Source organism: Cimex lectularius, unplaced genomic scaffold (genome assembly GCF_000648675.2).
Source record: "Cimex lectularius strain Harlan isolate CLEC.00 unplaced genomic scaffold, Clec_2.1 scaffold43, whole genome shotgun sequence".
Lineage (NCBI taxonomy): Eukaryota > Metazoa > Arthropoda > Insecta > Hemiptera > Cimicidae > Cimex > Cimex lectularius.
In genome coordinates this window covers 697,082-841,260 of record NW_019392661.1, presented here as the reverse complement: position 1 = coordinate 841,260, position 144,179 = coordinate 697,082, and the positions used below count along the sequence as shown (strand labels likewise).

At 34.3% G+C, this 144,179-nt stretch overlaps 4 protein-coding genes and 1 non-coding gene across 6 annotated transcripts in view; 1 reads left to right on the top strand and 4 right to left on the bottom strand.

Annotated features, from left to right (window-relative positions):
- The window catches only part of LOC106662535 (ABC transporter G family member 23), a 37,711-nt gene extending 6,368 nt beyond the window's left edge, over window positions 1–31,343 (bottom strand). The window contains exon 1 of one of the 2 annotated variants that reach the window (XM_014386707.2): window positions 31,174–31,343. Coding sequence is in view for 1 of the 2 variants with exons in the window: in XM_024224886.1 (XP_024080654.1) it covers window positions 22,450–22,502 (53 nt within the window). In the remaining variant the exon portion in view is untranslated. Of the gene's footprint in view, window positions 1–22,449; window positions 22,667–31,173 lie in introns of those variants that run through there. The other variant, XM_024224886.1, reaches the window with a different exon arrangement.
- Trnay-aua lies at window positions 4,556–4,628 on the bottom strand. The gene has a single exon. It is a non-coding gene; the product is annotated as a tRNA-Tyr (tRNA).
- A 3,659-nt stretch (window positions 31,344–35,002) lies between the features above and the next one.
- On the bottom strand, window positions 35,003–43,554 carry LOC106662534 (25S rRNA (cytosine-C(5))-methyltransferase nop2). The gene is made up of 11 exons (XM_024224888.1): window positions 43,334–43,554; window positions 43,104–43,277; window positions 39,707–39,936; window positions 39,476–39,639; window positions 39,241–39,408; window positions 38,959–39,154; window positions 38,768–38,896; window positions 38,603–38,702; window positions 38,180–38,532; window positions 37,853–38,116; window positions 35,003–36,026 (listed from the first exon to the last, which is right to left on the bottom strand). Exons 1-11 carry the CDS (start codon window positions 43,431–43,433, stop codon window positions 35,151–35,153), a joined length of 2,754 nt encoding a protein of 917 aa, XP_024080656.1. The 5' UTR covers window positions 43,434–43,554; the 3' UTR covers window positions 35,003–35,150.
- A 30,128-nt stretch (window positions 43,555–73,682) lies between these two features.
- Window positions 73,683–119,977, top strand: LOC106662589 (putative fatty acyl-CoA reductase CG5065). Its single transcript, XM_014386784.2, has 10 exons — window positions 73,683–73,776; window positions 92,044–92,229; window positions 92,305–92,553; window positions 108,518–108,663; window positions 110,296–110,405; window positions 111,810–111,903; window positions 111,962–112,060; window positions 117,125–117,364; window positions 117,427–117,684; window positions 119,226–119,977. The coding sequence occupies exons 2-10, from the start codon at window positions 92,044–92,046 to the stop codon at window positions 119,356–119,358; spliced, it is 1,515 nt and encodes a 504-aa protein (XP_014242270.1). The 5' UTR covers window positions 73,683–73,776; the 3' UTR covers window positions 119,359–119,977.
- On the bottom strand, window positions 94,598–95,533 carry LOC106662591. The gene is made up of 3 exons (XM_014386787.2): window positions 95,348–95,533; window positions 94,752–95,272; window positions 94,598–94,682 (listed from the first exon to the last, which is right to left on the bottom strand). Exons 2-3 carry the CDS (start codon window positions 95,126–95,128, stop codon window positions 94,640–94,642), a joined length of 420 nt encoding a protein of 139 aa, XP_014242273.1. The 5' UTR covers window positions 95,129–95,272; window positions 95,348–95,533; the 3' UTR covers window positions 94,598–94,639.
- Window positions 119,978–144,179: the final 24,202 nt, after the last annotated feature.

Genomic DNA, 144,179 nt, shown 5'->3' with positions numbered 1-144,179 from the left:
AGACACATTGAGCAAACTTTCCCTTCATGCCAGATACAAATGTGGGCTTTGACCCAATAGTAAGTGTCCTTGTGTCCCCCTCGGCATAGCCTTCTTAATTGTGTGAGGATGGCCCCTCTTCTACAAGTCTGGTTTTCCGAGGGCGATAGCTCTCTTGCCAATCCAACCCACCGATGCTGCCACTTTCTTTAGATCATGTTTTCTATTGCATTTATAGTGTTAGGGGATCAGATTGGGGTGGTCAAGTCGAGAGATTGGAACATCCTGGCCTTAGCCACCTCGTCCACTTTTATTGTTAAAGTTATTAATCTTAATTATAGCTTTTTATTGCCAATTTTAAATTAGTTATAGTAACAAATGTTAAAATTATTTGATTTAAAAAAAAAAAATATTTGCCAGTCCTCTCTTCCTTAGTTTTACATTTTTTCTTATCTTTCTCGCATATTAATACTACTAATTTTTTTTCTTTACATTTCATTTATATAAAAACTATCAGTCTGGTAAAAACAATAATGCTTTAAAACATTATTTTTAAATGTGTGGTAATTAGTGACCGTTAGTCGATGATTATTCAGAAATCGTGAGATGTAATATATTTTTTTGCATTGTATAAATTCGCTTTTTTCCACATCCTACATGCATTTGTTAAATTTAAACAATGTTTGTAAATACCAGGATCTGAAGATGATCTCAATAAAGATTGAAACGTTGGCACAATAAAGAAAATGTATTTCTGAAACCTACGTCACACCAGAAAGCATCTCATGATTTCTGAATAATTATTTTTTAAAAACATTATTTTAAAACATTATTTTTTAAATGGCTGTTTATGTTTTGACTTTACAATTCAAGCATGTCCATTCTTATTTTTTTACATTTAGCTTGAGGTGAAAAATAATCGAGTGGAAAAAAAAAAGATGGGCAAAGGAAAAAACATGTTATTAGGAAAATTCCTACAATAAAATCCAAATATTTTCTTTCAAAATTAGTAGAAAAGCTTTATATAGTGTTTACATGCTTCAATCAAATATTAATGCAGAATACCTGTTAACAAAAAGTATGCTATTTTTATTTTAAGCTCAATTATTCAAATAATAATACATGTTCTGAGTTAACAAAGAAAAAGAATAGCAACTTTGTACTAAGTAGGATTTTCCCTCATAGGTGTTTAAGAACATCACCTTCAAAAACCTGTTTGTTTACGTACTACTAATTGTCCTGTGAGTAATTACATTATTTGTCAACAAGTTCGATGTAATATTGCCCGGTTTCAGTTTATTCTTATTGTGTTAGTTGTTTAATAACGTTATCTAAAAGTGATAAAATGCTAGAAAAAATGTTGTCCTAATGGCTTGCCCAGATTTTTTTAATGTTCAGTTTAAAGATTAAGTACACAAATGAACAACTTCCTGAGATAGAAGGATTATTTAAGAATTATTTAAAAAAATAATGTTAACAAATTTGTTTATGCAATTAACCAATTATATGCAAGGAAAAGCTTTATTACGTTGTAACTTCAACATAGAATTTTCTAAGCTATCAAACTGACTCATAAATTTTCTGATTAGATTTTTCTTTATGGTCAATAGAGGTTTTCTTTCAAACCCTCATAACTAAATATTTTTTGAAAATTAAAAATCATGAATATCTGATCTCCTTTAATTAATTAATAATTAATATAATGATAAAAATAAATACATATAGTTTGAAATAAATAACAAATTTGCACCATAAATTAGCATCCTCAGTTCGGTATTTTCCTCTCTAGTTCAGACAAGAAATATATATAGAACATATTATTAGAAGATCTAAATCATAAGAATGGGTAGTCGATTTATCTGATGACAAATTTTTTAATCAAAGGCGCGAATTGAATGTAAATTGAAGAGGGAAGTAATTAAATTTAGCACCTTGGCTGTTTTTCTCAACAAAGTGTCTAAATAAAAAGTCTTCAGGACAGCATTTTTCAAATCTATTGATCACTTTTTAGAGTGTCAGATGTAATGGGAGGATTAAAACTACCTTAATTTACTACAAATATTGGGCTGTAATAAAATAATACATTTTCATGTCTTCTTTCAATTACTCCTCTATTCAAGGTGTTCTTTTTAGATAGACTGGATGAATTTCTCTTGAACCAAGCTATCAAAAAAAAAAAAAAGTTTAATATTTTTGAGTTGAATTATACAGGGTACTTCAGCCCCAGTACAACTTCAAAATTTCATATATGACCCTATACATGCTGGTAAATCATTTTAAGGGATTTTTTTACGCTGAAAACAATGGTGAAATATGACCTCATGATCTATGGCCTCCTCGGTCACCTGATTTAACCATTTGAATATTTTCTGTGGGGCCATTTAAAAAACAGTGTCTATGCCATAGACTATCATAACCCAGCTACCTCAGTTGAAGAACTGCAGCAAAGGACAGAAAATGTTTCTCAATAAATGCTCCAGTGAAGAGTGGTTAAAACGTGTAGTTTTTGTTTTTTGATAGCTCCATTGGTTCAAAAGAAATTCATCCGGGCCATCTAAAAAGGACATATAATAAACTGTTTATGTATGATGGATTATTCTTTTGTACGAATATTAACACTTTTTAATCCTCTTCCAAACGAAAATGTTTGTTTACCTCAGTAGCATTTTGATATTTGGGAATAATTCAGTCTTTAATAAGATGCCAACGCATGATTTTCACGTCATTTTATTTTACGAGTTTAAACTCAGTCGGAACGGTGCTCAAACGGCCAGAAACTTATTAATGAAATCTGGGGCGATGGTAGTGTGAGGGAGAGCACAGTTCAGAGATGGTTTAAAAAATTTCAAGAGGGAGACTTCAGCCTTGAAGACAAAGAAGGTCGTGGAAGGATTTATTTCCTAGGTAATGATGTTCTGTGAGCTTTGCAAGCAAAATCCCAGACAAATATTGGAGAGCTTGCAGAGAATATTTTAATTAGCAAATCGACCGACGCTGACCACCTTAAGGCAATTCGAAATGTGAAAAAGCTCGAAAATTAGGTTCCTCCTGCATTAAACGGCTGTCAAAAACTTATCATTATGAAGTTTGCGCAACACTTCTTTGTCAAAACAGAGAACATTTTCCAGATAGAATTGTTTCTTGTGAGGAAAAGTGGATTCTGTACGATAAAGCAGGTGTTCTTGACAGTGGCATGACAAAGGAGCCCACACTTTCCAAGTCCCCAATTCGTCTAAAAAAAAGTGGTGGTGACTCTTTGGTGGGCTTTTTTCGGGCTGATATACTACAGCTTCTTGCATCCTGGTGAAACAATGATGAAATGTATTGCTCTCAAACTGAAGCAATGCACGAGAAATCGGCATTATTGAAGCCATCTTTGGTCAATCGGAAAAGTTAATCTGTTACACGACAACGCTCAACCCCCATATCTCACATGAGACAACATGAAAACTGTTGGTCTGTCACACTCCCTATTCTCCAGACCGACTGACTACCAACATTTTAGACACCTGGACAACATCATAAGAAATTTATTGATCAAAAGTCGTTTAAAGAATTTGTTAATAATAAAGACTCAAAATTTTATTCAGAGGGTATAAAGAAGTTATCACATTGGGAGAATTTATTGATAGTGATGGATATTTTAATTAATAAAAAATGTTTTAAAATAATTTTTTTAATTTATCATAATCATAGCTTTAGAAATTCTCTCGAAATTTTCTGTTTTAATTAATTACATGTGAGGACGAAAAGTTTTTTCGGAAAGGGGAGAGTGAAAACGGACTTTTAACCCTCCTCGGGGGTTCTTTCGCCTCCTCGCGCTCATGCCGGTCCTTCACCTAGATCCGGAACTTGCAGTAGGCGGAATGCCAGTGACCTAACTTAGACCACGCTCGTTTTACAACTCGCGGCCGCAGCTAAAAGTGACCAGGGCCGGGTCAAACGATATTTCCAAAACTGTTTCTTCGTTGTCCTTGTCTCGTTTAAAAGAAAACCGTTTGACCTGCATTAATAAATAAAATTTGTTTTATACATACATTTCAAATTATAACGACTTTTTTTTTTAAGTGTATGCATTGTAAAATTTTACGTTGTTGAGTTATTTGCAATTCTTCCGATAATCGTCTCAGTACATTCTGGTTTATCTTACATACATCATCGATGGGGTTTTGCCTGTCGGACGAAATCTCTATTTCTTCTGTGGTTGTTTTGTCATACAAATCAGCTCCAGGATTTTCTTTTCTTTTTGGAATCGGCCTACCAGCCAAGCCAATCTCAAGACAAAGACGATCGGAGACTATTTGGACCATTTCGTTTTCGTTTACATTTTCTGCTTTCATTGGTCAGTCTTTTCTTTGAATGACACAGTATTACAAAAAGGAAGAAATCAAGCTAAATTAATAATATTAACCAATATGATAAATTGATTAATTGACAGGGTTCCACATTGTTTTTCTTTTCATGTACTCTTTCTAATATCATCTATGGAACACCACAATTTTAGTGATTAGTAATTCAAGCTAAGACAAGTTTAATTACAATTGATTAAAGTTTTTAGTTGAGATAAAAAAGTCAATGGCACGAGCGGGATTCGAACCCACGACCTTCGGCTATATACGCCGCTGCTCTACCACTTGAGCTATCGTGACAATATCAAGTGGTACAGCAGCGGCGTATCTAGCCGAAGGTTCGAATCCCGTTCTTGACACTGACTTTTTAATCTCAACTAAAAACCTTAATTAATTGAAAGATATTAATTGGTCAAGCGGACAACGAAAACTAGTGAATTTAATTACATTAAATAACGATTATGGTGGTTCAAAGTTTTATCCTGAAATTTCCGCACTTAAAAATTTAGCTTTTAATTGAAATTTTTTTAAAATTAAACAATATCATCGCGTCACTACTTGCAGTAATTGCTACGGATCAATAATGATTAACATACATTTTCTGACTCTTTGATTTATTATATTCTTGATTTTAATTTGCTTTGGGATTTGAAACGCATTTCTAGACTGTTAATAGAAGAATTCTAAAATTACTAGATAATTTTAAAGCATTCCTTGTAAAAAAATGTTGCGCTTGGAAGATGATACCACATTATCAAATATTCAAAATAAACAATTATTTATTTATTTATTTTTTAACGAGGATTCGCAACATCAGAAGTTATATCCGGTGTTTTTGAAAAAAGCCCATTTGTAAGTATGTCGAGTTCGAATGCAGGGCCGCTGGATTCGAACCCGGGACCTTCACCTTACAGTGATGAGCGCCGTGTCAACGCCTAAACCGTTGCAGCCACCGACGCCCCCTTCTGTTATATTATTATGGTTTATTCAGCTTTGCTGGAGCTACAGAAAGCTCGGGGCAAATGTTCAAACTCAACAAGTTTAAAATAAATAAATAACTTGAAAAATGTGTTGTTTCAAATTTTTTATCTCAGACGACGCAATTTATGAACTTAATGCCTAACATATATCAACAATTTCTTAATATTCCACTAAGATTTCACAATATTTGAAAAAATATCGTATTGTCTTTGCTCCTCACAATCATCATCATCATTAACACAGTGACCAATTATCTCCCTTTATTGTTTTGATTCAGTTTTTCTTAGTATCTTGTACAATGTATAATTCGTTATTTATTATCATTAAGTTATGGTGAAAATAAATGATCTTTCTGCAATACTTGTACCATAAACTTAAAAATTATCATATTTTAACTACACGTTCAAAAAGAAAATTATATTAATACAGTTTGTACATTCGTAATGATGGTATAATTGAAATTTTGTTAATATTACACCTTTTCTTTACTTATAGAAAACTGTTGCGTCCATTTTTGCCCATTGAAAGTTTGGCTTATACATGCAACAATATTATTGGATTTGTCTAGTAAAAATCAGGGACAATGTGAATTTGAAAAAAAAGCTTAGTTTCTTCGTCAAGCATCCGAGGAATATATCCTATTCGTCAAAAATTTGAAACTATTTTAATTAATTATTTATACATTTAACAAACAGAATAATCTCTTCACAATATTAATAAACATGGCTTCAGACTTCATGAATTTATGAATTTAGCTTAGTACAGAAGACGAGACTAGCACCCCCTTCATTCTTCATTAACATTGGACTAATAAAAAGTTTTTCTTCCTTTCAAATTCGCCTTGTTCATGATTTTTTATACACAATTATAATTAAGGCTGATATAAATAACATCAATATAATAATATGGACAAAAATAATTCTGATCTATCTTCGATTATCTTATTCGAAGACAAAAACCCGGAAACACGTATTTTGTTGTTTAATTCAAACTATATGTATTTTTATCGTTATAGCAATTACAACATACTTATTTTAATGTAAACGAAATTAAACGAGATCAAAAAGTCATGAGTTTTAATAAAAAAAATTATTTAAATGTGAAGCTTTGAAAGAAAATTAATCAAAACACAGGAAAATCATTTAGTGATAAATTTAACAAACAATTTATCGGCTCGTTTTTCTCTTAATAATCCGTTTTACATCTTCTGACCTCGCGGAGGGCCTTAATTAAGTCCTCTAGGCATCGAGCAAATATGCGATCGGATTTCTTCTTGAGAAATCCCATTCTTCAACATGAACGGTTTGCTAGACTATTGTTGGAGGTGCGTACGATGTCTAGGTCAATTTAGTGTTTGGTAACCCTATATCCTTCTAATAATGGGTGACAATTCGAGCTATGTGCGGTCGAGCATTATTATGCAGTAACACAAACTTGACTCCAATAAATGGAGCAAATGGGACCACAGCTTCAAGAAGAACTTCTTCAATGTACCTTGGTGGAATCAAAGATCCTTTCCCTATGATAATCAGTTCCGTACGGGCATGGACGTTGATTCCTACCCATACCATAACTGACTGTCTTTGAAAAGGCTGACTCATGGCATGGCACATGAAGCCTTCTCCACCAACGGTCCTGTCATCTGATTGCTACATACCAAAATTCATCTGTGAAGAGAACAGCCCCCATTGTTCAAATGTCCAAAGTAGATGCTGATTTGCAAATCGTCGTCTTCTACTCGATGCCTCTACTATTAGTTGAGAATCTGATGCGGGACGTCTAGACTAGTCCATTCTTACGAAATATTCTGATGACTGTTGTAGAGCTCTTATATTAAAGATTGTTTGGAGTTGACTTCCTTTCAAGGTAATAGCAATAAAACGATCGTCTTTAGCAGACCAATACCTTCTCTTCGTAAGAGGCGTCCGAGACCTCCAGTGCCCCTAAACCGATGTAGACGATACATCCGTCGTAGGGCGAAGAAACTTCCCGGGCGATATTTTCTCGACTTAAAGTAATTAATTTTTTATTAATTTGTTTCACCTCAGAAAACAATTTAAAAAACCAATTAACTCACTCGACAAGTTGGCTAAGGAAAGGATGAAATTGAAATGAATTTCTTTATTTTTAATCTAAGTGGTGAAAAAGGATTTGTAACATTATACGATAAACAACACTTTTTTTCTGAGGATTCGCCACAGCAGAGATTATAACAATTCTCGGGATGCAGGTGTTTTTGAAAAAAGCCCATTTGTATGTCGGGTTTGTAAGGGGGCAGCTGGATTCGAACCCGGGACCTTTACCTCTCAGTGATGAGTAACCTAAACCGTTGCGCCCACCGACGCCCCAACATGTTATTTATGTTATGTTTTCGTTTTAAGCCAAATGTAATCTTTATACCTAAATATTATATAAAATATACAAATAAATACAAGTGTCCGCTTTTTTGTTTTTGAGTGTTTTTGAGCGTATAAAAAATTAATTGGGTGAAAATCGTTCTTTTTGTTGTTGTTTTATCTGGTGACTTTAACGCCAGAAAATGTTTCCTATATTTAATCGACCAGGAGACTTCAACGCGTAAGAAAAGTACTCATATCCTGCAAGCTTCAATTAAAATGAAAACCCTCTTGACTTCTATTTTCAAATTAAATTCAGTTTTATTCTTCTTCTAAGGACAAGGTCCAAATTGATAATTGCATTTTGAAAGAATAACTAGGAGTACTACCAGTGGGTAGTTTCTCCACTCTTGTTTACTGTATTTACTACTTATTCATGCACTATTACTACATATATACTACATACTACATACTATATATATATATATATATAAATTCTAAAAATTGCACGCCATTCTTTCGAACGTACGTTTTTATAAGGATAGCAATAATCCAGTTTTAACTGTTTTTTTTCCCAGTTTTTGTTTTTAAATTTTAAAGGTGGCAGCCCCAGCCATTAGGTGAATTCTTGCGGAAGAACAATTTAAAAATATTAACATTCAAAATCAATTTAAATCGTATGTCATTGAAACAAACGGCGATTGTGTTTGATAGGTTTTTTTTTTTTTTACTCAATGCCACTAACAAAAAACAAAACATCGAAGGTACTTAATGTTTTCCTAGTTCATTCGCAGAGCTATTAACACCGTGTCAATGATTATTTGAATATCTCAATGCCTATGGAATTATAAATAGCATAATAATTGACTGGAGGTTGACAGAGTGGGGAAAAACGGAGACGTAGGAATATTTTATGAGGTAGGCGGGCTCCGTGGATTTCATACTGCGACATAAGCGGCATAAATAAATAAAAAAAAAGTATATATANACTTTCATTTTTTTATATTATTTATACAATACATTTTTGACATTAATTATATTGAAGTAAGTAACACCATTTTAACCATTACAGAAAACTATATAAAAAATCGATATGTTGATTAATTGATTTTTTAACACTCAGAAAACAAAGACAGTGATACTTTGTAGCTTCATTGAATTTTTTGACGCTTCAGTGACTAATCTACAGATTCTGCCCACGATTATGTAATGTCGAACGAACCAAAACCAGACCAATAAAATTTTAAGTCGGTTTTTTTTATTTCATCTGCGCACGAAGTTCATTATCTTAATAGATTTTGATAATTGCGGCCTTGACATTCACTCCTGTACGAGGTACCACGATTTTTTAACAAACGGCAATTTTTATTTTTTATTTTTTTGTTTATGAACCAAAGGTCAAAACTATAAGGATAGGCTGTGTTATTCTCGTATTTTCACCTTGACGATTCATCAACCACCTCTTCCGCATGCAATTCACTAATCGTTTGCAAATTGCCTTTAATAATTGTCCAATAAAATCTGTGACGACAAATCAAATCGCTGTTCTTTTTTTTTTAATTTTTTTTGTTATTAACCTCTTAAGTCTTTAGAACCGAGTGGTCCTAAGGCAAAATGACCCGGAGAAGGCAACGGAGCGGATACGACCCAAATGATCAAGAGGTAGAAGTTTCACGTCCCATTCCAACCGTCGTTTCCTGCCGATTTCAACACTTTCATTAAATTTTCAACAAATCCAACGGAGACAAAACACGAGTCGGCAGTATTGCAACATCCATTGTTATGCGTAGCGTTTCGTCTAATCTAGGGTATTACTCGCGAAAGAAATTATGATTTGAAGTCCTGTCCTGTAATTAAAACCTTGATAATTTTTTCAACTATATAGCAAGAATATGGCAGTTTTTTAAAAATAAACTAGCCGTTTGGGCGAAATTGGAACCGCTGGATGTAAAATTTTATGCAGGCCTTTGAAGGTTAAAATTCCGAAGGTAACCGCTTAGGGGAACGGTCTGAATGATTTTGGCTAATTAACGGTTAATAATTAATACAATAATATTAAAAAATGGACTTTTTTCATAATCTTTACCTCTATTGAAACGTTCTGTAAGAATTATTAATTAGAGAAATTTGGTAGGAAGATCCATTGTTCTTCTTCAATGACGACCAGAGCCCCCTTGTGACGTCTAAAAAATACACTGTATTTTTGTATTAAAAAAATCATGGATGACAATTCGAAAGAAAAGAAAATACTCAGTTCCTTCCAAAACTTTAAAATTATTATTAATTCGCACGGTTTACAAATATAAAAATCTACTTACAGTATTGATTTATTAACGAAAGCTTGATGAAAGAATTGTACATTCTTTTCTTTAAAATAGGCCTTATTAATGATTTTTTAATAGAAAATTATAATAGCAAAGGCTGATATTATATTAGAAGATGAGCTTTTTCTAGTTGCCACAGTCTGTTCCGTTTTGACAATTCCAAGGGTAACCTCTAATGTTCTGACGTATAAATGAATGATTTCGACCACGGTCTCTTAATATAATTAAGTAATCATACTGGCCTTCTCCCAAAATAGTATGAAAGCAAGAAGTAGGGGATCCCTTTCATAATTTGCTCTTAGTCACAAGATGGATTTTTCCATGTTGAAAAAATGGAAAGCCTGACAAAAATGACTCCAGGAAAACATTCCTGCCTTTATTCTTTAAACAAACATTAATCTCGCAAATTCTAAAATAACTTGTTTTCTTATTCTATTTTCCGCATTCTTGGAGTTCATCTTTCGGTTTGGTTAAATGGTAGAAATAAACGAAAGCCCGTCGGCCTCGGGCCGGTCGAAACGGATGGCGATCGTTAAAATATGATTAAAATCAAATTTATTTATTGCAAAAATTAGAACAACCATTTAAAGCCGGTCGGTTTATTGTTTACAATCAATCAATGGACACAGACCTGTCACGAGCAAATCCTTTTCTCAAAAAAAGGCGTATCTGTTCATCATGCCGACATGGAAAATAACCATTTTTCCATCCACGTAAGATGAATTCCTAGAAGAAAGTATATAAATGTCAAATAATGTAAGTAGGGCGAGGTCTGGTTAAGGCCGGCGGAAGTCCGATACCACTATTTACACTAGAAATCTGTAAACTCGGACTAACCCAAACGTCAGTTTTCAAAACCTTGAGGTGGCATTCTTCGACGGATGTTTGAAATCGTTTACCTCTCTTAGACGCATATTCCCCTTCATTGAAAATTGATGACTTGCAACATTCAACTCGTTAGAAATTCTTCTAGGCGGACTTTTCGAAATTGACTGATATTTTTCCCAATGAATTCCCCAAAGGATCCTAGGTGACACCGTGGGCGGATTTAGAAATTTCCTGGTCGGAGTTTTAAGAATTAAAAAGCTCAAGGTTTGTAAGGAAGACAATTCAGCGGGAAGTCCTTAAGATCGTTTTTAAACGAATATGACGTTAATATTGGGTTGTCCGGAAAATAATGCAGGATTTTAAGTTTTCATTAAAAAAAATCTATATAAAATATTCTGTTTACGTTTACAGGATTACTCATTTGTATGAATGTCAACACTTATTAATCCTCTTCCAAATGATATTGTTTGTTTACCTCTGTAGCATTCCGCTACTTGGAAATAATTCAGTCATCCTTATAATGTCAAAGCGAGAATTTCGTACGATTTTCTTTTACGAGTTTAAACTCGGCCGAAGCGGAGCCCAAACGGCTAGAAACATTAACCAAGTCTGGGGCGAGGGTTGTGTTAATGAGTGCACTGTGCAAAGGTGGTTTAAAAAATTTCGGGAGGGAGATTTCAGCCTTGAAGATGAAGAAGGTCGTGGAAGGCCTTCCTCTCTTAATGATGATGTTCTGCGATCAGTGGTGGAAGAAAACTCCAAAACAACTGTTCGAGAACTTGCAGAGCAACTCAAAGTCAGTAAAACGACCGTCGCTGACCACCTCAAGGCGATTGGAAAAGTGAAAAAACTCGAAAATTGGGTTCCACACTCATTAAACGATCGCCAAAAAATCAGCGCTTTGATGTTTGTGCATCACTTCTTTGTCGAAACAAAAATGACCCATTTCTGGCCAGAATTGTTACATGTGACGAAAAGTGGATTCTCTACGATAACACTAGACGTTCTGGACAGTGGCTCGACAAAGGAGAAGCTCCAATATTTTCCAAAGCCCCCAACTCATCAAAAAAAGGTAATGGTTACGGTATGGTGGGCTTCATTTGGTTTAATACACTACAGCTTCTTAAATCCTGGCGAAACCATCAATGCTGAATCATACTGTAACCAAATTAATACCATGCATCAGAAATTGGCAGTAATGAAGCCCTCTTTGGTCAATCGGAAAGGGCCCATTTTGTTGCATGACAACGCTCGACCACATGTGTCACGTGTAACGTCACAAAAATTATTGGAGCTTGGCTATGAAACTTTGCCTCACCCACCCTACTCTCCGGACCTCTCGCCTACTGACTACCATTTTTTTAGACACCTGGACCACTACTTACAACACATAATATTCAAAAATCAAACGGAACTGGAAAATGCATTTATTGACTTTATCAATTCTAAAAATTCTGAATTCTACTCAGACGGAATTAATAAGTTACCAACACGTTGGGAGAAATGTATTGAGAGTATGGGAAATTATTTTGATTAAAGAACATTGCTTTAAAGTAACTAGTTTCTTTTTTTTTGTTTAATACCAAAATCCTGCATTATTTTCCGGACAACCCAATATATACAACTACTAGCAGACTATTTAACAAAATCTAGCAAAAACATAATAATTAAAACTTAAATCTCATCTTGTTTAATTTGTCGTAATCCGTTGTGGTTTGTCACTATCTTAAATACAAATAAAGCGAGATTGAGCGGACAAGAATGAAAAGAGTGGCTCAAAAATTTTATTTTATACAACCACTAGCAGGCTAGAGTGAATAGCGAAGTACAAAGTAATCAACAAGAATATTTTGATCTTTAAAATAAAAAAAATTGGTATTTTTGTTTATACGGCTCGTCAAATTTCAAAATTCTTCATTATAGCATTAAAAAATGTTAAATTTTTCTCCGACAAACGTAGAAAAAAATTAAAGAAAAATAATCCATTTGCGAGAATGAGAACAAATTACGCACGGTTTTTCGATTTCACTCATTAACACCACAATTCTATTGAAGCTTGTTAAAAAACTAAATCAAATTTCTAACAGCAGGCCAGGGAAATTTTACTCTTCAGCAATTTATTTTTTATGTATTTCTTTTATATAATCCTTTTCATTTCAATAAATTTAGGGTGGTGTTGAAAAACGTTCAACAATTTGGAGACTGAGGAATTAAAAAAAAAAAAATTCAATTGAGCTTAAGGTAGGCCTAGGAAAGTTTTGTTTTTTTCAACAGAAACTTGTATTAAACTCAACAAAACTAAAGTGAATTAAATTAATTATTATTATTTTTTTAAGGGGCATGTAAGGGGAAATACAACAACACACACTCATTACGCACTCACACAAATAAATACATTCACACCTAGATGCATTCTATTTAGTAGATGGAGTACTCAATATTCTTCCATCAACCTGCATACAATAACAAACTAATCTAATTGGGGCCGATGGGGTATTTTATAAATATTCTGCCATCGATCCAAGTCACGTACATAGATCGAGGGGCGGGCGATGGCCCCTCCCCATTCACTCTAATAAATACACTCACTCATACAAATCACAGAAACACAAAGCACATATTTTGATGGCTATATACAATAAAAAAATTCCCAAGATAAAATAAAAATGTTATGAATTAAATTATTCTTTCTTAAAGTACTTGCAGGCCCTTCAATAGTATGATTTCCATAGAGAAAATGTTTGATCAATTAAGTGTACAACATAGGCAATATTTAATGCCAAAAATTATGCAATTATTATAGAAGCGTTATAATAATACGGACGTAATAGCTGATTTCCAAATCTATTGTAGTTTATTAATTGACGTCCATTGTCAAATGATTCGGTTGCATTGACTCTGTTTGTTTTGTTAAACTATTCTTATGTTGTATAATCAAACTGTTGAAATCTTAGCCTTGAAATGCTAGAGTTTGTTCTGAGCTGTATTACTCATAAACATAATCTCCTCCCTATAGCCTACGACATTGGAGTAATTTCTATCACAGCGCGTTTAATGACGTATAAATCAATAATTCAATTTTCAATTCATTCAAGGATATTAGAAAATCTTGTAGTGTATGTTTTCCCGATTATATAATATTTGATAAACTAGGTAAAAATAAATTACAGGTATACACGTCAAATTTTTCAAAAAATTTTTTACGCCACAGATAATGACTTCTGCGGGTTAAAATCGCTGAAACAAATTGTGGTTCTAAACACAAGGCACTGAATTACTACTATGGCGTATAATTAGAAAAGACAATAAGTACCTGTCAAAAATTGATTTGCGGTTAATTGAAGTATTCTGGATCCGCCAATTTTGGCTGAGTGTACGCCGTTAGACTAAACGCGCCGGACAAAGCTAAACGAGGTCATTTGGTCAAACAGATGACAACACATTCATACACCGATCATCCAAACAATATAAATGTTTAATTGATATATTTATACCAAATTTAGTTATGGATTTAGAGTAATTTAAGAATATTACTATCCCAAATACGATTTTTTAAAAATTTATTTGTATATATATTACAAATGTGACCACAGTACGTTTTTCTTTTCACACGGTCACAGCACACACAGCAATGCCAGCGCTGCCGGAGGACACATGCTATGGGAGCCAGCCAATGCCGGCACTGGCAGGGAATAAGTGACAAGGAGGTCTCGAGGCCATCGCCGATTAAAGGTATGTTGCGGGTCCTAGGGATGGGAATGTGTGGGAAGGCTCCAGCAGTGTGGTTAGGATGGATCGAGAGTTGGTGTGAAACTTTCGAAATCGGGAATGGATCGTTCGTTGATGAAAGGAATGATGAGGTCGTTGTGAGGTTAGAGAGTACAGTGCTTTGACGAGTCTGAATACTCTTGATAGGAAGAATTGTACGCACTGGATCTTGGTTGGCTTGGCAGAACCCAGAATTTCACTCCGTACGTCCAAAGTGGTCGCAGAAAAGTCTTAGGCTAGTTGAGTCTTCACGGTCAAGACGGATTTCCGTCCTAGGAATCTTCGTAGCTGTCCAAACCATCTGTTGTCTTTTTAGTCTTTGGTGTTGTCAGTCTGCAGCCTAGGTATAGCCCTAGGTATTTAACTTGAGTGGAAGTTTGTTGTTGATGACAGTGGGGGCAAGTCTGTTTTTGCAATGTGATTCATTTAACTATAATTTTCAAACTCTCTTAGGATCAAAAATTATTAATTATTATTCAAATCAATTATGCTGAGTTTTTTAATTGTCAAAGATCGAATTCAACTATTTGAAAAATCAGCGCTCTTGACCTAAAACAACTTGTCGTTCTAGATTTCTATTTTAAATTCAGATATTTTACACGGCTGGGTGATTTTTTTTTCTAAATAAACAAAACCAATTTTGTCGCCAATCTGTATTTGTTTGTGCCCGAAAAATTGTGTCGATTTCCTTGACTCGGAAATTAAATTTAATCAACTTGATCCGTCAATGTTTGGAAGATCTTTTCTTCCACGAAGAAAATTAACTTTCAACTCAGGTGAACTAGATGCCTTGGGGAAAGGAATTCCAATGTGCCACAATCCGAAAGAATTTGTGTGGAGAACGATTTTGTAACTTGGTCAATAAACTAATGACCTTCTTAATATCTAGTCATTTGGCATAGCAAGAAAGTGAACGCTACACTGAATTATGTAATTTTAAAGTATCAATGAGTCACTTCTCAGCTTGCTGTGTCATGGTGACATAGAGAACTTATATTCTTTCTTCCAGGTCTAAAAAGCGATACTATTGACGAATAGAGTTGTGGGACTTTTCTGTTCACAGTGGATGTTATGTTAGATCAGCAAGTTTAACGGTCAAACCAGAAGAATGCGTCCTTTATGTACTATTTCCAGTTTAAAAAAGGCCTTATGATTGTAATCAAGTATGGCATTAGATTCTGTTCTCCAAATTGATAAACAGAACGTTCTGCGATGAACTTTTTAGCCGACGATTGAGAAATAATAACACAAAGAAGAGTTTAAAATGTTTTGTTTATTGCGTTGTCTTTCTTCTCTACTTTCTCACAGTGTAATTAACAACCTTACATCATAGATGGGCTTTACCAAAGCGGCCAGACTTGAAGAATCACGTCTGTTATGCTCTATTTACAGTTTATACCAATTTGGCTTATTGCTTTCTTTATTGCAGTCATTGTTTTATTATGACCTCTTATGTTTTAATCTCCCGAGCAATTCGGTTTTCTACAGGACATATTAGGGTACTTTTTAACTGGCGATTTAAAAAATAGAGAACAGTTGATTTGGATTAAAAATTGTGTTTGTACTGGAAAAAGCGCGTTAGTTGATAACAAGAACAATATAATTTAACAATGGAAAATTTTTTCCCAGCGGTGAGAATTAACTCTAGCTTACATCAATTAGATTTTATCAAAGTTGTCACACCTGATGAATTTCGTTCTTTATTATTGTATTTCCTTGGTGTGTCAATTTTAGCTTCTGCCATCTCAAATATTGGCATCATACTCTTATGGGCTATAATGTGATGAAATTGACAAAAACCTTTTATTCCGTATTATAATAATAAAGTAAATATAATAATATAAATAAGCAAATATAATAATTTTTATTATTGAAAAATGGCAAAAAGGAGGGAAAATTCAAAAGGTGGGGTTGAGATGGGAAGTTAGTGACCGAGTGGATCGAGGTCACGATAGCTCAAGTGGTAGAGCAGCGGCGTATCTAGCCGAAGGTCGTGGGTTCGAATCCCGCTCGTGACACTGACTTTTTTATCTCAACTAAAAACCTTAATTAATTGAAAGATATTAATTGGTCAAGCGGACCACGAAAACTAGTGAATTACTATTGCTCTAATATATTATCTAATATCATTCAAAACAATATATATATAAAAGGAATTGAATATAATCAGTAAGATTTTTTCCGAAGTAATTACACTGATAATTCTTAATGCTCTTTTTCTTGTGGATTAGTTTTGGTTGTTGCCATCTTTTGTTTTTGACGTTATTCTTCTATAAGCCCTTATTTTTTCTTATTTTGAACCTTTTTGTTATTAGTTAAAAGTGTAAAGAACATTCGAAGACGATTTTCAAATATCACTATCGACCATATACAACTTTTCCTAAGTGTCTTATAATTTAAGGAAGCACATCTTGGTCCAATGTTATCATTTTAGGCTCGCCTGAGAGATAGAATGAATGGCTTACTAAGGTATATCCTGTGTGTTAATTTTTTCCGAGAAAAGTTCAGATCCATCCCGCATTCTACCATCGTAACGAAGAAAGGGTTTCGTCAGCGGGTTTTTCTCTAATTTTCCCCGCTAATTGTACAGCCACAAAAGAAAACAAAGCCAATGTGACATTTAGTCGAAGGTCATAAAGCGCAGCTGGCTTTCGCACTTCAATTTAAAAGTGTCAGGATGCATATTGTGATAATTATTTTATTAATAAATGTTTTATTATTATTCTTGTACCATCGTAAATACGATGCAATGGGAAAAAATCCTGTTTTAATTTTCCGAGAATACGTCATAGCCAAAATTATCGTAGTGACCAGATTGATAACGGCCAATTTTTGTAATTGGCGTCATTATTTTTATCCACGTTTACAGAATACCTTTTCGGTCCTTGAACATGTTCCGTTCTTAATGACAATTTTCCCACTAATTATGTCATTAAAAAAATTATAATAAACATCTCTGTCGCGAAGTTGTTATAAGATATTATTCTTGCTGAATTCCTTGAGAGAGAGTGAGAGAAAAAAAGAGAAAGAGAGAGAGAATGAGTGTGTGATAGAAAGAGAAAGAGAAAAAGAAAGAGAAAGAGAGAGAGAATGTGTGTGTGAGAGAAAGAGAAAGAGAAAAAGAAAGAGAAAGAGAAAAAGAAAGAGAAAGAGACACAGAATGTGTATGGGGAGAGTGAGAGAGAGAGAGAGTGAGAGGGAAAAAAAGAAAGAGAGAGAGAATGAGGGTGTGAGAGAAAGAGAAAGAGAAACAGAATGTGTGTGGGGAGAGAGAGACAGTGAGAGAGTGAGAGTGAGAGAGAGTGAGAGAGAGAGAGTTGAGAGAAAGAGAGAGAGTAACAAAGATCGAGAGAAAGAGAGAGTAACAAAGATCGAGAGAAAGAGAGAGAGAGTGAGAGAAAGAGAGAGAGAGAGAGTGAGAGAAAGAGAGAGAGAGTGCGAGAAAGAGAGAGAGAGAAAGTGAGAGAGAGTGAGAGAAAGAGAGAGAGAGTGAGAGAAAGAGAGAGAGAGTGAGAGAAAGAGAGAGAGAGTGCGAGAAAGAGAGAGAGAGAGAGAGAAAGAGAGAGAGAAAGAGAGAAAGTGAGAGAGAGTGAGAGAAAGAGAGAGAGTGAGAGAAAGAGAGAGAGTAACAAAGATCGAGAGAAAGAGAGAGAGAGAGAACGAGAGGTAGAGATCGAGAGATCGCGAGTGAGTGAGAGGGAGAAAGAGAGAGAGAGAAAGTGAGAGAGAGTGAGAGAAAGAGAGAGAGTGAGAGAAAGAGAGAGAGTGAGAGAGAGTGAAATAAAGAGAGAGAGAGAAAGAGGAGAGAAGAGGAGAGAGAGAGAGAGAGAGAGAGAGAGAGAGAGAGAGAGAGAGAGAGAGAGAGAATAGAGTAGATAAGAAAGTAGAAAGTAGGGTAGAGTAGTGAGAAATAACAATAATTAATTTCATGATTGGAGAATTTGTCAGGGTGGCGGCCTGAGAATGAACAACTAGGAGTTCATGACTTGTATATGGGTGACGTTCGGACTTATTTTAGTCCTTCATCAGACATAACGTTTCTTGCAAGTTATCAATCATTCATCAATCAATTCATAATGTGAATATGCGTGTGTTCAGTCACGCATGTGTGTGTCCAAGACTCTAGGGAAACGAATTTACATTGACAGCATGAGATTATTTTATAACCATTCTTCTGTCAATGTCAAGTCATTCTGCTAAATGTTGTTGCCATCACCCATTGATTTTCGAGGAAGACGACTTTTGTCACCTCCGCCGTCTATTAATACAACCAGCAAGGTTTTATCTTCCTTCTTGTTTTTTTCGTCAATTTAATTGTTATTTTCACCTCTTTAAAGCTCGAAAGCCTATTGTGTTAATGCAATCTAATGGCTTCATCCTTGAAGGCGCTAAACGCAGCAAAACACCCATTAGCCTCTGAAGTCGTGGCGTTTGTAGTTTTTGGACGATAACCCATGGATTCTGTCATTGGGCAAGATTGAAATCGGAAATCCATCACTGGCAAAATAGAAAACGGAACAAGGGCAAATAGATTTATCAACTTGAAGGGCGTCTTTCTTAAAAAGGGCATTGTTGAAATTTGTGAAGCTTATGAAAAATTGGGGCGATAAAATACCAGCTATCTTCCAACTTTCGATTTTAATAACAACATACCAACAATCTTTAACCAAAAGACTTTAATTTAAAAAAAAAAATCAAATGAATATAAATCATCCAATGAAGACCAAAAATCATTCTCAATTTTATAAATGCTTGAAGAAAATTTGCTTTACAAGAAGAAAATATTGATTATTGCTTTATTTGTTTATGCCTACGTAAAAGTAATACCAGTACTATGTAAAAGTAATTTAAAGGACGAAGTAGTCCCCAAAAATAATCGAGCCGGACAACACGACGTCAGGTATATAAGAAGGTTGTAGACTGCTTCAATTTTTCCACATTTTGCTAGTGACAGGTTGAGACAAGACCCATCTTTATCGATTTGTTGTGTCCATATGTATATATAGCTAAAGGCTATAAAATTCAAAATAATCTGACCATGGAGGAAATTTGAAATAGAGCAAGTGAAACGTCCTTAACAGCTTGATAGGAAGCATCAGAGGTCTTACTTATTTCCCAACTATAAGAAAAATAGCTACTACTGTATACCCAATCCCCAAAAGTACAAAAGCGACCCAAAACGTTATCTCCTAATAAGTGTCGTTTTTTTCTAAAATCTACAAACAGCCTGCCTTGGTTTCTTGTAAACCGGTTGTAGAAGATTTTCTTTTTATACGACCTTCGCAATCTGTTCTTTGTTTTGTTCTATAATTTACACAACAACGCACAGGATATAATCCTGGATATAAACAAAATACAATTCCAGCGCAATCCATGTCATGAAGGAAAAATAGGCTAAAATTATGCTATAAAATGGCTTAACGAAAATGTTAGAAATAAAATGTCTTAGGGGATTTCGAATGCGTTATGACTTTTGACCTAAGAAGGTGTCGCTATTTATTCCCAAGGATTTCTTTTTATTAAATATTTACAATTTTCATTTTCAAAAACATCTCACTACAAAAAGTTCAGAAAATCCTCTTGAATGAACACTCCGCAGGAAAGTAGTTAAAATCAAATATAAACAGTTAGAAATCATTAATAAAATATATGGTTATAAATTTGTAAGTCCACAATTGTGAAGTTGTTCGTCTATCATCGTGTGAACAGTGGAATCTTATCTCAACACTGATCATCCTGGTCCGCCCTCCCTCGCTTTGTCCAGTTATACGCAGCTAATAGTAGAGTGTGTTAAGCCGTTTTAAATATCTTTAGATTTTATTATTGAAGTTCCACAATTAAATAGGTCCACAAAAAAGTATTGAATGCATTTTTAAATTAAAAGTTTTATAAATCAAAATTCAAGTAAGATTCAATGGTTAAGAAAAACGGTTAGCAACGTCCAAAAAATATCTTCGGAAGTGTCGGAGGTCAAATATAATAACGAAATTGAAGTGTATGTATTACAAAAAACGTCATTGTTTATAAAATCGGTTGATAATTATTTTTCAAGGTGCAAGGAACTCAACTTTGAATATTAATTTATTTTCCAACGGGTTCTCTGCTCAACTTTGAACGATATATTACAATTAATTAAGATTTTTAGTTGAGATAAAAAAGTCAATGGCACGAGCGGGATTCGAACCCACGATCTTCGGCTTGATACGCCGCTGCTCTACCACTTGAGCTATCGTGACCTCAACTCGCTCAAGTGGTAGAGCAGCGGCGTATCAAGCCGAAGATCGTGGGTTCGAATCCCTCTCGTGCCATTGACTTTTTTATCTCAACTAAAAATCTTAATTAATTGTAATATATTAATTGGTCAAGCGGACCACGAAATTAGTGAATTTGAACGATATGTTAAAAAAAGACTTTTACAGTGTAGACGGTACAAAGCTATTTAGCATTAAGCAAGTTGGCCAAGAAAATATCACCAGAGGTTTTGAGTTTTCATTGTATAATTAAAATGGTAAAAATTCGAAGAGATTTAAAAAACGTGTAATATTTTATTTTACTTCCAATGACAATTATACAACTAACATTGCATTTTATATCTAAAATGATAGGAATAGAAGGGCTGATAATTCAAAAATTTGCAACACAGTTTTTTCGCTTATTTTTCGGCATATGCTAGAGAAATAAAAGGCTTTATTTCCAAGTGTAAATATTGCTAAAACAATATTTGCTTGACAGAATACTCAGTTTCATAGGTGAACCTTACTAGGATTTCAAGACATTTTTTCTTGGTGATAATAAGTCGAAAAATAATTTAAAAATATTACTTATCAGTCGAGTTTGTTTTTCACTTAGGATAAGAAAATAATATGCTGGATGGTACGAAATGAGAATAACTAGATAAAAAGTAAAAAAATAAATAAAAAATGAAAATACACTTTTTGTAAATCCCAGGCCCTGAAGATGATCTCAATAAAGATCGAAACGTTGGCACGATAAAGAAAATGTTTTTCTGACACCTACAACATACCAGACCGCATCTCACGATTTTCGAATAATCAGAATGAATAAATTAATGAATTCACCAAACTATTTTTTTAAGTTTCTCTATATTTTGAAAATATAACATATACGTATAATATATTGAGAGATTTCTTTATTTGGCCTGAGGATTGATGAATGAGCAAATTGGAAGTTACCGATCATTTTGGCCTGCCTACTCTCCACTGGTTGGTATGTCAGAAGTGTTTCAGCAGTTGCCATCTTCAGTGTGCGAAATGCCGACATGTCTGACAAAAATTATCGGTAAAGATCAAATTGATCATTCATCAATCCTCAGGCCACATACAGAAATCTCTCAATATACCTTCTTATCAGCGTTGAATTAATTTTTTCTCAAGCAAATCCTTCAAATATATATTTTCTAATAAATCCAATATATCTTTACTTTTCTTTGTCATTATACAGGGTGGGTGAACCAATGACGCTATCAAAAAAACAAAAGAAACGTTTTAATATTTTTTTTTAGCCTACTTTAAAATTTTTACATTTTTTGGAAAAAAATTATAGACCTCAGGTCCAGTTCAACTTCAAAACTTCCAATAAGACCCAATATTCTCGTTAACGTAAGAAGAATTTTCCTTTTTCCAAAAATTAGGGATGGCTAGGGACTTAGTACCTCAGGACCAGTTCAACTCCAAAATTTCAAATATAGCCTGACACATCATTTTAAAGGATTTTTTTACGCTGAAATCAATGGTGCAGTCAGATTTTAAATTGGTCAAAAATGACAAAGTTATTGCAAAAAGTTTGTAAAAAGCAACACATTATTAATCACATTTCATGTTCGAACTGCCTGCCTTGTAACGTGGAAAGATTTGCTCTTTTTACCTCTCTTCAGCGGTGCGCAGAGCGATAGTCAGAGGAGATGGACTGACAAGCATTTTCTATCCTTTGCTGCAGTTCTTCAACTGAGGTTGCTGGTTGTGGTTAGCGTAGAATCTGTTATTTAATTTGCCCTATAGAAAATAGTCAATTTGAGTTAAATCGGATGACCGAGGAGGAAAACAGATCAGGCCATGAGGTCTACCACCTATCCCGGAAGTGACAATTCAAATAACGTCTCACCTGCAAAGAATTGTGTGCGGGGCATCCATCCAACTGAAGAATCATTCTTTGTCGTTGTTGCAGAGGAACATCGTCTAAAAAACCTCCTTCAAAAAATTGAGGAACTGAGCACCATTTATATTATTTTCGTAGAAATAAAGCCAAATTAATTTATTTCCGAGAAGTCCACGTCAAACGTTGATACTATGAATCACCTGATGACAAGAGTACGAAATTCTCGGGTTTTCCCTGCTCTCGAAAATTCCAGTGGTTTAGTAATCCATTAAAGGTGAATTTGGATTCTTCGTAGGATGTATGGAAGAACGTTTTCTTCAGGCTCCCAAATCGACATTCGTGCAAGGAACGTTAGACTGTCATAATCAGAGTCCCGAAGTCCCTGGACATTATGAGATCGAAGTCCGGAGTTTTTAATTTTATTTTTTGAAAAACCCAAAACCCTTCCAACAGTTTGGAGAGGAATTTGGATTTTCGCGCACATACAGTAAAATATTCAGCTGCTGGTTTCTTGGTGATGGAACACCTACTGATCCATATGTCCACTTATTGCAAGCAACACGAAAAAACGTTTTGTGGTTTACTCAGGGGCGATCAGGAAATTCCGTGTAGTACGACTCGTCTGCACGAAGCACAACTGCCACTATCAATATTCGTTCACATCAACTCGCTGTTGATCGGAAAAATGTGCTCTTCGGTTCAGTTTGAATGGAATACTGAATGTAACGAATAGCCGCTATTGTAAAATTTATTTACTTCCATGAATTAAGATTTGCTCTCATAATGCGAGTTTGACAAACAATGACATAATGTAAACAATAAAGGCAATTGTTTACCTTAGGGAAGAAGCAAATTATTGGAATAAACAACGAAACAAACGAAATTCGTTTTTTCAAACTTTTTGCCATAACTTTGTCATTTTTTGATCAATTTAAAATCCGATTATACCATTGTTTTCAAGGCACAAAAACCTTTAAAATGATGCCAGGGTGTATCGGGTCGTATTGGAAATTTTGAAGTTGAACTGGGCCTTAGGTACCTGGATAATTTTTCTCCAAAAAAATGTAAAAATTTGAAACTAGACTAAAAAATATTAAAGACGTGTTTTTTGGTTTTTTTTAGATAGTGTCACTGGTTCAAGAGAAATTTAGCCGGGCCATCTAAAAAGGACACCCCGTATAATGGTGAGAAGTAAAACAACTTACAAAAAAAAAGTTAATTCTAAAAAAATGCGTATTCACAAAATCGTATTAGTGTGAATTTACTGCTACATACCTTTTTACATATTATATACAACAAACTTTTAACATTAAAATAAATAAAATAAAATCTGTACATGGCCTCTTATTAAAACCCTATTGGAATGTTTCAAACTTGTAAATAAAAACAAATCCAAACAAAAATGCAATGCAAGAGTTTTTGATAAAAACTTTGACTCAACCATGAAAAATCAGGGGCAATGTGAATTTGAAAAAAAAAGCTTAGTTTTTCGTCAAGCATTCAAGGAATATATCCTATTCGTCAAAACTTTGAAATTATTTTAATTAATTATTTATACATTTAAAAAACAGAATAATCTCTTCGCAATATTAAAAATCATGGCTTCAGACTTCATGAATTTATGAGTGACGAGACTATCACCCCTTCATTCTTCATTAACAGTGGACAACTAGAAAGTTATTTTTCCTTTCAAATTCGCCTTGTTCAAAAATAAAGGCAATTGTTTACATTAATGAAGAAGCAAATTATTGGAATTAACAACGCAATGCGTTTTTTCAAACTTTTTACCACAACTTTGTCATTTTTTGAGCAATTTAAAATCCGATTATACCATTGTTTTTAGCGTAAATAAATCTTTTAAAATCATGTGTCAGGGTGTATCGGGTCGTATTGGAAATTTTGAAGTTGAACTGGGACTGAGGTACCTGGATAATTTTTCTCCAAAAAAATGTAAAAATTTGAAACTAGACTAAAAAATATTAAAGACGTGTTTTTTGGTGTTTTTAGATAGTGTCACTGGTTCAAGAGAAATTTAGCCGGGCCATCTAAAAAGGACACCCTGTATAATGGTGAGAAGTAAAACAACTTACAAAATAAAATGTTAATTCTAAAAAAATGCGTATTCACAAAATCGTATTAGTGTGAATTTACTGCTACATACCTTTTTACATATTGTATACAGTAAACGTTTAACTTTAAAATAAATTAAATAAAATCTGTAGACGGCCTCTTATTAAAAACATTGGATTGTTTCGAACTTGTAAATAACAACAAATCCAAACAAAAATGCAATGCAAGAGTTTTCGATAAAAATTTGACTCAACTATGAAAAATCACGGACAATGTGAATTTGAAAAAAAGGCTGTTAAAATGTTAATTCTAAAAAAATGCATATTCACAAAATCGTATTAGTGTGAATTTATAGCTACATAACTTTTTACATATTATTTATAGTAAACTTTTCACTTTAAAATAAATTTAACATAATCTTTAGATTGCCTTATTATTTAAAACATATTGGAATGTTTCGAACTTGTAAATAAAAACAAATCCAAACAAAAATACAATACATATGAATACTACAATATATGAAAAATCAAAAACCAATGTGAATTTGAAAGAAAGAAAAATGTTTAGTTACTTCGTCAAGTATTCGAGGAATATATTCTATTCGTCATAACTTTGAAACTATTTTTAATTAATTATTTATACAGTTAAAAAACCTAATCATCTATTCAGAATATTAAAAATCATGGCTTCAGACATGACCAATTTAAAATCCGATAGGACCATTGTTTTAGCATATCACATTTAAAATGATGGGGTCAGGATGTATAGGGTCGTATTGGAACTTTTGAAGTTGAACTGGGCTTGAGGCACCCTGTATAATTTTTCTACAAAAAAATACTAAAAAACATTAAACCGGTTTATTTTATTTTAATTATTTTATTATTATTTTTTAAATAGGACACCCTGTATAATGGAGAGAAGTGAGTAAAACAACTTACAAAAAAAAAAAAAAAAAAATGTTAATACGAAAAATACGTATTCACAAAATCGTATTAGTGTGAATTTATAGCTACATAACTTTTTACAAATTATTTGTAGTAAATTTTTCACTTTAAAATAAATTTAACGTAATCTTTAGATTGCCTTATTGTTAAAAACATATTGAAATGTTTCGAACTTGTAAATAAAAATAAATCCAAACAAAAATACAATACAAGAGTTTTCCATAAAATCAAGTATTCAAAAAAGACTTTTTTGAATGGTATCTGCGTATTTTGTTTTTATTATAAAATATTTGACTGTAGAGGGGTTTAAATAAAAAATTAGAGTAATCGCAAAATATATTGATTTAAAATCCAAAGTTACTGATTTACCAGTGTAGGCCGAAAAAAAGATTATCTTCTGGGTTTTTAGGCCATTAATTGTCGTAGTATTTCCAGTATAAAGGTTTTATTATTCAAATTACTTTTTTTCAAATTTGAATGGCAAACAACTTTGCGTGTTGTGGAGAAAACCGTTACTGATGTCGAAGAAAAAATTAAGTATTCAAAAAAGTATTTAATCGGTATTTATTTTTCCACCAGGTACGCACCTCAGAAAGTCCAAGAAATCCTTGAAGAACCCTTGCGTCACGAGTTTAATTAATTTATTATCACGACATTCCCTTCGGCCCGAAGGCACAGCACAACATGTGGGACTTTGTTTGCTTATATGGCGTGTTTGTACTCGGCTTATCTTGCCATCGGTCGCTGAGAGAAAAAAAATTCTGAATCGCATCGAGCACTGCTGTGCGCTGTAGAGCGTTACCGTTTTCCAGACGGATAAATAAATCCGAATTGCGTAACCGTTGAGGTAACGCCACTGACCGACAATGGACAATGATCTAGCACACCATATCGAAAGCCAAGAGTGGTAACATTAGTTAACTTTTTCTCATACAGAATACGTTTCCCATTTCCATCTCGGACACTGGTCACTTTTACAAAAGGTACTAAAGAACAGTGGAAGAAATCAAAATCTTAGCTACCATAAAAATCCATCAAGTTTTATAATAAACTATAACTAAAAAATGACGTAAACTAAACAATTTTTGGTTAAAAGTCGTATTTTTCTTATTCAACTGATTAAAAAATGAATTCAATATCATGAGAGGAAACAAAAAGTGATTGTACAATTTGTACGTTGAAAACTGCTAAAATAACTCGTGCAAATGGGTATTTTTTGGTAGTACAAATATTGGTCTATACAGCATTTAATCAAATAGTGTGACAATTTTGATAATCCCAGCTGATGTTTAAAATAGTGGAATTTTAATTGATGACACCAACATTTCAGATTTTTACTGTTTTAATGACATTTCACAAAATAAATAATACAGTAGTATCACATATAAAATAATAAATAATAAGAAAAAAGAAATACGTGTAATATCATGAAGACCATATTTTATTCAATATTTTTTCAATACTTTAAAACATATTTTCTTAAATAAATTTGCATCTTTGAAGTATTTATTTAAGTATTTCAATAGAGTAAAGTATTTAGTAGAACTATTTCAATAATTTAATAGAAATAAATTTGGAGCATTTGGATGTATGAAACAATTAACAAGTAAAATCTTTTAAATTTTTCATAGCGGATTTTTGTTTATTTTTTTGTATAGAGTTTGGACCCTGGTTCGGGACATTCTTATTGCCCTCAATATCGTGAAATCCGAAAATCTATCCCCGAATTCGAACCCAACTTACTCACAGATGGGATTTATTTGGACTGGAACCCACGTTAAAACGAAAATCATTTAAATTTTTATTCCAATTTTTTAAAATATTTTCATTAATAAATAGATGTTTTTAATACTCTTTACCAAAAGGGAGGAAGTTACCATTCGGACGTTGACTTAAGATGACTCTTTTTTCCTCTCTTACTCACACTCTCACTCACTCTCTCTCGCTCACTCACTCACTCACAAACTCACTCACTCTCGCTCTCACTCACACACTCGCTCACTCTCTCTCTCTCATTCACTCACTCACAAACTCACTCTCTCACACTCACTCACAAACTCACTCTCTTTCTCACGCTCTCTCTCACTCACTCGCAAACTCACACACTCTCTCTCTCTCTCTCACTCACTCACTCTCTCTCTCACACTCACTCTCTCTCTCATTCACTCATTCACTCTCTCTCTCACACTCACTCACAAACTCACACACACTCTCTCTCTCTCTCTCTCACTCACTCACTCTCGCTCTCACTCACTCTCTCTCATTCACTCATTCACTCTCTCTCTCTCTCACTCACGCACTCACTCACTCTCTTTCTCACTCTCTCACTCACTCGCAAACTCACACACCCTCTCTCTCTCTCACTCACTCTCTCTCTCTCACCCACTCACACACTCTCTCTCTCACTCACTCACTCTCTCTCTCACCCACTCACACACTCTCTCTCACTCATCTCTCTCTCACTCACACACTCGCTCACTCTCTCTCTCTCTCTCACTCACTCACTTTCTCTCTCTCTCACCCACTCACACACTCGCTCACTCTCTCTCTCTCTCTCTCACTCACTCTCGCTCTCTCACTCACTCTCTCTCCCACTCACACACTCGTTCACTCTCTCTATCTCTCTCATTCACTCACTCTCTCTCTCTCTCACTCTCTCACTCACTCACTCTCTCTCACACTCTCTCTCTCACTCACTCACTCATTCTCTCTCTCTCACTCACTCACAAACTCACACTCTCTCACTCTCTCTCTCTCTCTCTCTCTCTCTCTCCCGTTTGAACATCAAAATTTAATTTTAAATTGTCCGAGCACTTGCATTCAATAAAACTTATTTTTCTTTGAATACAACAAAATAATAAATATATGGTAATGAATGCTGCATAAATTATTAATTTGATGAAAAAAAAGCTGCTGGCTTGTTCGAATTGTGGATTGGAACGTTTTTGTTTGTTCTGTACAAGTACAGAATGTGAGAATATTAGATATTTTGCCATTTGAAAAATTGGTCGTTGTTATTCAGGGTCAAATATGTTCAGGAAACAATTTAATTGTACCTTTTGTACATCGAGTTCTCTGTAAGACTCCGTTGAATATTAAGAAAACCGCTTTAAAGTTTACATTTTACTAGAAAAATATTAAAATTCATTTATATCTGATCACTCCCAATAACAAAGATTATTAGATTGTGATTTACCAATGGGCAAAACAGGTCTCATAGTCTAATGTAATCGGGGGGGATTAACGAACAAAACATCCTTGAGACGGATAAAAAAATGGTTGACAGGAATTCACTCACTGTCCTGTGTATCAATTCAAAAAAAGGATTTGTTCATTAAAATATTAAACCATTCAAGTTGCAATTATTTGAGTTTATATTAATTAGTAGATCAGACAAGCCGTTTTAATGACGTTGAAAGTTTTAAAGAATTTCCTACTTGATACTTTTCCAAAATGGAGATTCATTTGTTTTCAGATTAAATCTGAAATCTCATTAGTTGAGCAATCGTTTAATTGAAACCTTTGAAGATCATGAGTTTTACATTTTAAGTATACAGAAGGGAATCTTATGAACATGACGGGCGGGAAGAATTTTCACAACCGAGGTAGCAATTTAAAAAATTATACCCAAGGGTGAGCAAGAGGCGATTTGACCAAAGTCTGCTTGTTTATTTCTGACCTACCCGGTGGCAAAGCAAGGCCGGTTTTAATTAAAAAGAGAAAACCCCGTGTTATTTTATGTAAACTTTTAAAATACTTAACCAAGACAAAACGATCGATTTGTGAAAAAAATTGAAATTCTCTTTTTCTCCAAGACGCCCTCGGGGAAACGAATCGTCCTGTAACGAATTCCTGGACAATTTTGATTTCATAACGCTGTCGGCAGAACTGCCAACAATATATTTACTTTTTAAAGTAAAAAAGAGCTTTCAACAAATAGCATTTCATAAGTTTGTATATGTTACACAATATAAGTATAAAGTGTACTGCTTCCTAGTTTCCCTCTTCGATTTTATGCTAACATTTCCATATAACGTGAGTTAACAAGTCAATAAAAGCTCTATCACGGTTTGTAATACGGCTATAATATCCATAAAATATTTCCTTTATAGCGTGACATAATATTTATTTAAGGAAGCTTTGTACTGATCTCAACCAAAAACATTTCTCTTGGTCAACCTAAAAAAATAAATTATTTAATTAGTCGATTCAAAGCACATGACTTAACGCTATATGGCTTTAAGGAAAGGTGATATTTCATATCAGTACGGTGTTCCAAAGGGAAAATAAACATATAAAAGATCCCGACTAATAACCAGGAAGTAAAGAAGAGTAGAACATTAAATTAAATATTAAATTGATTAAACTTATTGTTCGCCCAGGAACAGTGTTAAATGATGCAAGACGCCTATTTACAAAATGGAAATAAGCTTTTACAACATAAAGTTCTCATAATGAATCTAGTTCCCATGGCGAATATGAGAAACTGAATTATCGTTATATACAGAACAGCAAACGAGAAAATTATTATCAGTGGACTTTTTTGCTTTATATAATAATGTATTTGTATTTATGGATTAAACGTGACTTGTTGAATTTGTAAACGTCCACTGTCTTCTTTACGCCAGTGTGCGTTGAATATTTTCAAGTTCCTTTCGGCTACTACTTTCACTTGTATTCTATTTCTGTCGTGTGATGGAGTTAAATTGCCCAAAAAAAAGTCAACACGGTTCAAGACGATTATTATCGAGACAGGGTTTTAATCTTTTGAGTCTCTTTAATATTTTTAAAACGGTTTTCAATAATTTGAAAAAATTATGACTTTCTTGGCTCAATTACATTGTCTCTCTGAGCTATTTTTAAATGCATTTCTCAAATGTTTAGCCCGCGCTTTCTTGTGTGAAATAATTTCAAAATTGACAAATCCTCTCTTTTTATTTTGACATTTATTCAGTCCAGTCGTACTTTTAGGGAAGATAATTCTTGTTTGATGTTTTAGATATTTTTTTATTTGATTAAGATATACTTGCTGTTGGCTTTTAGACACATTCTTCTGGTACAATTTGCTTGTTTTTGTTCATATTTCTATAATTTTTTAAATAGTTTTGTACGCTGAAATCCCGGGTTAATTAGGGTTGAAGCTTGTAAAAATCTATCAGGGATCTAAATAAATTTTCTATACGATTTTTTTGCTGCTGTCTGACGTATTGAAATAGAAAAATACGGATTTAAAATTTAAAACCTGGCAATATACAGGACGCGACAATTTAAAGATTTTAATTCAAGAAACACAAGAATGGACTTCTTAAGGTAATCAAGTCATCAATGTCTTCCTGTCTTGTGTTTATTTCGTTGTAAAAATTTTCTATTGATGGAATAGTTTTTTTAAATTTTCTTAAGAAACACGATTAAAATATTTAAGTTTAATCCATCGATGTTTGAATATGCCTTAAGAAACACAGAAATAAGAAAAACTCACCTTAGCTGTTTCGAAAATAGGGCTGATTTTCCTCCCTACTCCACAAGAAAAACGCAGGAAAAAAATCCAAAAGGATTGCAAGATTGAAAATATCGCGTTTTATTTTTCAAGCGAGACTCCGCGGTAACGAGTCACAAACGGTCTTCACGGCATCTGAAGAATAGAAGGAATCGCCGTTTTGCAAGAGGACGCCATCGACCGAGAGGGGGAATTGTTTACACCCCCTGGAACGCGTCTTTGCCGAATAACAGACGAGGTTGTCATGCGATCTGTCAAGACAGACAAACACGCACATTTTCCCTTTTGAAATATCTAGCTTTTCTTATTAAAAACGACTTTATTACTAATGTAAGCGTATTGGGCCTAATACAGTAAACCAAGTAAACCAAGGAACAGAAGAATACAATACACAATACATTATTATAATTGATACAAACAAAAAATAGAAATACTGATACAAAGTATAATAAGCATGGCTAGTAGCCGTCTGCTGAGTTTATTGCATAAGAAAGCTTACAAATACAGAAATATTAAAACAAAAGAAATTCGAATAGTAAATTTACATATAACAGGTGTATGAACTACAATAGATGGAAACATGAGAAAAAAGAAGAAAACAAAAAGAATTAAATAAGAACAAACTACCTCTTGAGAACTGAAAGAGTACCAAAAACAAAGCAGTAAAAGTAAAAGTATATATGTACAGGGACAATTATTGCATATCTGAAAGCCACTCGTATCTCACTCTCCAGGCGTGCCGAGCAAAGGAAATTAGCGGTAAAGAGGATACTTGGTTTTTTTTTTTTTTTTTTTTTTCAATGGATACCAGGGACTGGAGGAGTTCCCTCCTGAGTACTGCAGCTGAGCTGTACAGCTTATTGTACTTTATCCCCGGCTCCATATTTTGGGGGAGGGCTCGCAACACAAATGTGAACTTGAGCCCCCGTTGTACCGATGTTCTTCCATCGAAGAAACTCATTTTTGAAGGGGGTTGGGACCAAATTCAGGGTCGCTGAGATCCGATCCCGCCCCTTCCATTGATGAGTGCCGTGTCAATTTCTTTCAATTGCGGCCACCGGTCCCCTTAGGCGTCAGAAAAAGTCCAGAGGCGACGGTGGGGATCGAACCNCCGACGTTATAAATTGTTAAAAAGACTACTCGACTCACGATCAAAATTAGACCTTGAAAATAAACTTTTAATTTACAAGACAATGATTAGACCTCTCTGGGCGTACGGTTGTGAAGTGTGGGGCTCAACCAAGGATTCCAATTCCCAGCGTCTCCAATCAATCCAATCTAAAATTCTCCGTCAAATTATAAATGCTCCTTTTTACGTTTCAAATTACACTATCCATAAAGACCTACACATCTCGTTTGTACATGAACTCATCAAAACCCGATATAAAAAATTTCATCTATCACTGAACACACACAGTAATCTATTCGTACGAAATTTATCACTACCTGAAAATCCTCCAAGACGATTGAAGCGAAAGTGGCCCCGAGACCTTCTCATTGAGTGAAGACTGAACAAGATATCAGTGTGAAGGAGTGTTACCACTGGGCAACTTCTCCTACAAGAGCCTCAAATGATAATTCAACATATTTACTGAATACATCACTTGTAGTTGTAAATACCAAATAAATGTAATTAAAAAAAAAGAAAAAAAAGACAGTATTTAAACTCTGGAGATGACTGTCTTTCCCAAGTAAGATACCCGCAGCAATTCTAAGAGAAGAGAGCGGACTCCCAAAAAGTGATATGAATCTTCCCTGGCGTGGCTGTGACAAAGTGGACAAGTTTCAACATGAGGATCATTCAAAACCCAGGGTTGGAATTTCGAATATAACAATTCTCCTCTTAGTTTGAATAGCCAACTCTAATATTAAGGTCCTGGGAAAGGCTCTGTTTATCTGTGCTTTTCACGTTATTCACAGCTTCTTCTCGATGAACTTCATTTATTTTGTAAGGAAGCACTAAAATGTCCAAGAGATTCTCCTGCACACCGGAGTTTTGCCAGGGGCATGAGTATTTCTGGGCTAGAGAAGCCCATTGATTATACCAGGAGATATTCTTTCTAGTTATCTAGAGCGATTATTTTAGTCAGTCGACCTTCTGACTCAGTATCTTTCGACATATATTTTAGGTGGAGGGAAAAGGTATACAAGAATAGATGAGGCAAACAGGATTCTAGTGTTAGCATGTAATTTGGGGAGAAAGATGGTAAGATGAAAAGTTTTTTAACAAAAAAACGTTGAAATTTTTCCACAACCTCCTAGTTCTGGAAACCCCATACTTGAGCGCCATAACGTACCACTGTGTGCAGGACACTGTTATAAACTTTTAGTTTGGTTTCATACGGTACAAGCTTGTTGCGAAAGAGATTTACCCAGACACAGTTTAAACCTGTTTTTGCAGCCGAAATTCTTTCTTCAAAATGGTGAAATAGGGAGTAAAAATAACACCCAGGTATTTGTACCTATCACCACTTGGATTTTGTTACCCTTATAAAACCATTTTTCAGAGGCTGCCGGTTTACCCCCATTGCGGAAGATCATAATTTTTGACTTTTTTAAATTTACAGATAAGTTCCAAAGATCACAAAAGGACTCAAAAATTCGAATATTATTTTGCAAACTAGCCGGACTCTTAGCAATTAGGACTAATCATCTGATATAATATTTTTATTTTGGTATTACCAACAAGAATTCCTCCTTCTAGTATATTAACAATATCGTCCACAAAAAGGGCAAATAACATAAAATAGCACACAGCCTTGTCTTACTCCAGTCCCCATTCTGAAGTATTAGAAATTCCTTCTGAGGTCCGAACCGCTGAAGCTCCCGAGGCATAAAAGCATTTAAGTATACACACAAACTTAGAAGAAATACCCATGTTTAAGAGCTTTAGGAATAATGATGAATAAACAGAATATATATAGTATTAAAGAGGTTCATTAGTGCCTGTCCAGTAAACCAAGAAAAAGAAGATATAATATTAAAGAAATTTATTTGTGCTGATCCATTAAACCAAGAAAAAGAAGAATAGTATAACTTCTTTAAAACTTTGTTTCAGTTGATAAAAACCACCTCAAACTATTTGATTTCTGTTAAGCATTTTTTCTATTCTGGTGGTTTGATATTTTTAAGTTGTACCATTTTAAGTTTCAAATTTGTTTGAGAGGTGATTTTAAGAGATATAGATTTGGCTAGAATTTAACTGCATATTTTCTGTCTTAGGTTTAAAAAAATTAAAAATACAAAAGTAAATCACAAGTCTATTCAATGTTTTTCAATATTATTTCAATTAATTTTTGTTTTTATGTTAGGTCTTAGTTGAGGTGAAAAAGTTAGTGCCATGAGCGGGATTCGAATCCTTGACCTTCGGCTCAATATGCTGCTGCTCTAACCACTTGAGCTATCGTGACTTCGATCCACTCGGACACCAACTCCCCGATTCAACCTACAACCTTTAGAATTTTCCCTCTTTTTGCCATTTTTCAAATATCACATCGTTCATCTCAACCAAGACCTCACATAAAAAGAATAATTAATCGAAACAATTAAAAATGGTCAATTAGACTACTTTATATATATTTTTTTTTTTGGGGGGGGGGGAGTTGATGTAGAATATATTTCTTTCCTCCTCCTAAACTTAAACCTAAGCAGGTCTATTGTGGAACCACTTTGCCTTACAGCCATATCTTGGAAAGCATTCCTATAAAACTGAGCACTTGCCTTAGTACCACTAGAATTTAACTGAATATTTTGAGTGTTGGGTATAAAAAAAAAAAAAAAAAAAAAATACAGAAAGTAAATCACAAGTCTATTCAATGTTTTAAAACATTATATTAAAATAAAAACAACAATGGCTTAATTGCTGTAAAAAATGATAATTTTTAAGACATGTTGGTGTAAATTAAAAGCAAAGTTTTAATAAAACACATATTTACAATACCTAATAATCACAAATGTAATTAATTGCTGGCATTCGATTTCCTCTTTTTCTTCGGGCTTTTATTCACAGTGTCTGGGGTTTTTGGGACTTGGAGAGTCGGTTTGTTTGTTTTTGGACTCTGGCCTTTTGTCTGTGCCTTTTTATTTACTTTCCCCTCTTGGCTTTTTTTATCTTCAGTCTTATCGGGTCCTGGCGAAGTTGAAATTGACTGTTTTTTATTTTTGTTTTTGAATCTTAATTTATTTTTTGCAGGGGTTTGTTTATTACCAGGGCTTGGCTGTTGAGGAGATTGTTTATTACCACCAGGGCTTGGCTGTTGAGGAGATGGTTTATTACCACCAGGGCTTGGTTGTTGAGGAATTTGTTTATCACTAACAGGGCTTGTCTGTTGAGCTCCTCCCTCAGGTGAGCTTTTTGGACTTTTCGGAGCTTCTTTTAACTGTGCTACGTTCTTTTGTTTTTGTTTGTTTTTATTTTTCTTCTTGAGTTTCATTTTGGCCGATTTTGAACTATCGCCTGTTTCACTTGGTTCTTTCTCACTGTTTGTTTTTTCCATTTTTTCCTTTGGTCCCTCTTGTTTTTGTTGACCTTTTTCTAATTTCCGTTTTTTTGGAGAGCTTTTAGGACTTTTCGGAGCTTCTTTTAACTGTGCTACGTTCTTTTGTTTTTGCCCTTGATTTTCTTGGACCTTTTTGTTATTTTGTTTATCTTGGTTTCTTAATTCTTGACCTTTTCCTTTAACTTTTTTTTCAAATTTCTTCGGTTCCACGTCTGCCATTTTGCTTCTATTTTTACCCCTACCATGCTTCGGGGCCTTTAATTTCGGCTTTTTGGGGACTGCCTCAGTATCACTTTCCTGTCCTTCATTTTCTCTATCCTCGTTGTCTTCCGCTTCCTGAAATATAAAAAAAAGCAAGAAAATAAAATAAAAACGTCTTGATACGAGAGGAAATTGTTTACTAATTTATAAGAATTTCAAGGTTTTTCCTACCCAATGTTCACCTTTAATGATTTACATCGAACAAATGTATTTAAATATTGATAATTGAAATTAAGAGAATACAGCTGGTACACTTTGTTTTTCTTACTATTAAAATTACTAATAAAAATATATAAATACTACTACATAAGTAACAATGTCAATTATTAATAAATTAATAATTAAACAGATTTTGCATTAATTAATTGATTAATTAATTCGTAATTAAGCCTTTAGTTTATTTTTATTTAAAAAATCAAACCATGTTTTAAATACCATTTCATTTTCAGAACCTATAAGGCTATTAAAATTGAAGGGCTTCTCTACCTCTTTGCAACTAAAGATTCATCGAACGTGGCATTTCGTGCTTCTTCATACTCCGGACAATCCAACAAAATATGTTGAATTGTCTCGGGTTCATCACATGTTTCACAATTTGGAGAGGGTCTTATACAAATCCTGTTCAGATAAGCCCCACATATGCAGTGATTTGACCTAATTCTGACAATCGAAGAAAAAAAAAACAAAAAAACACCTTGCTTCCAACTCATTGCGAAAATCCATGAAATGGGACAGGGTTCAGGAATGAAAGCCTTAAAAAAAGAACCTGCCTTATCCCTATCGTACGACTTTTTCCATTTCTGTGAGTTTTTTAGTTAGTACCCTCTTTATATCAGATTTAGGAATTTTGACATACTGGACTTCTGGACCCAATGTAGCTTCCTTTGCCAACTTAAGCTGGGAACACACTTACCCGACGCAAGTCCAAACTCCGATTTTCCATAAGGTTGTATTCCCCCGTGCACATCTACCCGATGCTATGCCACGCTAACCTGCCCGACGCTCTGCGATCCCCACTATCCAGATTTTCGTCGGGTCGCATTGAGTGCAGTCGAAGACCAAACAACCGGACACTCATATTTTTATTCAAACTACATGTATTATTGTCGTTATATTAATTACAACATACTTATTTTAATATAAACCAAATTAACTGTGATTAAAAATTAATCAAAACACTGGAATGCGATTTTTTGATATAATGAATTTAACTAACAATTTATTATAAGGTTTTGCTCAAAATAGTGCATTAAGAGCAAAAGATGCGTTGCGATTGTGATAGTGATTATTGTGATAAACGCTGTGGACTGTATGTGACGTGTGCTTGCGTCGGATAGATGTGCACACCCCATCAAAACGTGGCAAGGCATCGCATGGCGTAGCATCGGGTAAGTGTGTTCCTGGCTTTAAGGATGGATCCAACTAAGTAAGGTGGTTCATTACTGGATTTAAGAACTAATCTATCTCCTTCTTATCTGGTCCGTTCAGATATTTGTCTTTGCTTAAATAGGCCAACAATTTATACATACAATTTTTCACACAAATCAAATTGTGCATTTTCAATCAAAGACTTGATTAGTCTTATCTTTCAACTGACTTTTGGCATTTTGAAAAAAAAAAAAAAAAATCAACTGAACACAAAACCTTTACAATAATAAATCTTATATACCTTATACTTTATACCTTTGACATCAGTTTTTGGTTCTACTAGTAATGTAAAGCAATTACGGTGGAATACTAGCAATTAACTTCTAAGAAAAGGGGCATTCAAAATCTTACCATCATTTTCGTCTTGTCTTAGCAAGCATTAACATCTAACACATATTGTAAATACTCATATTTTTTTTATCGCAATTAAATCCCTTCGAATAAAAATAACAGTAAAATTATACTGAACGTACCATTTCTTCTTCTCCAGCTACTGTCTTTTCTTCCTCTCCATCGACTTTTTTAATAGTATTTGAAAGTTTTTTAAGTTTCGCTACAAAGAAGCCGTCCATGTTGTGAGTATGAGGGTAGAAACGACGTGTCAGATTCATGGATGGGTGGAACCTAAAGTTCCTGTAGTTTGTGAAACCTGGCGTACCAAAATCTAGGCCAGTAGGTACCAACTTTACATCTCGCTTTTTCAATGCATAATCTATAACCCACTCGTTTTCTTCAGGCTGCAATGCACAATGCCAAGAATTAAGAAACAAAATTATTTATTTCTTTATTTTATTACTTACAAGTATAGAACATGTAGAATATACTAAATAACCTCCAGATTCGGATTTGAAATCAAGACAGTCAATTGCTTCTAATATTAGTGATTTTTGAAGAGTACAGCACCTTTGTATATCCGTTTCATCTTTACTTGTTTTCACGCTTGGATCTTTCGAAATTATACCCGTTCCTGAACACGGAGCGTCCAACAAGACTCTGTCAAAACCTTTCATTACCTTTGTAAATTTACGACCGTCATAGCTGCAGATGATGGAGTTAATAATTCCCATCCTGTGAAAGTTTCCAACGATGGCTTTTGCTCTGTCTTTTGAAAAATCGTTAGCAAATAAGACACCTGTATTTTTCATAATGGCAGCTGAAAATAACAGAAAATAAGTCAGCAAGGAAAGATTAAAGTAAATTAAAAAAAAAAGGATTTTTTTTACCAATGTGAGAAGCTTTGCCTCCTGGTGCTGCGCACATGTCAAGGATTTTTTCCCCTTCTTGTGGTGCAAGAGCCATAACGGGTAGCAAACTAGAAGCACCCTAAAAACAAAAATAATAATTAATAAAGCAATTGTTAAAATAAAAACTCACAATAAAAACCATACTTGAATGATATAGTGTCCTGCTAAATATTCAGGTGTAGCACCAACAGGAACGGGTGAGTTATAGATGACTAAACCGACTTTGGACCATTTTCCGACAGGATCGAGATTTACCCCTCTAGCAATTAACGCCTGGAAAATAAAATTACAAAATTTAACTTTATTTAATGGATTAGAAAAAGGTCAAAACCTACTTGAGCCAAATCCCTTCTTCTTGTTTTCAACGTGTTGACTCTCACTGTCAACGGCCTTTGGATCTCTGAGGCCTCTAGGAAATCCATAAGATCGGTCAGGGGAAAGAGCTCAATGAGTTTTTCCACAAGGAAACGATTATAGCTGAAGTAGTTGCAAAGGTCTGTTTTGAGTAATTCTAAATACTCGCTCCTCGGCCTGAACATTTTACAGAATACGGTTTAAAAACAATTAATAAAAATTGAAAAACTAAATTATGTTAAAATTATTAAGGCCATGTTTACCTTCCCTCTTCCCTGAATTTTGCAAAGTTTGATAAAACCATGAGGTTGTCTTTTATTCTTTGTTCAACTTCAACGATACTAACTGGTTTGTCTATTTCTCCATTTTCTGGAAAGGCAAAGACCTCCCTATTTGCAATGTTCAACTGCATTTCTTTGTCGGCTTCCTCTCTAAAATAAATAGAAAAAAATTAAAACTGTACAATTTGTTGAAAGGAATTGACAAAAAGAAACATACTGCTCCTTTTTTTGCTTCTTCTTAAGCTTCTTAGCAGCCTTTTCAATAGGCAATAGATCGTCTTCATCTTTCTTCGTTTCTTCGTCGCTCTCATCAGTATCCTCTTCTCCAAATGAGTCGTCATCTAATTCATCACTATCTTGTAAGTCATCTAATTTCCCAACCTGCCAAAATAAATGTTGAAAAATTAATAAAAACAACCTTGTTTCGATTAATTATATTTAATATTACTTTAAGGTCTTCACTGTCAGAGACATCATCATCTGATTCCTCAACATCACTATCTTCTGATACATAATCCAAATTTTCGTCTTCACCTTCATCTTCAATTTTTCTTTTCTTCCCTTGTTTAGCCTTCGGTTTAAGCCATGTTTTGTTGTCATCGGTAAAACCACTGACCCCATTTACCTCAGTGGTGACTGCTTTATTATTTTCCTCTTCTCCTTCTGAAGAGTCAGAGTCTGAAAAATCATTGCAAACATTACATCTAGTTTAACTTCAAATAATGTACGTGTCCTGCTTGATAATTGGGTAATTAATGTGATTATGCATGTAAATTTGTGTGAGGTATGAACAAAAGATACTATAAAATTTCAATAATTGTATACAATCTAGATTTTCTTTGGATTGAAAAATTATCATGCATATATCTTTTTTTATGCCGACACTTCTCGGCACCGTGGTCCTCTACAATCTATTGTAAAATTCGATCAATGGAAAATGTTAGAAAAAGCTCACATCACAAAGTTAATAGCAGTAGACTGATTACACAATGTTTTGGGTTGTGCCATACAGTATAAAATTTCGAATCTGAAACAACCATACCAGAAATGTCTGACGGCCAAAATTGTCTAAAAAGATGGCCAAATTTGGAAAACACTACATTTTTAAAAAGATATACAACTACTTCAAAACCAAGAAAGTTGGACAGTCAGGCTCTTGGATCTAACGATAGAAAATATGCGGTTGTTTCATCATTTCCTATCGTTTCTACTATGCCTATCGTTGCTATTTGATCTGCGGTTTAGCTGACATATTTCAGCTTTTCACCATCATCACTTTCGGGTTGGTCTAGTGGGGTCTAATGAAGGTGAAAATTACGATTTCGGTATTAGTCCCAACATTGCCAAGGACTGTGTAGATCAGTGGTACCCAAACTTTTTTGTCCCATGGACCCCTATCTATAGCCAAAAATTGCCCACAGACCCCCAAGTGAATACATTTTGTTGAAGAAGTATTTATTGAAATTATAAATATATATAAATTATAATGTTAATTACTTTTGTTTAAAATAAAATATAAAACAATTAATGACTGGGATGAACGTGATGAGATGTTTAGTGTATACAGGGTGAGTCATTTTTTGATGCACCATTGGAAAATCAACGAGGGTGCGTTTAAATCTGACTCGAGGCTTATTTACTTAGATTAATATGTTAATAAAAGAAAGTGAGTCAATTTTCGGTGCACCATAGGAAAATCAACGTTGGTGTGTCTAATTATGACTCGGCACATTTTATTTTGTTAGTCTCCTACCAAAAAATAGGTGAGTCACTTTTCGACACACCATTCGTTACAAATTAGTTTTAGTAGGTTGGAAGGAAAATAAACAAAACCAATATTATTAAAACATTCACTAATTTCATGGTCCGCTTGACCAATTAATATATTACAATTAATTAAGGTTTTTAGTTGAGATAAAAAGTCAATGGCACGAGCGTCGCCATTTCATTTGTCGTTGAGAATCCAACCCGATTACACGACATTTGAAAAATGGCAAAAAGGAGGGAAAATTCAAAAGGTGTAGTTGAGATAGGAGGTTGGTGTCCGAGTGGATCGAGGTCACGATAGCTCAAGTGGTAGAGCAGCGGCGTATCAAGCCGAAGATCATGGGTTTGAATCTCGCTCGTGCCATTGACTTTTTTATCTCAACTAAAAACCTTAATTAATTATAATTATTAAAACATTCAAACACAATGTAAAAATTAAAAAAAAAAATCTTCACAAATTAATTTGATTAAGGTTTAAGAGTATTTTTTTCATCCGATCATCGTTTTACGATAGACTAGGCTACTGTGTTGCAGCAAATGGAGGTCTGTTCGAACAATTATTATAATGATTTTGAACGTTTTTGATTTGCTAACAAAGGAGATTGTTACATTTATTTAATTTTTTTACTTCCAGAAAAAATTAAACCTTAATCAAATTAATTTGTGAAGAATTTGTTTTTTAATTTTTACATTGTGTTTGAATAATGTTTTAATAATATTGGTTTTGTTTATTTTCCTTCCAACCTACTAAAACTAATTTGTAACGAATGGTGCGTCGAAAAGTGACTCGCTTATTTTTTGGTACGAGACTAACAAAATAAAATGTGCCAAGTCATAATTAGACGCACCGATGTTGATTTTCCTATGGTGCACCGAAAATTGACTCACTTCCTTTTTTTAATGTTAAAATCAAAAGAAATAGGCCTTGAGTCAGATTTAAACGCACCCACGTTGATTTTCGAAAGGTGCGTCAAAAAATGACTCACCCTGTATATGTCCAGCTCAATGTTTCTGAGTAGCAACCGCAAATCCCCACGAGCACTAATTTCTAGTTTTTTTTTTTGTGATGTAGTTCATAACGGCACTGAATCCACATTCGACCAAATAGGAAGATGGGAAAACAGTTAACAACTTTTGTACAATAACCCGTAATGCAGGATATAAAATTGGGATATATTTTTGTAACCAGAATTTGTGGTATCCTTGTTCAAACATTGGTTTAAGTTCGTCATTTGTGGATATATCAATAAGCTGCTCCTGTATTAGTATGGATTCACCTGTTTGGGAACTGAGTTCGTCCACGCGCAAAAGGGTTCAACACCCAGTCGGAAATATACAAGTGAAGAATGTCTTCAAATCTTTGGTTCAGGTCTGTATGAAGAGCCGTTAAGTGTTGACATAAGCAAGCAAATCTTCATCTCTAATTTGCCACTTCGAAAGATTTGGAAACTGAGAACAATCTCCTCTTCCCAAGTTTTGTTTGTACAGAAAAAAAGTTTTGCAACAAATGCAGATATTACGCTTTTAGTTTGGATTAAATTTAATTGGTCACCTTGAGAGTCTCAAATTAGTTCAATTTGGCAAATTTAAATCTGTCATACAGGCTATGTCATTTTTTGAGTTAATTAAATTGTGTCGAAAATCATTGCCTTTGCGTTCCAAGAATTCCAACACTGAATCAAAGAGCACATAAAATCAATCTAAACATGCACTTTTAGATAACCAACGTAATTCTGTTTTATATTATATTTTATATTATATTATTTTATATTAAACCTTGCGCAGACCCCCTGACGTTGTTCAGACACCCCAAATCAATTTTCATTTTTCATGGACCCCCTGAATGATATTGAGGGGGTCCGTAGGGACCACTGGTGCAGATATATCGCAATACTGTTACAGTCCCCAGAGGGTTCGTAAGAAACTAAGATGCCAGTAGACTGGTTTCCTGAGCAGAAACTTATTTAAAAAATTAAAAAATAAGATCTTATAAATGGTACTATTGCTGGATCAACGACCACTTGACAGGTAAAGTCAAAGACTTGCCTTAAATAGAATAAAAATTAAATCAGACTCACTGTAAGATTTTTTAAACAATTTCTTTTCTGTCAGTTCCTTCTTTGGCTGCTTGTCCTTAAGGTTAGTCTTTTCTGCTTTTTTCAGAGCCAGCTTTTGTTTCAGTTTCTCCTTGATTTGCCTTTTCTTCGCCCTCTGCTTTTGATTGCTACTCAAAGGCTTGTCCCTCTTGTTATCTGGAGCAAAGTGAACGTGAAACTTTTGGAGAAAAAAAGAAAAATTCAATACACACCTAACGGGAAAGGAAACGTGGGGTCTTTCTGTTTCTTCGCCTTCCTCCCTGGGCCTTTTTTTTGCTCCTTCTTCTCATCAAACAAAGCCTTTCGTCCCATCTCTGACCAATTTAAGCGATCTGAACCTGAAGAACTTATCCAAAATCGAAATCGGACTTGTCGAGACAAACACGTGGTGTCGGAACGCAGAAAATGAAGCTTGGGTGTAAAGTGTAAACTGTAAACGAATAACCTTCAGGCCCACCACGTGGTCGCCCAGATCTCATGCTAGACCTCTAGTGACGACAAACATGCGTACTACTTAGCCAACTACATAAAACTATTTCATTTTCTTAAAAGTTCCCTCATAAATATGCTGAACATCATGTACATGCTGAAGCTGTAGCATAATTAACCGTTTCAATGTTTAAATCTCAATAATTAAGTGATAATTTATACACATAACTCAGAAATTTTGTATGCAATTAGTTATTATAATATAATAAACCAATAAACCATCAACAGTTATTATCCATTTATTATACAGGCAAAACCTACTAAAAATATACAGTAGTTACAAATATACTTAAGTAAGATAATATAGAGATTCATTGTAAAACATAAATAGGTAATTAAAGAAATAACTGAACTAGAATTACAGTAAAAGAACAAATAATTGTAAGTTTTTTTAGAAGATAGTTGGTTGTTTTGAGCTATCAGGATTTCAAGCCTAAAGCTGACCATCAGATTAATCCATATTTGATTAGTGGTTATAATTGAATATATTTATTCTTTGTATTTAAGGTTTTTAGTTGAAATGTGTGTTGATTAGTGACCGTTAATCGATAATTATTCAGAAATCGTGAGATGTGGTCTGGGGGTCACCAGACCGCATCTCACGATTTCTGAATAATTAGTTTTTAGTTGAGATGAAAAATTAGTATCCTGCTCATGACATTTTCATCTCAACCAAAAACCTTAGATAAAAAGGATAATTAATTCATTATCAAGTTGAAGGATCCTGAAAACAACAAACTGTAAGAATTATCTTTTAAAAAAGATTAAACAACTTACCACATGTTCATCATTTGTAATAATTGGAAGTGTGAATTATTAAATAGAACATAACTATAAATATAATCAGTTAACATAATTGACAGAATACAAACAAAATTTATCTGAAATAATCAACAGTAATGTCCAATAATTATTAATAATTATAATTTTATATATTATAAATAATTATTAATTTCAATTTAAAATGTCAATATTATCTTGGTATGAGAGGTGTGAATAAGAACCTTCTTTTATGTAATTAGTCTTATGGGTGGAAATAAAGTATATTTCGTGCCCGGGATGAGAGCTGGGAACATTAAAGTCTAATTTGAAAAGTAAATAAGGAAACTAGAGAAGGTAGACTCTGATTATTCATAAGTTTATAAAGGAAGTAAACTTTTAACTTTTCCAAAGTGAAGATATCAAAGGAATCCAAAATATTAACGTAGTCATGTATAGCCTGGGAAATTTTAAATTTCTAAGCTGTGTATTTTAGAAATTTGTTCTGAATCTTTTCTAGTTGTTGAATTTGTTTATTGGATATGGGGCTGACATGGATGATGTGAGAATTGAAATTCTACTTACTATTGAAAATGACACCGAGATCTTTTATCTCATTATCTATAGTATAATCATAATTAATGTGTAAGAGATAATATTGCATTTCTTAATATTCAGCACCATTAATTATTCCATTGACACACTCCATGAGTAGAGTTTCAGTCTGGAGTTCAAAACTATCCTGAAGGGTTTTGATGGTTTTATAAAACTTTAAATTGTTGGCCTAAATTAGGGAATTGCCATTTTTAATGCACTATTTCAGATCATTAATATTGTTGTTAAACAAGGGGAGAGAGGTGTCCTCCTTGGTGTAAAACTCACCAACACGAACCCATTGAAGGCTTTGTATTTTTCCTCGTTTTTGATGAAATCATTTAACATTGGTGGCCATCCTTATAGTAAGAGTAACCTTGTATCTTAGACAGATCAAAAGTCTGTGTTTGATCTCAATATTTTGGTTTGGCTCACAATACATACAATTAACACTTTGGTATTTTTAAACCTATAATCATGCTTGAAACACTCTATGCATCACCTGTAAAAATTTGGTTATCTAATGATCTGGAAAGACCCAAGTAAAGGCTATCCTCTGAACTACATTTGGAAAATATTCATAGGTTAATCTACCTTTTGAACAATTTAATAATTTTCAATTAATTAAGGTTTTTAGTTGAGATAAAAAAGTCAGTGTCACAAGCGGGATTCGAACCCACGATCTTCGGCTAGATATGCCACTGCTCTACCACTTGAGCTATCTTGTCTTCGATCCACTCAGGCACGAACTTCCCACTCAACCCCACCTTTTGAATTTTCACTCCTTTTTGCCATTTTTCGTGCCATTTTTCTTTTTTATCTCAACTAAAAACCTTAATTAATTAATTAATTGAAAGATATTAATTGGTCAAGTGGACCACGAAAACTATTGAATTTACTAAGTTAACATGAAGTATACCTTTACTAAAAGCTCTCCGTGGCCATTTCATTTGTTGCCGAGAATCAAATAGATTACACGACATATGAAAAATGGCAAAAAGGAGGAAAAATTCAAAAGGTGAGGTTGAGATGGGAAGTTAGTGTCCGAGTTGATAGCTCAAGTGGTAGAGTAGCGGCGTATCTAGCCGAAGATCGTGGGTTCGAATCCCGCTCTTGACACTGACTTTTTTATCTCAACTAAAAACCTTAAATAATTGAAATATATTAATTGGTCAAGCGGACCACGAAAATTAGTGAATTTAATATTTTAATAATTGTTCAACATTTTCAATTCAAGGAAAAGTTTCATTTCTGTAAGTATTTTTGAGCTATCTCTTGTTGTACTAAACTATATGTCTTCTTCCTATTCTTCTTTTTTTCTTTGGTTTATCATAACTTTTACACTTATCAATAAATTGACTGGATTTACTCCTACTGCTACCTGAAGCGTCGGTGTTGACATTGTTTTATATCCTTTAGCTTCCTGCAGCAATGCCATTCTTTGGCTTTGTTCAAATTTTGACTTTATATTTAGGCTAGGAAACCAGACAGCAGCCCCGTATGAGGCTATTGAGAAATAAATGCTTTTGTAAACTGTTGATAATGCTTTAGGTCCTATACAACATTTTGCTTTACTGATTCTACTTAACCTTGCCAAATCTTCCAATACTACTCCTGGGTGTTTTACCTTTTTATTCTGTTTGACTTGCTTTCCTTCTATTCGGATTATTAGGGGTATATTTAATTAGCCTTTCATGATCAATGTATGGCATTTTTCAGTAGTACATTTTTAAGTTGGTTTGATAGCACCATTCGGAAATTAACTTAGAGGCTACCTCCGCTGTTTCCATTAATCTTTCTCCTATATAATTACTATGAGGTCAATAACAAAAGCAATAGTTCTAAAAACACATCAAAAATTATATTCTAAAAAATAGGTCCCAGCACAAATCCTTGCAGACAACCTCTCTTATATTTCTTTCCTTGAAGTACCTTGCTATCAACTGGAACAAAATTCTCACGGTGTTGATATTGTTGTTTTTTATTATGTTCAGTTCTATACTGTTATTTTAAAGCAAATTTATTGTGGTACAGGCTTAATTGGTGGTGGGGAAAAAAAAAAAAAAAAAAAAGGAAATTTCAGTAACAATTAAATAGGAAAAATGTTACATAAAACCATAATTGATTACAAAACAAACATGTAAAATTATCTTCATTTTCTGTAAAAAAATTCCATGTATTCTCATATGCATAAATAGGTATTTATGATGTGTTTCACAGGAGGTCCGAAGTCGTTGAATGTACTGTACTATATGCAACAAGTGACTTTAACCAGTTTTGAAGGGATAAAAAAAAGTTAGAATTTGTACTCATGATTTCTAACTATGAAGTTAGTTAAGTTAATTAAGCAGTGAGACTGTATGATTATGTCAAACCTATGAAATAGGTCTGAAAGTGGAAAAAAAAAAAAAAAAACGTGACTAGTTTCACAAATTTGAAAACTTTGATCATTGGCATTAAATTATATCATACAATTTTTTTTTTAAATACTTAATTTAAGGCAATTTGATTATTCTGCACATTTCACAAAGGTCTTCTTTAATTTGTTTTAATAGAAACAAATACAAATGACTAATTTACAGCAAAAAATAGGCCCTGATTGCATGCTGGCGATAATTACTAATGTGCGTTGTTTCATCGGTTTTTTAGGAATGTAAATATCAGATCTCATGGACACATTTAATAATTATTGGTTAACAAACAAGTATACAGCATATCACGCTCGTGGCAATCACAAACGATCACAGAATAGCCTGCCTCTTACCAATTTAAAACGCATTAACCCTGGTTTAAAATTTCCATTTCAATTATGCATAACACTAATTTAAACTTATAATATTTAGTTCATTATTGTTTATTTATAGTCATATAGGCTGATGATCTTCAGTCTTAAATATGTTGATCATTTTTTCATCTAGAGGAATGTGTTTGATGATATTAGTAAATAATTTATGGGAAATAAGAAAAATTGATTATTCCGCAAATTGTAAAATGACTTACATGACTGAACAAAAATTACTAGAGGGATTCAAACAAATTTAAAACTCGTTAGTTAACCTTACATCAAAATTGGTTTCTCCTTGGGCACAAAATTGACTTAAATTGTTTTATTAATAATAATTTAAATTTTTTCCTTAAAGACAATACCCCCGCCTAAGGGAATTTATTTTCATCTGTTTCCAAAAATGATTACGAATTTTCAGTTTTATTCTACAAATGTTGTAATTTTTATATTTACAGTTTTATTCTTTTTATTGTGATTGCTTGAGAGCATGTATACATGTTTTTAAACTAAATGTTATTATTATAATTTCAATTAATTATTTTTAACATTAATTTATTTCATATATATATTCAATAGTCATAATTGGCTGTATTAATTATTTTAATTAATTAAATGTGTAAGGTCTTGGTTGAGGTGAAAAAAACAAGTGTCATGAGCGAGATTAATTAATTAGTTTCATAAGATTACCAATTATTTGATTAAGAAATTGTTCAAACTGTGCCCAGTATTTGTCAATTGGTGTAATTTGGTTGGCCATCTGTTTTTGCGCAGAGTTATGCACGGAATCAGTGAATAATGATGCTGGTTGAACATTTGCCATTCCAAAATTATGTGAAACCAGATTGTGGAGTCTCACAGAGGTTAGGGTTGTTGATTGCTAGAAAACAGTAAAGGTATGCCATATTCTTTTTATGGTCTGTACATACCATAATCATCATCTTTAAGGATGGTTCAAGTTTAATGTTCTACAGTGGCTGATAGTTGGAAAGAACGCTTTGGTATTAGTTCTCTTTGTTGTCTACAACCACTCTTGTTTCCATGTCAGGAATGAACCATGTTGAGCCCAAATTTTCACATATCCCAACGGCACTCTGTCAAAGACAATCTTGAGTAGATTTTTCTGCCAATCTACCTACTGTTTCATTACCTTCATTTTCAGTATGTTTATCCAACATAACCCGACCTACCATTTCACTGTCAGCTTCCTAAGAAATAAAAATCTCCTCAGTAGCTTAATTGTGGTTTTGGTGGTATTTTATCAACAATATTATATAGAATTGTTGCCATTGGAATGGCAAATATTTTTATATAGCGTAGTGCTGTCTGTAATTGGGTCATTACACTATCTCTTTCCAATGGCCTTTTGTTGCTTGCATCAATGCCCAAATTTCTGCCTGTTGTTTGAGCACCAAGCTGCTAAGCAGAACTTCATGCCCACGACGTTCCCTTCCACATAATAATACTACAGCACATCCCACAGATCCACCAATACTGCTGGTATCCATGAGTATCAACATCTCGACTGGTAGAGGAAACCGTTGAACTCATTAATAGGACTATCACCAGGTATGAGAATAGGGTAACCCTCATATGGATACCTGCTCATAAGGGGCACTATGGCAATGAGGAGGCGGACAGCCTGGCCAAGGAAGGATCAAATACTGAGTTTGTCAGACCAGAACCGGTATTACCCCACTCTTTAAGCACAGCAAAAGAGAGTATAGGTAGCTGGGGCATGAAACAATTCCTTAAGGAATGGAATATGTCCCCCGGATGCAGGCAATCGAAGGAGTTTCTGAAGGAAATCAAACCTAAAGAAACGAAATGGCTACTCTCTAACTCTAGGAGGGGAATAAGGAGGCTGATAGGTATCCTAACGGGCCATTGCCCCTTGAGAAGACACCTCTTCATAATGGGTACTCTACCAGACCCCTTCTGCCGCTTCTGCGAAACAAAAGAAGAAACAGCTCGACACTACCTCGCAGAATGCGATAAGTATGGTAGGGAAAGATTTAATACTTTCGAAGGAGAGGACATAACCAAAACACTCCCCAGGATAAAATGGTCCACAATCCTGGGGTTTGTGAATAGGTCCAAAAGGTTTATGCAGGACTCGTGAGCCGACCAGGTCCCGGACCTTTTAGGGATGGGGTACGGGCCTACTCAGGCTTTTAACCCCTCGGGTCCTGGTCGCCCGCCCTGTGTAATATATATCCATGAGTATGCATTTGGGTATTCCAACTGGCTTCCAAGACTATTTTCCACCTCTGCCTGATGCACCCACTCCACGATAAATGAAGAATTTTGGGTGAAGCATCAAGTTATTGTATAAACTGTAGCTGGTAATGATTTTCTTATTCATATTTAAAATCATCATAGATAATCAAGTTTGTATTTCGGCGTTTTTCTGAAGTAATGAAGTCCAAGGAGGCTGACAGAAAATATATTTGAACCTACATAACAATTTTAATCTTTGATTGTCACGTTGATTTGGTTTATAAGATACTTTTAATGGCAAATGAAACCTTCAACCATTCTTATATATTTTTACTAATTGATATGACGTTCTATAATTACGTTTGTACATCAGACAGAACAAAATAAACTTTTATTTTTATGACAAGCACTTGTTGATTTATGGATTCACGGTCACGCTTATTACATTACGTTCCTCGTTCCGAGCCACGGCTAACATTACTCAAATTGATAAGCCAACCGGCTTAATTACCATTTTTTTTCACTTCCTGTATTGGGAAATATGAACTGCGACAAAAAATCGTGTCAAAGTTTAATCGGCCTGAAATGTTTTTTAGTTGGATTGCAATCTAACAGGCGCAACGATTAAAAATAAAAAGGACGTCTAAGTTAATACATGAAAAACAAAGTCAAAGGGCAGAATTAATTTAGACTTCAACTCTCCAACACGTTACATAGAAAGCCGCCATGTCCCTCAAGTTTTGCCTCGGAGACAAGATTCGCTTATGTAAAATATATGCAACACCCGCATACAGCCGGACGTCGATTTAAACTTCCAATTCGACTTATAACCCTTCACGTTTGACACAGAATCCATGGGGTTTATTGGGAAAGAAACTGTGATTTTCATTAGGAAAAGCGTTTGGAGAAGGCCGGAATTACCATTCACAACACTTCCCCAGCGGTTTTACAGATTAAAAAAACATTGTGCAATAATCTGTTACGTCGGACAATATGTATCGAAACTGTGCCGAACGAAAACCAGTTTCATATAAACTTTCGAGCTTATATGTTTTAAAATTTAGAAGCAATTAGCGATTTTCACCCGCCTCTTTAGAAAGCTAGGCCCCCAATTCTCTTGAGATAACCTAATGGCCTTTAAAAAAAATTATCTTTTCTTCTATGAATCTAGACTGTTTTGTTTGAAAGTTGTGAAATCTTCTTGGAGTCGCAGGGTGATCAACCTGCCTGTTTTTGTGGTTTAATTTTGTTTATCAGTTGATATTTACTAATTTACCGATTGTGTTTGTGCTGTAGCCGTGCTTGTGTCCTATGTTTTTAGTAGTAACTATAATTTGTTGTCAGTTTCTTGATATTGTTAGGCCATGGTGGTTGTTATCAGTTCTGGAGGGAATATTATGTAGAGATCTGCTAGTTTGTGGTTTATGTTTTCGTTGAAATATCTGTATATAAACGTGCTTTTTTGTTTGCTAGTGTATTGATTGTGTTTATGTTGTAAACTAACTAGAAACCAAATCAAACTATATCTACACACAGATAAACATAAAGGTGTAGATTTAATGAAAATAAAAATTAAGACAACCTCAGATTCATTTAAGCGGATTTAAGCAGATTTATTTAATAAAAACAAACAAAACAACTGACGGCTTTATCGAAAAGTAAAACCTACATCAAAAGCTGCACTTTCGTAATGATTTTCCGTAAAGAAAGGAGATCAGTGAGATAATCGTATCCGGAATATTAAACATTTCCCCTTAAATCGTTACAACCAAATTTGAACAATTTTAAATTTCAAAATGTGCACGGCGGGTGAACCCGCTCTCAAAAACTACTTTCACCTTTGAATATTTATGTTAATTATATTATACCTTTATTATATGATACCTGAAATGAATCTTTATATAAGTTTGAAACTGATATTTTCTAGGATCCATTTTTTAGTATTATTTCCAATTGAGTCTTCTGAAAAGAATTTTGATATAAAAATCTACTTATTCTCTTCATTTCAATCTTTCTTCAAAGATCTACGTTCTTACGCGTTGTTGTAAACAGAAGGATTTCTGCTTCAGCGACTGCATTCTACCAACAAGCGTAAAATGAAATCTTTGTCCTTGTCTTCATCCCAAACCAAAGAATTCGTTTCATGGTAATTTTCGTATTTTTTCATTTCAAGGCTTTTCTATATTCAAACAGCTTCCCGTTTTGGTTTTAATCGAAAGAATTGCGATAAAAGGTGGACAGCGTTGGCAAACAGACTTTTGTCCATTGGCCATCTGGCAATACCTCAGTTGGCGCTTGAACCTTAAAAATGCGCAAACTACCAAATACATCCTGAAAAATGAAAATGTTTCTATAGTCAAGTGTATACTCAGAACCCATGGGAAAGCACACCAGTATCTTCCAAGCAGAAATTCATGCAATTGAAAGATGTATCCAATTCAACCTAAATAAAGGATACAAAAACAAGAATATAGCTATCATGTCAGATAGCCAAGCAGCCATCAAAGCACTAAGCTCAAATACCATTAGTTCAAGGATGGTGCTGAACTGCAAAACCAAATTAAATACATTAGGCTCGCAGAATAAAGTCAGCCTCTGCTGGGTCCCAGGACACATGGGAGTAGAAGGTAATGAGGAAGCGGACACCCTGGCAAGAAAAGGGGCTGCCACACCGCTAATAGGACCTGAACCCTTCTGTGGAATAGGAACACACACTATCAACGAATACCTCAGACAGAAGGATAAAAAGAGAATGAGCGAACTTTGGAACTCACTTATTGGACACAGACAATCCAAGAATTTTCTAACCAACTTTGGCAAGAAAGAAATCACAGAATGTGTCAAAGGAAGCAGGAACAGACTGCGAATCCTAACAGGATTCCTGACAGGACACTGTAGATTAAATGGACATTTAAAGAAAATTGGAATAATCCAAGATGGCACATGTAGATTCTGCAAAGAAGCAGAAGAGACACCAACACACTTACTAACAAACTGCGGAGCTACACTAGCCCGCAGGAGGAAGTGTTTTGGGATGTACAATGTGACCATAAAAGAACTACAACCACTGAAACCGGGCCTATTAATCAAGTTTCTTGATGAAATAGGACTCACCGATGTGCTTTAAGCAGAGCACAGGGGATACAATAGCTCTTAAAGGGCGCAGTATACCATACCCTGAATTATTACATCTATCTATCTATCTATCTATAGTCAAGTGTACCCATGACCCAACTTGAACAGCTCACGGTTATCCTTAAAAAAATTCCTTCTTTTGAATAAAAGAAATATTACAATTAATAATAATGAAATGTTTGGTTGTATGATATACACTTGCAAAATATTTAAAAAAAAATACATATGCCTAACGACCTATATATTCACAAAAGAGCTTGGAAACTATAGAAAAAGAATATAATAAATAGTCGAAAGAGAAGAAAAATAATCCTGAATTAAAGGTTTTGGTTGAGATAAAAAGTTAGTGTCACAAGCGGGATTCGAACCCACGACCTTCGGCTAAATACGCCGCTGCTTTACCACTTGAGCCATCGCAACTTCGATCCACTCGGACACCAACTTCCATGTTCAACTACACCTTTTGAATTTCCCCTCCTTTTTACCATTTTTCAAATGTCGTGTAATCTATTTGATTCTCGGCGACAAATGGAAAATGGCAAAAAGGAGGGAAAATTCAAAAGGTGGGGTTAAGATGGGAAGTTGGTGTCCGAGTGGACCGAAGTCACGAAAGCTCAAGTGGAGAACAACATTTAGCCGAAGGTCGTGGGTTCGAATCCCGCTCGTGACACTGACTTTTTTATCTGAACCAAAACCTTAATTAATTGAAAATAATTTATTTAGCCAAGAGGACCACGAAACCTAATATAAAAAAATTAATTAATTAATTAATTATTATGAGATGTACAAGTAAATTATAATGCTGATTATATTAATTCTATGCTTTTTAATGAAGCAAGGTGTTATTTCTTAATTATAAATTACAAATTATTTAGATTTGTGTCAAATGTTTAATTTTATTTTTAAAGCAAGTAGAAAATATTTATCATTAAATTCCAGTTTCTCCTATTTTAAAACAGTTTAGAATTAAATAATTGAATAAAAATGCACTAACTGATAATGAACCGTGTATGAATTTAAACAGCTCAGACTTCATTAGTATAATATTTAAAACAAACTATTGTAGAAAATTAATGATTAAATTCACTAATTTTCGTGGTCCGCTTGACCAATTAATATCTTTCAATTAATTAAGGTTTTTAGTTGAGATAAAAAAGTCAGTGTCACGAGCGGGATTCGAACCCACGACTTTCGGCTAGATACGCCGCTGGTCTACCACTTGATACTGTCATGATAGCTGAAGTGATAGATCAGCGGCGTATCTAGGCAGGGTCGTGGGTTCGAATCCCGCTCGTGACACTGGCTTTTTTATCTCAACTACAAACCTTAATTAATTGAAAGATATTAATGATTAAAGGTTGATTTTAAATTATGGGTTTTAATATAATCCGATAAATATATAAAAATACAGTAATGTTAAATATACATAAAATAATCTTTTCCCCTTTTATTTTTAAGTTTTCTACTAGCCTGTTATGATTTGTTTTCACAAATGACCTAGGAAAATTAAAAATAAAACGAAATAACAAAATATAAGACAGAAATAACAAAATAAAATTTTCCAGGATAGTAGACTCTCTTGTTCGGCAACAGAAGAGACTCGTGGAAGTGGCATAGGATTTTTGGACACGAAATCAGAGTCGACTCGACGTGGCCAATCGTGCCTAGGACCATTTCACTTCTGGCAACTTACTTGGATTAAAACGTCACCCAGTCACTTCTCACTCTCTCTCTTTTCGAAAAGAAAAGAAACTGCTAAATATACAGCTGCATGCAGTTAGAGGTTTGAGAGGAAACATGAGAGCGTAGGAGAAGAACAAGACTGCGGAAAAACACGGACAGGGACAGGCTTGGGGAATCGGGGGTAAAAAAAACATTGACAAAGAAAAATATACTTGGCGTTAAAAAGATACAACAGTTTAAGTTGTTAAAATGTTTTTTGATATTTGTTCACTAATCAATCATTTTTCATCTGTTAGACAAGAATAATGAAGTCACAACTGTCCGATCATTAATCATGACGTCTATCGCCGACAACGTTTGGAACCTGTGTTTACAGTATTTATTCTGTATCGTTCCCCATCTTCCTTCGCTCTCTCTCTCTCCTTCTCACCTCTCTCTTTCTTTCCTACCTTTCTCTTTCTCTTTCACACTCTCTCCCTTTCCCTATCTTTTCCCTTCTCTCTCTCTCTCCCCCTCCCTTTCTTTCCTATCTTTGTCTTTCGATTTCACACTCTCTCCCTATCTATCTTTCTCCCTTCTTTTCTCTCTCTCTCTCTCTCTCTCTCTCTCTCTCTCTCTCTCTCTCTCTCATGTTCGATATGGTGCTTTATGATCTTAATTTTAATTTAATTTAACTTGAAACCACACCTTTCTATATTTTGAACATATTTTCGTATTTGTTAACCTTTTAAATTGTTAGTCAAAGTGTCTCTTTTTGTCACTCTTTCTCCCTTCTCTCTCGCTCCTTTGTTGTCTCTCGCCCCCTCTCTCTCCTTTCTCCACCTTTCTCACTCTCTCTCTCTCTCTCTCTCTCTCTCTCTCTCTCCCTCTCCCTCTCCTTCTCCCTCTCCCTCCCTCTCCTTTCCTCACTTATATATACAGGGTGAATTGCTACTCGTGCTACAAACTTCTCCAGTAGATTCTTCACCCTAAAATGAACAAAAAAGTTCATATTGTCCATGGTCCGATTCTCAACCATTTCAGAGTAATTTCGCTTTTTATCGATTTTGAAAGATATCACGTCCTGGCGTCGGAAAATCGTGATATCTTTTAATCTAAACATTTCTCTGAAAATCTAATAGCACCGTTGAAATTCCCGTTAATTTTTCAATAAGAAGATGACGGTGGCAAAATGTTTGGGCTAATTTTTTGTGTTTTATTTCAGCCAGAACTACAAAAAGAGTGGAAAATTGTGTAAATCGGAAAGTGTATAAAGTAATCCAGAGTTTCTAATTTTAGTCTCAGAAGGCAGCAAATTTGAGGAAAACTACCTGATTTAATAACGCTTCCAACGCACTCGTCATTTTCTTATTTAGTGGTTGTGAGACCAAGATGTTGATGACAAAAAGAGAAAAAATGGTGGTTCAAGGATTGCTAATGTTTGAGAGTGACTTGCTACTCGTGCTACAAACTTCACCAGTAGATTCTTGACCCTAAAATGAACAAAAAAGTTCATATTGACCATGGTCCGATTCTCAACCATTTCAGAGTAATTTCGCTTTTTATCGATTTTGAAAGATATCACGTCCTGGCGTCGGAAAATCGTGATATCTTTTAATCTAAACATTTCTCTTAAAATCTATAAGCACCGTTGAAATCCCCGTTAATTTTTCAATAAGAAGATGAAGGTGGCAAAACGTTTGGGTCTTTCTTCCTTGACCTTCTAGCTGTTTGTAAACTTCTTAAGCATTACATACTAAATGGGCATTAAATTAAATTAAAAAATTTCAATGGAATTATGATTTTGATTCTCTCTAAAAATTAACGGGGATTTCAACGGTGCTTATAGATTTTAAGAGAAATGTTTAGATTAAAAGATATCACGATTTTCCGACGCCAGGACGTGATATCTTTCAAAATCGATAAAAAGCGAAATTACTCTGAAATGGTTGAGAATCGGACCATGGACAATATGAACTTTTTTGTTCATTTTAGGGTGAAGAATCTACTGGAGAAGTTTGTAGCACGAGTAGCAATTCACCCTGTATATATATATATATATATATATATATATACATATATGTGTGTGTGGTGTGCGTGCGTGCGTGTGTGTGTGTGTGTGTGTGCGCGCGCGCGCGTGTGTGTGTGCGTGCGCAAAAAATACGTACACACGTGTCCACTCAAAACTGTGGAAAATTGGCTCATATCAGTGATAGTAGTCCTCATAACTCTAGGCTCGAAGATTCCGCGGTCTTGGGTTCGATTCCTACCGTAGCCACTGAAATTTTCTATTACGCTCTCCAATCCCGTATAAATCAATCAGCATAAGGCCGTTCTATGATTAAACTGGGAAACACAAGGCCATAAAGTATACACATCGTGTAAATTTTTTTAAATAATTTATCTTGTTATTTCGGTTGTCGCGATTTAATTTCAATTTTAAATCTCTGGCTTTCTCCTTCCGATTTTTTGTAAACATTTTAAATCTCAAGCCTGTTTAACATGAAATTAGACTTTCTAGGCGATATTGCGAAGGAGTGAAATTGGAACAAGTCAGGTAAATTTGTTGGGCGAGCCAGATGTTCTAAAATATTTTGTTTTCGATAGGTTTTGATTTGTAGAGTCTCATTTTTAGGGTTCAATAATATAAATATTGGTAATATAACACGAGCACTAATAAATAATCACACACATTGATTAATTCACTTTGTTTATTTAAATGAAATATATCTATGCAGTTATTTTTGTTAAGAATTTAAAACGATCTTTGAAAACATTTAAGGAAAATTTAGGCAAATGTTTGTCGATGAAGACTACTCGGTTTCATCAAGTTTTGAATCGTTTTAACATGGATTAGTTTTTGGGCTGGGTTCACAAACTTTTTTGCGTGATTATTTTGGCGGCAATGATTGAGTTTACAAGAAGTGTGCATATATCGGGTTAGATTAGGGTAGGATTAGTGTTAGAGACGGGTTAGGTAGGTTATGTAGGGTTAGGGTTTTTATATTTAACAATTAGAATAACGTCTGGTGTTCTGCCCAACCTGGTTGAACCTTTTGAAAAAATTTAATCTGAAAAACCACTCATTAATCCAAATTTCAAATTTAGTGCCACAACAGAGAAAAATTCTCGTTTTTAGATTACATAACAGAACATTGAGTGAGAGGTTGGGGGGCAAATCAGGAAAAATTAGCAAGTTGAGCCAGATTATAAAATAAATAGACTCATAGTAAAATCGGGAGGTGGAGCTTCATGTATTTAACTAAATAAACATGATGCAATTCCTCTGCATACAGTTAAACTTTGCAAGTAGGTTTCGTTGAGTTGGTCCTCTAGAGGCATTAATACAATTGTAGAAGCATTTAATATCACATGGTTTAGTGTTTGTCAATAGAATAAGGAAAAAAGATTCGGTTAACGTTATATCATATAGTATTATAAAATTGGCTGAAGAAAAATTAAAGGAATTTGAAGGATTAAAACGCGAGAAAGGAAAATAATTGAGGACGGGGGATGACCAATGTAGTTTGCCGGCCCTAAAAATAAAAAAAAAGTTCCATCAGGTCGGATACCTTCTGATTGAACCTCAAAACACAATTTATTTAAAGTTTAACAATTATTCAAACTTGATTTTTTCAGCTAAAAATTGATCTCTTGTCCAATCTCTTTTGAATGAGATCGACATTGGGAAGAAATTCACTAGTTTTCGTGGCCCGCTTGGCCAATTTAATATATTACTATTAATTAAGGTTTTTAGTTGAGATGAAAAAAGTCAGCGTCACGAGCGGGATTCGAACCCACGACCTTCGTCTATATACGCCGCTGCTCTCCCACTTGACTTCGATCCACTCGGACACTAACTTCCCATCTCAACCCCACCTTTTGAATTTTCCCTCCTTTTTGCCATTTTTCAAGAGTTCAGAGGGTACGCCTTCGAGAGGCGTATCTAGCCGAACGTCGTGGGTTCGAATCCCGCTCGTGACACTGAATTTTTTATCTCAACTAAAAACCTTAATTAATATTGGGAAAAAATTTCGTCAGGTCGAATTAATTCAAATTTGAGTTTTTGCGAATGAAAGCGACCAAAAACGTCCCAAAACACGTTATAACAACATATAAATTATGGTTCGAAAAATTCAAGTTATAAAATCGAACCTCTTATGCGTATTATTTAAAGAAAATTGCTTATTATTCCAGTTTTTCTTGTTTTCACTCATTTTTTTAACATGTTTTTCTTCCTCATAAATTTGGACTTTCTACATATACTGTGTTACAAGAGTGGTAAGAAGTGAAACTGAAACCATTGCGAATAAATTCGATTATCGAATCTGTTTTGAATTAGATCAAATCGTTTTAGTTTATTTTTACAGATTTGACAAAAATACGTCAAAAAAGACATCTTGAATTACCAAAAATGAAACCTGTCGAAGTTTTTCGTGTACTCTAATCGTTTCTCTAACCAGTCGTATTGACTTATTTTCATTTTTATTTTGGGGTTAACGACCGTAAGGAGATTGTTTACGGGATTTACGTAACATTGAACCTGCCGCACTACTTTCTTCGTCCGTAGCATGAACGCAGGATCTACACTATTAGCCATGTTATTTTTAACCAGTTCGTTGACTTTTTCGCCATTTGTTCACAGGCTAAGCAATATTTGTCATAAATCTTTCTTTACGAATCTATACGAACGACATAAACTTATCGATCAATGAAACTGGCACTATATGGCCTTTGGTAGTGTATGTAAAATGTTTTAAAACAGCATTCTGTGTAAGATAATTTATATTCTTCATATTATATTATGTAAAATAGCGTTTACAATATGATCTTTTTTTATAATGACATTAAAATCTAAAATGTTTGAATATATTTTTTTTATTGATACAAAGATTTATTTACATTGATTAATAAGTAAATATTTTCAAAAAACTTTAGGGATTGGTTAGGTTAGGTGCGGGAAGGGTTATGATTAGTGTTAGCTTAAGTAGCGCTAGGGTTATGATTAGGGTTGATTAAGTTAAGTAGGGTTGGTGGTCGGGACGGATTAGGTTATGCTAGGAATAGGTTAGTTTACATATCCGACAATATTTTTCCATAAAGCGGAGGAAATATGTGAGTGTTGAGCTGGAGTTTTCAATAATATCTTATGTAATTAAAATAAATATATGATTGATTTCACTAATTTCGTGGTCCGCTTGACCAATTAATATATTACAATTAATTAAGGTTTTTAGTTGAGATAAAAAAGTCAATGGCACGAGCGGGATTCGAACCCACGATCTTCGGCTTGATACGCCGCTGCTCTACCACTTGAGCTATCGTGACCTCGATCCACTCGGACACCAACTTCCCATCTCAACCGCATCTTTTGAATTTTCCCTACTTTTTGCCATTTTTCAAATGTCGTAATCCAATCTGATTACATGACATTTGAAAAAATGGCAAAAAGGAGGGAAAATTCATTAAAAAAATTATATTAATTGGTCAAGCGGACCACGAAATTAGTGAATTTAATGATTTAAAATAAAGTGTACTTCACTAAAGCTCTCCGTGGCCATTTCATTTGTCGTCGAGAATCCAATCCTATTACACGACATTTGAAAAATGGCAAAAAGGAGGGAAAATTCAAATGGGGCGGTTGTGATGGGAAGTTGGTGTCCGAGTGGAACGAGGTAACGATAGCTCAAGTGGTAGAGCAGCGGCGTATCTAGCCGAAGATCGTTGGTTCGAATCCCGCTCGTGCCACTGACTTTTTCATCTCATCTAAAAACCTTAATTAATTGTAATATATGATTAATTATAAGGTTATAACAAATAAAGGTTATAATATGTAAAAATTATACAACATTGCTAATTTTAAACTTATGTTGAGGCGAGCGGCCACAGAAGAAAAGTCCCAATGCTTCGTTCAAAACATTTATTGACATTGTTTCGGACGTCTCAGGTACATAATCTACAGTAACAACTTTAACTTCAATTTTTAAGGGTTTTAAATTTTTTAAAATAAATTTTATTTACTGTTATTGTAGATTATGTACCTGATGAAGGACGTGAGACGTCCGAAACGATAAATAAATATTTTGAACGAAGCATTGGGACTTTTCTTCTGGGGCCGCTCACCTCAACATAAGTTTAAAATTAGCAATTGATTATCCAACGGCCGACCAAAACAAGGACGTTATACAACATAACTGATCTCACTGTGTAAATTGAACATTTCAGTAGCACTAACAAAACGATATATATAAAGCGAAAAGTATGTACAGACAATATCAGGGTAAATCACTGAAAATACAAACAAGAATTACAATCAATAAACCATAGCATATTGCTAAAACACTGACAAAACACACACACACACACACACACACACACACAGCATAGGTATATACCAAAACCTGGGATCTACAAGGATGGGGTGTCCCAGGTCATGAGAGCACTTAAAACGGGAGCCTCGGATCAACACAAAATATGAATATTTTTCTTGCCTAATTTAGACGCCTGGGATAAATCTGTACTTTATTAAAGAAACGAGATTCTTCCAAAAGGAGCATTCGACCTATGACTCCAAAATGAAACAAACGTAAAAACATGGAAAAAATAAAATTACATCTCAGACACAGAATTTTACATTAATTTACAACAAAGAACTAAGGTTATTATTACAATAAAAAGTTAAAAAAATCTGCACTAAAGATAATAAACACAACAGGAAAACGTCTGAGACCAATTATTTACACAATGATTGATAAACAATTATCTGCAAGCACGATTCAAAATAACATTGTACAGACTGGCAAAAAAATTAAACGTAATATCTTGGACTGATTAAAGATGCCCAGTAGAAAACCCATCCAAATAAGTTTAAAATTGCTCCACAAAACACAAATACGATTAAATATGGTCCTTCTAGAAAACTTAGGATATACAGACGCAACACATTCAATACGAGAAAATTTATAGACGCAGAAATCAATAACTGTTAACAAACAATTACGAAAACCTTTGACATTCTTCAAACGAGTGAAGAAAACACGACAGAGGGAACACCCAGAACAAACAACAATATGGAGAAATGCCCCTGTGCATGGATATGTTTGTATGTGCTTACATTACAATAAATCACTCCAGCCTTTAATGGATCATCTTGGTGTCTTTTAAGAGCAACTTCTATTTTTCTAAGCGTACTTTTATTGCTATCGCATTGAGTCGTGCTTCTGTCTGTGTAGTGATCGGACGAGAACCGGTGTATTCAGCACGGTATGGACGTTGGCGGAGGTACAATGTGGTTAATTAAGGCTCGGGGCCCAAGAAAGGTGTACCTCGTGTCCTCATCCACTCCCTCTCTCACTCCAGGTTCCTTCATTGTTCACTGTGACCCCTCCCAACCCTTGGTTACAAGGGGGGGTGTCCTGGCGCAAAATATTGGTGCAGCCCTGAGGGCGCGGCAACCTCTCTAAAGCACAAGCTGTACTCGTGTACAGCCTCGTGTCGGCCTCGGGTCGGTATGGGGTGGCGGGTGCCTTATCAGAAGCACACGTGGGTTAGGGTACCAGATCCTGTCTTTATAGACGGGGGAGGGTGCATAACCATCTGTACTACGGGGTAACAGAAATGTTCCAAGCTTCTGTCCCTGTTACAATGGGAATGGACTCGTAGTTGGCAGTGGTGAGACCCCTGGTGGTACTTAGAGAAGAGGCTGACTTCTATCTTCGCACGAAACTTGCGCATGACCATCCCGTTATATAACCGGCCTCACGGGGTACGGCGGATCGGACGGCAGCGTATAAGCGTTGAGGACGCTATGATTATGCTGAAAAGTCCCTCGAATGCATGAATAGTAGCGGATGGGAAAGGATAGTGAATCGGCTGCTCCTACTCGAGTATGCTTTGCACCTAGGTGTAGGCTGATCTTGATTGGAGGCTTTTACCGAAGGCGGTCTCCTCTATGGGGTGGTTAGCAATTCCATTTTAAACAAAACCGCGGCCGGAGCGGATCCGGTAGTGTCTACGCTAGGGAAGCTCTACTACTCTGGGAGATAGAATGGCCTTCTATATCTATCTCTCTATCGCTCTAGGGTCTCAAGCTACATTGTGATAACGGGCAAATACATCTGAGTGCGTGTAAGAGTGGACTTGAGGTATGGTTAGGTTAGGTTTGTACTTGTGTAGCAAATGTTTATTAATAAGTATGCTAATAAAAATCTTCCGTTTCTAAAACATCAAAATAATACATAAGCTATCGTTTTAGATCTCTTTTTAAATAATAACTAATTAGCAATTAGCTAACCAAGATTCTGTTTTTAATCAGCAAACCTTTCTTTTCAGACAGGATGAACGTAAACAGAATCGACTGTCATGGCCTCAGAAAGAGGGGCCAAGAACGATGCAGATGCAAAAGAATTTTCGAACGCCTTTTCCGCGTATTTAACCTAGAGGAAGAAATGTCTTATGACGTCAACTTTCGTGACCACGACCCTGATTTCTTCTGGGAGGAGAACAAAATTAAGCACCAACTTGTTACAGCACGGCTTCTATTATCTAAACCCTTGAACTTCGATTTTCAATGTCAACATGCATAGGAATGAAAAAATGATCACAAATTTATTAAAAACGTGTCTCTTGGAAAAGTTTTCAGTATACTGTAAGTTACCAAAGATGATGTTCAAGGGCGCGACTTCTAGGATCACTCAAATCAAAATATTAAGACAACTTAAGACTTACGTAAGAAAAGAAAGAAAATATAAAATGACTTGGCATAATTTTTGCAGGCTGGAGCTTTTTATCTATAAAAGCCTTCTTAGGTTACTATCCGCTCAACTTAGAAACTGCCATAGAACCATCATTTTTATAATGTGTAATTTAATGTATTTATAATATATTTTTATAATCTCATTGACATATCCGTACCATAACGATTTGTTCTATATGACCTGCGATATAAGAAAAAAATATTTACTACACAATAATAACGAAAACATTCTTATCAACTAATTATTCTTTTTATCTAAGGTCTTGATTGATATAAAAAACATAGTGTCATGAGTGGGATTCGAACGCACGACCTTCGATTTCGAATCTCCCCCGTGACAATTTTTCATCCCAATCAAGATCTTAGCTAAAAAGAATAATTAATTGAAATAATTAATATGGTCAAATATGACTTTGAAACATATATTAATTGTTATCAACGATTTCTTAGATAGTAATAATTTTGTAAAATAACTTAATATCACTCCTTCTAATTGCTCATCTTAACTGTTTTAACTGTATACTTTTCTTTTAAAAGTTCAATTATATTACCACGTACATTTTATTGACATGTATATATTTTTGCATTTCCAGCAGTTTTTGCCGTCCTTGCTCTACTTATAATTGGTTGCACTTTCCTTCAAAGGTGTTTTTATTACTAAAAATGTACCAAGTTCTTATGTTCGTTGATCGTTTGACTTTCAAACTATGCATCCCGGTTACTATAACATGCAATGTTCTTGTAATTTGATCTTGATAATGGACATTTTCGTAAGGTGTTGTTTTTTCTGCCTGTTTTTGTTTTCTTTCTTCATTTCCTACTTTCCTGATGGTTGATTAGTCAATTTCCTCTGGCTGATAAATCTGTTCGATTTGTTGCATGTGGTAACTTTGAACGGGAAACAATATGCAACAAATTTCATTGCATATGGTTCTTCAGGGTTTCAGTCAAAATTGATTAAGAGAGATCATTCTGTACTTAATTGTTGCACAAAAAAAACAAAGTCAAAATAACGATCTTCCAAATTCTCTTCTTGTAAATATTTAATAGTGAGAAAATAATTATGAAATACTATTTGTATTAATATTTTCCTAAAGTCTTATGACAAAATCTACCATAATACCGTAATAATAAAACTATCAAAGCAGCAATTTATTATTTTAAGGGAAACCTTTTTCGTCTTAAAGAGAACAGGAGTTAAATTCTTTTGTTTTCGTCGTCAAAAAAATAATTTCAACGTATGCAAATATTTATTTAGATTTTTAATTTAATAAATGATCCTATTATCTAGGGGTGTTTTAAGAAAAAACAGTCGCTAAGTTGCCGGCACTTTTTTTTATCTTCAGGGCTCTGCATCAAGGTACGTAAGTAAGTTCAATATAGAACTTTCCCCAGCGAATGGCAAATACCGTATTTATTTACTACAATTTGTGCTTTCTAGGTTTTATAGGTTTCAAACGATAGCAAAATATATATTGAGTGTGTTTTATAACAGCTGAACCCATTTATATCTGTTATTTAAGTACTACTATTTCAGGCTTGTTCAAGCTTTCCAACTTTCATATTGAAAATTTGAAATTACTTGAAAATGGAATTGTAGTCTAAAGGAGTTATTTACATTTTGTACGAGGGAAAACTTTGAATTCCGGTTCGTTAATTATTGAGGTGACCCTGCGTTTTGATGCTGCGAGAGCACATTTTTGCGATTTGCCATAGCTGGGTATTTGTTTTCCAAAACAATGTGTAACTCTGTTGAGTTCTAAATTTACACCCTGAACGTCAGAAGCTTAAAGAAAATCTGTGATTTTTTACAAGAACACCGGTTTTGGACGATCTATACCCTTTTGACGCGAATTGCACAGGCCATGTGGTTGGTCAAGAGGTAGGTAATAACTGTTGAAATAAATCTACTTTTGTTATGATATATTTACTAAATCATATTCACTCGGTTGTTATTGTTTTACTTCAGCAGTTTTTCGGATCAACTAGCACTTGTCAAATTAGTACTAATCGATTTACAATAATGACCTTCTTGCTATTTACGCGTTTTCTCCTGATTGTTAAGAAATAGTTGAACTTTACATGAAAAGTGTGTGGTGATTAGTGACCGTTAATCGATATTTATTTAGAAATCGTGAGATGCAGTCTGGTGTGATGTAGGTTTCAGAAAAACATTTTCTTTATCGTGCCAACGTTTCGATCTTTATTGAGATCATCTTCAAGGCTCAAAGTGTTTGTCTTCTGTGTAATTGTGCCATTCTTGCGTGTCGTGTTGAGAGTGCCAGTACTGTCCCAGGCCCTGAAGATGATCTCAATAAAGATCGAAACGTTGGCACGATAAAGAAAATGTTTTTCTGAAACCTACATCACACCAGACCGCATCTCACGATTTCTAAATATATATTTACATGAAAAGAAAACTTGACGTGTACTTTACTCTCTCATTGCCCATACTTTATATAAAACATTAACGGTAATGAAATTTTGAAAAAAAAAAGAAGAGTATTTTGATCCTCTCATAAAAAAGTTTATAGTTTTTATCTTATTTACAGAAGATGGTGCTGACAATCTACAACAACAACAAACATATGCATAAACTTTATGAGCATGATCTTGCACCTTTGTATTAGACGATGAATAATTGGATTTTTTTTCCAGTTAATGATACTGCGTTGTTTCTCAATGTGTTTACCATCGTTTATAGCCATTCTACCGTCAAATCGAACACGTTTCGAAAATCAATGCGAACTGCTTTTATGCGTAACCGTGAGGCATCGTAACCAAAACGAAAATAAAAATTCGGGCCTCTATTTCAAATCCTACCGAAACACCAGCCTTCGTAACATCACCGTGGCTTCTGATAAATTGCCCAACCACGAATCTCGTGGGCCTTATGCAACTTGTTTTGGCCAGCCGAAAACTTCCCGAAATTAAAAAAGCTCTCCTGTACAGATGAAACCGGCTTACCAACACGAAATTGCAGGAACAGCAGTTTGGAGTTGTAAAAGATCAATAACCCAAAAGATATGTTATTCTTTAAAAGGCGTGAGAATTCAACACAGCTTTATAATGATTGGTATTATTTTTATAATTATACATTTTAGTTCATTTCATTAATTAATGAAGTAATGTTGCTAGTAATTGGTCACACGTTCACAAAATATCTCAAATGAAAAACCGAAATTCTTCTGGCATAGTAAAAATTTTCTGCCGTGCTAAATTGTCTAAAAAGGCGACGAAGCTGAAAATTATAAGTGCTTCGAAGCTGTGCTAGCAAGAAAGTAACAACCAGGTCAAGGAATGGAATGCCACTGAGCACATACGCATCTGAAAGCATTAAATTTACACATTTGTGTTTTTGTTCAGTCCTTGGATATTGGTAAGTACGGTAAGACTTTTTATTTTCTATTTTTCAAGTGGGTTTGGTTTTTTTTCTTAGCCATGACCTAGTACAACACTTGGTCTGGACGAAATGTATTCATTTTGTTAAACGAATTTTTCTCTCAAAATTTCTCCAACAAAGGCCTGGTCCTGGTCGTCCTCTCAGTGTTGGCTGTTTTTGGCTAAATTTATTTCTTTAACTTTTAAAAAAGATTATTGTTATTTATTTTTTTCTAGCTTTTTTATTGTTTTTTCTTTATTCGCATGATGAAAATTTTTCCTACATAGAACTATAAACTCCGTAATTATGAAATTATGAAATGTAATCATTTTATTGAACGAATTTTTCTCAAAATTTCTCCAACAAAGGCCTGGTCTCTGATCGTCCGTTCGGGGTTGGCTGCTTTTTTTTGCTAATTTTTCCCCCAAACTTTTAAAAGAATATTATTGTTATTTATTTATTTTCTAACTTCTTTATTGTTTTTTCTTTATTTGCCCGATGAAAATGTTTGCTACATAGAACTATAAACTCCGTAATTATGAAATTATGAAATGTAATAGTTTTTTTATTCAGAAGTCGTGAGATGCGGTCTGGTGTGATGTAGGTTTCAGAAAAACATTTTCTTTATCGTGCCAACGTTTCGATCTTTATTGAGATCATCTTCAGGGATCAAAGTGTTTGTCTTCTGTGTAATTGTGCATCTCACGACTTCTGATTAAATGTAATTTATGATAACATTTGAAAGCTGACTTTGTATTTATGTCGTAAAACGTCATCCAATAGTTTTACCCTTTAAAAGTTGTTTAAGAGAGTGAATATTGTTGTCTAGAAATCTAGTTGAAGTCTAAATTCCACTTTCATTATATTTTCATGCATATGTCAAATATTGTATAAAACGGAATGTAATACCAGTGAAATAAATTAAAGACAAAGTGAATAAGTATTTTTATTTTCATCTATTTCATCTTCAATTGTTCTTTCATTCAAAACTTTCAACTTGCAATTTAATGCTAATCAATTTTTTTCAAAGCATTCATTTGTTTGTATGCAAAGCCGTGTTTTGTTTGTATTAGAAACCAGTCTTCAGATGTTTTGTTTTTATTTTCGGAAAGGCAGTGATAATCTTGGCCCATAGAAATATTCATGAGGCCTTTTAATTATCTACTTTCTTTAACACTTTTTTCGCTTTCTTCAGATTTATACGACCGTGAACCATACGCCAACTATAATTCGTTTCTATTTTCGAACTCAACGCGTTTTTCTAAATTTTTCGGATAATTTTAAAGCTGGTTTGTTCGAATTGACGAAATTATAATTTTATTTCAATTACCTTCTTGTATTGTATTAATTGCCTGATTAAGAAACAGGTTGCATATTATTAGTCATTGTATTCACTAGTTTCGTGGTCCGCTTGACCAATTAATATCTTTCAAGTAATTAAGGTTTTTAGTTGAGATAAAAAAGTCAGTGTCACGAGCGGGATTCGAACCCACGACCTTCGTTCTTGATACGCCGCTACTCTACCACATGAGCTATCGTGAATTCGATCCACTCGGACATTAACGTCCGAAAAGGAGTCAAAATTCAAAAGGTGGGGTTGAGATGGGAAGCGAGTGGATAGAAGTCAAGATAGCTCAAGTGGTAGAGCAGCGGCGTATCTAGCCGAGGTCGTGGGTTCGAATCCCGCTCGTGACACTGACTTTTTTATCTCAACTAAAAATCTTAATTAATTAAAAAATTATTCATTGTATTGGAATGTTAGGGGATGCTACATCCTGCACTTATTTAAAGAAATAGTTACCATATATGTTGGGCAGTCATAATTGACTTATTAATTATTTCAATTAATTATCCTTTTTATCCAAGGTTTTTGGTTGAATTAAAAATTTAGTGTCCCGCTCGTAACACTAACTTTTTCGTCTCAACCAAGGCCTTAGATAAAAACTGTAATTAATTGACATAAATATAATGTTGAATAAATTATAATTTTGTTAAAACGAAGGTTGATTTATTTAATTAGACATATTTATTATTAGGACTGAACCATATATTTTAGATTTTTTTCCAAATTAGCTGTGATTGTTCTTTATTTTACATTGACCTGTTTTGGATTAATAATAACAAAAATAATTAAAAAAACTGATGAATGCTGATTGATGCATGGTACCACAAAATTTCTAGTACTTATAATTGTACAATTTTTTCCGTTCAAGCAATCTAGTTTTTCACAGTATGACTATAGAAAATAATCAATTCGAACAAGTAAGTTCAACTTAGCTCACATTACAAAAATTCTTTCTTTACTGTTTGTAACTTGTAGGAACTTATAGGTAGGGTGTAAAAGACAATGCTCTAACGGGTATTAAACGTTTTAAATTTTCCTTTCTTTCTTCTCCTTCTCAACTTTGCACGTACAAGTACATAATACACATTAGTACAAAATAGAGCTTACGGCTTGTAGCGGGAAGCCTCGAGAATCACCCACTTCGGTGTCTCGACAGACCTTGGTCAGATCTCGGCCTTATCCGTCCCACGCCGAAGTTCCAGGTGCTAACTAACCTAAACTATTTCAGTTCTCAATCAACCTTTCTTGAATATAGCGCAAAGTTCTAAAATTCCATCCATTCCGCTAGCTCGCTGGTTTTTCAAAGTTAGGTGCGAGTTACTTTACCTTAATTAAAATCCATTACAGTTCGTGGTCCGATTGACCAATTAACATTTTTCAATTAATTAATATTTATAAAAGATATTGGTCTGGATAAAAAAGTCAGTGTCTCGAGCGGGATGCGAACCCACGATCTTCGGCTAAATACGCCGCTGCTCTACCACTTGAGCTATCGTGACTTCGATAATTATAACCCCACAAGAGTCAATAGTTTCGATAAGTGCAACAGGCAGGGTCGAGAAGATTGTTTTACATTTTAGGAGAATGCCCAGTTTTAGCGGAATTCCGTGGCTTGCCCACGTTTACAAGAGAGCACCTAATCTTTATAGCATAAATTTGGTAAAATTTGGAATGGAAGCCTGGAACTACAGGAAAGATTTTTAAGAAGAATTTTAGTTCACTTGTATATCCATTATATTTAGTGTGTGATTGACCAAAATTACTTCTTTCAATTAATTTATCTTTTTATGTAAGGTCTTGGTTGAAATGAAAAAGTTAGTGTCACCAGCGGGATTCGAACCCACGACCTTCGAATCCCGCTCGTTACACTAACTTTTTCATTTCAACCAAGACCTTACATAAAAAGATTAATTTACTTATATAATGAAATGAAAAAGTTAGTGGCACGAGCGGGTTTCGAACCCACGACCTTTGAATCCCGCTCGTTACACTAACTTTTTCATTTCAACCAAGACCTTACATAAAAAGATTAATTTACTTATATAATGAAATGAAAAAGTTAGTGGCACGAGCGGGATTCGAACCCACGACCTTCGAATCCCGCTCGTTACACTAACTTTTTCATTTCAACCAAGACCTTACATAAAAAGATTAATTTACTTATATAGTTTTTACTCTTTTGTTTATTCATGAGAAGAAATTTTAGGTTTGTTTTGTTTGTTTATTAAAAATTTATAGACCATTGCCGTTATGTGCAATTTTTTTTCTGGTTTGTTTATCTAAAAAAGTACTTTTTTCATTCATTCATAGTTCAGTTCTCAAGTTCAAAAGTCACGCTCACCTTTTCACTCATTCTTAAATACATTTTTTCTTATTTTCATATCATTCACTCAAGCAAGGCAAAGGTACTCGATATTCTTCCACTACCATTTACAAATCTTATATAACTCTACATACTTACTAATAAATACAGTCAGACAAAAAAAGACAAAAAAAATACAATGTATGGGAAAATCAGTCCTTCTACCCCAATACTTGCTACCGACCTAAGCACAATTTTCATATTGGGTGACATTCCTACAACCTTCAATTTGTGGGAATCGGGCAATCTTTCTTTACATGTTTTCACCTAGTTTGGCCCAAAAGTAAATGTGCTTATGTCTACCTCGCATGGCCTATTTTAAATTGCCTTTTAATTGCATTTTCAGAGTTAGATAGCCGATTGCGGTGGTCAGGTCTGGAGGTTGGGATGTCCCGGCGTTATCCACCTCGTCCGCCTTTTCGTTATCTCGTCCAGTGTCCGGAGATCCACAACCACCAACTATTTATTATTTTATATTATTTCGTTATTATAGAAGGATAGTTTGTACACAAAAATCAATAAATGCCCAATATCCTTTGAGTGCTAAACAGTTTTTTTGACGGTTCATCAAGCTGAAAATTATTTTCTTCAACTCCACACCTGACGAACGTCGTGTGCTCACAATTACATCTTTATTTTCAGAACAATGAATAACAAAACAGAAATCAGTAAAAATGAGCAATTAATGGAAATGAATTCTTAATGGAAATGAAATGGAAAAGATAATGCTAAAAACTCTTTTTTACCACTATTAAAAAGTAATCATCTTTATTAGATAATTGTATATTATTTAATGAAAATAGACGTAATATATTACCATTATACGATTATAATGCAAGAATAATAAAGTGTAATAAATAGAAAGTTATTAAGCTACGATAATCATTCAGCTTTGTCACTAATACACTCAAAGACAAAAACCCGGCCATTTGCATTTATATATTTTCCGTAATTACTAGGTTAAAGTTATAAACTTACAACTTAAAACGTAAGCATATTAATAACTTGGAGAGTGTCCTTTTTTGAGCCAATTTGTCGAGTGAGTGTACTGGTTTTTAAAATTATTTTTGGTTCACGTTTAGAAACGATCGTATTTTACCGCACTGCAGGACCATCATTTAACGGCTTCCTTGTTAAGTAGTCAACGTCAAACAATTCATAATGTAAGGGTGAGCTCAAAAGCAGTCGTCAGAAAGTTTCGTGAGAATAGCTTAGTCTATAGACGTCAAGCATCAGATTCTACTACTGGAGAGGCATCGAGTAGAACGGCGACTATTCGCAAATCAACATCTCTCTTGGGCACTGGACCAATTTGGTTTGTGACAATCAGATGACCCAGACCGTGAATGAAGAAGACAGGAGAACGCTTTACTTCATGTGCCATACGTGAGTCACTCCCTTTTCAAAGACAGTAAAGTTATGGTATGGCTTGGAATCAACGAGAAAGGATTGACTGCACTAAGGTACATTGAGGAAGTTAGTTCTTCTGGAAGCTGTGGTCCCATACGCTCTATTTTTTGGGGACGCCGGGTTAATACATGATTATGCTCGATTGGCCAGCACTCCTGACATGGATCATATAGAACTCTTATGGGACATGATAAAGAGGCTGGTTAGACATTGTTCGTCGCCTCCAACTAGCGTTGAACCATTTCAAACCACTCTTGTTAAATGATGTTTGACGAACTAAGAAACTTAAGGCTCGCGAGGCCAGAAGAAGTGATACGCGTCATTAAAAGCGAAACTAAGTTATAAATTTTTAGTTTATGATTTTCCGGTGGTTCCCTGAATTTTCTTCCAAACCATCATAATTAAATAATTTTTATTCAACTCTTGTTTCCAATAAAATAAGCATGTTATAATTAATATAACGATAAAAATACCTAGAGTCTGAAATAAACAACAAAATACGAGTGTATTTTTATTTCAAAAGATTATCTAAGAGGACTTTTCACAGTCATTGCTGAAGTAAAAATTAAGAGAAAATTGTTTTATACGAGAAGTAAATGTTAGTTTTAATTATTTTAATTGCCCTCCAGATTTTTTTATCTTTTTAATTTAATTATTTTCTTTTACACGCAGTATTGTTTTAAACCACATTAGATTACATATACCTGTCATACTATATTCGCAAGAATAATAATAATATAACTATGTCTGTGATACAAAATCCCAATGTTGGAGAGATACAGAGATAGATAGATAGATAGATAGATAGATAGATAGATAGATAGATAGACAGAGAGAGAGAGAGAGAGAGAGAGAGAGGGAGAGAGAGAACGAGAGAGAGAGTGAGAGAGAGAGAGAAAGAGAGAGAAAAAGAGAGAGAGAGAGGGAGAGAGAGAGANGGTAGAGTAGAGTAGTGAGAAATAACAATAATTAATTTCATGATTGGAGAATTTGTCAGGATGGCGGCCCGAGAATGAACAACTAGCAGTTCATGACTTTAGTATGGGCGACGTTTCGGACTATTTTAGTCCTTCATCAGGCAAAACGTTTCGAATATACATACTTCGAAAATGAAAAGATGCTTGCAAGTTATCAATCAAAATTTAGAAATAACAATAACATGGGCAAACTTTTCCACTTTTTAACTATTTATACTTTGATTTCTAAATTAAGAAGAAGATAAAAGATATCACAATTAAATCCTTTTCGTTTGATAAAAATCACCTTCTTAGTTTTATATATTTGTAAGTTTTTATTATCTGGGGCAGTAGAATTTGTTAAATTTATGTATTTACTTGGATGCTGTACATATTACAATATTTGGTTCCCACGGAGGTAATCTTCTGAACTTAGGTCGTAGTCCTGGTATTGGATAAATGACGTTATGTCATCCTACGTTGGACATTCATATAAATGAACGTTTAGCTTCGACGTAGTAAATCTTTATTCAGGATGTGTCGCAAACGTATAATTTCCAAAATCCGAAAAAAAGGCATAACCATCGGGACGTTGGCGCCTTTGCAGTTCTTTCGCAACCTGGTGCCCATTGACCCTAAAATTGTTCCGGCAACGGAAACGGACCGGGCCCAAGTGATACACCTCCAGTCTCTCCCGGGTGAGTGGTCGATCAGGTGGGGATGCGGAGCTCAAGGATTGTTAACCCTCTCCGGCCGCGGGTATTCGCTGGATAATCGTCCAACGGTCAAGAACCAACAGCCAAGGTACGATCTTTTCTATCCAACTATTGGGTTGTCCGGAAAATAATGCAGGATTTTGGTATTAAACAAAAAAAAAGAAACTAGTTACTTTAAAGCAATGTTCTTTAATCAAAATAATTTCCCATACTCTCAATACATTTCTCCCAACGTGTTGGTAACTTATTAATTCCGTCTGAGTAGAATTCAGAATTTTTAGAATTGATAAAGTCAATAAATGCATTTTCCAGTTCCGTTTGATTTTTGAATATTATGTGTTGTAAGTAGTGGTCCAGGTGTCTAAAAAAATGGTAGTCAGTAGGCGAGAGGTCCGGAGAGTAGGGTGGGTGAGGCAAAGTTTCATAGCCAAGCTCCAATAATTTTTGTGACGTTACACGTGACACATGTGGTCGAGCGTTGTCATGCAACAAAATGGGCCCTTTCCGATTGACCAAAGAGGGCTTCATTACTGCCAATTTCTGATGCATGGTATTAATTTGGTTACAGTATGATTCAGCATTGATGGTTTCGCCAGGATTTAAGAAGCTGTAGTGTATTAAACCAAATGAAGCCCACCATACCGTAACCATTACCTTTTTTTGATGAGTTGGGGGCTTTGGAAAATGTATTGGAGCTTCTCCTTTGTCGAGCCACTGTCCAGAACGTCTAGTGTTATCGTAGAGAATCCACTTTTCGTCACATGTAACAATTCTGGCCAGAAATGGGTCATTTTTGTTTCGACAAAGAAGTGATGCACAAACATCAAAGCGCTGATTTTTTTGGCGATCGTTTAATGAGTGTGGAACCCAATTTTCGAGTTTTTTCACTTTTCCAATCGCCTTGAGGTGGTCAGCGACGGTCGTTTTACTGACTTTGAGTTGCTCTGCAAGTTCTCGAACAGTTGTTTTGGGGTTTTCTTCCACCACTGATCGCAGAACATCATCATTAAGAGAGGAAGGCCTTCCACGACCTTCTTCATCTTCAAGGCTGAAATCTCCCTCCCGAAATTTTTTAAACCACCTTTGCACAGTGCACTCATTAACACAACCCTCGCCCCAGACTTGGTTAATGTTTCTAGCCGTTTGGGCTCCGCTTCGGCCGAGTTTAAACTCGTAAAAGAAAATCGTACGAAATTCTCGCTTTGACATTATAAGGATGACTGAATTATTTCCAAGTAGCGGAATGCTACAGAGGTAAACAAACAATATCATTTGGAAGAGGATTAATAAGTGTTGACATTCATACAAATGAGTAATCCTGTAAACGTAAACAGAATATTTTATATAGATTTTTTTTAATGAAAACTTAAAATCCTGCATTATTTTCCGGACAACCCAATAACTCGTAACATAAGTCTTTGTTCGTATCCTACGTGGGTTGATCGAATCAATTTCTAAATATTTTTACAAATCGTGTATACCTGTCACTTAAAAAAAAAAATTCCAAGGGGTGATAAAAAAAACGTTTTTACTGTGTCTTCACCAATTTTATATAGAAATAATTAGAGAATAAAAATTAAAAAAAAATTATGTACTCAAACACAATCGGATAAAAATATATGATAAATAAGTACACAAAAATTATATTGAATGTTGTAAGTTGAATATTTAAAAATGTAAACAACAATAATAATATATTTATAAATTATATGTATGCATATAATCGTTCACATTCATTTAAAAGATCAATCTGTTGTTGAATATAAATAGTTCGTGATGTTTGATGATCAAATTAAAAAACAAAAACAAACAACACACTCAGTTCTTTCGTCAATCTGTCCAGGAATATATCACCTTCATCAGGACTTTCAAACTATTTTTAATGATTAACACACCTAATAAATATAAACATCTACATACTATATTAAAAAATAATGGCTTTAATTAATTTTTGTGTTTGGCTTAGTACAGTGGACGAGGTTTTCCATCCCTCCATTCTATAATTTAAGTATAATAAGTTGTGTTTATTTGTGTGTGTTCAATCATGGGCCTGAATGAATTTGATAGTTAAAGACTTATTGCTTTTTTTTATTGATAATGTTTAACTTTTAATTTTCCATGTGGTTTTTATACATTTTTTTTGTTTTATTTTTATAATAAATTTTTTGGACAATTCGGGAATTTTACACCCAACATCAGCATCTAATATTTTTTATTTAAAACTTTCATAATATACAGAATTTAATTATATATAGTTTTTCAAAAAAAGATATAACAATTTTCCATCGACAAGCCACATGGCCAAGATGGAAGAAAGAATTATAAAAAAACAAAAAGTTTATAAAATATTATTGGGTTGTCCGGAAAATAATGCAGGATTTTAAGTTTTCATTAAAAAAAATCTATATAAAATATTCTGTTTACGTTTACAGGATTACNATGGGAAATTATTTTGATTAAAGAACATTGCTTTAAAGTAACTAGTTTCTTTTTTTTTGTTTAATACCAAAATCCTGCATTATTTTCCGGACAACCCAATATAAAAAATATTTAGTTATTTTTCTGTTTTCTTAATTATAGAACAAATAAGTTTTATGTTGCTAAATATGAATGTACATAGTTTTAAAAACAAATTATTTGTAACAATCAAAACTTTACAATTATGCACACACACACACACACACACACACACACACACACACACACACACACTCTCACTCACTCACTCACTCACACAGAGACACAGAGTTTATTTTAATTTTGCACATCTATATCATTAATTTTCACGAATAATCATACATATATGTATGTATTGTGTCACGTGAATTCTATACACCTTCAGAATTGTTAATACCGAATTTAGATTTGAGTTAGTGTGGGTTTTAATCTTAATTCTTTGTGGCACAGACAATTATAAAAGGGCATTATTGGTCTAACTGGCTTACTATATTTGTGGATTTTGACCGTCCCGTATAAAATTTGGGGTTTCAAGTTCATTGGTATGAATTTTTTATTGCATGCTGATCATTTGAGAATAGAAAATCAGCACTTTTCATAGCAATTTGACCTTCGTTTATCCCATACATTGAAGAACTGCCGGAAAAAGTAGGTGAAAGTCTTAAACGAGAAGGATTTAGAGTAGCTTTTAAAGGTGCCTGCTCGCTGAGAAACACCATCTCAAAATCTAAGACATGTTGACTATTTGTCATATAGCGGGGTTTACAAATTTACTTGGAATGATTGCATATAGAACAACGAGGCAGGGAAATTAAAACGAAGGCTAAAGGACACGTGCCTAAATCGAACAAATTTCTGAATTTAAGGAAAATCTAAATTCTAAATAAAACAAATCATAACATCAATTTAAATTTAAATACAACAGTTTTACAGTGTTTCAACAAAAAGTGAGAAAAGTAGATTGGTTTGAAATTTTTAAAAAAATGTAGAGTTAAACATAGAGGTAAATCCATAAATAATCTAACAGATTTTGATTTACCCCTCCCCCCAATTTTAAACATGCACTTAAATAGTATTCGACATACAAATTACTTAATTAAAATTATTTTTCTTACAGTATTTATTGGAATAATATTTAGTCGTGTTGTAATTCGCGTTTTTCGCACGTTCAAAATTGGGCAGCATGATAAACCACAGTTCAAGCCGAAATACTTTTTGGAGAAATTCTTCACCTGATGATGAGGGTTTAATGTTTATTTTTCTAGACATATTGAAGAACGTTCAAAATCCGGGTAGTTCCTAACAACAATTCTGTAAGTAAAACCATCTTGTCCAAAAAGATAAATAGGAGTGGTTTAAACACCAGAACACATTGCTTACCAATTTAAAGTGACTTTTTGGAAAAGTTGATTTTACTGAAAGAAGTTTAAAAACTAAAACTAACTAAACTTCTGTGAGTAGAGCTATCTTTTCCAACAAGTGAACTGCCATGCTCACTCTACCTCAAATCATTTATATTAATTTAAAGTGATTGCACCTAACCAGTTTTAGATTGCAAAATTAATTTTCCCCTTTCAAATTAAAATTTCTTATTTTTTGTATGTCCTGCTTGAAGGTGGTTTTGCTTATTTACATCTTTAATTTTCTGAACTGTTCAACCTGAATTTCTTGATAGGTGACAGCCCAGAACACGGCTCCTCCTCAGACTTCTATCTTGTGGCAGATTTTAACATTACTTCTAAAACTAAAGTTTTGAGAAATAAACGAGTAATTACAATTAATTAAGGTTTTTTGTTGAGATAAAAAAGTCAATGGCACGAGCGGGATTCGAACCCACGATCTTCGGCTTGATACGCCGCTGCTCTACCACTCGATCCACTCGGACACCAACTTCCCTCTCAACCGCACCTTTGGAATTTTCCCTCCTTTTTGCCATTTTTCAAATGTCGTGTAATCGGATTGCATTAGCGGCGCATCAAGCCGAAGATCGTGGGTTCGAATCCCGCTCTTGCCATTGACTTTTTTATCTCAACTAAAACCCTTAATTAATTGTAATATATTCATTGGTCAAGCGGACCACGAAATTAGTGAATTTAAGAGAATAAACGAGTAATGTTAAAATCTCCCACATGGCAGAAGAAAAACTGGTGGAACAGTTCAGAAAAATAAAGGACTCTTATACTGTAGTCAATATTATTGATTTGCCTTTTTTTAAAGTATAAATTTAGAGCAGATCTGACATAAGAATAGTCAGCGTGTCGTTTTAATATGAAGGGAAATAACTGTAATCCTTTTTTGAAAATTTAACCTAGAGTTGTCAGAAGGAAACGGTCAGATCGTAAGAAAAGGGCGAAACGTGATACTATCCCACGTTTCTCGCATGCCTTTACTTTCGCCTTCCAAAATCTTCACGATTCCAATCAATAACCTCAACTTTTTCTATCCGTTGCGAACTAAAATTTAAATTGTTCGATAAAAAAATACTTCAGGGAGTGTAATTCTTTTTGATCGAAATAAATTACACAATGAAAATTGATTTTTTAACAGATACTATTATTTTCATTGCTCTGCTTCAAAAAAGATAATGCCTAATTTATTTTAGAAATTGCTTATTTTATTTAAGAAAATAGATCGACTAGTTTGCAATTAACTGACGTAAAAACTCCATTTATTAAATTAATCTTGTGACTGTTCCGTATAACTTTAATACAACAGTTGTCACGGTTCCAAAAGTCGAACTTTTATAGCCGTCAAACAATAAAAAGCGTCTGGTAATTAGTTGGTCTAAAACACTCATGGCATACTTTATAGTTGTGAATTTAAAAACGTTTATTATTATTATTATCTTTTACTATTTTCACAGAAAAACATGAAAAGAAAAAACAATATTTCTTATTATTTTTTTATGTTACTTTTCAGCAATGTTGTTCTTTTAAAGTTAATGACACTGAAGCAGTAGGAAAAATATAAATCAGTTTAATTTAGTCCAAATGAATGAATGTTTACATGATTTCAGTACAGAACATAAAACAACAGAGTATAGGGAAAGTGAAGTACTATAACTTCCTACTACAATACGATTTAAATATATACAGAAATGTTATTTATCATACAAAATTGTATCATGGAAAAAATATATACAAAAAACCACAAAAAGAAGGGTTTAATCAAATGTTTAAATAAATAACAAGGAACTGAATTTAAGATAAATAATTAAAAACATATGAATAAGTAAATAATTAAATAAATAAATATTGTTATGACAGGTAATTTCAATTTCCAACTAGACTAGATTAAAGTTCAAGTACTTAATGGTTATTTCGCCTGTGTTTCTATTTCTTCGTTTCTTTTTCTGTCATAGGGTAAGCTCCAATGGACCTTCAAATCGGATTTGTGGAGTCCACCAATTTAATTGAAAAATTAGTAAACAGAAAGATGCAATATTACATTTTTCCAAAAACACATCCATATAACTCAGTACAAAACAGAGTGGAACAAAATAGAACAAACTTTATTGTTTTGGTAACAGTTCGTTGTTGAATTTCCAAGATACTACTTCCAAGGAAAACAGATTAAACCCTTCGAAAATTTTTAAACACTTGTCGTTTTATTCTTAAGTTTCAACAAAAATAAATTTTGCCAATTTTTTTTTTACGTTGCTTGAGTAAGTTACATTTACTGGCAAATCAGGCCTTCACTGGCAGGTATTTAACTCTGCAATCTAAAAGACTAAAACTTTTTTAGTTAGTTGTCTAAGTCAGTAATCAACAATAAGGATGAAATTATTCAAAAATACAATCTTCAAAACCACAGTTACAGTTAGACAAGGTTTTCATTACTTTTTCATAAAATTTTTATGTATGTGTATATATATATATATATATATATATATTATATTCAGGAGTACGAGAGAGTACAAACCGGACAATCGAACTCTTTATTGTCAGAAAAACCAGTATTTACATTATTCCAAAATATAATTCTGACGTATTTTTGTGTTATCAATTGTAAGCCCAATAATTGAAAAAAAAAACAACAACAACAAAGAATTAAGTTATGTACACAAAACCCAAACACAGACCCAAAAGACACAGACATACACACGAATGTTTTCTTGCCTCCGGATTCTTCCTAATTCCGTTGTAATTTTTTAAAATATATTTTACCTAGGTTTTTCGTCTTACAAATAGCTTCTTCAGAAACCGAATTCTTTTAAGTTTTATTTTATTGAATTTCCGAGCTATTTTTTATGTTCCCTATAGATTATAACGTTAATTTCATAAAGCCCGCTATTTCTCCACACCATGGAGACGAATAGAAAAGATAGACCTAGTGTGACCGGCTCATTCTTGTTAAGAAAAGGTGAGAAGAAAAACGTGGCCCGTATTAAGTTTTAAAATTGATTATGAAGTGTTATCAGTTTATGTTTTTTAATTTTAATTTAGTTAAAGGTACATTGTACACAACACACACAGTAAGCGTTTCTGTTTGTGCATGCACAAGAATTTTGGTTAATTTTTCCTTTTTGTATTTTTCTTATTCTTATTGTAAGCACTAATCTTTTTATAATTTGTGATTAGGAATTTATTTTTTTAATATAATTATGTGATTAAGCATTGATCTTTTTTTATAATTTATTATTACAATATATTTAGTTTAGAAGATAAAGTTTTTTGTTCTATTTGTTCAAGATTCACTGAGGTACGATCCTCCGACTATAAAAAAGTCAAATAATCACTACAAATAGTGGTAGCAGAGCGTAAGACTCAGTGATCATAAAATTAATCTATTTTCATTAAAAACAAAATTTAAAAAAAAATGGGGCGAAATAAAAAATCTAAAAAACACATGATGGCAGAATGTGGAGATATCAATAAAGCCCAAATTGATAGCTTACATACATTCATTCAGAGTGTTTTAAATGAAAGTCATAAAACTCTAATAAGCGCGCTCGTTGATAGTTTTATAAAAAGTTGGCCTGAATTAGAAGCAACAGAAAAAATGGAAAATTTTATTAAAAACATATCAGACGTTGCACAGCAAAACGTTCAAAAACTAACAGAACATACATCACAAATTCTTCCCCAAACACTCAATATTTCTCCTCGTATAAAAAAAGATATTCAATTCACCAATTTTCGTATGGCTTCACAACAACTAAATTTAAGTGAAAGCCAGATAAACCAAACTATTGTTAACCATTTGTTTCAGTTCTTCAGTTTCAGGGCTTCTTGTAATCAAGGAGGTGTTGATATGATTCCAAATCTGTGGAAGCAGGATTTTTTGCTTCCGTTGTCGGTGTGTTCAAAATACCCACATGCACCTTTGTCAAAACGAATCTGACTGTTCAACACATAAATTCTTGTTGGATATGTAGTTTCAAGGTCATGTATGGTTTGATATTCATTGATCTTCTTGTCTGCCTATTCTTCCTGGACCTTTTTGTTCTTTCAGACTCCTTTCGACATCTTCAGTGTGATTCTGTTAGGTCCCACCGAAGGTGTGTACTGGCGGTTTATTTTTCGTCGGTGTCTTTGGTGTATTAAGTTTTTCCTTTTCTGAATTTGGTGTTCTTTTTATTGTTTTGAACGGTGTAAAATATGTATGAAAACTGTGATTAATTTATTTGTTTATGAGTTGTTTTCGTGTTAAATGTGATGTGTTTGTATATTTCCAAGCTTTTATTTTTTGTCCTTTTTGTTCGCCTTGTAGCAGTTTCATGGTTGTACGTATTGTTGAGGGTTCGTCATGGTTTTCTGTCAAGCGAGTCACGCAGTTTCATTTTCAGTCATTGTCCCTAAACGGACCTGTCAGTCGGATATATGTCTCCGCATTCGCATGTGATGGCATATATGACACTTTTGTCCTTTTAAAGTAGTCACCTATCATAGCAATAAATTCTCTATTATTTCTGCTCGATTATATGAGCAACCCTCGGCCAATACGAGTTTGTTCCCATGGGAAATTAATGTCGTTGACATTCTTTACGACATAAATTAATTCAGTTTGAGATTTCCAGGTAAGAGACAAATCTGTGATTTTGTAATTTCCGATCGTAACGATCTCCTTATCCTCACTCGTTGACATATCAAGGCATTTCGAAAATGACTTATTTTTTAAAGAACTTAATTTGAGACAAAAACGTTTTTGCACTTATTTTTTATTTCATTGTGTTTTCTTAATTTTTCCAGTATTTTTTAAATATTTTTTATCCATCTCACTTTCTGTCTGAGTCTGTTTTTTATTTCGAGCTCAACATTTTTGACGTTTCGTTTAGTTTGGATGGAATTTCTGTAAACACAGATACTTTAAATAGGTTATTATGCCACTTTGTAAATATTTGAACATTTATTACTTTTATTTGTTTTTCATTTGTACCAGAAAAAGACAGCGAGAAAAATTAATTCACACCCAGCCTAATAACATTTTTCCCACTTTCTTGTTTTACAGTAAGCTTTACTCTATTGCATTTTTGTAAATTGACAAATACGTAAGTAGTTCTACTTGTTATATAAGTCAGACGAAGTGCTGTTGTAAAGCCATGATAAAATAACTACTCATAAAAGGTTACTTGGCCAGCAAACCAAGGATGAAAAATATTTCGATGGTTTTCGCAAACTTTTTAATTATTTCGTTTGGTAATGTTTAAAATTTCATCAAGTTTATATCAAAACATTCAGGTGATAAAATTACTCTAGTAGTGAAGTTATGCGAAACACACGGAGATCGATTAATACGTTGATAATATTACGAAATCATTAAAATACTAATTTTTATTAAACGTTCCAGAATAATACTTGTAGGGGGGGGGGGTCGGTGGCCTCAACGGTTTAGGCGTTGACACGGCGCTCATCATTGTAAGGCGAAGGTCCCGGGTTCGAATCCAGCGGCCCAGCGTTCGAACCCGACATACTCTCACAAATTTCAAAAACACCGGCACCCTGAGGGTTTATATGACCTCTGCTGTTGCGAACACTCGTAAGAAAAAATAAATACTTGTAACTTTGTCATATTAAAAGTCAGCAAGAGAATATAATTACTACAGATTTTTACTGAAATTATATCATTATTTACATCTCTACCTCATCCTCGTTTTGCTTGGCTGTTTGATTTGTACTTAGATGTGTAATTGTTGCATAGAGAAGTTCAATTGTATCAATACGTAGGTAAGTTAAAAAATGATAGGATAATAGTAATAAAGGATGATATTTTAAGCAAGCAGCAACCATTAAAGCACTGACATGGTTAGCCTAAAGATGGTTGTGAATCGCAAAACTAGTAATAGGTTAGGTACGCAAAATAAAGTTGCTGCTATATACCTGATAGGACCTGAGCCCTTTTGTGGCATAGGAATTCATACTATCAATAAGGTCCTTAGACAAAAGGACAAAATGAAAATGAGGAACCAGTGGAATTCACTCATTGGGCATAAACAATCCAAGAAACTTATAGCAAAGCAGGTAGAGCAGCGGCGTATCTAGCCGAAGGTCGTGGGTTCGAATCCCTCTCGTGCCATTAACTTTTTTTCATCTCAACTAAAAACCTTAATTAATTGTAAAGTATTAATTGGTCAAGCGGACCACGAAATTAGTGAATTTAATGAATTAAAATGAAGTACACTTCACTAAAGCTCTCCGTCGCCATTTCAATTGTCGTCGAGAATCCAAACCGATTACACGACATTTGAAAAATGGCAAAAGGAGGGAAAACTCATAAGGTGGGGTTGAGATGGGGAGTTGGTGTCCGAGTGGATCGAGGTCACGATAGCTCAAGTGGTAGAGCAGCGGCGTATCTAGCCGAAGGTCGTGGGTTCGAATCCCTCTCGTACCATTGACTTTTTTTCATCTCAACTAGAAACCTTAATTAATTGTAAAGTATTAATTGGTCAAGCGGACCACGAAATTAGTGAACTTATAGCAAATTTTGGAAGGAAAGAAAAACAAAATGCATCAAAGAAGGCAGGAAAAACATCGAATTCTGACAGGATATTACCGGCTCAATGGGCATTTCAAAAAGACTGGTATAACCCAACACGGCAGGCGCAGATTATGCAAACAAGCGGAGACTCCAAACACACCACAGAACTGTGGCACCACATTTGCCCGCAGAAAGAAGCGTTTTAGGATGTACAACGAAATTCAACTACTGAAACCGGGTCTACTGATCAAGTTCCTTGATGAACAACATTGATGTGCTATAAGTATATAATATATAACTGGGGATACAATAGCTCTTAAAGAGCGTAGTATATTACACACCCCGAACCATCTAGGCTCACTCGGTATTTTTTTTAAGGTTATAACTTATCATTCTGTTTAAGTAAGTTAAGAGGAAAACTTAATGTACACAATAAGTATAATTTTTACGATCTTTTTCATCTGATGCGAATATACTAATGGACGAAATAACATTTTCTTTCTTATTTGCCCAAATTGCTTTCGCAAAACTAAATAATACGCCAATCCCAGGTAACTATTTTAGATGAGGTCTAAGAATAGTAAACATTTATTATTCTCTTTTTTCCAATAGAATGATCAAACTCCAAAAAGTCAATTATAGTTAACTAAATATGCATAGGAAAATTGTACAAAATCATAAGCGAAATTCTTTTAGATTTTTTTTTATTTTACTCCAGTTCGACTTGTCCACACCGGGTGAAGGCTACCGAGTGAGGTCGATGTTCAGCGAAAGTGGCCACGTCCAGTTCTTGGAGTTACATCACAAATTCTCCAGGGAGACCGTTGATCCGCGGGTTACGTTTCCGTCGATGTAGTTACCGTTTGGACTCGTTTCCCTTTCTCAATTAAACATGGATCGGTAGATGAACAAACAAGGGAGATAAGACTTTTTCAATTTTATTCACACTGTCATCGGCAGAAATTCTCACTTACTGGAAATGACTTTTTTTCCGGTTTGGGGAACTTTGTGTAATTTCATCCATTAGTGGTCTAATTATTTCTTTCAATTAATTATTCTTTTTTTTAAATGTAAGGTCTTGGCCGAGATGAAAAATTTAGTGTCACAAGCGAGTTTCGAACCCACGTCCTTCGGCTCAATACGCCGCTGCTCTAACCATTTGAGCTATCGTGATTTTGTGTATTTGTTCAAATTGATCCCTGGCAAGCTTATTCTTGCTGCGATCTCCACTGGAGTCAGACGCGTTTCCGCTCAAAACATTTTCACCGGGGTCCTCCGACGTATGTTGATCTTGCAACATTAAAACAAACTAGCAATTATTAAACGTAGATAACAAATAATGTTACGTTGTTTGGCATTTTTAAACCAGAACGTTTAAGGAAAATAACAAGATTTATTATTACATTAAATAATTAATATTACTTTAAATTGTGAATAAATGATCAAATACATGTAAACGTCCAGCATATATAAACATTTTAACTGAACCAACGCCTAGCGAGTGTAGGCGGACAATTGCAATTTATGTATTATATCTTTTTTATATATTTTGTATTATATATATTTTTTAATGGCAATTAGCTACTGCAGGTGTAAGTGTGGCTGCCTTTTATGAACTATTGTGCTAAAATCTTTATCTAGTTTGGAGCCCAAAGTGGTAATATTTTGGTGAAATTACAATTAATTAAGGCTTTTAGTTGAGATGAAAAAAATCAATGGCACGAGCGGGATTCGAACCCACGATCTTCGGCTAGATACGCCGCTGCTCTGCCACTTGAGCTATCGTGACCTCGATCCACTCGGTCATCAACTTCCTATCTCAACCCCACCTTTTGAATTTTCCCTCCTTTTTGCCAATTCTAAAATTCAAAAATTGAATTGAAAATTCAAATGGTGGGGTTGAGATAGGAAGTTAGTGACCGAATGGATCGGAGTCACGATAGCTCAAGTGGTGTAATAGCGGCATATCAAGCCGAAGGTCGTGGGTTCGATTCCGCTCGTGACACTGACTTTTTTATCTCAACTAAAAACCTTAATTAATTGAAATTATTAATAAGTATTATTTGAAATATTGACAAAAAAAAGTTGATTTTGGTGAAAGAAATCAGAACTATTAGGTACGTGGTTGAGAATTTGACTTATATTAAAAAAATAGACCGGGAATAAGTCCCAATTTGCAAGAGCACTTAGTTACTTCGTTGAAATTTAGAGGAATATATCAATATTTCCAGATGTATCTATCATCACGACTTTGAAACTTTAATTAATAATTTAAAAGATTGTTAGAAAATGAAAGTGAAAAAGTGTGTGTATCTCAGGCTATTTCCCAAAAACGTCCCGTTAAAAAAATATAGGGGGGGGGTAGAAATTAAACTCGCTCTATATACTAAAAAATGTGTATTCTACAGCAGAATGCACCTAGTCATGGTGTACCTAGTGCCATTACATTATTGTTCAATATTTGATAATTAAAATCATAGGTTCTAAAATTATGAATAGATATTTATCTTTTAAAATATTAAGGTAAATTGTAAAGTGCAATTGACGATTATATATATATGTTTGTAGGAATATTCCTCTGAAGTTATGAAGAAACTAAGTGCTCTTTTTAATTGGGCCTCATCCCTGATAGTTTTTCTAAAATGTAATTTCAACCACATACCGAATAGTTTTGAGTTCTTTCACCAAAAGCCGCTATTTATTTGTCAATAATTGAAATATAATTAATAATATTAACTCAAAGATGGATAAAATATTTAAAATTTCATCACTATAATGGTAGTTTTTAACACAAAATGACGTTTGCCTGGAGGTCGTATCCCAATGTGGTTTTTCGACTTTGCACTTAAATTTTAAAATTAATAATTAATTTTTTACAAGACATTACTAACTTAAAAGAAAGAGAAAACAGATCTAAATTATCCCTCGACAAAAAATACCTGTACACAAATCAATACTCAAACCAATACGGCATAGAACTGTGGGGTTCAGCCAATTACCAAACTTTCCAATCTCCGCAGAATCTAGACCCTACAATCAACGAATCATGAACATATGGATTAACGATCCGTTCTATGTATCCAACCGCACCATCCATAACGGCCTAAACGCTCCTTTTATGAAAGAAGTTACAAGAAACAGGTACAAAAAAATTCCACTCTAATCCTCACGTGCAGAAAATGTCATCCCGATTTCGTCCGAATAACGTCTAAACAGATCCTGTGACCTACTCTGAGCGCGAGTGAAAAAGTTAATAAGCCTTAGAAATTGTGAAAAAGCAAAACCACCGACCTTCCTGAATCAGTCTGATTTGAATTATTACAACAACAAATGTTGATGTTAATCTGTTAGATTTTATTACTTTGCGGTGGATAGAGTTTTCTTAGATGTTTTAAAATAAATAAATATCATAAAGTAAAACCTGTTATTCCATTTGTGTAGGTCGTCGATTCTCAGCGTGTTTTGCTTATTTTTCTGGTCTTCCACGCGTATGTTTAAACTTGGAGCCATTTGAGCGTCTCGATTTGTTACTGACTCGGCTTTTATACGAAAACTAAGTTTATCTCCTAAAATGCTAGCGACTCGTTTGTCCCTCAGGTTGTCAACTACAGAATAGGAAGAAAACACACAATACACATATATACATCACCACACTGTACAAATATAAAACCACACATTCAATATCTTCCTCGCGGCGGGGTTGAATCAACTCCATTCTCGCTAATAAATTACTTTTACTCTCCATACGTCACTTACCCGACAGCACTGAATATTTCTTCGGGAGGAGTTAAAATTTATAAATTTTGAAAAAATGTAGAACCTCCTAGACGAAAATTTCTTACATAAAAGGCTTACAAGACACCATGAAAAAATACAATATCTTGTGTATTAACAATAAAAACTTCACGTATGGACATGATCTGTGTGCTGTATGTGTAGACAAAAAGTAACAAGGGATTCTAAATTCTACATTGTGATCACTTTGCCATTGTTTTATTACATTAGTTAATAGTAAATATTGAAAATATTATTATGGTAAAAATGTGTAGAGATTAATGACAGTTAATCGATAGTTAATCAGAAATCGTGAGATGCGGTCTGGTGTGATGTAGGTTTCAGAAAAACATTTTCTTTATCGTGCCAACGTTTCGATCTTTTATTGAGATCATCTTCAGGGCCTGGGATTTACAAACAATGTTTACATTTAACAATTACATTTAGGATGTGGAAAAGTGAATTTTGTTAAATGTAAACATTGTTTGTAAATCCCTGAAGATGATCTCAATAAAAGATCGAAACGTTGGCACGATAAAGAAAATGTTTTTCTGAAACCTACATCACACCCGACCGCATCTCACGATATCTGAATAATTATGGTAAAAGAAGGAAAAAACAATCTATTAAGGAAAGTACATGTAAGGTGTAACAAATAATTAATATATCTTAAATCTTTTATTGTATCACTCGATACTGCGCCTTTAATATATTATAAAAATAAAGAAAAATAAAAACCGATTACCCCGCCTTGCGACACACCTTCCTGCTAGATAGCATTTCGTGCCATTCCTTCAAAACCTGTTGTATTTTACTCCTGGATAATTATCAAGAACAATGAATGGGTGGCAGATTAAAGCTTGAACTTTCTGAAACGATGGTCTTTCATAGGTGTAGTTAATTGATATCTGAATAATAAAAAACATATTTTGAAAAAATTAGAAATTAAAAATTATTAATTATTTGTAAGCTTTGACTTTTATATATAATGGTTAATAAAAAGTAGGATCGTATTTGTAAATGACTTGGTCAATAATGTAATTCGACGGTGTGTTGAAAACGAGATCAAGGCAAATGAAAGGATGCTGGATTTGTCCGAGAAATTTTATTAATTGACAAAATAATAAATGCAGAAGGAAATAATTATACTATTGATATATGTTGTCGCTTATTCTTTCTTCCTTTTCTTCGGCACGGGGTCAAGGACTTTTTTAAGGATGTTTCAACCTTGTCTTGTCACTGACGGCATTGACTCTCCCTTTCCATATACGTTTCAGAATGAATATAGATGACTGTTTTATCGACCGATAAACTTGTTACTTGCGGTGCAGTTGCTTAATAAAAAATATATATATTATTATTTTTTATATGGTGTTGTGGTTAAAATGGCAATTGTGGAACAAACTTGAATTTGACCACATTGTGGCTAAACGGCTAAACAAAAGAATAAATATCTGTATCAGTAAGATTTAACGAACCAATAAATATTCATAAATTAAAAATTGGCGTTTCAAGTAATTATTTGAAATCATAGTTATTCCTCAGGTTTGATTGTTTTCTCGATAGGAGCAACACTTTCCCTAGGGCAATCAATCCGTCTTACAGATAAAATCACACCGACGTTTTACATTTGTTCTGGGCAGGTTGGAAAAAAGAAAGTCGGAGTAATCGGACATAATGGATTCTCTGATAGTCAGACTTGCCAATTCTTACGGGATACAATTATAAACATTTTTTCCATAAGACAACAACTTTCTCTCTATTTCTTCACATATTTGCGAGAATGGAGTGCGGATTTTGAAAAATGTAAAATTTATCAACCGGTTGAAATATCTTGATAACTATGATCGATGAGAATTCCAGATGTTGTGCAAGGACGACCTGCTTTGCAAAAAATTCCTGTTTTCTTTTCAATATCAGTAGCTGTGTTTCTTGGTTTTGCAGTCTGAAAATGTGCGTTATGTTCATAATTATTAGCAAATTAAATGATAACAATCTGCAGAAATTCGACGACAATTTTTTTTTTATTCGTGAGGAAAGTCGGATAAAATTTCCCGGTTAGACCCGATTTTCTTGATGCTAGATAAAAAAATCCATAATGACAAGAGGGCATTGAATGAAACCAGATTTGAAATCCTGTTCCATCGTGTAATCGACCTGCAAAATCTCCTTGTTTGAAGAATCCATTAAAATAAAATGAATTTTGCGCAAAATTTTTTATTCACTCCAATATATTTTTTGGCAAAATTTGTGTGTTTTTCGACATAGTTACAAGTGAATAAGATTAATTGGTTAAATCGCCTTTTTGAAGAGGCTGTGACATTAACTCTTCGGAATCAAACATCCGATCATTATTGATTTAGGTGAATGTGAAGCGTCATGTTGTTTGAATACATTTTTCAAAAAAATAAGATTACATAAATTTTGCAATAATAATTTTTACTATACAAATTATAAATGTTTTTTATATGTATGAGGAAAATCTAAAAAAAAACCAAACAGTATGCGAGGCTTAGCGTAAAACGCTTCGTTTCTCCATAAAAGTGCTGTTTTTATCTTAGATGTCCATGAAATAATAGTTAAGAAATTAATTTAATTATTAGATTTAATTTTCTTAGTTGATGTAAGATTTGCTGCCAGCATTTCCGTATATTAAGAATAAAATAAAATAAATGCTTAGAACTAACTTCACAATAGTTTATTTATGTTTTTTGCTCAAAATAATTCGTATCCTATTTACAAAAATCTGTTTCAAATTTCCGATATAAACTTAAATATTAAATTCAATTAATTATTATTGTTATGTAAGGTTTTGGTTGAGATTAAAAAATCAGTGTCACGAGAGGGATTCGAACCCACAACCTTCAGCTCAATACGCCGCTGCTTTAAAATGGATATATATTAATTTACTAAATCCATTATATTTCGTATTATGATTGACCAAATAACTTCTTTCAATTAATTAATCTTTTTATGTAAGGTATTGATTAAAATGAAAAAGTTAGTGTCACGAGCGGGATTCGAACCCACAACCTTCAGCTCAATACGCCGCTGCTCTAACCAATTGAGCTATCGTGATGCCGATCCACCCGCAACTCACCATCTCAACGTTATTGATTACTGATTTATATAAGCTCAAATCTGCACATGTATGTACATATATATACACCCAGAGAGTTGCGCCTATTATTCATTTACGCCTGTCCACCGGCATTTCCAACTCTTGTAATTTACAATCAATTACCGACAGGCGAGAATCACCCACCTCGGGTGTAGGTTGTCCCGGTCAGATGTCTGTCTTATCCGTCCAGCCGAGGTTGGGCTCTGGGTGCTGTCAACAGCTAGGTCATTTCAGCGTCCAACATTGCTGAACCAAAATCTATTCACGCTTTCGCCCATTCTTAAAAAATATTCTTTACATACCATTCACTTAATTAGGGTGGTAGAGTAATCGATTTTCCTCCATCACCCTTTACAGTTATTATAACTAGCCTAATTGAGGGTTGGTGGGGTACTCAATATTCCACTAGAAGCCCACTTACACTACACATTCACGCCAATAAATACATTCACCCTCAGCATCCGCTAGGGAAATAATACTATCAGTACTATATGTAATTAAACAACCCTGTTTCTCCTAAAATCAAATTAGGGGACCCGGATACTCGCTACCGTACTCAAACACGATTCTCACATCGAGTGACGTTCTTACACGCGCCCTATATGGAGCCAATGAAATGCGCCCGTCATTTACATGGGACACATCGAACAACCTTTCTCCACGTACCGGACACATATGCGGGCTTTGGCCCAAAAGTAAGTGTCCGTATGTCAACTTCCCATGACCCATTCTTAATCAGGTGATGATGATCCTTCTTAGACGAGGGCCACCTATGTACAGGCTCTTACTGGATTAAGAGCTTCTCTGCCGATCCGGCCCACGAACACGGCCACCTTGTCTTAATCCTGCTTTTATGCAATTTTAGCTTCGGAGGGCCGGATCGCAGTGGTTAAGTCCGGAAGTTGAGACGTCCCGGCTTTAGCCGCCTGATTATGAAACTTACTGTTTGGTTATTATATAAAAGTTAACGCCAAAACTACTCTCTATTCTAATTATAAGCTACATTAGATGATTTTTTATTCCTCTTTGGGCTGTCTTCAGTTTTTAAACAAAAACAGTTGCATAATCAAAATTATTTTATTTTAGATGTCCATGAGAGAATGGTACAAGGGGAGGAGCATCCTCGTCACAGGCGGATCGGGATTTATGGGAAAAGTCCTGATCGAGAAATTGCTTAGATGCTGCCCAGGGATCGTAACCGTCTACTTCATCTGCAGGCCCAAAAGGGGCAACAACGTGCAGACTAGGGTGTCGGAAATGTTCAAACTCCCCGTGAGTATTTCCCGTCCATCATTGGATATTTACAATTTACAACTGAATATCTCGATCTTTTATTTATCTCTATAGCTTTTCGAATGTCTGAGAAGAGAGAATCCGGACGTTTTCAAGAAGGTGGTCGCCGTGGAAGGCGACATCACCCAGGATGGCCTCGGCATAGGCATTGACGCGAAGAACGAGATCAAAAAGAGCGTGAGCATCGTGTTCAACTTCGCGGCCTCGCTCAAGCTCGAAGCCGGATTAAAAGAATCAGTTGAGCACAACACTAGAGGATCGCAGAGAGTGTTGGAATTCGCCAAGGAATTGCCAAAGCTAGCCGTAAGTCTCCCCATTTCAGTTATGTTTTCGTTCATCTTATGTAAAGCATCCTACCTTAACCACTATGGGAATGCCTTAACCCACATGCTTATTAACTCCATCAGTAGTAAATTTTTAGCTACATTAAAATAATAATAATTTCATATGATTGCTATTAATGCTGCTTACATTATATGACAGGGAATGGGCTAATTGTCCTATCCCATAAAGGTAATAATAAGTTTTTTTCAAAATATAATTTACAATTGACAAACTATATATACTGCATGTAATAATATATGAAAATGGCTGTAGGTTTGATGGGAGAATCTTGTCGATGTTGTTATTTTATGACCACCTAATATAGAACAATCAATGATTGAATAAAAACTGGCATATGTCTGAAACATCTAAGTATTATACATTTTAATTATTTAAATATTATTAAAAATTATTTGTGTTTGCAACAGCGTAATCAATTGCAAATTTGCCAACATTTAGTAAATTTTGTTTTGACAGAATTAAACTAAAAAAAAAAATGTGTGGTGATTAGTGACCGTTAGTCGATGATTATTCGGAAATCGTGAGATGCGGTCTGGTGTGATGTAGGTTTCAGAAAAACATTTTCTTTATCGTGCCAACGTTTCGATCTTTATTGAGATCATATTCAGAGCCTGCTATTTACAAACATTGTTTAAATTTAACAAATACATGTAGGATATGGAAAAACTGAATTTATACAATGCAAAATATATTTTTTATATTCAATCAAAGTATTTCTTCTCACTCAAAGCGTTTGTTTTCTGTGTAATTGTGCCATTCTTGCATGTCGTGTTGAGAGTGCCAGTACTGTCCCAGGCTCTGAAGATGATCTCAATAAAGATCGAAACGTTGGTACGATAAAGTAAATGTTTTTGTGAAACCTACATCACATCAGACCTCATCTCACGATTTCTGAATAATCTTTAAAAAAATATCTAAAAATACAGTACAGCTCTGTGACGTTATGATGAGACTGCTGGTACTCTTAAAGAGAAAATGAAAATTCTAATGGGGGTTTGCCAATGAAATTATTCTTTGGTCTACCAACGGCATTTTCTTTGTTTTTTTTTTTCTTTTTACGTAAAGTATCGCCAAGATGCAGTGGTTTGGGTACTTATAAACGGCATGCTCGTCTCAAGCAACTGATGGTTCACCTTGTTTCGCCTCTATGTTGCGAAATGTTTCACCTCAGGAAAATGGTTAACCTGAGACGGTGTTTCACAAGTACTGAACACACAGAATCTTTCTGTCTTCTTCGTCAAAAACATAGATCCATCAGATAATGGATTATGTCCTTAGTTCAATGGGATGTATTCCAGGCATGTGAAAAAGTTCATCAAGACTTTATTGAAGTCTATCATTGGTAATTACAACATTTGGCATTCAGCACTGCCAGGCTGGTACTGGCCGAACGCAAAGAAATCACATATGCATGGCACTCATAGCCTGGCTTGATAATTATCGAAGACTAATAACAGCAAACATCTCTGTCTATCAACAATGTTGAGATAGTATTAAGGCAGAAAGTGTATGTCAGGGCTAGAATGATAGTTGGACTGCAGACCACAGAGACTTGGAGCGGCAGAAACAAGCCTGGTCCAAGAGGAAGGAAGAAACAGCAGAACATTGGAACTTGTTCTTTGTTGTGTGAAGGATAATGGCAGGCTGAGATCCCTAACTAAGTCCAATAATAGTCATGAAATAAGGTCGTCAAAAGGCCGACACTTTTTAACAGTAACATTGGGCCTGGGATTTACAAACATTGTTTAAATTTAACAAATACATGTAGGATGTGGTTGTAAATCCCAGGCCCTGAAGATGATCTCAATAAAGATCGAAACGTTGGCACGATAAAGAAAATGTTTTTCTAAAACCTACGGTCACACCAGACCGCATCTGACGATCTCCGAATAATCATCACTAACGGTCACTAATCACCACACATTTATTTATATTTATATTATAGAAGTATTTATATATTTTTTAGTCTTATATTAGAAAAAAGTCTAAATAATTAGAAAGGCTTTATTTGATACGAAATGTTGGTCTTGATTGAGGTAGAAATTCACTGTTTAGCTGGGGGGAAAAGTAGAAATTTATCCGCATCTCTGAAATCACAATGAAATTGTTAAATTATAGTTACAAGTGTAGACTGCAATAATTTGATATTGACTCACTTATCGAGAGTAGGGCATCCATTCACAATGTCGAACATGAGTTGTGATCCACCGAATCTCAAAGCAGCCTCGCCGGTGGCTAATGTTACATCGTTGAATTGTTGAAAACCGCATGCTTTTACTATTTCCTTAAGCGTTTCCTCATCCATATTTTCGAGTATCTCAAGGTTGGGTCCGCTGCATTTTTTAATTATTTCAGATAAATCAAGTTTCACGCCGAATCTACGCTTTCTTAGTTCGGCATATTCTCTTTTCTTTCTCTCTTCAGCTGCTCGCCTTTCTTTTTCTTTTTGTCGCCTATCTTCTCTTATTGTCAAAAAAGAATTGAACAAGCAATAGGCAAATCCAACAGCACTTGCAGCCGCGAAAAAATTCATTTCTTTAATGTGTTTTATTTAAGAAAGCAAATTGGTCTTAGGGATGTGATGAATAAGTACAATGTATATACTTTATGCACTGCGTAACACGCAGTTGTATTTAATTTCCTATATCAAATCAAGTGATGTTGTAGTTTTAATTACCTGTTTAATGGATAAAATTAATAATTTTATGTCTCGCTGTCAATAAATCTCGAAGGGTTTCAGTAGTACACTTACAGTCACTGCAGGGTATTGAAAATTGAAAAACAATTTAAATCAATATTGTCTTCCAATCTGTCGATCTTGAATCTTCAAATTAGCAAACTCAAGCAATCTCCTTATTAAGTCGGTAACACAAAAGAACAGAGAAAATCGTCTCAATGTATTCACACAAAGAATTACAATTCACTCTCAGAATGTTTCCATGGAGATTTTTTTATAATAAATTGTCGAACAATAACACATGGGTCATCTTTTAAGTTAGAAACGGTAAATTTAAATTTAAAACGGTAAACTGATCAAATAATCAATCTTAAGAATATATACTAGAAAAGTGTAGATCATATAATTTATTTATTAACTATAAAATCGCATATGATAGTGTGATTAATTTAAATAATTAATATGGTCCATGTGTAGTGTTTAGTGACCGTTAGTCAATGATTATTCTGAGATCGTGAGATGCGGTCTGGTTGACGTAGGTTTAAAAAACGTTTTCTTTATTGTGCCAACGTTCCGATCTTTATTGAGATCATCTTCAGGGCTCAAAGTGTTTGTCTTCTGAGTAATTGTGCCATTCTTGCGTGTCGTGTCGAGAGTGCCCTTGCACATATCGTGCTATAATTATACATTTTGGGTGTGCACCTGCAAATTACACTATAAAGTACTCAACTTTTTAAACATGAAAAATTGCTTTACTTGTGGATATTATTAGTAATTTTATGCTAAGTTTCTCTTTTACAATACTGTGTATATTTTTACCGAAAGGATAACATCTTAATTTTACTCCATCAAAAAACGAAAATCCAAAATAATCTCGAAAAGCAATAGTTAAAAAATATCGCGTATTAAAATTTTATCAATATAAAATATTTCAGGACATAATAATAACCATTTGTATGCTGTCTGCACTAGGCTTTCTTATACCTTTTCGTACTTTATCGTTCACATTAAGAGACAGATACAAGATTTTCCTGATGTTATTTGATCTTACGTTTCGGCCTTTCGCCTTCTTCGGTGTAACGACCAAATGTCCGATTTATCACCCCAAATGCTGTAGAGAAACCTCATAATTTTCCTGCGGGTTTGAAAATGCTAAAATAAGTCTAGATCGTATGACAATAAAGCCAGATACAGTAAAAAATAGAAATAATTATGAAAATAGAAATATATATTTTTTGTAATTTTACAGTTTCCCAGTTAAAATGAATGTATATTTTGACAAGAACAACGTTTTAATATTATTTCTTCAGAAAAAAAAATTGAAAACCATTAATTACAGAATATTATAAACATTATGATTTAAAAAAAATATCATTAAAAAAATCAGGGGCGTACAATGTTATTTCTTTTATCCATAAGCTGTGTGCTTAAGGTCATTGATATGTTTTTGGGTAGGAAACCCAATTTTTTCGTGACCCTTTTTGCTTCATCAATTTCACGTTAACGGGGCAGATGTATTGGGTGATGTTTTGGGTTAAGTTGGGTTATGCCAACAACGCCGATAATAAAAGAAATCAACACTACGCCATTAAGCAAATTGGCGTAGCACCTGCAAATTACACTATGAAGTACTCAATTTTTCAGGAATAATTCAAGACATCTATCCTTGAATCCATGGGGCATGTAATAAGGCTTAATTCGAGTCGTTTTAATATCGCTGGCCATGGGATAATAATTAACTTTTTAGACACCATCAAACAAATAGGCATGCTTCGTTGGAGAACCTCGATTTCGTGTAACGTCGTATTTTTTAAGACGGTGAAATACACGCGCAAATTGCCATTGTAGAAGCCAACTGGAAGATGCTTAATCAAGTTTTTTTTGAGGGGAGAGGGAGAAGATAAACTTTTAAAACAATAAATCTAAATTGCATTTCAATTACATGAAGAAAACCAGGAATTTTTTTGAACCAGGAATCTAACTAAAATCTATAAAATTCCCAATTGTTAAATTTTTGAAAGCTATAATCTGCGAAAACTCGGGTAAAATTACATATTGGTTTCACTTGCGCTGTGTTTCCCTTTTTCTTTCCAAGTGCGGAAATAACTAACTGGTTTTTTGTAGGAAGTGGGCATCTTGATGAACCTCCTGGAAACAAGCCAACTTCAATTAAATCGACCTTTATCCCACATAATTTTACTGTTTTGTCAAATATATTGCGAAGTGCTGCACATGAAGAATGTTGTTTTCTTGCAAGCAAATTAAAGAAAAGCCAATGCAAAATCTAATTATGCAACTCATATTAGGAACAAAGCGTTTAAAAATTTAGGATTCGTACTCAGGCAAACAGTTGACCAAGAACCGTTTTGCAATAAAATCGCTTTGTTAATCACTGCCGCGCAGTCACCAAGAGTATGCCAGTGTTTTTTGTCGCCGGGTTCTTTAGATGGGTCTTACATGATAGAAAGGGTACAGAGAAAGGCCAAGAAATACCTGTTTTACAAGATATGCAATCACAGGAAGTGCCATCATTGCCTCTATGAAACCAGACGTGCTCTAGTAGTCCTGGATTCTCTGGCAGATAGACGAGTTTTGCCTTCCGTTATATTTCTGTGGAAGAGTCTAAATAATTTTTTAATTTTTCATTGACACCCCGGAGATATTGTCTTATATAGGCTTTAAACAACGGACCCATGAATTATTTGGTACAACGGCACAGGATCAAATACGGGTTAGAGTCCTCAATCTACACAGCTGTTCCTAACATAAATAAATTCGGTATCAGTGCCGTCCCCCTTCTCCTCATCCGTATGTTTAAAAACAATCAATTAATTAAGGTTTTTAAGTTGAGATAAAAAGTCAGCGTCATGAGCGGGATACGAACCCACGACCTTGATACGCCGCTACTCTACCACTTGAGCTATCGTGACTTCGATCCCCTCGGACACTAACTTACCATCTCAACCCCACCTTTTGAATTTTCCCTCCTTTTTGCCATTTTGATTTTGACGCTGACTTTTTATCTCAACTTAAAAATCTTAATTAATTGAATTTTATTAATTGGTCAAGCGGACCACGAAAAATAGTGAATTTAAAAACAATCTAGAACGAGCTTTAGAATGTAAATGAGGGTTTATTTATTACTGTTATTGTGTTATTTATGCATCTATTTATAATAATTTGTTGAAGGCGTGAGAAGCGGCCAAAAATGAGGTAGTTTAGAAAAACAGCTTTTTCATTTTTTTCCCAACGTTTCGACCTTTATTCCGGTCATCTTCAGGGCCTGGGTAAATTACAAAACTTTATATTGAAAATAATTTATAAAATTTATATTTATATCTTAAATTGTATTTTTTCCAATCAATATGTGCTTTATAATTTACCTAGGCCCTGAAGATGACCGCAATAAAGGTCGAAACGTCAACAAAAAAATTAAAAAGGTGTTTTTTTTTAAACTACCTCATTCTTGACCGCTCCTCACAATTTCAACAAATTATGAAACAACAATTCACTAAGAAACACACATTCCTTTTTACAATGTTGATTTGTTTGCTAAAGTGTTAGACCTTCTTTATTCTTTATTTTTGTTTGTATATCCTTTTTTGTATAGTTACATTATAATGATTTATTTGTTGTGTTGTTTGACTGCCCTATGCTTGGGTTACCTGACCTGCTGGGACTGTAAAAAATATAAAAAAAAAATTACCCAACTAGTAACTCTAAAGTTTTTAATTTTTAAAATGGGGATTATGTCCATCTTTTTCAACCTTAAACCAACCTAAAGCTAAGTAATAGCTAATGAATTAAAACCCTATCAATATGGTTTTCATTTAAATTTGTTTCCTTCACTGTCTCTATGCAATAAGAGTTTCTTACGACTATAAAACAAAAAAAAGAGTTAAATAAAAATAAACATGAAAAAAATTGCGTTACTTGTGGATATTATTAGTAATTTTATGCTAAGTTTCTCTTTTACAATACTGTGTATATTTTTACAGGAAGGCTAAAATCTCAATTTTACTCCATCAAAAATAATCTTGAAAAATAATAGTTAAATAATATTGCGGGTTAAAATTTTATCATTATAAAATATTTCAGGACATAATAATAACCATTTGTATGTTGTCTGCACTAGGCTTTCTTATACCTTTTCCTACTTTATCGTCCACATTAAGAGACAGATACAAGATTTTCCTGATGTTATTTGATCTTACGTTTCGGCCTTTCGCCTTCTTCGGTGAACGACCAAATGTCCGATTTATCATCCCAAAAAGACAAAATAAGACTAGATTTTATGACAATTAAGCCAGGTAAAGTAAAAAATAGAAATAATTCTGATGAAATAGGATGGAACAACTTTAATCTAAGATATTTTTTGTAATTTTACAGTTTCCCAGTTAAAATGACTGTATATTTTGACAAGAACAACGTTCTAATATTATTTCTTCAGAAAAAAAATTGAAAACCATTAATTATAGAATACCGTAAACATTATGATTTAAAATCTTAGAAAAAAAAAATCAGGAGCGTACAATGTTATTTCTTTTATCTATAAGCTGTGTGCTTAAGATCATTGATATGTTTTTGGGTTGGGAACCCAATTTTTTCGTGACGCTTTTTGCTTCATCGATTTAAAGTTAACGTGGCAGATGTATTGGGTTATGTTTTGGGTTAAATTGGGTTATGCCAACAAGTTCTTAAAAAATTAAATAAATAAATAACAGCGTTTACTTTATGAATCAATATTATAAATTAACCTGCCTACATTATTAAACATATTATTTTAGAAATTGCAAACTTACTACAAGAGCTTTTTTGTTTATATTATGGTTCAGTAGATACTTTGATAAAATTAATAAAATAAAAAATAAGATATCCTCACTTCATTATTACCTGCAGGGCTTCATACTTAAATATCGTGATTTGGATTTGGGATTTGGAGTGATCTAAGCTCAAATCTACACACGTATTACAGATGCACGTACAGGTTTGGGCCTTTCTCATAGTCCACCGGCAATTCCAGCCTTTGTAATTTTCAATAAATTAACTGCAGGACTCGAGGTTGAGCTCTGGGTGCTAGCAAAAGCTAGGTCAATTCAGCGCCCATTGCAATCATTTCCTAAATCCAAACTCATTCCTACTCTCCCTCATTCTTAAATACAATACAATTAAATACAATTAATTAAGGTTTTTAGTTGAGATAAAAAATTCAATGGCACGAGCGGGATTCGAACCCACGATCCACTAACTTCCCATCTCAACCCTACCTTCTGAATTTTTCCTCCTTTTTGCCATTTTTCAAATGGTTTTATCTCAACTAAAAACCTTAATTAATTGTAATATATTAACTGATCAAGCGGACCACGAAATTAGTGAATTTAATAAGTTTAAAATGAAGTATACCTTCACTAAAGCTCTCCGTGGCCATTTCATTTGTCGCCGAGAATCCAATCCGATTACACGACATTTGAAAAATGGCAAAAAGGAGGGAAAATTCAAAAGGTGGGGTTGAGATGGGAAGTTGGTGTCCGAGTGGTCGAGGTCACGATAGCTCAAGTGGTAGAGCAGCGGCGTATCAAGCCGAAGATCGTGGGTTCGAATCCCGCTCATGCCATTGACTTTTTTTATCTCAACTAAAAACCTTAATTAATTGTAATATATTAATTGGTCAAGCGGACCACGAATTTTGTGAATTCTTAAATACATTCTTTTCTATTTAAATTTGTCCATTACAGCTCGTACTTAAAGCACTTTATATATTTCGTCAATTCAATCTTCAATTTCCAGATCTATCTCACTTACTCATTCTTTCCTATTTACACAACATTCACTCAATTAGGGTGGTAATTGATATTCCTCTATCAACCTCCACACATAACTAATATATTTGAGGGTCAATGGAGTACTTGATATTCCTCCATAGGTCCAAACACTACACTTTCGCGCCAATAAATACATTCACTCTCAATACACGCTGGAGCTACAAAACTATCTGTCTTGTATACAATAGAACAACCCTGTTTTCTCCAAAAATCGGAACAGGGGACCCAGGTATTTCTGGCGCCCTCAAGCATGATTGTCATTTTGGATGGTATTCCTACTCGCTTTTTATATAAAGCCAAGGAGTTGCTCCTTTCTATTAGGTCGGAAACATCAGGCAACCGCAAGCAAAAAGGCGATGTTCACCGATGTGATCGAAATAATTGCATGTTTATGGCATTCTAAATTGATCTTGGCCTTTAAATATCATGTTATTATTTTAATATTTTAGATTTTATAACAGTGGTGAATAGGGAAAGATGTTTCTTATATAATTAAAAATTTGACAAACCAAAAAGACGGGTTCACCTGTGGCCATACTTTTGACATATTTTATGCTTTTGTTGTCCGGTCTTCGGTTTTTATTACCATATAAAGTATACATTATGCCACAGTCATGCTTCCACGGGTTAAAATCTCTAGTAAATTATATCGGAACCGGTTTGGTAAAAGTAAAAATCTCTCTCTGTCTCTCTCTCTCTCTCTCTCTCTCTCTCTCTCTCTCTCTCTCACTGTCTTTGTCTTTTTCATCCTTTCTTTTTCCATTCATGCTCACATTCCTTCTCGATCGGTAATTGTTATGGAGGTCGTTCGCGAAAATTGCAAATAATTTGTGGAATTGCGAGAGTTTTGATGCTTCTTCCCCGCCTATTTTTTCGTGCTCTCTCTCTCTCTCTCTCTCTCTCTCTCTCTCTCTCTCTCTCTCTCTCTCTCTCTCTAAAAAAAGCAAAAACTATTTTGACTATTTTGCAAAAACTAACTATAAAAAAGTATTTAGCACGTTTTGTTCATGATATTCTTTCTGAAGAATTGAACAGTTGAGAAGGCAGCAAGGGTGTTTTTGTACACGTACACGATTCCTGGCAGATGTACATCGATGGCCATCGAGGCTAAACAGACAATTTAAATTCATAAAACGCCTGAAACATTGAAAGGACCGACAGTTCCGCAATTATCTGAGGTTGTACGGCCTGTCGGACAAAGCTAAATGCGAAATCGCCTATTAATTCGGAAAGCGGAAAATTTTTTGTTTTCCATTATTAGCAGACAACAAGAACGGCCAAGCAATTTTTACAGTGGTAAACGTGAATATAACAGTAAATTTTCTTAACAAGTGACAAAATAACATCAATATTAAATAAACAGTGGCATAAATTTTGGTTAAATTAGAAAAATTAGTGTTGCAAAAGAAAATGAGAAATTCGGGAGTAGGTATGTGAGAATGAAATAATTTAAAAGGAAAGCTGACAGAATAAGAAGTGGACAGCTTCGATCTCAATAAGTAATAATAATAAAAATTAATTATTCTTTTTATTATTTAGAAATCGTGAGATGCGGTCTGGTGTGATGTAGGTTTCAGAAAAACATTTTCTTTATCTTGCCAACGTTTCGATCTTTATTGAGATCATCTTCAGGGCCTGGGATGATTAAACATTGTTGAAAATTTACAAATACGTGTAGGGTGTGAAAAAATGAATTTATACAATGCTAGAAAATTTTAGATTAAAAAGAAATGAATTTACACAATGCTAGAAAATTTTAGATTAAAAAAACATGAATTTATGCAATGCTAGAAATTTTTTAGAATCAATCAAAGTATTTGTAGTCACTCAAAGGGTTTGTTACCCAGAAAAAAAACACTTTGAGTGAGTACAAATGCTTTGATTGAATCTAAAAATTTTCTACCACAGTATAAATTCATTTTTTAATTTAAAATTTCCTAGCATTGTGTAAATTCATTTCTTTTTAATCTAAAATTTTATAGCATTGTATAAATTCATTTTTTTCACATCCTACATGTATTTGTAAAATTTCAATTTAATCATCCCAGAATCTGAAGATGATCTCAATAAAGAGCGAAACGTTGGCACGATAAAGAAAATGTTTTTCTGAAACCTACATCACACCACACCGCATCTCACGATTTCCCAATAATCATAATATCATAACTTGGTCAAAACAAGTGAGAACATAATTTTTCATGCAAAATAAAATAATATCGGGCATAACTCAGAAATGATCGATCCTATCAAAATTTTTCATTCAGTAAAAGTGTTGGCACTAGCAATCTCAACACGACACGCAAGAATGGCACACTTACGCAGAAGACAAACACTTTGAGCCCTGAAGATGATCTCGATAAAGATCGAAACGTTGCACGATAAAGAAAATGTTTTTCTTAAACCTACATCACACCAGACCGCATCTCACGATTTCTGAATAATTATCGATTAACGGTCACTAATCACCACACATATTCTTTTTATGTAAGGTGTTGGTTGAAATGAAAAAGTTAGCGTCACACGACCTTCGGCTCGGTTCAAATCCGTTCGTGACACTAACTTTTTCATTTCGACCAAGTCCTTACAAAAAAGGATAATTAATTGCAAGAAAGAATTTGGTCAATCAGACCAGTAAACATAATGGATTTAATAAATAATAAAAATATTTATTTTTAAGGACCCATCATTTGAGAAATGTTCAGTTAAAATGTTATCCTTACAACCCTTATTTTAATGATTTTAGCTCATGTTTGATCATAAATAAAAATTCAAAAGGTGGGTTTGAGATGGTAAGTTAGTGTCCGAGTGGATCGAAGACACGATAGCTCAGGTGGTAGAGTAGCGGCGTATCTAGCCGAAGATCGTGGGTTCGAATCCCGCTCGTGCCACTGACTTTTTTATCTCAACTAAAAACCTTAATTAATTGGAAAATATTAATTGGACAAGCAGACCACGAAACTAGTGAGTTTGATCATAACATTCAACTTAAGAACTTTAGATTATGAGAGTATATACATTAATTACTTACCTCCATCGTCATTCTCCAGTAAAACTCGCCTTATTTAAGCTCTGTGTTTTACATACTTTTTAACTGGACAGAAATCTATAAAAACAAACATGCACGTCTAACACCAAGCCGACATATTTCGTACAGCTGAACATGAAAACAATATGGCATAACGAAATAAATGTTCATTGATTGTTTTCAAATTGTGTTTTTTTAGTAATGAAATCCAGGTAGTAAAATTCATTCTCATCGATCAAATTAATCTGCTATAGTCTTTCAATACGATCTTTCGATTTCGTGTTTTCTGATATACACTTTGATTTTCATAAAATAATTATAGTAACCTGACCACAGAGAAGATAGGGCACAGAGGAATTTTGGGTAATGAGAAAACAGACAGACTGGTCAGAGGAGGATGTGCAAAACCAGTGCCCCGAACCTGTACTTGCGATATCAAAAACAAAGAATGGATCCAAACAAAACAAAAGGAGAAGTGGATAAACTATAGCGACGCTAGACACAGTAAACGTATGATGAAACCCTCACCTAGATTGGCAAAATCACTGCTGCAATTGGAGAAGGCCAAATTCAGAGGAGTGGTAGGACAACCAACCGGTCACTGGCATCTGAGAAAGCATCTACACAACATGCGTAAACACAACGATGAACCCATCTGCAGATTATGCAATGAGGTGGAGGAAACCACCAATATCAACTTCAAATGCGAAGCAACAGCTCAATGAAGACTTAACGTAACGTACGGAAAAAACTTAGGGAATCAAATTTCAGCTGCGACAGTCAATGACCTGATACTTCTAAGGAGAAGGTTTGAGTCTATTGAACTGAACTAAGGAACTAGGAAGGTTCAATAAGCCAAAAAGCTGCAGTGCCTGGGGAGTACAAACCCCGCTTCCTAGTATCGTTTTCACCATACCAACCTGACCTAGAAATGATTATTGCATTCCTAGTTGAAGAGGTGTATAAGTAAATTTAAATTTATTTTGCTGTTAATAAAATGTTTTAAAAAGAGTACAGAGAAGAAAGATTTTCCCAAAAGGTTTATTACAAGTAGTTTACATGCCATGTTGAAATGTCAAGGATCAATAATTGCACGTGGAAAATTTCTAACCTGTGTTGTAACCGCCGAAATCGTAGTCAAGGACCGAAGAGGAAGCACAACGGTATCTTAACTCACTGTGTGCTTCAGACATGCACTGTTTGCTTTGTAAATTAATCCAGTTTTAAGAGGTTTGTTAATTTCGTCTGAAAATGAAACCGCCGTTTAGCCCGGAGCGGTGTTTCACAAGGGCAACCTAGGTCAAAACTGGAAATAGACGGTGCATCTTGGGCCGATGATAATAACGGTTCAAAACCAATGTTTCAAAAGAAATAAAACGTGAACCCGGCCTAGTTTCTATTCCGCGTTCTTTCATTCGGGATATATTATGAAACCCATTCCGTAAAAAAAATATTCGTGGCTACTTTCACGGTGTAACAGACCCAGGATTACCCTTCTCTTTTTCCGGTCGAAGCGCCCCCGGGATAATATGAAGAAACCGCGTGGACGAGGGTTAAAAGGTCAGAATCGGCACCGTCCTGTATGATATTTAACAGATGAGAGAAATTTTTAGAAACAACTGTTATTGTAATTAGCATAAGCAAAGCACGAAATTTCACTTTTACCTTAAAAATACAACGGTACTAAAAAAAACCTTGCGCGTTTTCTGATCGGATAATAATGAAGTAATAAAGTCTAATTGTTCAAATTATATATTGTACAATTTTATGCCTATCATTAACAAATTAAAATTCTTAAATCGATAATATTAGAAGCAGTTTTGATCAAAATTGCTTCGGTTTTTAGTGTTACCTAGTTTAAGTTAAAATATTTTAAATACCGACTTATTAGTTTTCTGCCCTTCTAACCTAGAATGATATCTTTGTAATTACACTTTGTAAGAATTTTTTTGTTGAGAACAAACAGCGAATAAAAAGTAGTAGCTGGCATCATAATTTGATTTATAGTAATTTATATTTAGGTTTTAAGAGGAGAGAGGGAGTGAGAGAGAGCGAGAAAGAGAGAGAGAAAAAGAGAGAGGGAGCACGAAAAAATAGGTGAGGGAGAAATAGATAAAAAGAAAAATTGAGTGAGATTGAGAAAAGAGAGAGAGAGAGAGGGAGCACGAAAGAATAGGTGAGGGAGAAATAGATAAAAAGGAAAATTGAGTGAGATTGAGAAAAGAGAGAGAAAGAGAGAGAGAGAGAGAAAGACAGAGTTACATAGGTAGAGAGAAAGAGAGGGAACACGAAAGAATAGGTGAGGGAGAAATAGATAAAAAGAAAAATTGAGCGAGATTGAGAAAAGAGAGAGAGAGAGATTGAGAAAAGAGAGAGAGAGAGAGAGAGAGAGAGAGAGAGNAGAGAGAGAGAAAGAGAGAGAGAGAGAGAGAGAGAGAGAGAGAGAGAGAGAGAGAGAGAGAGAGAGAGAGAGCACGAAAAAATAGGCGGGGAAGAAGTAGTTAAAGTGAAAAACAGATAGTGAATGCGGTAAATGAATAAAAAAATATACATAGGAATCTAGATAGGGAAAAAGGGATAAATATAGTAGATAGATGGATATAGAAAGATAGGGAGGTGGAAAATGAGAGAGAGCGAAAGAAAGGAGAGAGAGAGAGAGAGAGAGAGAGAGGGAGGGAAGGAGAGAGAGTGATAATGAGAGTGATAGTCAGAGAGAGAGTGAGAGTGAGAGAGAGAGAAAGAGAAAGAAAGTGAGGACGGAGAAGGAGTGAGTGAAGAACTACTCGTCCTAAAATGTTAAAGAATGTGAAGTGATAGTATTTTTAAACTTTCTAAGTAATATGATACTTATGTGGTAGTTTCAAATTTTCGAAAATCATAATAATATTAACGATAACATATAAAAAATTTCTAGTATACTTTTATTTGCCCAGTGATATATATATATGGCACTACATAATTAATGAATATATAATTCACAATTACTAATGAAATATATAAAATACTTTAAAAACGAGCTGTAAGGGAGAAATGTAAATATGAAAGAAAGTATTTAACAGTCAGTGAGGATGTGAATGGATGTTGGGAATTTATGAACTGATTGCGTTTAGCGCTGATATGATCTCTTAGCAGTTTATAGCACCTATGGCCCAACCACGGTGGCTGGACGGACTGCAAACATCCGAGGTGGGTGATTCTCGAGGCCTGCCGTACAAGTACTGTAAAATACGAAAGCTGGAATTGCCGGTGAACTGCGAGAAATGATAGGCTCAACTCTGTAAACAAGCGTTCACATAACATGCATGTGCCGATTTGAGCTTATATAAATCTGTAATCAGTAATGGTCAAATTTATTTAAAATCGCGCTAACCTTTATTACAACTGTCATCACGTTCCCTCCCATAAATATTTAAATTCATATATGGCTTGGACAGGTGGTAAATCCTTTTTCATCTTCCTTTCTATTCAAATCGGCCCGTTGTCCACTAGTGAAACTCTTACATAGGCATTAAATAACAAACTGACCTTCAACCTTTACAACTCGTCCTCTTTTGGAATGATGCAATTTTACTGTGTCTATAACAGGTGTCTATAGGTAGAAAATCGTCAGCCTGTAAAAATACGTACGCTTTCTGAGTGGAGAAAACCATAATTGCATTTTATGGTTTGGGGGCCTTTTTAAGCATGAAACATAAACGATTATGTTAAAATCGAGCAACGCATTTTGAGTAATAATTAAACTCGAGTTTATTGCACGGTCTTCCTCTATTCACTTAACGCTCCGTATCGTGGTTAATTTAATAACTCATATAACAAACTGGACCACTTTCGTCGGTATGAACCGAGATCGGGGAGATAAACAGAACAATTATTTAGAACAATGTGTTCATCCACCATAAACGGAACGTAAATTAAGTGTTCAACTTCAGCAGTAATCGGTTAAATGCGCCAAGGAGAAACATAAAAACTAAAAACAATATTTTCATGTTTAAATGTTTTTGTAAACGATCCCGTGTTTAAACGGCCTGGATTTTTATTAGGAGCCGGGTCTGTTTTACTATCTATGTTTCAGAAAAATTTTGATTATACAGTTTAAGCTGACTTTCACTTTGGCACGGTTCCGTAATAATTCCCTTAAAAAAAAAAAAAAAACGTAAAGGCGTAGGTGTTTTAATGGTAATTGACATTTCGCCCAGGACATTTTTGCCCGTATAAAAATAATCTTTGTGAGTTTATGCAATATATGCACGTGCGCCTTAAATGGACAAGGGATCACAAATTCACTGAGATTTTTGCTTAAGAGGGAACCTCCAACATAGGCTACGTGTTTCATGGATTTAACAACAAATTCATTACAAATAGACTGATCAATGTGATCAATGTTGATTTCAAATTTAGGTGTTTCTCCATTTGTCAACGGCATTTTGTCATTGCGAGGAGGAGGTTTTGGAGGAGAGGCTCTACCAGCCACCTGCGGACCCGCAGGACATCTTGGATGCCATGAAGTGGATGGACGCTGATACCGCTGACCTTATCACACCCAAGTAATGATAATTACAAATAAAATTAACATTGATTAAAAGTACTTTAAGATTCAGTTTTTATTTTACGAGGGTTCGTAACAGCAGAGGTTATATCAACCCTCGGGGTGCCGGTGTTGCAAAAAGCCCATTTGTAAGTATGTTCGGTTCGAATGCAGGGCCGCTGGATTAGAACCCGGGACCTTTACCTTACAGTGATGGGCACCGTGTCAACGTCTAAACCGTTGCGGCCACCGACGCCCTTACTTTAAGATTAAAATCTCAAGATATTCAAAAGATTTACAAACACGTCCAGTTTATTGATTTTTTTTAAAACAGTATGCAAAAATTATTAAATTCTCCTAGCATTCAGTTTTAAATCTAACTGGTTTATTACAATTTATGATCATTGTATATATTAAATATTTCTTGATTAAGGAGACTTTTTCGACTTCTTGTCAATTTGTACATATGGACGCTGATACCGCAGCTTTCATCACACCCAAGTAATGATAATTAAAAATAAAATTAACATTGATTAAAAGTACAAAATCTCAAGATATTTAAAAGATTTACAAGCATTTCCAGTTTATTGATTTTTTGAACGAGAGATTTTCCTGATCAAAAATAGATCAATACACAAAAATTACTTAAATTCTCCAAGCCTTCAGTTTTAAATCAAACTGGTTTATTACAATTTATGATTGTTGTTTATATTACAATTAATTAAGGTTTTTAGTTGAGATAAAAAAGTCAATGGCACGAGCGGGATTCGAACCCACGATCTTCGGCTAGATACGCCGCTGCTCTACCACTTGAGCTATCGTGACCTCGATCCGCTCGGACACTAACTTCCCATCTCAACCCCACCTTTTGAATTTTCCCTCCTTTTTGCCATTTTTCAAATGTCGTGTAATCGGATTGGATTCTCGGCGACAAATGAAATGGCCACGGAGAGCTTTAGTGTAGGTATACTTCATGTTAATTAATTAAATTCACTAGTTTACGTGGTCCCTTGACCAATTAATATCTTTCAATTAATTAAGGTTTTTAGTTGAGATAAATGGCAAAAAGGAGGGGTTGAGATGGGAAGTTAGTGTCCGAGTGGATCAAGGTCACGATAGCTCAAGTGGTAGAGCAGCGACGTATCTAGCCGAAGATCGTGAGTTCGAATCCCGCTCGTGCCATTGACTTTTTTATCTCAACTAAAAACCTTAATTAATTGGAACATATTAATTGGTCAAGCGGACCACGAAATTAGTGAATTTAATGATTTAAAATGAAGTATACTTCACTAAAGCTCTCCGTGGCCATTGGATTTGTCGTCGAGAATCCAATCCGATTACACGACATTTGAAAAATGGTAAAAAGGAGGGAAATTTGAAAAGGTGGGGTTGAGATGGGAAGTTAGTGTCCGAGTGGATCGAGGTCAAGATAGCTCAAGTGGTAGAGCAGCGGCTTATCTAGCCGAAGATCGTGGGTTCGAATCCCGTTCGTGCCATTGACTTTTTTTATCTCAACTAAAAACCTTAATTAATTATAATATATTAATTGGTCAAGCGGACCACGAAATTAGTGAATTGAATTGTTGTTTATATTAAATATTTCTTGATTAAGGAACTTTTTCGACTTCATGACAATTTGTATGTATTCCAGGCTGCTTGGAGTTCACCCCAACTGTTACACATTCACAAAAAGGCTTACGGAAGCTCTTATGGCCAAATATGGAAAACAGATGCCGATCGTTGTGTGCCGACCAGCTATTGGTAAATTTTTATTATAATTTTTCTCTTTGTTACGTAAACACGGTGCTGTACGGGTCAAACCATACGAACAGCAGTACACAATACGATGCAATATAAAGAATGTTGTTTTGACGGCTACCTTTGATTTAATAATAACACAATTATTAAATTAAACAAATAAAAGTAATCAAATAACATCACTGCGAATTCACGAATAAACACTATTCTGTCTTCATTTATAACTGTCGGTCTATTTTTAAACGTGTATAATCAAATCAACACTCGATCGTTCAAACAGTCAAAGGCCAGAATATTCAACAATAAAGCAAGTCATCTATTTACGGTATGTATCATAGTCCTTCCATAGATGTATGAGTAATCCGACCAGATTCCCATTTATCTAGCGTATATTGCATCTATCAATTCATTCATTTACATCTATGTGTATACCCTAAGATCCATAGCTCAACTCCTGTGTCCAAACGGGTCGAAGAAATGTTGTTACAGTATTAGTTTTTTACAGTTATGTCTGATTTCAGTCCTAGAAGTCTTCGCAATTGACCAATCGTCCGTTTAGTTCTTGTCGCTTAAGACTTGTGTAAAGAACTTACTGTCGAAGTAGAGTAATAATTGTTTAACATACGTAGATGTTAGTTAGTATTGATGATAATCTATAGACATGGGCAAGTTTGTTTATTCAACGTGAGCATAATTTGGGTACATTGGTTGTTGTGTTGTATCCATTATTGCGTGTAATGTTTTTTTAAAATTTTTATGTCATTGTATTTTTCTATTCGAAGCGCTTTTGTTTTTAGTTTACCTGTCACGTATTTTAGTGCAGCCGTTTTGTGACGCTGGGGGAGATTTGAGTCGACTGTTATGATGTTCTGTATATGTCCAATTGTAATTTGTTGCAAGTTTCAGTCAAGAAAAAAACGTTATTCAGTAAGGAGTTCTCAGGTCTGTCATTATGTGGTTTATGTTGTTGACGTTTACTATGGCGAGTGTCATGAAAGAATCAGTGTGTGATGTGTTTCAGGGAAATAGTTATCTTCAAAGATTTGTAAAAATACTTCTGTGAGCATAACTGAGGTTTTGTTAGCCATTCCTAGTACGTGTTTAGTTAGGTGTGTATGTTTGTCCGTTGAAGTACTTTTATTCTGTTGTCGTCTGCAGTATATTTGCTGTGATAGTTGTGCATATTCGTTGTCACTACTATTGTGTAGTATGTGATTTGTTATGTCAAACGATATTAGTTTGGCGGAAATCTTACAAAATCTTTTCGAGATAAATAAAGTGCATGTATAGACCCAACAACTAAACTCGCATAAGAAAATATATACAAATATATTTTGACCCATTCAATGTTAATTATTTATTTAAATTGAACGCTGCTTTGTTAATAATTGTATCCTTCTTTTATAGTTTCTCCATCGCTGAAGGATCCCATTCCTGGATGGGTTGACAATCTGAACGGTCCAGTTGGCGTTTTTATCGCAGCAGGAAAAGGAGTTTTGCGGTAATTTTCCACCTAGAGACACATGTCAATTTTGATACTATTGTACCCATCTTTGCAGAACGATGCTTTGCGGTCCGAACAATACAGCTGAGGTCATCCCAGTCGACGTGTGCATCAACGGGATACTCATCGCGACTTGGAAACGTGGCATCACAAAGTGAGTGGTGTTACTTTCGCTAAAAAAATTTTTGTTTTTAAATCCAGTTTAACTTTTATATAATAGTACCCCTAATTCGGTCATATAACGATGAAAGCCCACATTCCAATCATTATTAATCTTACATCCACGCCCTGGTGAATAACCTCTTGTTTAGAAAACCATATCCATTCGTAATGTCGATATAAATGTTTTAGCAAAACAAAATGAAATGAGAAAAAATATAAGACTTTTTTTCTATATCTGACATCGACAATTGCCTTTTAAGTATTTATTCATGTTGTCATAATGGCGATTGTTAAGTCAAACGTGCTTAACTTTGAGTCATAACTAAACCGTGCTGAAATAGTCCAATCATCCACCAAATTAAGTTAAAACTATCAAAAAAATAAAATGGGGATTCTTTTTGTCAACAACTAAATGTTGGCAGAAGTGATTTTGCCTGACAATTCAACAGATTGTTAAAAATTAGATACGCTTTTCGAAGAAATTATTAATAAAAAATGTACAGACTTATACATGTAGGACAAAGAAGAAACATGACAATTATATCTAGCTATCATCATATTTAAATAAACTGACAATACATTCCATAAAAATAATTTACAACATGGCGATTGTTAAGTCAAACGTGCTTAACTTTGAGTCATAACTAAACAGTGCTAAAATAGTAGCAATCATGGGTAAGGAATTTCGTAAGAAAATGACAGGTTGCCCTTTGATCACGTCGTTTAATCAAGTGGCTATCGAGTTAATCCATAAAAATAAGACTCAAGTTGTTTGTTCAGCAGCACGTCATCACCACATGTAATTCAACTTGGCCCGAAATGGAAATTTAGTTTATGCTCAATTTTACGATTTTTAGGACTTTCAGAGCAAAAGTCGTATATGAATAGCACGCCAATTAAACACCACCAAAGTTTCATTGATTTGAAGGGAAAAATTTAAAATACAGGCTTCCCCTGAACAAATCTATTACGATCATAAAGCATAAGTTAAAAAAACATATTACTGCTTAGATTTTAAAAACTTATGTTGAAAAAATTAAATACTTATCAAATCATTTAATGCTAGGAAAGATGATAGCTTTTATGATATTGACGAGAAGAACTAGGTATTTTTTTCAATTCTGGAATGTTGGTTTTTTGAATTAAACACACCATTTATTTTTATGCCATTTATTTCAATTGCTAATGCATTAACAATTTGAATAAATGGCATTCAAATAAATGGTGTGTTCACTTCAAAAAATAAATAATCAACTTCTAGATTTGAAATATTTTTACCACCAAATTAAGTTTAAAATATTAAAAAAATAAAATGGGGATTCTTTTTGTCAGAATAAGGTCAACAGCTAAATGTTGGCAGAAGTGATTTTGCCTGACAATTCAACAGATTGTTAAAAATTAGATACGCTTTTCGAAGAAATTATTAATAAAAAATTTACAGACTTATACATGTAGGACAAAGAAGAAACATGACAATTATATCTAGCTATCATCATATTCAAATAAACTGACAATACATTCCATAAAAATAATTTACAAGCTCTATACAAAATGTGTGGTGATTAGTGACCGTTAATCGATATTTATTTAGAAATCGTGAGATGCGGTCTGGTGTGATGTAGGTTTCAGAAAAACANCTATCTCAACAAACATATACCAAAACCAAAAATTTTCTCAAAAATAATCCTGACATACTCATTCTTTCTGCTGATAAGACCAAACAAACAGTAGCAATCAGTAAAAAAGAGTACACGGAAAAAATTAACAGAATTATCACAGGCACAAACACATACAGCATAATCAAATCAGACACTACTCCTACTCTCATCAAACAGACAAACAAAATTCTCCAAGAAACACTTAAACGGCACTCTCGACACGACACGCAAGAATGACACAATTACACAGAAAACAAACACTTTGAGCCCTGAAGATGATCTTAATAAAGATCGAAACGTTGGCACGATAAAGAAAATGTTTTTCTGAAACCTACATCACACTAAACCGCATCTCACGATTTCTAAATAAATATTTATACAAAATGATAGTAGAAATATATTACCGTAAAAACTTAATCAACAATATTATTCCTAAAGAAAGTAATGTAAATTACAAGAAAAATAATTATGAAAAACCCAAAGTTGAAAAAACAAATAATCTAGATAATATGTTTTGTATATACATTGAAGTTTTAACGGAAAAAAATCATTCATATATTTAAAAAAAAAACTATTAGAAAACATCAAGATATATCCCTACTTAAAAAAACAAAGTAAAATTTATCCTTCCAAATATCAAAGAAAAAACAGATAAACTTTGAAAAATGTAAATTATAAAATAACATGTAGCTGTAAAAAACTATATGTAGACAAAACTACATAATTGTTAGAAAATAGAAGTAAACAATATAAAACAGAAGAAAAAAACAGGTCAAAATATTAAAACGTAATTGGTCATATTTTAATATTTTTATTTAAATAAATCGATTAATTCAATAATATAGACATTTTAGATTAGATCAAGAAAATAATAGTAAAATGTAGAATGGTTGGAAACAACATACTCGTACATTATTATATTTTCAAGAATGTAAATCTGCAAAGCGCATAAAAAAAGTATGCAAACTATCAGAATTTAATTATCTGATATAGAGAGAGAATAATTTAAAAAAAGCGTAAAAATGACTTCAATATAAATGAATGATCTACCTATGAGTGAAATAGAAATACCGTCGAGAGAAAAAGCCGGTCATTTATTGACACTCATATGTAAAAAACTGAGTTGGTTTGAAATATTGTTAATGTTTAACAATCTATTTCATTGTTATTGATTTATACAAATTAAAAAAAAAGGTATTGAGGAAGACCCGGAAAGAGTCTCAAAATGCAACTACCCAAAAAAATAAAAACATCGGAAAACCTTAAGAAATCCAGGTGAGAAATATCTCTATCCTATACTATAGAGAAATATCGAAAAGAGAAGGAAGAAAAGGCACAAGAAATTTTCTACCGTGGATAAAGTATTCAACAATGCAGTTAAAGTGTATATGAGAATAAAGATAAAATGCATTTGTAGAGGTCGAACAAGTAACCTTGTTAAAAATGTGGTTGTCCTCGACCCTCTTGGGATTGTGAATTTAATACAAAGTCTGGGTAGAAAAAAATCTAGGTTTTTGGGGGGTATTTTTTGGTGAAAGTTTGAATCTACTATTGATAACAGACTTACAATAGAAAACGAAGAAAAATGAAATAATAAAATTTTTCTATTTTCGATGTATAAAATTGGTGACTTGATCTTTCTATTATTAAGTAGTAGAACGTATTACGAAATGCTTCCAGTTATTTTGAATCTTATAATTTATATTCCACCGTGATTGCTATTTTAGGAGATTATCACTGTTTAAGTTGATAATACTCTTTAAAAATTAAAATTTTTGCGATACTCTTTGTATAATAGAAATGCACAAAACGTAGACAATTGGACCGGAAAGAATTAGATTACCTTCTCTGGTTAAAAAAAACGAGGGGAGAATGTTTCAAAAATTAAAGGTTGGGTTCCCAGACGTTATCACATTCAAGGACTTATGTTAGATTGTGAAAACCCATACCTACAATTTTTTCAGCAACGTAACAGACATTCAAACCGTGTCAAGAAACAAAATCAATTACTGAATTGCAGGCCAAAGAAATGAATTGGCATGTCTGTGTGTGTGGCATGACCAAATGTCATGGCTGAAAAGACTAGCCTACTAGCAAAATAAAAATTAAAGTTTTTAACACCCTTGCTAACTTTGTTTAATACTTTTTTAAGAAGTCTCTACCTAGTAGGGTAGTAATTAGCACCCCAGATTACGCGTTATATATTGAGAGCTCCGTCACGCCACTCTACTGCTATACTCTGAGCTGCTTCTGAAATATATTAAAAAAGTACTGAACCCCATAACTGACAGGCTGAAGCAGTTTTTGGCCGATGTAGTAATTAATAAAAACATATCGTGATATAAGAAGCCGTCAGAGTTAGGCAGGCTGTATGGTCCAGGAGTAAGTAGTGAGAAACTGAAATCCTCTAATACTGGTTAAAAAAGTGGGAGGGAAGCAAAAAGAACGATCTGGTCTTCCGAGCAAAAAATAGCTTATACCACAACTCCTACGCAATACTCGATTTAGACATAGGCCGAAAATACATGTATGGCTATAGTATGACAACCTATGATTTGTCTTTTGTCTTAAGGGTGAGGGTTTGAATTGCTCCAGCTGAACTGCCAACCGTGGAGACAGGGTCGCACCAAAGTTTGCTCCTTTTGTAACAACAACGTCTCAGAGGACACTTTTCACTTCATGGGAGTGTGCCCTGTTCTAAGAGTGTTCCGCCAGGAATACTTTGAGAAATTGAAGCGGGATAAAGAAGAAGTCATCGTAATCCTTATCGGCACGGATAACTGGAGGAATCTTGTGGCGTGGCGTACCTTCGTTACCGAAAATATTTGATCGTCAATTCTTAAAATGAAATTAGTGTATCGTAAATAACAAAAATAGGTATATAAGCCAATTTGACAGACTGCTAAGGCCATTGTCAAGAATAACTTTTACGAAACGAAAAAAAATGTACTTCAATTGGAAAAAAATATGAAAATTTGTATGCAAAAATATATCAATGAAGCTTCTGGTGTATGAGGAAGACGTGCATTTTCAGTCGTTGTGCAGCAACTTTTACTGCGTCACGAACGAAACGTGAGACATGACCTAATAACATGCAGTTGATTAATTGAAAACAAAAGCCTCAATAGTTTTGAGGTTCTTTACAGCCAGCTCACTAAACTAAACTGAAGTATGTTTTAATCAAATTGAAGTAAATATTTTTTATTTTACAATTAAAATATCATAAAGTGGTTAGTGAAATTACGATGCATTCAAGACATAGTAAAGGGTACTGGTTTTTAAAGAATTTATAAAACAGTTGAACTTAATATTTGTTTATATATGTGTCAACCATTTTCATTGACTTAGTAATATAATCTGACATTATTGAATTATAATTTTTTCTCATGTTGTTTCAGGCCAAACGATGTTCCAGTCTATAATATGACAGGATCAAAAAAGATCACTGCCCAATGGGGACCATTAGTTGAAAAAGGAAGGTCTCTTCTTAAGGAGTACCCTTTAGATCCCGGCCTCTGGTACCCAGGCGGTACCATAAGGACGAACCCGTACACCCACGCTCTCGCGCTTTTCTTTTTCCAGATCATCCCGGCGTACTTTATCGACTTCATCATGCTCATCGCTCAGCAAAAGAGATTGTAACGAATCATACAATTAAAACTCCACACGGATTGTTACGTTTTTTGTATTTTTTTTCCAGCATGGTCCGGGTACAGAACAGGATCCTACTCGGCCTCAAGCTACTTCAGTATTTCACGATGAGGAACTGGCATTTCGAAGCGGACAATTTTATGAATCTTTCGAATTTACTCGACGAGAAAGAGCGGGAAATATTCTTCACTTCGAACGTCGACGTCGATTTGGATACATATCTCAAAAACTTCATTCTGGGAAGCAAAATCTACTGTTTGAAAGAACCGATCGAGACAATGCCGAGGGCCAGGAAATACATGAAAATGTAAGCGATTGATAAATAAAACACTTCGTTAAAACCTCTTAAACGGTGACTAAACAAAAGGAAATTTGGATCGCTTAAAATAATCTGCTGAATGGAAACGTAGCCATAATCTGAGATTCTCGAGAGGAAAGCTTATAGTATTAGACCTTTCGGTTTAACCCAAGCAAAATTACATTAAATTAAACCAATTATCCGATTACCTTGTAATTACACAAATTAGTAATTAAAGCAAATTTCATTTTTTATTTCGCAAAGAAAGGAAATCAAAAAGAATTAAAAACCATCAAGTACCTCATTCACCTCATTATATTTGTATAGTCGTGTAAACAATTTCGTACAACAAAACAATAAAATGTATTATATTGTACAATAATATATTGTATAATATTACATAATTTGTCAAATATGTTAACTAGGAACCAGGTTGAAGAACTTTTACCCAATCTTATCTAAACATTTAAAAAAAATATCCGACCTGAAAATGCCTGTTATAACCACAGAAAAACAATACACTTAATGCAAAGAAATATTAAATCAGACAAATATCTACGTAGATTAATTTTTCATCTAAGAAGGACTTGGAAGAAAGATTGAAAGAAATATTCAAAATTAAATTCACTAATTTCGTGGTCCGCTTGACCAATTAATATATTACAATTAATTAAGGTTTTTAGCTGAGATAAAAAAGTCAATGGCACGAGCGGGATTCGAACCCACGATCTTCGGCTTGATACGCCGCTGCTCTACCACTTGAGCTATCGTGACCTCGATCCACTCGGACACCAACTTCCCATCTCAACCGCACCTGGATCGAGGTCACGATAGCTCAAGTGGTAGAGCAGCGGCGTATCAAGCCGGAGATCGTGGGTTCGAATCCCGCTCGTGCCATTGACTTTTTTTATCTCAACTAAAAACCTTAATTAATTGTAATTCAAAATTAAGTTTAGTAATCTGAAATGCCTTAGTTGTGATTGAAATATAATCAAGGTCAGAATATGTAAAATATTCGTGTTGATAAACAAATATTTATTTTACAAATGGCTATGAGAAATTGGGAAGAACTAAATTCAAATTTCCTGAACATAGGTGTGTTAGGCAATCAACAGTAGAGTAAGGCAATGTTGAATTTCCTTCGATATTTCGCATTTTACAATTATATTTCATTTTATTCTTGAATGAGGGGGTGGTTTGAAACTACTTTCCAAAATTGAAATATATGCTTTGATGAAATTATATAGAACATATTGCTTTAAAAACACATTTATGACCTTTCTAGGATTTATTGCGATGAATTGAATTTATCAATGAACCTATTTTATTATTTACCATCTATGTTTGTAAACTGTGTAAACGTTTTTTTGATAGTTTAAATTTCAAGGAGAGAATATTCATTTAAAGGTCAAAGTTAGATGTTACCCCTAAAAGATCTATATTGTATATTTCTTTCTTAATTAAATGGCTTTTCTCGTTTCAGAAGAGTTAATATAATTGCTAATTCACTTTTCTTATGTATTTATATCAAACGTGTTTTCTTTGTACAGGATGTACGTTTTGGACGTCACATGCACTTGCATTATCTACTTCGCCCTGGCCTACTACCTTGCACCATTGATATTTCGCCTGAAAGATTTTGTGAATAGAAGTCTTCATTATACGCCTGTATCTGCCAATTGATTACTGCTTAAAAATGCCAACAAATATCAATTTGTGAAATAACTTAAGACTGTGCTTTACACATTTTTGTGCCTCTGTACGCAGGACTGATTTTTATTGCTTTTTATTTCGTAAGTTTCTCGTTATGTAATCACAGTTAGTTTTTACCATGAACATGATTACATTGTTAATTATTGCGTACGGCCTAATTTTAGTTTGTATTACTGTCGAAATGTGAATGTTAATAATATAATTTTTAACAACATTTTACACCTAAGGATATACAAATGTCTCTAATCCTGGTGTTCGCTGAAAAATCAATGTTGGTTTTTTTAAAAATATTTTGTTTACAGTGCGTATTTGTTTTATGCCAAGAAGAGAAAGAAAAATTTGTGTTCAATTTGTAAAAAAACAAATTACAAATCTGTAAAAAATATCCAACATAGTTATGCATAGTACAAATTAAACTATTTCTTGTAAAAATGAATTATTGGTGGTTGGTTAAACTGGACATTATGCAATGTATTGTTTTTGGTTTGTATAGCAATTATGTTGGAAATATGTTAAGTGGATGATTTCACAAGATACCCTTTTGACATGTTTGAAAATAATTTAATAAAATGCACTATGCTTTATTGTATCTGTTTTCGCCTTTTTTAACAAATACACCAATGAGTTAACACGTGTAATACAATTAACGTGCAGAAAAATAAAAGAATATAATTATAAAAATAAATATATACATAAAGGAAAAAATGGTTTATATTTCCTGATTTGTTCAAGAAAGCAACTTATAACAAATCAGTAAATCATGCTACAAGTTAAATTCACTAATTTCGTGGTCCGCTTGACCAATTAATACATTACAATTAATTAAGGTTTTTAGTTGAGATAAAAAAGTCAATGGCACGAGCGGGATTCGAACCCACGACCTTCGGCTAGATACGACGCTGCTCTACCACTTGAGCTATCGTGACCTCGATCCACTCGGACAATAACTTCCCATCTCAACCCCACCTTTTGAATTTTCCCTCCTTTTGCCATTTTTCAAATGTCGTGTAATCTATTTGATTCTCGGCGACAAATGAAATGGCCACGGAGAGGTTTAGTGAAGTCTACTTCATTTTTATCTTAACTAAAAACCTTGATTAATAGTAATATATTAATTGGTCAAGAGGACCACGAAATTCAACCTTAATATCATTTATTATTTATTGTAGTAATAATATAAGGAATACGTTTTGTTTTGAAAATAAGTCATTATTATAATTTGTTTAATGAAAGATTTATTTATTTCCTTTTCAAGTAGTTTGTTCGTTCATAATATTTTTTTTTTAAAATAAATTCAATTCTATTAAATAAATCCTGTTTTAACCTATTCTTTTACTTAATTACATAATGTCCAAGAGACATGACGTATATCAGTTGATTTGTATTTTTACCTAGGATGAAACCATAATAAGAAAAATCCTTAGGAATGAGATAAAATATATAAAACGATGCGTTTCCAGTAAAGTTGGTCAAAACACTTTTATTTTTAAAAAAATCGGAATTGTTTGAACCATCCTTTACAACTTTAAAATACGATTTTCTACCGCAATATATTTTTTTTTTTTGGATTCGCCAGGGGCAACGTACTTTTTATACTTTTAATGTTTTACTTAAAAATGCATGCCTCAGTAGTTTTACCCCAATTGAACTTTATAAAACCGATGGAAATCAGATTTCAACTCAAATCTGCACATGCCTTTATGTACTAGACCGCATCTCACGACCTCCAAATAATAATCAAGTAACGGTTACTAAACACCACACATTTATGTGTAGAATTGTACAGAGCTGAGTCTATCACTTGTCGCAGTGTACCGATAATTCTAGCTCTTGTAATTTACAATAAACTGCCGACAGACCTCGAGAAGACCCACCCCCGGATGCTGGAAGTTCGGGTCAGACCTCCGACGAAGTTGGACTGCAGGGGGGTATCAAAGGCTAGGTCGTTTCAGCCTCTAACGCAATCAGTTCCTAAATCCAAAACCATTCACACTCCCGCTCACTCCTAAATACATTTTTTCTTATCAACATAACCACTGACTCAGGGTGGTACTTGATATTCCTCAATCACCCTCTTCACATATTATGCAAGATGTTACAGGGTTAAGTGTCAATACTGCCATGGTGGATTAACTAAATAAAACGTAGTTCAGTCCTACCAGAACGAGGTTTCTATCTTGACCTAACTATTTGGTAATTTTAGACTAAAGTCAGATTTTTCATATAAAATCGTCATTAAAATACAAATCTGACCTTTATTGCGCAAATTACATTAAATTTCCCACAAGATAACATTTCCGTTGAAAATGTCGCGCTTCTCAATACACAGTAGCCGCTCAAAGAATAACGAACTGTGTGGCCCGTGCAATGACTGAATTAATTTAGGCGACGTGTGGTTTAGAAGTTTCTAAAAGCCTGTACGGTTTCTTGCGGATAAGTTCAGTCGTTTCAAAGTTATCATCATTTTCATGTTTTTCGGAAAAAAAGAGTTATTTTCCAAGGGTTCTTGGGAATGCAAAAACGGAATTTCAAGTTTGGCATTTGCTCGATCACTACAGCAAATTGTATTTCGCAACTACCATTTGCATTGGTATCGTACATATCGAAATACATAATTTGGGACCGAGGGACGTTCGTTTAAAAAAAAAAAAAAGGTTTCATTAATGTCCATTATCCCACGTCTGAAGTTTAATTAATTTGGGTTTTAATCATAAATAGCGAAATGTTATTAATTTTAAAATTAATTAACAATTAATAAAAATTAAAATATCGGTATACGTACATATAAACGATAACAATATAAGATCGTTTAGGTATATATAATCAATATTATAAATTATAAAGTTTAATTAATTTGTGTTTTTAGCCTCCTCTTTCATTTCAGCCGAGCATGGTAATGGTTATACTTGCACTCATAACTTTCCAGCTATGCAGGTTGCATAAGGAAGGGGTTTAAAGGCGCTTTCAGATTAATACAGATTTATTTTTTGAGTTTCCTTTATATAAACCTGAACATTTTTTATTATAAAAACACAGCAGATTTATATTTTGGAGTATAGCTTTATGAAGGACTCAGTAGAAGCCTCTCGGGATTAATTATTTTTCCAAAACGTTATCTTAAAATTAGGTCGAATGGGATTGGCATCGTCACACAGAATCAGCATTGTTTATTACGAAGAAAATTTACAACAATTAATTAACCAAATAACACCTTGATAATTTAAGTTTTTCTTCATCATATTTAGTCAATTTTTTCATATTTATTTAGAAATAGTGAGATGCGGTGTGGTGTGATGTAGGTTTCAGAAAAACATTTTCTTTATCTTGCCAACGTTTCGATCGTTATTGAGATCATCTTCAGAGCCTGGGATTTACAAACATTGTTTACATATAACAATTACATTTTGGATGTGGAAAAGTGAATTTATACAATGCAAAACATATTTTTTATATATTCAATCAAAGTATTTCTACTGACTCAAAGTGTTTGTCTTCTTCTTGTCGTCTTTTCTATACCGACATCCTTCCCCACCGCTTCAAAATCTAACGAATATAAACACAAAATAGCAAAATTTCACTGGCACTCTCGACACAACACGCAAGAATGGCACATTTACACAAAAGACAAACACTTTGAGTGAATCCCTGGCCCTGAAGATGATCTCAATAAAGATCGAAACATTGGCACGAGAAAGAAAATGTTTTCCTGAAACCTACATCACACCAGACCGCATCTCACGATTTCTAATAGATTAACGGTCACTAATCACCACACACTTTTTTCATATTGTAAAAATAAAATCAAAATTAACGAAAAGTACATTTTTTCTGTACATATTTGTATTTCACTTATTATATTTTCGTTCATTGGCTTTACGTATTCCTAATGCAGAATTTTTTTATTTAGAAAAAGTCAATGTACCTTGAGAAGTAGACTTAATGATATATATTATTAAACACTTTTCAGATTTATGTGAAAAATCTACCCCTAACCGAAGAATCTTGATGCTCTGCAAATCCTTAGCTGAAAACGCTAGTACTTTATTTTAATTTCAATTTTATTATTGAGTTTACTTGAATATCCTTTAAAACGATTGAAGAGAAAGTGGCTCCAAGACCTTCACATTGAGCAAAGATTGGAAAGATTTCAGTGTGAAGTGGGCAACTTCTCCTACAAGACACAAATGTCCAATTCAACATATATAAACATATTTACTTAATAAAATATTTGTAGTTGTAAATATTGTATAAATGTAACAAAAACAGTGTTCTAATTTGGAGGAAATTGTAAAACTAGTTCTTCGGCTAAATAAGCTGAACAAGCTAGGTGTCATTTTATATCAGACTGGAAATTGCTGCAGAACTTTCAGGCGACGGCCACCCGCTTCTTTCTGCCGAAGCACGAAAGCAATATACACTTAATTACCATATTTATCGATTATCGAATAAGGAACGTCGGCCTATAAATATTGATGGAGAAAATAACAATCCTCAACCCGGCCAACGTAAACGATTGGTGGATATCCAGGGAGCTTAATTAAAAAATTTCTCTCCCCGTTGGCCCGGCTTCCTGAACTCCCTACTTAACTAATTATTTAAACTTCGGGCAAATGGCTCTATTAAGTAAATAAACGCAGTAATTGGTCGGCGCGACGAAGTCCAATTTAAGTTTGAACTTAAACTCACGTGTATGAAAAATTAGTTGAACCGGTTTTGAAACTTCAAATTGCAGGGAGGAAATCATGGAGAATAATGACTTCAATAGGAAAGAAAAATGCGAAAGTATGTATAGAAAATAGCATACAAGTACATCCAACGCAACGACTTAAATTTCTAATCTTATTTAATCCCCTCTATTGTTTAATTTTATTGAGCGGGTGTTTAGTGACCGTTAATTAATGATTATTTTGATATCATGAGATGCGGCCTGGTGTGAAGTAGGTTTTAGAAAAACATTTTCTTTATCGTGCCAACGTTTCGAGCTTTATTGAGATCATCTTCAGGGCTCAAAGTGTTTGTCTTCTGAGTAATTGTGCCATTCTTGCGTGTCCTGTCGAGAGTGCCCTTGCATATATCGTGCTATAATTATACATTTTGGGTGTGAAAAGATAAATTTATACAACGCTAGAAATTTTAGACTCAATCCAAAAACAACACAGAAAACGAAAGAATGAGTGAGTACAAATACATTGAATGAGTCTAAGATTTCTAGCATTGTATAAGTTCATCTTGTCACCTCCAACATGTACTTGTATAATTCAATATTTGTGTGTTGGTGTGATTTTGTAATTTACTATGAAAACTCTGTAATATGTTTTGATGGATGAAAAAACTGTTGGGATTTGAAGATCTCTGTGAAGTGTATTATTGTTTACATAAAAAGGGGCAGAAACAATTAGTCTTAAAATTTTGGATTGAAAACTTTGTAATCTTTGAATATTGGAATACTTCGCCGATCCATATACTTGGCACCCGTACATCCAAATAGGTTTGAGTAGGTATGTGTATGTCGAAAGTTTTGATTTTAATAGTAATTTTGATTGTCGGTTGAGTAGGTAATAAAGAATTTTAAATCGTTTGTTCAGTTTCTGTTTTTCTAACCGTGTGTGTGTGGATTCCAAATTAGTCTTCTATCAAATGTAAGTCCTAAATAGTTAACTTTGTCGGATTGAGAAACAGGTTCATTGTATAAGAATATGCTAGGGCAAGTCTCACGACGGAGTGTAAAGGTGATATGTTGTGACTTTGAGGGATTAAATTTTATTTTCCAAAGATTGCTTCATTTTTCAATTGTTGATATGTGGTTTTGTAACATGAGTGAAGCTTGTGTAGAAGAGAGATGGCTTGTTAATATGGCGGTGTCATCTGCATATGTGGCGGTGAGTGTATTCATTTTTAAATCATTAATTCACTACTTTCGTGGTCCGCTTGACCAATTAATATATGACAATTAATTATGGTTTTTAGTTGAGATAAAAAAGTCAGCGTCACGAGCGGGATTCGAACCCACGATTTTCGGCTACATACGCCGCTGCACTACCACTTGAGCTAATACCTCGATCCACTCGGACATCAACTTTCTACCTCAACCCCACCTTTTGAATTTTCCCTCCTTTTTGCCATTTTTCAATGGTAGAGCAGCGGCGTATCAAGCCGAAGATCGTGGGTTCGAATCCCGCTCGTGACACTGACTTTTTTATCTCAACTAACAACCTTAATTAATTGAAAGATATAATTGGTCAAGCGGACCACGAAAATCAGCAATTTAATATATTTTATAATCAAAAACCAATTTAAACTATTTTCAAGTCGGTTGGGTCGCAAAGTAGTGAACTCTTGTTCTTCTTGGTCCGCCTCTTCTCGCTGCGTTTTGGTTCTATGCCTTCTATTCTATTGCCTACTGCTAGTTTCTTGAAAAGTTTTCCGGTACGTTGACCTTGGTGAATCTGGTGCATACAAACAATTAAAATATAAAAACACTATATTGCCTTTTTGATAGAATTTACCAAGGATTGTTTTTAATCTGGTTTGGTTTTTCATTGAAAAATTATCGGTTGTTTAGGTTTGCTCTCTCCCATTTTATAAAAACTTCTTAATTAGTTTATATCGTTAACTATATGTACTTTAACTTGTTTCCAGGAGTATTTCACTGTCCTTTCCAACGTCGAACGTCATAATAGCGGCTCTTTTGAAATGGTCTGCCTGCCACACGCCTCGCCATATTCGCCTGTCTGAGTGTGGCCCCGGCCCTTTTTAAAAGTCTAGAAAAAGTGAGAGGTCGGCCCATCCCAAATAATATCCAGTTGACACGTTTCCAGTCAGGTAGGAGGACGTTTTCCCAGCACACCTTTCATCCGTTACGTCGAATCTTCGGCCCACACAGGGCAGATTACGGAATGCGACCAACGGAGTGTAAACAGTAAAAAAGGCAGCTGATGTGGATATGAATGATTCATAAAGCCGACCGCGGTCGAGATTGAGGCCTAGCCTTGGGCAGAAGGTTCGCCCAATGACTTTCAACGATTGGGATGGATTGGAGCCGTATCAAATTAGACAGAGTGAAAACTATAATTCAATGATATATCCATAGGCAGTATATAATATTATACTTAAAAATTAAAAATTAACATAGATATGTACATAAGTTTCTATTAAAACGATTCAGACTTTAGCCAAATAATTAAGATCTACCCTTGACCTAATGTAATCGACCTAAGCAAATTATTTATAGATGATGCTAATTATGTAGCAACATAACACCCTTACTACTCATAACTTCAAATTTTCACAGTGCACTCTTCTTAATATACCTTTTAAAATTGAATGAAGATTATCCTGGTCGTATTGACTCCTTGTCTTAACCTGTAAAAGAACGAGTTTTGATTCAATAAAACCAGCTGGATAATGGCACACAGGGTTGATCAATTTTGATTTAATTCGATAATCTTATTGATTTAATTAAATATCATTTATCAGCAAAATGTTCAGAGCGATTAAATCTTGCGAGTAGGTGTATTTTTGTTCTCGCTCGCTCTCTCTCTCTCTCTCTCTCTCTCTTTCTCTCTTGCTCTCTTTCTTTCTCTGTCGCTCGCTATCTCTTTTACTCCCTCGCGCTGCTCTCTTACTCAATTTCTTTCTCTCTCTCTCTCTCTCTCTCTCTCTCTCTCTCTCTGTCGTTCGCTTTCTCTTTTACTCCCTCGCTCTGCTCTCTTACTTAATTTCTCTCTCCCACTCTCTCTCTCTCTGTCTCTCTGTCTGTCTCTCTCTCTCTCTCTTTCTCTCTTTCTCAATTTCTCTCTCTATCTCTATCTCTCTTTCTGTCTCTCTCTCTCTCTCTCTCTCTTGCTCTCTTTCTCTCTCTGTCGCTCGCTTTCTCTTTTACTCCCTCGCTCTGCTCTCTTATTCAATTTCTCTCTCTCTCTCTCTCTCTATCTATCTCTCTCTCTCTCTCTCTTGCTCTCTTGCTCTCTTGCTTTATTTCGCTCTCTGTCGCTCGTTCTCTCTTTTACTCTTACTCACTTTCTCTCTATCTATCTATCTATCTCACTCATTCACTCTCTCTCTCTCTCTCTCTCTCTCTCTCTCTCTCTCTCTCTCTGTCTCTAACATTTTTTAAAAATGATTATTTTAGAAATCATACAGCCTTTAAATAAAATACACCTACCTTCACTACAAGCGTTATCTCCTAAGGATAACAAGGGTGTTGCCACGAATAATTGAATTTTAATTTATTTTTATAGAAGTGATATGATTGTTAGGTAAATGTGGTGAGAACATTCTAAGATTATAACCAACAGTCAGAATCTATAATCTCTGAATCTCATCGCACCCTCTACCCTCCGAATGGATAAAACGAAGGAAATGGAGTTGGTAGAAAAAGTGGCCTTTTTTTGTGTTCTGAGGACCACCCGTGGAAGGGCGAGCTCTCTCGCGAGAAGGCGGTCGCTATTCACAAAAGGCAATCTATTTCGTCTATGTCATATGTAATTGATTTGTACGAGTTGTAATAACGGGGTTGTACATGCGTCAAGATTGCCGGTCACCCCGGTCCTTGATTGGATTTCGACTCATTAGCAGTCTGCCTCCTACTCCTTTCAAAACCCACAATCTCGAGATAATTTAATTAAAACCTGTCCAAAGAGTTTGGTTTATTATATGACAAACACTTGGGCTTGGTCCTAATAAATCGCCACGGTTGAAAAAGATTGGGTTATAAAATTAATTTTACTGTTTTAGCTATAAGTATTACTGATACTGTATGGATTCTCGTATATTAATGTCATTCAGCTTTATGTGTCTGTCTCAACAGATTACTTGTCATCTTGGAATTAAAAATCAACTCTTCTAATAAATTGTTTTAGGGCAAGTACACTTTTATTGGGCTGGTGCAAAAATAATGCAGGCTTGGAAAAGGCAGCCAAAACTATTTTTATTTTTTACAGGCTTTGCCTACGTATAATAAGCACTTTTATCCAACTGACGTGAAAAAGTTTATTTCGACTCACAATAACGTCTTGGAACTTAAGAAATGGGTAAAAAAGTGGAAGTCTGGAGGCGTCAGATCGGTGAATATGGACTGTCGGTAAGGATACCTTAGTCCTTGAATTTCCCCGGGTTGGCGTTGCAACTTGTGGCCTGGCGTTATCGTGAAGAAGAATCTGCCCCTTACGGTTTACCAATGCTGGACAAAGACATGCAGTTTCCCGTGCATTTTGTCAATATTTCTCTGCTGTGATTGTTTCACCATAATTCAGCAAATTATAGTGAACAACTTCAGCAGTACACCACCAAACAATCACTACTTTTTAGGTACAGATTTGGTTTCGGGAAGTGTTTTGGCGCTTCATCTTTGTCCAGCCACTGACCTGTTCCTCTCAAGTTCTGACAGAATCCATTTCTCCTCACGTGATGATTCGATCGAGAAATGTATCATTTTGGTGTAGCAACAGATTGCAAATTTCATAGCGTCGATTTCTTTTGCGTGCGATATCCACTTGTCGAGCTTCTTTGCTCTACCTATTTGCTCCAGATGGCTAACAACGGTTGAACAACATTAATATCTTCCGTAATTTCCTTTTTTGTCTTACGTGAATTTTCTTCAATCAACATTTTCAGTTGGCCGTCGTTCACAACGGCCTACTGCGATCTTCTCTGTCTTCGCCATCGAAATCTCCAAGACGAAATGTCTGAACCCATGGCTGCCCTGTGCATTCGCTAATGCTTCCCTCCCCCAAACGTTATTGGTGTGACGCGCGGTTTGGGCCGCACTTCGCCCAATTTTAAATTCGTTCAAATAAATTTGACGAAAATCTAGTTTGGACATAAATAATTGTGCAGGTCCTCACTCTTATAAAATTCATAAACTAAAATGTTTTTTTATATGAAAGATAACAGTTAAAAGTATTTATTATAATCCATAAATAAAAGACTTGAAGCTTTAGCTTTGTTTACATGACAAGCATCTTCGAAAATAAGACAAATTTTCAAAACTTTAATTTTGCACCAACCCAGATAGAAATTTCAATATATTTCATAGTGGCAATGTTAGATTTAGATTTCATGATAAATCCTAGAGGGAAAATAAAAGAGAATCTCCACGATTAGGGTAGATACCGTCAGGCTAGAAGTGAACGAGTCCATTATGTGAGGATAAGAGATAGAAAGAAGTGTGAGATCCTAGAAAAGAGTTTCAAAAGGTTGGAATCCCTAAAAAAGCGTTCTTCGCTCCACAGTGAATTGATTGAATACCCATCAACCCCTGTTCCAAATGGTCTGGTTTGCATGAAATTACTGTTTATTTAAATTAAAAAAGTTGTAATTCCTTGTTTTAAAATTTGAAAAGGAAATTTGATTTATTTTAATTGTTATTTTCTTGTGTAATTAATAAATTGTTTTAAAACTTGAATTAAATTTTATTATACAAAGGCATCTGATCAGTTTGTATTCAGGTTCGATCAAGACCTCTTGGGCTCTGTTCGTAATAAGCAGGATTCAGAGTTGGGCCCTTCTCGTTGAATCAAGAAGAAATCGTAATTTAAAACATGATTCTGTAAAATCAAGTGATAAATATTTTCCAAAAATATGTGTTTCTATTTCGAAATGTATTTTTTTTTAGCTGTTGAGTATAACCCCCACCCTTAGGTAATCAATAATGATGTAACTAGTCAATTAGTTTGGTTCAACCCTCGATCACTCAATTGTATTATTTTGTATATTTTTTATTTAATTATATTTTGTATTTTTCCGAAAAATATGTGTTTCTATTTCGAAATGTATTTTTTTTTACTGATGAGTGTAACCATCCTAGGGTAATCAATAATGATGCGACTGGTCAATTTGTTTGACTGGTTCAACCCTCGATCACTCAATTGTACTTTTTTGTATTTTGTATATATTTTGTATTTTTTCCAAAAATATGTCTCTATTTCGAAATGTATTTTTTTTTAGCTGTTGAGTATAACTCCCCCCCGTTAGGTAATCAATAATGATATGACTGGTCAATTTGTTTGGCTAGTTCAACCCTCGATCACTCAATTGTACTTTTTTTGTATTTTGTACATATTTTGTATTTTTTCCAAAAATATGTCTCTATTTCGAAATGTATTTTTTTTTACTGATGAGTGTAACCATCCTAGGGTAATCAATAATGATACGACTGGTCAATTCGGTTGGCTAGTTCAACCCTCGATCACTCAATTGTATTATTTTGTATATTTTTTATTTAATTATATTTTGTATTTTTAAAAAAAAATATGTGTTTCTATTTCTAAATGTATTTTCTTTAGCTGTTGAGTATAACCCCCACCCTTAGGTAATCAATAATGATGTAACTAGTCAATTAGTTTGGTTCAACCCTCGATCACTCAATTGTACTTTTTTGTATTTTGTATATATTTTGTATTTTTTCCAAAAATATGTCTCTATTTCGAAATGTATTTTTTTTACTGATGAGTGTAACCATCCTAGGGTAATCAATAATGATGCGACTGGTCAATTTGGTTGGCTAGTTCAACCCTCGATCACTCAATTGTATTATTTTGTATATTTTTTATTTAATTATATTTTGTATTTTACCGAAAAGTATGTGTTTCTATTTCTAAATGTATTTTTTAGCTGTTGAGTATAACTCCCCCCCGTTAGGTAATCAATAATGATATGACTGGTCAATTCGGTTGGCTAGTTCAACCCTCGATCACTCAATTGTATTATTTTGTATATTTTTTATTTAATTATATTTTGTATTTTTCCGAAAAATATGTGTTTCTGTAAAATGTATTTTTTTTAGCTGTTGAATATAACCCCCACCCTTAGGTAATCAATAATGATATGACTGGTCAATTCGTTTGGCTAGTTCAACCCTCTATCACTCAATTGTATTTTTGGTATTTTGCATATATTTTGTATTTTTGCCAAAAATATGTGTCTCTATTTCGAAATGTATTTTTTTTACTGATGAGTATAACCATCCTTAGGTAATCAATAATGATATGAATAGTCAATTCGTTTGGCTAGTTCAACCCTCGATTACTCAATTTTATCCACCTGATTGTTTAAAATCCCCGAAGTGAAGAAAAATTGCTCAAAATTACCCGCAGTTGTGCCTGTTTACGAACAATCGCTCGACTTTGAATGCGGGAATCCTATTCGAAGAAGCCGTGACATCGGATTGGTCCTAGTCCTCGGTTTTATTTATCCGCAAGGTTCCATTTCACGGACGGATTGGATCGAATCGCGTGCCTGGGCCACACACCGCCACGGCATGAGTAATCCCGTGTTATTTTCACCGTGCTGAATTAAATGCGACCGTGTTTAAAGATCATCGTGAAAACAGTTTAGCCACCATGCCTGATTACCTCGTTAGCCGGGCCACTTTGGCCCTCGGAGCCCTGGATTTTTTTGCCCAGTGCCATTCTCCTTAATCCGATCTGCCTGCTATAAAAAGAAACGCCTTTTTATTAGGAATGAACCCGATTTCAGACAGTGCAACCGTTACGTTGCAGATGCGGACAGTTTTATGCTAATGGAACTTTGAATTTACTGTGCTGCACTTTCATGTTTTTATTTTCCTCTTGGACCGTGATACTTTCCCAAAATGGCCAATTATACCAATAAAAAACAGCTTTTTTTCACTTTATGCTAAAACAGACTCATCGTTCTGCTTCCTAATGATCGACTTTGTAAACTGTTGGCACTTTGATGGGTTCTGATTATCCTTAACCGTTATTTTCGGACTCATTTAGCAATTTATTACCTTATAATCAATAATGGTGTTTATAATTAAAGTGTCAAAAATTGCTTAGGACCGAAACAATTTAAAAAAGAAAAACCTGCACTACATTTTTGAACAAATTTTGAAGCTTGATCCTTTTCGATTTGACGAAATTTGAAACGCCACCCTATATAAAGACAAAGGGTCGAAATAAATGTATCGATAACGGATTACATATATTTAAAATAATAACGCGGATATGTTAAGTATCTGAGCATAAAAGGTGACAAAATACCTGAAATACAAAATATAAATCCTTAAGTTTTAATTTCAACTTTTCAAGATGTTTCGATTCGACAAAATTTGACCACCCCTATTATGTTTTGTAAAGACAATGTCACAAATTGCGACGCTTGGATTGAAGATGAGGATTCATTCTGCAATCCAATAAATTAAATATTAACTTTATTTTCAAAGCCACATAGACATTGGTTTGGTTTCGACGAGAGGTTTCGATAACGAACAACGCATATTTAAAGTAAAGTTCTAATATGTTAAGTATCGAAACTTAAAAAAAAAACATAAAACCTACAACTTGAATTTTTATTTAAAGGGTGGTGGCCGCAACAGTTTAGACACGGCGTTCAACACTATAAGGTAAAGGTCCAGGGTTCGAATCCAGTGGCCCTGCATTCGAACCCGACATAATTACATATGTTTTTTTTTTTTTCAAAAACACCGGCCCGCAGAGAGTTCATATGACCTCTAATTAAAAAAAATTGATTTAACTACTAACTTACTTCAATTCCGAATTTTGATATTACTCAGTTCAGAAAAGGAGAGAAAAATCTAATTTAAAAAACATAAAATTCAATGATACAAATTATTCTTGCATGAAACATACTCAGCGAAACGAACCTCCTTAAAAATGAAATCTGATGGAAATTCTTGATCTGTCTTTTCGAAATGAATACATTTTTATGCATTTTCTCTTTGATATTATGTCTTACGTAATTTTGAGGCCGATCTGAAAGTCATCAATAAAACAGGCAGATTAAAGATTTCATCTTAAAATTTCATTGGATTTTAACTATAAGCATTACTTAACTATAACTATATATAACCCTTCTGTGGTTTAGAAATACACACTATCAACGAGCACCTCAGACAGAAGGATGAAAAGAACCTCCTAACAAACTTTGGAAGGAAAAAGTTAACAGACTGTATTAAAGGAAGCAGGGAAAAACAGGATTCTTAAAAGGACGCTGCAAATTATTGGACATCTGAAGAAGATTGGCATAACCCAACACGGCACGTGCAGATTCTGCAAAGGAACAGAGAAAACACCAATGCACCTACTAACCAACTTTGGTGCTACACTTGCCCGCGGGAGGAAGTGTTTTGGGACGTTCTACATAACCGTAGAAGAGTAAATCTATTCAACAACTGAACGCAGGTCTACTAATCAAGTTCCGTGATGAACTAGGACTTACCGGTGTGCTTTCAGTACAGAAAAGGGAATATAATAGCTCTTAAAGGGCGCAGTATAATACGCACTCCGACTAATACATCTACCTATATATAGTAGTTGGTATATAATACATTAAAGAGTGGACTTCCCGTTACACAATCCTTTGGATTCTAGAAGTACAAGCGAAAGTAGGCGGACCCAAGGGGACGATTAAATCAGTACATTCGATTTCTAGACAAACAAGTGAAAAATAAGAAGTTTAATATTTTAGAATCAGTTTTATTTTACTTTTTATTACTTAGCTGCAACTACTTTAATATTTTTTATTCTCAGTAGAACAAGTTTAAAGTTTAATAAGTGTTACGCCTGTTTTCTTATCTTTCGTTCTCTTGCACGAAAGATTTTTTTCAGTTGGACTTGCGGCAAAATATAAAAGTTTTAATTAATAATAAGTTTGAAATAATTTTGTTTTTGGTGTCTGCTAACGGGATGGTTTGTTTATCTTTCATTTCAACGGGACTTGTTTTTTTAAAGTGCCAGCCGTTTTCTCTGCCAGAAAGAACTTGTTTATCGAGATACAGGCTTTTGCAGTTTATCGATTTACATAATAATAATTTTAAACTATTTTGAATGTTAAACATTTCTAATATATGAGCGTGTTATGATTGAATAAAACTTAAACAATTTTTTTTCAATCTCATGTCACAAACATGTCTGTTTTGTAATTGATCAAAAGTAGAAAATATATACTACATTTTATTACGGCGTACAAAGTCCTGAAGAAATTATGGCAGCATTGATTAGTAAAACAAGAATGTCTTGTATTTCTGATGTAAGGGTTTTTACATATTACTATTATTACAGAAATACTTTGAGTATATAAAAAAATATATTTTGCATTGTATAAATTCACTTTTCCACATCCAAAATGTAATTGTTATATGTAAACAATGTTTGTAAATCCCAGGCTCTGAAGATGATCTCAATAAAGATTGAAACGTTGGCACGATAAAGAAAATGTTTTTCTGAAACCTACATCACACCAGATCGCATCTCACGATTTCTAAATAAATATTACACAGGTTTACATGATTTTCTAAGATTAGGAAGGAGGGTGTTTTTTCCCATAAATTTTACACGCTGATTTCAGAAATGAACTCAGTTTTTTGATAGGAAGTACAGTTTTCTCACAAATCACGCAAAAAAAACATCAAACAACCCTTTGTGGACACTCAAAAAATACTCGTACCTCCATTGCACATTAAACTGGGACTCATGAAACAGTCTGTAACAGCCTTATATCAAGAGAGTGTTTGCTTTAAATACCTGGCTACGAAATTTCCTGCGATCACTGTCGAAAAAATAAAAGCAGGGATTTTCATTGGTCCTCAGATCAATCAGCTCTTCGGGATGAAGGGTTTAGAAAAACTATGTCAATGAAAGAAAAACTCGAATGGAATGGATTTAAAACAAATCGTCGAAAACCTTTTGGGAAATTTTAAACATGCAGATTTCAAAAATATGGTGAGCAATATGCTGAAGAGCTTTCAAGAAATATGAGCGTGAAAGTACATTTTCTACACTAGACGCGTAGACTATTTCCCCTAGAATCTTGGTGACTTCAACGAGGAGCATGGTGAAAGGTTCCACCAGGATATAAGAGAAATGGAAAGGAGATACCAGGAAACTGGAATTCGAGCATGATGGCAGAATACTGTTGGATGCTGAAGCGAGACTGCAAGGACGAAGAGTCAATACGGAAAACTAAGAAAAGAAATTCAATTAATTAAGGTTTTTAGTTGAGATAAAAAAGTCAGTGTCACGAGCGGGATTCGAACCCACGATTTTCGGCCAGATACGCCGCTGCTCTCCCACTTGAGCTATCGTGAGCTCGATCCACTCGGACACTAACTTCCCATCTCAACCCTACCTTTTTGAATTTTCCCTCCTTTTTGCCATTTTTCAAATGTCGTGTAATCTATTTGATTCTCGGCGATAAATGAAATTGCCACGGAGAGCTTTAGTGAAGTATACTTCATTTCAACTTATTAAATTCACTAATGTGTGGTGATTAGTGACCGTTAATCGACATTTATTTAGAAATCGTGAGATGCGGTCTGGTATGATGTAGGTTTCAGAAAAACATTTTCTTTATCGTGCCAACGTTTCGATCTTTATTGAGATCATCTTCAGGGTCTGGGATTAACAAACATTGTTTACATTTAACAAATACATTTAGGATGTGAAAAAGTGAATTTATAAAATGCAAAATATATTTTTTATATATTCAATCAAAGTAAAGAAAATGTTTTTCTGAAACCTACATCATACCAGACCGCATCTCACGATTTCTAAATAAATAAATTCACTAATATTCGTGGTCCGCCTGACCAATTGATATCTTTCAATTAATTAAGGTTTTTAGTTGAGATAAAAAAGTCAGTGTCACGAGCGGGATACGAACCCATGACCTTCGGCTAGATACGCTGCTACTCTACCACTTGAGCTATCGTGACTTCGATCCACTCGGACACTAACTTCCCATCTAAACCCACCTTTTGTATTTTCCCTCCTTTTTGCCATTTTTCATCTCAACTAAAAACCTTAATTAATTGAAATATATTAATTGATCAAGCGTACCACGAAAACTAGTGAATTTAAGAAAAGAAAATTCACAAACTAACCTAGAAATGAAATTGGTTACTTTATATATGATTGTAAAAATGTATTTAGTTTACTTACATAGTAATAAAAAGTTTATAAAGTGTTTCATCTCTCAATAAATTAATCTAAATTATGGTTTCTTGTTGATTCAGGTAATAAAATTTGCTATTATATTGAATTTGATTTGTCAAAAATCCTGACGTGGTAGAAAAAATTGAAATCATTTTCAGAATCACCTGATGCGATGAAATCATCGCTCAAAAAAGTTTCATTTGCATATTGATGTTATTCACAGTAAATTCAATTCTTAATTTCATTATGCTTGAAACTTTAAGTTTAATTGTAAATAGATGTTCATATTTTCTAATCTTGAAAATTATTGATAGGAGTTTCAAAGTCCTGATGAAGGAACCGAGTGTTTTCTTCCAAATCGGCTATATTTATCCCTAGCATGAAATAAAAAATAATATTTTTATTATCTTATTGACAATTTACGTCTGGTGTGATAAAATTCTGTTAATTTAAATGGTAGCTATATATTTCAAAAGGTCTTTCTAAATGCGTTTTTCTTCCCCAGTTAACCGGGAATACCGAAGTCCAACCGATATTGTTAGCCGGGCAGGTGTGGGAGCAGGGCTCGTCAAATCCGGGCACCGTATCAAATCCGGGAAGGAGGGTCGTCTTCAGAATCCAGCTCGGCCGAGGAGAATCGGGATCCCCATTGTCTACCGTCACACATGCTCACCTTCGAGAAACGAGATTTCACACGGGCCCATTCTCAAAAATCGGGGATGTACATCGATTTCACAGGTTAACCTGTTTCGAATTTCCATGTTTATTTTATGGGGCTTTGAAGGGCTTCAAATTTGGCGAGGAAGAGACGCACGCCCGTTAAATTTCTTCTATTCACGGGTCGTCGGTTCAAATTTAAACAGGAGTTCGATCGTTTTTATTTGACATGCATATAAATTGAACGTAGAGAAAACGAAAGCATTAAAGATATGATAATTTTATGACCTTTTTAACCTGAAAGCCATCCCTGTGTAGTTCATTACCTGACACAATGCTTCTCGATTACTAAGTTTAAAATTAAATTGAAATGTGTTCTATTTTATAAATAACCTAAAAGACAAGAAGAAAATTATAATACAATAGAAAAATAAACAAGAGCTCTTTATTTTCCATTACAAATCTCCTTTCATTTTGGCCCTCACGGTGCTCCGAAATAAATTGACCAATAAAAACGGCGAAAGCGGGCAATTTTAAAATTAATCTTCTACATATCGATTTCTTGAAACAATTAAATGAAAAATATACAATCTTTAATTTGTCAAACAGCTACCGAAGCATTCACAAAATATTACAGACTGGTATGTAATATAACGTAGTTATGTAAGTTAAAATTGACTGGTTTGGTAAATTTTTATTTTGTCTGACAGCACTATGTTAATCAGTGATTTAAATCTAAAGTCTTGAAACTAAACATTCTAAATACCTAATTATAATTTCTGTTGGATTTTATAAGAAAACATTGTTTTCTTCATGTGTTTTTCTTAGTCATTAATTCACTAGTTTTCGTGGACCGCTTGACCGATTAATATCTTCCAATTAATTAAGGTTTTTAGTTGAGATAAAAAAGTCAGTGCCACGAGCGGGATTCGAACCCACGACCTTAGGTTTGATAAGCCGCTACTCTACCAAAGTTAGTGTCCGAGCGGACCGAAGTCCACGATAGCTCAAGTGGTAGAGTAGTAGCGTATCAAGCCGAAGGTCGTGGGTTCGAATCCCGCTCGTGACACTGACTTTTTTATCTCAACTAAAAACCTTAATTAATTGAATGATATTAATTGGTCAAGCGGGCCACGAAAAATAGTGAATTTATTGTATAACATTTTATTAATATAATTTTTTTGAAATATTTGCCAGTATATTTTTGTGCCATTTCATTTCGCATTGTCTATTCTATCTTACTATAAGTTTTCATCACTTCCATTAGCTTTATTTTCTTTTTTTAATTATAACTGACTACGTTGTAGTGTTTCATGTTTGCTGATTTTTTAATCAAGAAGTAGTTTAAAAGTTTTATACAGCTTAACAATATTTGACTTAACCATTGGACCTGCTTGTATTTTGTGATATACAAGACCCTGAATTGTTGGGAATTATAATATTTTTTTCTTTTTTGGCCAACTACTTGATGTCAAAGTAACTGATTACTGATTTACATAAGCACAATTCCACAGGGTCTGTCAACAGCTAAATAATTTCTGCACAATTTTATTGCCTCTTCAGAAAGAACATTACAATGCCTGTGATATACATGTTATTAATTTATAAAATTTTAAAAAATCGTTAGAAGAGGTTCATTTACGTACCTATTTATTTTTATATATAAAAATTGAGGAAGGAATATTTGTATGTAATATCATTGACATAGAATCTGTAAGTTTCAAGTAATGATTTGATTGATGTTCTTTGTAGAGCACTGAGGAAGGCAATACATTTATCGAAATCTTGACATAAGTGGGAAAAGAGCATTTATTGAAAAACCATATTCCTAATCCCCATCATTATAATTGTGTTTGATCAATCTGACAAACTCAGAAATATAATATGCGCAATAAAACAACCCTCTTCCTCTCAAATCGTAACACGAGTCCAAATACTCAATGCCGTGCTCAAGCACAATTCTCATTTCGGGTGACATTCCTATACTCTCCTTATAGAGAGCCGAAAAAATTAGGAAGCAAGAAAAGAAAACCCTTCAAATACGTAATTTAGCATCCAGAAATAAATCTCAGTGATTATCAAATTATTTAAAAATTGAGAATTCAACTTAATTACTAGACAAATAAGAAATGGTTTTTAATTATATTTAAAAAAATGAACAACAAATTTTCATTTTCGCAATCTACACGTCCGGACACATACGTTTTTAGTTTGGCCCAAAAAAGTGTCCGTGTGTCAGCCTATCTTGGCCTCGTCTAAATCGGGCGAGGATAAAAAAAAGTAACAAAAATGAAAATTTGTTGTTCATTTTTTTTAATATAATTAAAAACCATTTCTTATTTGTCTAGTAATTAAGTTGAATACTCAATTTTTTAAATAATTTGATAATCACTGTGATTTATTTCAGGATGCTAAATTAATAAATATAAATTATTGTTAGTAATTGGAAAGTTACTTGATTTCTTTTTAACTGCCCATAATTTCTCAATGATGGTCATTAATTCAAATAATTTAATGTACATTAAATTATCTGTTGTAAAAGGGTAATTTTTGATAAATTTTTTTCCACGTTAATTGTTAACTTATTACTTCGTGTGTTGCCTATCCATGATTGTTTCTTAACCGGTGTATGATTGGTCAACGTAATTTTGATAAAACGTTCAAATGTTCTAATTTTAACACAATATCAGCTATATATTTGTCATAAATCGATCGACTGGTGTGGAAGGAAAATGTAGCAACTCGTCCAACTTTATTTAAGTCATAAATATTTACAGAGGAAGAATGCCACTGCCAAGCAAACTCTAATGTACGTCGTTAATCCGTTCCATTTCAAGAATTTCAGACTGGCCATGAATTGAGTGGGTGGCTAGATTGGGTGTCGAGAAGTACAGAGGCAAAGGGCACAATGGGTGCAGGTAGCGAGGATCCTTCCTGAAATAACAAACCGCGTCCGAGGCGTATCCTTGCATTCACGACGTCCCTCCTTTTTACCATTGTCGGTCACCCCCTAGGATGCCTCTTCCATCAGCTAAAATAAACACATTCCTCACAACGCCGGCGACGAGGCAGATGTATCCGTGGATAAATAAACTCGAGGGGAAATGGCAATAAATAGATAAATACTTTGTAACATAAATACAACTCTGAAACCATTTCCACATGCTAAACTATTATCAGTTTTGTTGTAATTAATGTAAACTGAACTGACTTTTGTATATATAATTGCAATATTCAAAACAGCATTTTCAGTATTCATAACGTCTGCAGTTCTCGTCTTTATAGACTTAATTGGTTAATTATTCAGATTTTACGTCGAAGGTCATAAATAGAGATTAAACAACACCAAAATTTAAGTGTTACTTGTGATTCTGAAATTTGGAAAAGAGACAAGATAAATATAAGCTTGACTTCTCCGACCTTTTTTTATTATAAAAGGCTATAATAGAAGAGCGCACACAGTAGGAGGTCAATTTTGACCGAGGGCAGACAAACCATAATCAATCGTTAATGTGGACAGGACAAAACCATGGTATTTGGATTGATCTTTCACTATTTTTATATTTTTATTTATTGGTCATTTTCTGTCAACCAAGGTATGACAACCACCCAAGTGGATAATGAAGATATCAACATTATCGCATAATTTTCCTGTAACTAAAAAGCAAATGTTAGGATAGAAGGCTGCACATCAAAATCAAGCGAGGTCAGACAGGGGTGCATCCTACCGCCACTATTAGTTAACATGTACTTCGAAAACATGTTTAGCTCTTGAAGATGTGGAGGGGGTGTAAAGGTATCACAATAAATATTGTAATATCCGATATGAGGACAATACCGTTTTTATTGCAAACTGTCAATAAGAAATACGAAGTCTACTTGATAAGATTTCATTAAAACAAGTAATGAACATGTTTAAAACAAAATGTGGCAAATTATCAACAAGACATCTATCACGGACGAAGAAATCAAGATAGATGATGTCACCTTAGAAGAGGTCCAAAAGAGGACTATCTAAGCTGTCAGTTGAAGGACTATGGCAGCACTTTAAGAAAAAAACAAGGATAGAATAGGCAAGGACGTTATTTACGAAAATGACAAGTGTACTGCGCAATCATGAACTTGATTTTGGGATTAAGGATAAGATTATTGAAATGCTACTTCTTCTCAACTCGGCTAGATGGTTGGGAAGTTGGACACTAACAGAAGCCTCTATGAAAAAGCGTGAGGCATTCGTGATGAGGACCTAAAGAGAGATACTAAAAGTAAGCTGGACAGAACACATTATTAACGTGGAGTTAGTCAAAAGAATAATCAACATAAATTAACTCAACAGTAAAAACAAGTAAACTTGGGTATTTCAGACATGTTCTTCGTCACCCTATAACTAAGAACTGCTTAAGATTATTCTAGATAGAAAAATGAAAGACGAGGCCCTGGTAGGAGAAATCTTATGTGGCTGAAAACCGTAAGGCAGTGAGTCAACCAAAGCACTGGATCCCTCTATGGAGCTGCTGTTGACAGAGAGCGCATTGCAATGACATGATGACCAAGGGATAGGGTAAACAATGAAGAAGGTCATTTTCTGCCTTGTTTTTAGTACAACGGTACGCTCGAATGCAAAACCCGAGACATGCTTTCCCGTATACTCGTTCGTCCTAAAAAGGACAGTGAGGATCTTTAATGTTCGCACCTAGTCTATTAGGCCTTATCGGACGTTTTGATTCTCAAGATGAGAGCTGACGCACCTCCGCATACGACAGAAGGGTGTTACTGCCGCAGCATTGGTGTAGAGGCAGCTCAGCCCCGAGGGGCCAAGACAACCTCGCTCCCCGCTTGCCCATTCCGAGAGATCGGGTCTGGATTAAGCATCGCGCAAAGGGCTACCTAAGCCAAAATACATCAGCCCGGTCTCCCGCGCACTCCCTAGATAGAGAAGGCCACTCTATCTCCCAGAGTGTTGGGGCTTCCCCAACGCAGAAACTACCGGATCGGCGCCGGGCGCGGTTTTGTTTATAGTGGAATTTCTAACCACCTCCTAGAGAAGTACCCCCTACGGTAAAAGCCAAATCGAGCTCAGCCTACACCTACGTGCAAAGCATACTCGAGTAGGAGCAACCGATTCACTACTCGTTCCCGTCCGCCACTACTCAGGAATTCGAGGGATTTTCCAGCATAATCATAGCGTCCTCAACGCCTATACGCGCCGTCCGATCCGCCGTATCCCGTGTGGCCGGGTGTATAACGGGATGGTCATGCGCAAGTTTCGTGCGAAGGTCTCAGATAGAAGACAGCGTCTTCTCTAAGTTCCTACCAGGGGTGTCGCCACGTACCACTACGAGTCCATTCCCAGTGTAACAGGGTCTGAACTTTGGAACATTTCTGTTACCCCGTAGATTGTCATGCACCCTCCCCCGTCTATATAGACAGGATCTGGCTCACTAACCCTCGTGTGCCTCTGATAAGGCACACGAGACAGGTGGAAACCATGGAACAGGGAGAAAAAGATGCAGGACAAGTTTTTCTTTTTTATAACTTAATTTTAAGACCTTCAGAGGGATTTGCAGAACACCACCTCTATATCCCTAGGTCTTCCGACTAGCCATGCTACTCCGCACCTCGATAATTTCGTGATCCCAGAAGCGCATACCTGGTTATTTAAATTTTACTGTAGTAAAATGTGTATACTTATAATTGTATATAAGTCATATATTTTGGTAATAACACTGGATGCCTAGAGAAATTCGAAAAGCTTAGATAGGTTACTGTCGTCAATATATCATAAATATTGTTTGTCGGTTTATGTCCATTTCTTAATTGTTCATACTTCCTACAATCTGTGAGTTCGTAAGTTATTGTTATTAGGACGTTGTGCAGTTCGGCGGGGGCTCACTTCTCATAAGGTACCCATGATTCACTCTCGTGTCCTATTATCAACCGCATAAGAACAGTTTCCCCTTTTCTTGGGTTTCAGGAGGAAGACGTTCAACAGTAACATACGATGTTATTTCACGTAGTTTGTTCTTGTACTACTCCATTCTCTACGCCATCGAAACCAGATATTATTTTTTACAAAAGAGTGTCCATCTTTAAATCCTATTGGCATACAAACTATTGAAACATTGCTATTTCTAGTGTGAACTTATGTGAAACATAAAGAAAAAATATGAGATCGACATTAAAAATCAAATTACTGATATTTATGTAATATTTAGTGACCGTTGAGATTATTTAAAAATCGTGAGATGCAACCTCGTGTGATGTAAGTTTAGAAAAACATTTTCTTTATCGTGCCAATGTTCCGATCTTTATTGAGATCATCTTCAGATGACTGAAATTTGTTTAACAGTAAAGTTTATGAGAAGCTAAAAGGTATTTCTTATATGAACTTACAAGAATGTCGAGATCAATTTTTGGAGTAGATTTGTTGCGAATCACGTTTGGTTCCATAACAACAGCCAGATTAGGCGGACCTGAGGCGATCAATTTTGATTAACCTTTCGACAGTCCGCCGACTCGCGGACCACCCAAGGTAATTTTTAAAAGGAACATCAGTCGGAGAAAGGCCTGGCTAATGGGATGTGCAAGGGTTTCAATTAAGTTTCCAACCCTCTGGACATTCGACTTCAAACCAAGAAGTCCATTTTCAACACAGGAGAAATAGCATAAAATTGAATTTACACCGAGTGGACAAAAATTGGGCATCCTTAATATTTTTATTATCCTTTAGGTAATCCTCCCCTGAATTCTTACAAAAATATTTGGCTTGTTATAACGGATTAGATGTATGTGAAACACAGATAAAATCTCCAACTTTTATTTATAACTTATATTTATATTTTGTCAATCAAGTCAATCTCTTTTTTGTTGGTTTTTCTGTAAAGCTTCTTTCTAACTTTCAATTAATGAAGGTTTTTAGTTGAGATAAAAAAGTCAATGTTAAGAGCGGGATTCGAAACCACGACCTTCGGCTTTATACGCCGCTACTCTACCACTTGAACTATCGTGACTTCGATCCACTCGGACACCAACTTCCCATCTCAACCCCACCTCTTGAACCTTCCCTCCTTTGGACTTCTTTCTAACGTTCCGGTGGTTTGATTTTTTTAAAATCGGATCTTTTTTAAGTTTCAAATTTGTTTGTGTGATGGTTTTAAGTGATTCGGCTAGAATCATACCATTATTGGAAGATGGAAGGCAAACATATTTGGCAATAAT

Bases quoted from the DNA above. Each gene is read 5' to 3' on its own strand.
- LOC106662589 (XM_014386784.2), top strand. From the start codon at position 92,044: ATGTCCATGAGAGAATGGTACAAGGGGAGGAGCATCCTCGTCACAGGC. The intron at 111,904-111,961 runs GTAATTTTCCAC...CCATCTTTGCAG, and splicing joins GCAGGAAAAGGAGTTTTGCG to AACGATGCTTTGCGGTCCGA. The intron at 117,685-119,225 runs GTAAGCGATTGA...TTCTTTGTACAG, and splicing joins GCCAGGAAATACATGAAAAT to GATGTACGTTTTGGACGTCA.
- LOC106662534 (XM_024224888.1), bottom strand. From the start codon at position 43,433: ATGGGACGAAAGGCTTTGTTTGATGAGAAGAAGGAGCAAAAAAAAGGC. The intron at 43,278-43,333 runs GTGTGTATTGAA...ACTTTGCTCCAG, and splicing joins CACGTTTCCTTTCCCGTTAG to ATAACAAGAGGGACAAGCCT. The intron at 39,409-39,475 runs GTATGTTTCTTT...TATTTATTTTAG, and splicing joins AAGAAGCAAAAAAAGGAGCA to AGAGGAAGCCGACAAAGAAA.
- LOC106662591 (XM_014386787.2), bottom strand. From the start codon at position 95,128: ATGAATTTTTTCGCGGCTGCAAGTGCTGTTGGATTTGCCTATTGCTTG. The intron at 94,683-94,751 runs GTGAGTCAATAT...TTGTGATTTCAG, and splicing joins GGATGCCCTACTCTCGATAA to AGATGCGGATAAATTTCTAC.